General features: G+C 44.3%; 5 protein-coding genes across 8 annotated transcripts; 2 read left to right on the top strand and 3 right to left on the bottom strand.

Annotated features, from left to right (window-relative positions):
- Window positions 1-11,426: 11,426 nt before the first annotated feature.
- Window positions 11,427-28,841, top strand: LOC132780144 (protein phosphatase 1 regulatory subunit 14A; the record flags this gene model as incomplete). Its single annotated transcript, XM_060783697.2, is given in 5 exon segments — window positions 11,427-11,466; window positions 11,469-11,854; window positions 22,123-22,203; window positions 26,128-26,160; window positions 28,418-28,841. Coding segments are annotated over 5 exon segments (663 nt in total), but the record flags the coding sequence as incomplete, so codon positions are not given.
- A 14,595-nt stretch (window positions 28,842-43,436) lies between these two features.
- On the bottom strand, window positions 43,437-53,388 carry LOC137095699 (cdc42 effector protein 2-like). Its single transcript, XM_067462499.1, has 2 exons — window positions 53,262-53,388; window positions 43,437-45,046 (listed from the first exon to the last, which is right to left on the bottom strand). The coding sequence occupies exon 2, from the start codon at window positions 44,858-44,860 to the stop codon at window positions 44,153-44,155; it is 708 nt and encodes a 235-aa protein (XP_067318600.1). The 5' UTR covers window positions 44,861-45,046; window positions 53,262-53,388; the 3' UTR covers window positions 43,437-44,152.
- Window positions 53,389-62,670: 9,282 nt separating this feature from the next.
- Window positions 62,671-92,344, bottom strand: LOC137095722 (zinc finger CCCH domain-containing protein 4-like). Its single transcript, XM_067462529.1, has 14 exons — window positions 91,890-92,344; window positions 78,962-79,178; window positions 78,092-78,202; window positions 77,364-77,577; window positions 76,011-76,150; window positions 75,820-75,916; window positions 75,422-75,552; window positions 74,544-74,648; window positions 73,233-73,344; window positions 72,042-72,151; window positions 71,458-71,825; window positions 70,422-70,690; window positions 69,944-70,201; window positions 62,671-67,239 (listed from the first exon to the last, which is right to left on the bottom strand). The coding sequence occupies exons 1-14, from the start codon at window positions 92,084-92,086 to the stop codon at window positions 65,738-65,740; spliced, it is 3,831 nt and encodes a 1,276-aa protein (XP_067318630.1). The 5' UTR covers window positions 92,087-92,344; the 3' UTR covers window positions 62,671-65,737.
- A 1,757-nt stretch (window positions 92,345-94,101) lies between these two features.
- LOC132780149 (SUMO-activating enzyme subunit 1) lies at window positions 94,102-119,755 on the top strand. Of its 2 annotated transcripts, XM_060783703.2 has the most exons (9): window positions 94,103-94,345; window positions 98,255-98,366; window positions 100,692-100,865; window positions 102,828-102,970; window positions 104,940-105,039; window positions 108,495-108,600; window positions 114,257-114,401; window positions 118,910-118,979; window positions 119,484-119,755. In XM_060783703.2, the coding sequence occupies exons 1-9, from the start codon at window positions 94,236-94,238 to the stop codon at window positions 119,574-119,576; spliced, it is 1,053 nt and encodes a 350-aa protein (XP_060639686.2). In that variant the 5' UTR covers window positions 94,103-94,235; the 3' UTR covers window positions 119,577-119,755. The 2 variants fall into 2 exon arrangements, with proteins under 2 accessions (XP_060639687.2, XP_060639686.2); XM_060783704.2 differs by lacking the exons at window positions 114,257-114,401; window positions 118,910-118,979 and having other exon boundaries at window positions 94,102-94,345.
- Window positions 119,756-128,518: 8,763 nt separating this feature from the next.
- Window positions 128,519-134,657, bottom strand: LOC132780150 (uncharacterized). Of its 3 annotated transcripts, none has more exons than XM_060783707.2 (4): window positions 134,558-134,657; window positions 133,777-133,969; window positions 129,664-129,851; window positions 128,519-129,236 (listed from the first exon to the last, which is right to left on the bottom strand). In XM_060783707.2, exons 2-4 carry the CDS (start codon window positions 133,952-133,954, stop codon window positions 129,144-129,146), a joined length of 459 nt encoding a protein of 152 aa, XP_060639690.2. In that variant the 5' UTR covers window positions 133,955-133,969; window positions 134,558-134,657; the 3' UTR covers window positions 128,519-129,143. The 3 variants fall into 3 exon arrangements, with proteins under 3 accessions (XP_060639690.2, XP_060639689.2, XP_060639688.2); XM_060783706.2 differs by lacking the exon at window positions 134,558-134,657 and adding an exon at window positions 134,192-134,370; XM_060783705.2 differs by lacking the exon at window positions 134,558-134,657 and having other exon boundaries at window positions 133,777-134,372.
- Between the last annotated feature and the right edge of the window lie 6,706 nt (window positions 134,658-141,363).

The following is a 141,363-nucleotide window of genomic DNA, read 5'->3' as shown; positions in this document are numbered from 1 at the left end:
CTCTGTGGTGGCCCCTCCTTGCCTAGGGATATTAGATCAGCCCCCTCCCTCCTGACCTTTCGTAAGAGAGTGAAAACCTGGCTCTTCGAGCAGGCATTCGGAACCCCGGAATAGATAGTCAAGCTTGAGATGGAGAATGACCCAGGAACGGCCAAGACGATGAAATGGACGAGGATTGGAATGAGAGGATATAGCTCTTTTTAAATTGTCATTGCACTGTCTTTTTTGTCTAATTGCACTTAACTGTTTTTGCTTTTGTATTGTATTGATGGCATCGAATTGTGCCGATATGTAGACCGCCCTGAGTCGCCTGCGGGCCCTGAGTCGCCTGCGGGATATAAGTGATGTAAATAAATAAATAAATAAATAATAAGCATGCTTATTGTTATTGTGAAAGCCCCTTTTGTGATGCAAGCTGAGGCAGGTAATAATAATAATTAGCAATAATATGATGAACTATATATTACTATTTTAAAATAATAATAATAATAATAATAATAAACACAAATTATTATTATTACCTGCCTCTCCTTGTATCACAAAAGGGGCTTTCACAATAATAATATGCAATAGTAGTGCAAGGAGAGGCAGGTAGTAATAATAATTTGTAATTTATTATTATTATTATTATTATTATTATTATTATTATATCTCTGTGGATATGGCTTGCGCCAAAGTCATCCAACTGGTTTCTGCCCCTAGGAACTTTGGAGAAACCACAGATTGTTAAGAGGCCAAACGAATAAAAATGAAAGTGGCTAAGAAAATCCCCTTATTCTATTTATTACATTTCTCCTTTTTTCCAAGGTTTTTAAAGGGGGGGGGGGGAGTTCTTTAAAATGAAGTGAGGCTATTAAAAGGTGAACAAATAAAGCTGTGTTGTCAAAGGCTTTCATGGCTGGAATCACAGGATTGATACATGGTAAGAACACTTTTCCTCTGGGTGGATCTTTGTCTTTACTCTTGCGGCTTGTTCTTGGTCTTGCAGCACTTCGATGTCTGTGGTGGAGTCTCCATTAGCCTGATGAGCCCTGTTTAGGTGGTTCAGTTCATCTTGGAGGAGGTGGGGTTCTCAGATTCTTCTTACCATATATAGCGATGTTGAGGATTTATTTGAGAAATAACAATCCCTAAACTGAACACCACTTGTATTGAAATGAGGCTTCTGTGATTAAAAGCCCCCAATACAAAAAGCTTTAAAGAAAGCTGGAACTTTCTTCTGGCTGAAAAACCCTTTTTGAAAGCCCTCTGGCACCACCCACTTAGAAGCGCTGATAAGCCCTTGGCTTACTGGAAGTATTCTTAGGCAAGAGTGTGTTGGATTTAGACCTCAGGCTTGTGTTTCTGAGGTAACACTAAAGATTGTTCTTTAAAATCTACGCTGCCACCATTAGTCTCCTGTTGGCTGCTGGAAACTGCTTTTAAAACTTCACCCAGAGAGGCACACGTGAGGCAGATGTTGTGAACAGCAAAACAGTGGTGTTATTTAAGAGAACAGGAACAATTCAGGTATAAATCTTAGTTGTTTCAAAATACTGTCTCAAAAGCGTGTGGTTACATAAAGCAGTTCAGACTTAGTTACACAGGAACACTTCTCTCTCCCTCCACAGAAGTTACTGACAGGATTGCTCGCTGAAAGTAATTCTACACCAGCACAGATAGCCCTATCCTGGATCTATCTCTTCCCTCCTCTACCAGCTATTTCCCTAATAGCTGTAGAATTCTTTCCATTAGCTAACTCCGCTAGCCAACAGACCAATTTCAGGCCTCTTTTCACTAACCCTCTACACCACTTCAAACTCCTAACACCCTCTCCTTTTGACACCCAGGTTCAAACTCCCTGACAGGGTTTCAAAACCTTCCCTTAAAGTCATTTTTTTCTTTTGCCAAGTTAGGCTCCAACCACTCTTACTCGGGCAATTATAGTTTTCCCTCATTTCTCTCCAAAGGTGCTCTTTCTAAACACACCCCCTTCAGGAAATGAGTAACTAAAATGGATTCCCCCAGCACCTTTTGCAAAATGGCTGCTGAATTTCCTGGGCCTACTTTTCTAGGCTTTTCCTAGCCTAACAGTTAGGGAATTCACTACACCATACAGCAAAGGAACGAATGATTGCAAAGGGAAGCTGATGAAACACAACCTACAAACTATCTACAGACCCACAAAGAAAATCCAACAAATGATATGTTCCGCAAAGGGCAAGAAGGACCCTCTCACCTCTGCAGGAGTCTACCGTATACCATGCAGCTGTGGACAAGTCTACATAGGGACCACCAAATGCAGCGTTGCCCAAACACGAATTAAGGAACATGAAAGGCATTGCAGACTAATCCAACCAGAAATGTCAGCCATAGCAGAGCACCTGATGAACCAACCCGGACACAGCATATTGTTTGAGAACACAGAAATGCTGGACCACTCTTACAACCACCATGTCAGACAACACAGAGAAGCCACTGAAATCCACAAGCATGTGGACAATTTCAACAGAAAGGAGGAAATCATGAAAATGAATAAAACCTGGCTACCAGTATTTTAAAAAGTCTAAAATCAGGAGAGTAAATAAAAAGCAACACTTAAAAAACTGGAGAATTCCAGGCAGGAAACAATCATGACTAGCTAATCACCTCCCAACAAAGGATTCCCCCAGACAGGATGCAGCAGGGCTTTGAAGCTGCAAGACTATTCAGTGGTGATCAAGGTGATTAACTGCAATGTTCACACATAATAATAATAATAATAATAATAATAATCTTTATTGTACTGTCGCACGCTGGGCCTGTGCATAAAACTGTAGACAGGGCATAAATTCCGTGTGCCCAACGGGATGCTGGGGCTGCCTCAGATTAATGGCCTTTGGATTTCCTTTAAACAGAGTCTCTAGATTGCTTAAAAGTTTGACAAAGTTCTTTATTAATGAAAACAAACAGATACTTCAAGGCTTTCTTAATAGTCTATTGGCTCTCTCAATCTTGTTCACTGGGAACAGGCACTATCTTCATAAACTGTAATTTAACTAATGGGGAAATCCTTAATTTCTAATCTGGGCAGTCTGTACTTGCCACTGTTGGCGTGGAGCCCCTGCACCCAGTACCAACTGCGTCTGGCTTCCGTGAGTGACCCTTACCAAGCAGAGCTTTGTAGACTTCCAAGGGAAAGGGAGTTCAGGTTTCAGTGATGGCTGACTGAAGTCCCTCCGCAAAGGAGCTGTAAGGCTGTATGATCCTCGGCCAAGCTGTGGGCTGTATAACCCCGGCCAAGCTATGGGACCTTTCTCCCCGGCCAAGCTGTAGAAGACGAAGCTTTCTACAGGAGCTATTGGTATTATGTCCTGTGCGAAAGGCTTCTCTGTGTGGACTGACCCAAAAAGGCTCCTATTCCCTCCAAAAACCCCAAAAGGGGGTGGGACCAGGGAACTTAACTATCATTGACAGGTGGCTTGCCCTATAATTGCAGCCAAAAGAAGCCACCTATCTGCAGAGTCCCTGAAACTTAGGACTATAACAAACATTAAATGCAGAGGAAACAAAATTGGAGCTCCTGGTACAGCTGTACCTGCACATTTATTTATACCCCGCCACCATCTCCCCAATGGGAACTCGGAGCGGCTTACATTAGGCCAAGCCCAAACAACAAATTACAACAGAGTAAAACCGAAAACGCAAACAATAAACAATAACATCATAATTACACTTGCCTCAAACAGAGAAGAGTTCCTTCTCCCACCCTGGATATTCCACAGATATATAAACCCCACTTGCCTAGTTTTCATTAGACCTCACAACCTCTGAGGATGCCTGTCATAGATGTGGGTGAAACATCAGGAGAAAATGCTTCTGGAACATGGCTATACAGCCCGGAAAACTCGCAGCAACCCAAATAAAGCTGTGTCAAACTGCTTTACTTTGACATTGCAAATCCAGCCCTGAGAAGTCTTCTCTCAATTGTAATGTGTCTGTTTTGATCATTGTACTGAAATAATTAGATGGCGGGAAAAGTTTAACAAGATCAATTAAAAAATGTATATTGCTAGTAACTCTTTGGTGGAATTCCTATACAGTCTCCCAAGAAAGTAATTGGATCTAAAGGAGAGGTGGACAACTTTAGGAGATAGAGAGGGCAATTTGGGAAGTAATTACAGTCTGCCAAAGGCCACTTCTCACTCTGTAACAAAGGAAATTTCAAAAAAAAAAATTAATAGTTCAGTGGGACTAATTTAAAAGATGACACTCCATTCCACACCTGCGGGCTTGTAATAAAGGAAATCCCCTCCCTTTTGCTTTCCTTGCATTCTCACTCCAAAAGAGGTGGGAATTGGATAGACGCCCAAATCAGCAGGAAATTCAAACTGATCCTTTACATCCTTCACAATATTTTTTGCTGTGCTGGTTCAACTTGATAATTTCAGGCCTCGGGAGTCATGGTCTCTCGGATAAGCCTTCCTTCCTTTGTGAACCACACATCTAACATGTCATTGTGTGCCTTTAAATCATTTCCGACTTATGGTGATCCCAAGGCAAAACTGCGAGGGTTGAATGAAAAGTAATGCCTCCACCTTCATAACTCCTCAACAGATGGCAGTATTGGTATGCGGCAGGTACTGGCTTGTATATATTCACACAAAACACATATATACAGACTGGGCCACAGCAACGTGTGGCAGGGGACAGCTAGTCTATATAAATAAAAATGTAAGGTTCGTTTGTGGGATTAACATAACTCAAAAACCACTGGACGAATTGACACCAAATTTGGCCACAAGACACCTAATAACCCAAGGCATGACCATCACTAAAATAATGATTTTTTTCAGCTATGGATAGTGAGATCCGGACTGTGGATAGTGAGATCCAGACCATGGATAGTGAAACCCGATTACCTTACTTACTTACTTACTTAGGCAATTCCTCATTGTCCAAGTAGGATAGTCTTCCAAGATCAGGTCCAGCGGAGCTGATGGCAGAGGACCATCGCTTCAATGCTGGTGGTCTTTGCTTCTTCCAGCATGCTGACATTTGTCCGCTTGTCTTCCCAAGAGATTTGCAGGATTTTTCGGAGGCAGCGCTGATGGAATCGTTCCAGGAGTTGCATGTGATGTCTGTAGACTGTCCACACCTCGCAGGCGCATAGCAGGGTTGGGAGGACAATCTATATATATAAAAATGCTCTGTGCGTAATGAGTACCTTAAAAACAAAAGAACCAATGAACAAAATCACACTAAATTTGGCAGCAAAATGTCTCACAACACAAGGAGTGACAATCACTCAAACGTTTATGATTTTGTCATTTGTGAGTTGTAGTTGCTGTGATTTATAGTTCACCTACAATCAAAGAGCATTCTGAACTCCACCAATGATGAAATTGAACCAAACTTGGCACACAAGACTCCCATGACCAAGAGAAAAAACTGGAAGGGTTTGGTTCGCATTGACCTTGAGTTTTGAAGTTGTGGTTCACCTACATCCAGAAAACACTGTGGACTCAAACAATGATTGATCTGGACCAAACTTGGCACAAATACTCCATATGCCCAAATATGAAAAAAGATTGAATTTTGGGGAAAATAGACCTTGACATTTGGGAGTTGTAGTTACTGGGATTTATAGTTCTCCTACAATAAAACCCCACCAAGAATAGAATTGGGCCAAACGTCCTACACAGAATCCCCATGACCAACAGAAAATACTATGTTTTCTGGTGGTCTTTCGGGGACCTTCTGACACCCTTCATGACCCGCTCCCAGAGGTCTCGACCCCCAGTTTGAAAAATGCTGCCTTAAGGCCACCCAGTCCAACTCTCATCATCAGGTCAAGAAAACATAAAGTCCTCCTGACAGAGCCATCCAGCCATTGATATAGATAGATATATATGATTCACGTATATGTATATGACAGATATGGTATAATAGTTTTTCAAAGGGGCCCCTAAAGAAGGAGAATTATATGTTGCATGTTCCAGAGTAGGCAAACCAGACAATCTCTACATCAACACTGACAAAGAAACAACAAGAAATACTGTTTGCCCACAAGCATAAAGAAATTACATACATTAAAAACCAAAACTTTCTCGTTACTTTATTTTGCAGATCACCAGATTGGGCCACAGCAACGTGTGTTAGCCCTGCTTCTGCCAACCTAGGTTTTCCCCTGACATGAAATCCAGTCGTGTCTGACTCTAAGGTGTGGTGCTCATCTCCATTTCAAAGCTGATGAGCTGGTGTTGTCCGTAGACACCTCCAAGGCCATGTGGCCAGCATGATTGCATGGAGCGCCGTTACCTTCCCACCAGAGCGGTACCTATTGATCTACTCACATTTGCATGTCTTCGAACGGCTAGATTAGCAGAAGCTGGAGCTAACAGCAGGAGCCTACACCACTCCCCAGGTTCAAACCTTTTGATCAGCAAATTCAGCTCAGTGGTTTAAACCACTGTGCCATCGGGGGCTCCTTTAGTGCCCTTAGAGAACTAAAAATCTCCAGCATAGGGTGTGCCATGTTCGATAACAGATGCACCTTAAGTGACCCTCCTAATTTAGAATGGATGGAGGAGAAAGAACAGGCAGGATGCAGTTCTAGAGACATCTTTGGCTCCTGGAGGAAATCCAGCCTTACTGGGATGTCACATTAGCTGGAACAAGGGGAACCAGCAGCGGAAATGTGAATTTATTTCCTTCCTTCCCAGCTGCTTGTTTGGCTTTTTTGCAGAGATGTGGGAGGGACCTATGGGTGAAATAAGGAGGTGAGGGGTTGCAAATAGTCTGGCACTGCAGCAGGGGGCTCTGCCTTCCCTTTATCTTCTTCCAAAACAACACCCACATCTTCCTTTTCTTTCCTTCCAACTGGGCTTTTCCCTTCGGGTTGCCATGAATCAGGAATGAACTGAAGGCACACAACAACAGCAACAACAACACCACCACACTTTGGCACTTCTTTTGTGAAAAATGTGCTGATGCATAAAAACAAAATCTGGACTGGAATGCCAGAGGCACTGTTTTCCAAAATATTGGGCGATATTGTAGGTTTTCCAGGCTATATGGCCATGTTCTAGAGGCATTTTCTCCTGACGTTTCGCCTACATCTATGGCAAGCTTCCTCAGAGGTAGTGAGGTCTTTTGGAAGTAGGAAAAAGTGTTTATATATCTGTGGAAAGACCAGGGTGGGACAAAGGACTTTTGTCTGCTGGAGCTATGTATGAATGTTTCAACTGACCACCTTGATTAGCATTTTCCTACTTCCAACAGACCTCACTACCTCTGAGGATGCTTGCCATAGATGCAGGCGAAACGTCAGGAGAAAATGCCTCTAGAACATGGCCATATAGCCCGGAAAACCTACAACAACCCAGTGATTCTGGCCATGAAGGCCTTCGACAATAGATTGGGAGATAGATACATAGATAGATAGATCCACACACACATACACAAATCCCACATTTATTAGAAAATTATTTTTTAAGGGTGGAATATGAGCCCCCGGTGGCGCAGTGGGTTAAACTGCTGAGCTGCTGAACTTGCTGTCCGAAAGGTCACAAATTAGAATCCAGGGAGCGGGGTGAGCTCCCGCTGTTAGCTCCAGCTCTGCCAACCTAGCAGTGCAAAAACATGCAAATATAAGTAGATCAATAGGTACCGCTCCGGCAGGTAGGTAACGGTGCTCCATGCAGTCATGCTGGCCACATGACCTTGGAGGTGTCTATGGACAATGCCGGCTCTTCGGCTTAGAAATGAAGATGAGCACCAACCCCAAGAATCAAACACGACATGTCAGGGGAAAATCTTTTTTACCTATAGATGTGTGTGTACATACATATGAAACCCACATTTTGGAAAAAATATTTTTTAGGGGGGAATACATTCCAAACACATGTTCTCAGATATTTTTTGAAAATACAGAAATGCTGGACCCGTTTAACAACCACCATGTCAGACTACACAGAGAAACCATTGAAATCCACAAGCATGTGGACAATTTCAACAGAAAGCCACAAAAATGAACAAACTCTGGCTACCAGTATTAAAAAGCCTCTAAAATCAGGACAAACACTAAAAAAAAATGGAAATTCCAGAACGGAAACAATCTTAGCCAGTTAACACCTCCCAACAAAGGATTCCCTCAGGCAGCAACCAGCTAGGCTTTGAAACTGCAAGGCTATTCTAGGTGGCCAATTGCAACATTCACACTTGCCTCAAACAGACAAGAGTTCTTTCTCCCACCCTGGACATTCCACAGATATATAAACCTCACTTGCCTAGTTTCCAACAGACTTCACAACCTCTGAGGATGCCTGCCATAAGTGTGGGCGAAATGTCAGGAGAGAATGCTTCTGGAACATGGCCATACAGCCCAGAAAACTCACAACAACCCAATCTTGTGAACAACTGATCATATCCTTGACAAGATGTGAATGTGTTTCTTTTCTGGGGAAGAATTAATATAATTTGACGTCACTTTAACTACCATGGCTCAATGCCATGGAATCATAAGAGTTGTAGTTTTACAAGTGTTTCTTTTTTTAAGCCTTCTATGCCGCAGCCTCACCAAACGATAACTCCCAGGATCCCATAGCATTGAACCACAGCAACTAAAGTAGTGTCATGTTAAATCTTGCCGTATTGACGTATATGTATCAGAGCAGGATGTCTTGAGATCTGCAACATCCTTTCTCATAGAAGATGGGGAAAATGCTGATCCCCCCCCCCCCATTTTAAATCAATGGCAGGGCATTAGGTCAAGAAATGACCTCTCTCTGCTCCTTTCCTCCAGAAAGAATGGTGGAAGCTAATGGCAGGAGCTGGGCTTTGCCTCTCTCTCAGTAGCAACCTTTAACCCTTTTCGAGAGCAAGGACCAGGCTTATCTCTTCCAGGAAAAGGTCCAAAGAATCTTGCGGCACTCGTTTCTGTGCACAGAAAGGAAGGAGGAAGGAAGGGGGATCTGTTTCTCTTAAGCTCAAAACAACAGTAGTTTATTTCATCCCTGTTCCAATCTTCTTTCTCACTTCTTTACTGACAACAACAAAAACAACAACATCTGGACAATATGTAGGCCTTTAATTCCAACATCATCACCCCTATTCTCCTCCTGTATAATTGGAATGCCCGGGGTGGGAGAAAGAACTCTTGTGTGCTTGAGGCAAATGTGAAGGTTGCAATTGGCCACCTTGATTAGCATTGAATGGCCTTGCAGCTTCAAAGCCTGGCTGCTTTCTGCCTGGGGGGGGTCCTTTGTTGGGAGGTGTTAGCTGGCCCTGATTGTTTCCTGCCTAGAATTCTCCTGTTTTTCTGAGTGTGGTTCTTTATTTACTGGCAGGAAGCAGCCAGGCTTCAAAGCTACAAGGACCTGGCCTCTCTGGGCTAGACAAGAATGTCTATTCGAAACAACTCAGGCCAGGCTTGAGTGCCTAAAGCTATCGCCCAGCCATCTAGCAAACACTATTCACCTTAATCCTATTATTTTCTCCTTCCTTTCATTGTTTCCCATCAGACCCGCCTCTTGCCTCCCCATTGACTGAGCGGCCGAAGTGGGGCTAGTGCTCTGATTGGACAGAATGCTGCCGCCCTCAGCCGCTCCTCCCAACCAGCTGATGTCTCCACCAATCAGCATGAAGCCGGCTTAGGGGGGCAGAAATGGGAAATTTGAATTTGACAGCTCTGTGTTTCTATAAATATTGTGTTTCTTTGCCCAGCGGGTCATGTTGGCTCCTCGGCAAATGATTGTGGTCATCATCCTTTCCAGCTGGAATGAAATAAACATTCCTTCAACTTGGTGAGACTTTATTTGGGGGAAAATAGGGAAAAATCTTTTTGAGTGCTTGCTGTCTCGCCAGGTGTCCCGGATCCTCTTTCTTGAGTCTGGCCGGTCACTGCCTCTACAGGGCACCCCAAATTCATGTTCGACATCAACACTGTTATATAATCCAGTTTAATGTGGATTTTATACAGCTGCATGGAAAGGGCCATGGTGTAGTTTTCGAGAGTACTAAGTAACAGTTTGGGGACTGGGTTGTTCTGAGTTTTTTTGGGCCATATGGCCATGTTACAGAAGCATTCTCTTCTGATGTTTCACCTGCATCTATGGCAGGCATTATCAGAGGATGTGAGGTCTGTTGGAAACTAGGAAAATGGGGTTTATATATCTGTGGAATATCCAGGGTGGGAGAAAGAACTTTTGTCTGTTTGACGTAGGTGTGAATGTCGCAACTGGCCACTTTGATTAGCATTTAGGGTTTTCCCCTGACATTAAGTCCAATTGTGTCCAACTCTGGTGGTGGTGGTGCTCATCACCATTTCTAAGCTGAAGAGCTGGCATAGTCTGTAGACACCTCCAAGGTCATGTGGCCAGCATGACTGCATGCAGCACCGTTCCCTCCCCGTCGCTCCCCAGATTAGAACTTGTGATCTTTTGGTCAACAAGTTCAGCAGCTCAGCAGTTTAACCTGCTGCACCACCAGGGGCTCAGATAGATCTATCTATCTATCTCCATCCATCCATTTATCAATCCATCATCTATCATCTGTAACTACTATCTCTCTCTGATCTATCTATCTCCATCCATCTATCCATCCATCATCTATCATCTGTAACTACCATCTCTTTCTCTGATCTATCTATCTCCATCTATCTATCCATCCATCATCTATCATCTGTAACTACCATCTCTCTCTGATCTATCTATCTATCTATCTATCTCCATCCATCCATCCATCTATTTATTCATTCATTAATCCATCCATCATCTATCATTTGTAACTACCATCTCTCTCCCCAATTCATTGATCTATCTATCTATCTATCTATCTCCATCCATCAATGCATTTATCTATCCATCCATCTATCATCTATCATCTGTACCTACCATCTCTCTCTCCGATCTATCTATCTATCTATCTATCTATCTATCTTCATCCATCCATCTGTTCATCCATCCATCCATCCATCATCTATCATCTGTAACTACCATCTCTCTCTCCGATCTGTCTGTCTATCTATCTATCTATCTATCTGCATCCATCCATCTATCCATCCATCCATCATGTATTATCTGTAACTACCATCTCTCTCTCCGATTGACTGATCTATCTCCATCCATCCATCTATCTGTCTGTCTATCTATTTATCCATCCATCCATCTATCTGTCTGTCTGTCTATTTATCCATCCATCCATCTATCTGTCTGTCTGTCTATCTATTTATCCATCCATCCATCCATCTAATCTGTCCCTCTATCTGTCCTATCTCTCTCTCCCTGGGGGAATCCTTTGTTGGGAGGTGATTAGTTAGCCCTGCTTGTTTCTTGTCTGGAATTTTTTGAGTGTTGTTCTTTGTTTAATGTTATGGTTTTAGAAAGTTTTTTTTAAAAAAATATTGGTAGCCAGATTTTGTTCATTTTCATAGTTTCCTCCTTTGGGGATGATGGAAATGATGGCTGCAATGCGCGGTATCAGCCAGAAGGGGGCCGCCTGGCTTGCTTGTCTGCAGCCTCGACGGGGCGGACCAGCAGGTGGCGCTGCAGAGGCGCCTGCCCCAATTGGGCAAGCAGGAGAGGAGGAGGAGGAGGAGGAGGAGGAGGAGGCGCTGCTCCCCCTCCGACGTTATAAAGCCCGGTGGGTCCCGTCCGGCGTGGGATTTGGAGCCATGGCGGCCAACCGGGTGGGCAGGAGGCTGGGGCGGGCTTCTCCGGCGCGGCCGGGCGCGGCGCTCTCCCCGGAAGGCTCCCGCACGGACCGGACCCCGAGCCCCGGCATCCAGAGGCGCCAAGCCCGAGTCACCGTCAAATACGACCGGAGGGAGCTGCAGAGGCGCCTCGACACTGAGAAGTGGATCGACGGCTGGTTGGAGGAGCTCTACCGGGGCCAGGTGGGCAGGAGGCGCGTCTACACCAGGCATGAGCCAATTTGGGCTCTCCAGGTGTTTTGGACTCCAACTCTCACCATTCCTAACAGCCTCAGGTCCCTTAAGCGGCTGAGGGGGAATAGGAAAGGGCCTGAGGCTGTTAGGAATGGTGGGAGCTGGAGTCCAAGCCCCTGAGGGTGTTAGGAATGGTGAGAGTTGGAGTCCAAGACCCTAAGAGTGTTAGGAATGGTGGGAGCTGGAGTCTACCTTGAGGGTGTTAGGAATGGTGGGAGTTGGAGTCTAAGGGTCCTGAGGCTGTTAGGAATGGTGGGAGTTGGAGTCCAAGGGTCCTGAGGCTGTTAGGAATGGTGGGAGTTGGAGTCCAAGGGGCCTGAGGCTGTTAGGAATGGTGGGAGTTGGAGTCCAAGACCCTGAGGGTGTTAGGAATGGTGGGAGATGGAGTCAAAGGGGCCTGAGGGTGTTAGGAATGGTGGGAGTTGGAGTCCAAGACCCTGAGGCTGTTAGGAATGGTGGGAGATGGAGTCAAAGGGGCCTGAGGCTGTTAGGAATGGTGGGAGTTGGAGTCCAAGACCCTGAGGCTGTTAGGAATGGTGGGAGATGGAGTCAAAGGGGCCTGAGGGTGTTAGGAATGGTGGGAGTTAGAGTCCAAGGGTCTGAGGCTGTTAAGAATGGTGGGAGCTGGAGTCCAAGGAACATGAGGCTGTTAGGAATGGTGGGAATTGGAGTCCAAGACCCTGAGGGTGTTAGGAATGGTGGGAGTTGGAGTCCAAGACCCTGAGGCTGTTAGGAATGGTGGGAGATGGAGTCAAAGGGGCCTGAGGGTGTTAGGAATGGTGGGAGTTGGAGTCCAAGACCCTGAGGCTGTTAGGAATGGTGGGAGATGGAGTCAAAGGGGCCTGAGGGTGTTAGGAATGGTGGGAGATGGAGTCAAAGGGGCCTGAGGCTGTTAGGAATGGTGGGAATTGGAGTCCAAGACCCTGAGGGTGTTAGGAATGGTGGGAGTTGGAGTCCAAGACCCTGAGGCTGTTAGGAATGGTGGGAGATGGAGTCAAAGGGGCCTGAGGGTGTTAGGAATGGTGGGAGTTAGAGTCCAAGGGTCTGAGGCTGTTAAGAATGGTGGGAGCTGGAGTCCAAGGAACATGAGGCTGTTAGGAATGGTGGGAATTGGAGTCCAAGCCCCTGAGGGTGATAGAAATGGTGGGAGTTGGAGTCCAAGGGGCCTGAGGGTGTTAGAAATGGCAGGAGTTGGAGTCCAAAGGGCCTGAGGCTGTTAGGAATGATGGGAGTTGGAATCCAAGGGGACTGAGGCTGTTAGGAATGGCGGGAGTTGGAGTCCAAAACACCTTGAGGGCCCAAGTTGGCCCATGCCTGCTCTACTTCCAAACTATGTTCGAACTGTGTTAAATAGAGTTGATTGGGATGGGAAGATCTTGAGATGCTAACTCTGTAAGGGAAGATGAAGCGCCTGTCTCTTTTGCCTCATCTCCCTTTTGGCAAGGGAGAGGTTAATCCTTTGGAGGCCCTTCCCTTCCTCTCTCTTCCCCAGCTGCTGCCCTCTTTGCCCCCAGGGAAGGAAGGGGCTTGGGGTTGCCATCTGCCCTGATGGGGAGGCGCATCTGGTGTGTGGGGAGGAAAGCAGCTTGGGTTCCCCCTCCCCTCTCCAGGCGAAAGAAGGAGAGACATCCCCCTTGTCTAAGCCTTTTTACCTAGACGGAATATAGGCAGTCCCCGAGTTACAAACACCCAACTCTTAGTTAAGAACAGGGGTGAGACAACAGGAAAGGAAAGAAATCTACCCCCAGAAGGAAATTCACTCCTTGGAAGAGTTACCATGGGGGAAAGCGGTCTTCACTGAAGTCTGATCACCAATCCTTGTTTCCACTACAAGTCACATTTTTCAAAATCCAATTATCTCAGGGACAAAAAGTGAAGTGAAATCTTCTGAACAGGACACAGACACCCAAACAAACACCACAGGGGTGTTGACCCTTCCCTATGCTATCCAAAAGTTGCATATGTATGTATGTATGTATAAGTGTGTGTGTGTGTATGTTTGTCTGCACGTACCTGTCTATTTCTATCTGCATCTCATCTATCTATCTGTTTATCTATCTACATATCTATCTATATCTCTGTAACTTATCTATCTATCTATCTCTGTCTATATCTCATCTATCTGCATATTGATTCCCCCCCCCCCCCACCCACCCAAAAAATGAGATTAGAGGTACCTACGTGGTTGCTTATGATGCTTGCTTTTATTGTTTACGATTTTTTTTTGTATTTTGTTGTCCTCTTTTTAATTGTATGTTGCCTGGGCATTGCCCATGTAAGCTGCCCCGAGTCCCTTCAGGGAGATGGAGGCGGGGTAGAAAAATAAAATCATCATCATCATAATCTGTCTATCCATCTACGTAGCTATCTATCTGTCTATCCATCTGCTTATCTATCTATTCTATCTATCTCTATCTGTATCTCATCTATCTATCTATCTATCCATCCATCTATCTGTTTCTGTCTGTATCTCATCTATCTGTCTATCCATCTACTTATCTATCTCTATTTGTACATCATCTATCTATCTGTCTATCCATTTACATATATCTATCTCTATCTGTACATCTATCTACCTGTCTGACTATTTCTATCTGTATCTCATCTCTCTATCTCATCTATCTACCTGTCTACTGTCTGATTATCTATTTCTATCTCATCTATCTATCTGCCTATCTGACTATTTCTCTAGCTCTGTATCTCATCTGTCTCTGTATCTGTCTCTTATGTATCTATCTATCTATCTACGTATCTATCTACCTATCTATCTATCCATCCATCCATCCATCCATCCATCCATCCATCCATCCATCTATCCATATCTGTATCTCATCTATCTACTTCTCTCTCTCTCTGTTTGTATCTCATCTTTCTGTCTATCTATCTGTCTGACTATATCTATCTATTTATCTATCTATCTATCTGCCTCTCTCTCTCTCATCTATCTACCTGCCTACCTGACTATCTCTATCTGTACCTCATCTATCTACCTGTCTGACTATCTGTTTCTATCTGTATCTCATCTCTCTATCTCATCTATCTACCTGTCTACTGTCTGATTATCTATTTCTATCTCATCTATCTATCTGCCTATCTGACTATTTCTCTAGTTCTGTATCTCATCTGTCTCTTATGTATCTGTCTATCTACATATCTATCTATCTATCCATCTATCCATATCTGTATCTCATCTATCTACTCTCTCTCTCTCTCTCTCTATGTTTGTATCTCATCTTTCTGTCTATTTATCTATCTATCTGACTATCTCTATCTATCTATCTATCTGTCTCTATCTATCTATCTATCTATCTATCTATCTATCTATCTGCCTCTCTCTCTCTCATCTATCTACCTGCCTACCTGACTATCTGTCTCTCTCTCTCTATCTACCTGACTATCTATCTATTTATATCTGTATCTGTATCTCATCTATCTACCTGCCTATCTGTCTATCTCTCTATCTGTATCTCATCTATTTCAAATTGAAATAAGAGAATGCACAAAGTATAGACTTACTACAAAATAGACAAAATTTCAATTCCTGAGTGTACTAAAGAATTAGGGAAAGCAAACTCTTGTGTGTGTGTGTAGCTGGAGTTACACTTGATCATGTATCTGTTCCAACTTACATACACATTCAACAAACCTACAGAACCTCTTTCTCATAACTTGGGGACTGCCCGTACTGTGTGAGGGGTGGAAGCCCAAGGCAGTGGGGAGATGCTTTCAGCATATAGCCTGGATGTTCTGATAGGAGATGTGGTTGTATGATTGCATATCCCATCATGCCCAAACAATATCCTACCTGGCAAGAATGGGAGCTTGGAGTCATAGAATCCTATAATATTTGGTTGGATGATCATAAATCCCATCATGCTTGAACAACATCCTTCCTGGGGAGAATGGGAGGTCAGAATAATAGAATCCTAGAGTTGGAAGAGACCCCAAGGGCCATCCAGTCCAACCCCATCCTACCAGGCAAGTACACAACAGATGGCCATTCAGTCTCTGTTTGAAAACCTCCAGAGAAGGAAACTACATCACTCTACGGCAGCATATCCCACTATTGAGCATTCCTAACCTTTTGGAAGTCCATCCTGATGTTTAGGTAGACTCTTGTCATTTTGAACCATTGTGTCCTATAGTCTGTAGAGCAGCAGGACACAGGTTTTCCTTCTCAGTATGCCCTTTTCTTCTCCACTTTTTCACCCCTGCTGTCATAAGCAGGGTGTGGTACCCAAAGTGGTGGTTACGAAGTAAGAACGGGGCCATTTTGACACCAATATGACGCCTGGCCCAAAAAAGATGTTACATTCCTTTACCCCTCAGCCTGAGAGTTCCCATCCCTTTAAATGGCTGGATTGCTGGGTTGCTGTGAGCTTTCTCTCCTGTATGACCATGTTCCAGAAGCATTCTCTCCTGATGTTTCACCCACAACTATGGCAGGCATCCTCAGAGATTGTGAGGTCTGTTGGGCATCCCTTGGCCTGAGAACCCCTTCCCTTGTTGGTGGGCCTTACATCCCAGCCTTGGTTCTCTTCCTTGCCCAAAGAGTCTCCCTTCCTCTTAGGACCCTCCCTTGGTTGATTCTAGTGTCCCTCAACCAGGAAATCAGGAATAGTCTGTAAATAAGACTCACCTGGTCTATTACAGGTAATGGTGTACTGAATCCAAGGCTTGAAGGCCCAGGTCCTTGGGATTAGCAGAATCTATAACAGGTATGGGCCAACTTGGGCCCTCGAGGTGTTTTGGACTCCAACTCCCAGCATTCCTAACAGCCTCAGGCCCCTTGGACTCCAACTCCCAGCATTCCTAACAGCCTCCGGCTCCCTGGACTTCAACTCCCAGCACTCCTAACAGTCTCTGCCCCCTTGGACTCCAACTCCCACCATTCCTAACACCTTCAGGCCCCTTGGACTCCAACTCCCACCATTCCTAATTCCCCCAGGACCCTTGGACTCCAATTCCCACCATTCCTAACAGCCTCAGGCCCCTAGGACTCCAACCCCCACCATTCCTAACAGCCTCAGGCCCCTTAGACTCCAGCTCCCAGCATTCCTAACAGCCTCAGGCCCCTTGGACTCCAACTCTAACCATTCCTAACAGCCTCAGGCCCCTTGGATTCCAACTCCCACCATTCCTAACAGCCTCAGGCCCCTTAGACTCCAACTCCCACCATTCCTAATGTCCTCAGGCCCCTTGGACTTCAACTCCCACCATTCCTAACAGCCTCAGGCTCCTTCCTTTACCTCTCAGCCACTTAAGCAGCTGAGGGGGAAAAGGAAAGGACCTGAGGCTGTTAGGAATGGTGGGAGTTGGAGTCCAAAACACCTGAAGGGCCCAAATTTGCCCATGGCTGGTCTATAGCATCAAATGCCACTTTGGTTTCCTCTCTTTCATCCTATATTCTCCAAAGTTAATAGAAGGGGAGATTAATATCCTCAGCAGTAGTTGTATTGGGGTGTTGTGTGGCTTCTGAGCTGAGAGTGAAGGAAAAGAAGAAAGAGAAGAAAGTAAAAGAAAGGGAAGGAATTCATAAACCATGGCGTAGTGGTTTGAAGCTCAGACTGTGGCCCTGAAACCACAGGGTGACTTTAGTCAAGAGTGTCCTTTCAACCTCAGAGGAAAGAAAAATATATTTTCAAAGTGTGTAGGGTTGAATCCATGGGTGCGGAACCTGAGGATACAGAGGGCCAATTACACTGCTGGTTATGGAACAGTTGGGCTTTGTCCCAAGGCATGTTGTGAAATGGTGCCTTTTTGCCTATTGTTTACCATCAGCCGGTGCTACGCCTCTGTGGCACTTGTATTTGCATGATGGACTACTTCCTACTGGTGCAATTTGATAATTTTAGGCTCTGAAGGTAATAGTGGGTTGTTGTGTAAGTTTTTCAGGTTGTATGGCCATGTTCTAGGAGCATTCTCTCCTGACGTTTTGCCTGTATCTGTGGCAAGCATCCTCAGAGGTTGTGAAGTTGTGTGTAAACCTCACAACCTCTGAGGATGCTTGCCACAGATGCAGGCGAAACGTCAGGAAAGAATGCTTCTAGAACATGGCCATACAATCCGAAAAACCTACAACAACCCAATGATTCTGACCATGAAAACCTTCAACTTTACTCTGAAGGTAATAGCCCGAGAGTTCCCATCCCTTTAAATGGCTGGGTTGCTGTGAGCTTTCCCACCTGTATGGCCATGCTCCAGAAGCATTCTCTCCTGACGTTTTGCCCACAACCATGGCAGGCATCCTCAGAGGTTGTGAGGTCTGTTGGAAACTAGGCATGCGAGGTTTATATATCTGGAATGTCCACATTGGGAGAAAGAACTCTTGTCTGCTTGAGACAAGTTGGCCACCTTGATTAGCATTGAATGGCCTTGTAGCTTCATAGCCTGTTTGATTGCTGCCTAGGGGATCATTTGTTGGGAGGTGTTAGCTGGCCCTGATTGTTTCCTGTTTTCTGAGTGTTGCACTTTATCTACTTTCGTGATTTTAGAGTTCTTTTAAATACTGGTAGCCAGATTTTGTTCATTTTTATGGTTTCTTCCTTTCTGTTGAAATTGTTGAAAAGGAGGAAACCATGAAAATTAACAAAATCTGGCTACCAGTATTTTTAAAAAAACTCTAAAATCAGGACAATAAATAAAGAGTAGCACTCAAAAATCAGGGGAATTCCTGACAAGGATCGATCTGAGCCAGCTAACACCTTCCAACAAAGGATTTATCCAGGCAGGAAGCAGCTAGGCTTTGAAACTGTAAGGCTATTCTAGGTGGCCAGTTGCAACATTCACACTTGCCTCTAGCAGACCAGAGTTCTTTCTCTTACCCTGGACATTATTCCACAGATATATAAACCTCACTTGCCTAGTTTCCAAAAGACCTCACAACCTCTGAGGATGCCTGCCATAGATGTGGGTGAAACGTCAGGAGAGAATGCTACTGGAACAATGGCCATACAGCCTGACAAACTCCCAGCAACCCAGTGATTCCAGACATGAAGGCCTTCAGTAACAAGACTGGAATCCCGTTTTTTTAGTCCCATTATCATTTATAGGTAGCTTTATTCTAGTTCAGAGTAATGTTGGATGCTTCACAACCAAAGTATGTGACTTTGGACGTGAAGGATACAATGAATGTTTCTCTCCCTACTCAACTCTTTGTAACTGTGCTTAATGTGTTCTTGTTTCCAAATGCAGTAGTCAAAACAGTTTCCCAGTCTTGTTTTACATTTTAAATACACTTAAATCATAAGAGCTTCATGACTACGAGTAGAATTGGCTTCTGCTGCTCTGATGCAATGCACATATTTGGGATGAAAACATCAACTTTGCTGTAGAGGAGGGTAAAAAAATGAGCTTCGAATGATCTCTGGTCTCAACTGACCCTGGGCTGCAAAAGTGGCGTTGACATTAGTGGCTTCTAATTTCTTTTTTTCATGTCAGGAGCAGCTTGAGAAACTGCAAGTCGCTTCTGGCGTGAGATAATTGGCCGTCTGCAAGGACGTTGCCCAGGGGATGCTTGGATATTTTACCTTCTTGTGGGAGGCTTCTCTCATGTCCCTGCATGGGAAGCTGGAGCTGACAGACGGGAGCTCACCCCACTCCCCAGATTCGACCCACCGACCTTTCAGTCAGCAGTTCAGCCGGCACAAGGGTTTAACCCATTGCATCACATGGCTTCCAATAAGGCCCTGCCTTCCCAAATGCTCCTGTCATATCCCCTTCTTTCTCCTTGTTACTGCTTAGTTATACTCCTCTTTGTGGGTTCTAGAAATGTGTGTATATGTATAGTCCCTAAGCAGGTTGCAGAGAAAAGGTTAATGGGGAAGTATGGGATGTTCCTTGACTTCATGACAGCCTCCAAAGTTTCTGTTCTCTTTCTGCTCTGAGCAGAAAGCTATCTCCAAGGGGGCAGGGAAGGGACTGATGGCGGGAATGCAGCCTATCTCTGAAAGCGGCGCCTCCTCTCTCCAAATCTTCCATGAAAGGACAGAGTTTCCAGTCTGACTGCCTTTCCTCATCCCCAGGGAGTCAGGCTTGGCTGCCTGGCTGGTTCCGCAGTGGCAAAGCCAGGCTTCCTTGTGCTCAGGCCTGTGCCATAAATGATGCAAGGGGTGCCGTGCTTGCTTTCTGTCACCCACTCAGTGCCCATTAATGAGGGTGCGGTTCTGAGTTGTGGCACCTTTAGAGACCATGCACATGTCTCCTTTTGCTCCTGCACAAGGTCTTGTGTATTGATTTAGAGCAGCATTTGTCAACTTGAGGGTCAGGACCCATGGGGTGGGTCACAAGGGAGGTATCAGAGAGGTTGCCAAAGATAATCAGAAAACACAGCAGTTTCTGTTGGTCATAAGGGTTCAAATTTCGGCATATCGGGTATGCATGTCAAGTTTGGTCCAGATCCATCACTGTTTGGATTCATAGTGTGCTCTGGATGTAGGTGAACTACAACTCCTATAAATCCCTCCAAAGATCTCCAGTATGTTTTGTTGGTCGTGGGGGTTCTGTGTGGGAAATTTGGCTCAATTCTATCATTGATGGGGTTCAGAACGCTCTTTGGTTGTAGAAATCTTAGCAATTACAACTCCCAAATGTCAAGGTCTATGTTCCCCAAACTCCACCAGTTCTCACATTTGGGCATATTGAATATTTATCCCAAGTTTGGTCCAGATCCATCATTGTTTGAGTCGTTCTCTATGGATGTAGTTGAACTACAACTCCCAAACTCAAGGTCAATGCCCACCAAATCCTTCCAGTATTTTCTGTTGGTCATGGGAATTCTGTGTGCCAAGTTTGGTTCAATTCCATCACTGATGGAGTTCAGAACGCTCTTTGATTGTACGTTAACTATAAATCCCAGCAACGACAACTCCCAAATGTCAAGATCTATTTTCCCCAAACTCCACCAGTGTTCATATTTGGGCATATTGAATTTTCATGCCAAGTTTGGTCCAGATCCCTCATTGTTTGAGTCCACATTGCTCTCTGGATGTAGTTGAACTACAACTCCAAAACTCAAGGTCAATGCCCACCAAATCCTTCCAGTATTTTTTGTCAGTCATGGGAGTTCTGTGTGCCAGGTAAAAGGTAAAGGTTTTCCCCTGACATTAAGTCTAACCATGTCCAACTCTAGGGGTTGGTGCTCATCTCCATTTCTAAGCTGAAAAGCTGGCGTTGTCCATAGACACCTCCAAGGTCATGTGGCCAGCATGACTACATGAAGTGCCGTTACCTTCCCACTGGAGTGGTACTCACATTTGCATGTTTTCAAACTGCTAGGTTGGCAAAAGCTGGAGCTAACAGTGGGAGGTCACACCACTCCCCAGATTCGAACCTGTGACCTTTTGGTCAACAAGTTCAGCAGCTCAGCCGTTTAGTCCACTGCGCCACCATTGTGTGCCAAATTTGGTTCAATTCCATCATTGGTTCAATTCCATCATTGGTGGAGTTCACAATGCTCTTTGATTGTAGGTGAACTATAAATCCCAGCAACTACAACTTCGAAATTACAAAATCAATCCCCCCCACAATCCCACCAGTATTCAAATTTGAGAGTGTTGGGTATTTGTGCCAGCTTTGATCCAGTGAATGAAAATATATTCTGCATATCAGATATTTGCATTAAGATTCATAACAGTAGGAAAATTACAGTTACGAAGTAGCAACGGAAATAATGTTATGGTTCGGGGTCACCACAACATGAGGAACTGTATTAAGGGGTCGCGGCATTAGGAAGGCTGAGAAACACTAGTTTAGAGTTTGCACAGCTTCCCTCTCACTCTGTGTTCGGTGAGAGAATGGCAGCTGGTCCTGGATCACTCCCATCTGGAACTTGGAAGGAGAGAGGAAGGATGAGGGGTTGGAGGGAGAAGGAACAGCTGCCACCAATATCTCTTGAGATACTGATCAGAGAGAGAGAGGGAATGGATGTGCTGGCTGGAGCCTCCCCCTCCTCCTTTCCAACAACAGAGACAAAGCCTATGGCTGGAATGTGGTCTGGCCTTTGGCAGCTCCACACTCTGCCATTCCTCGAGTGCATTTTACGACCTCCAAATTGGGAACAGCCATTGTTGACTTGAGAGGTATTTGAACTGCATAAATGGTTTGCAAACCAGCGGTGGTTAATTGGATTATTCCAGGGGACTGGCCCTTGGGGAGAGTGGTTTGGGAGCTGCAAATTCGTGGCCCGTTTCCAAAACCCTTCTTTCTCTTTGATGCAGGAAGAAGACATGCCGGATGAGGTGAACATCGACACTCTCCTAGAGATGGGCACAGACAGCGAGAGGGCTAAGAAGCTGCAGGTTGGTAGCTGTTTTGCAACCACTTCATCACATTTCCTAAATTCCACTGAGTGCTACACTTAAAATCTGGGAAGCCACTCTTGTCATCACATTAGTAAACACACTAGAAAATATGCAAAGAATGCTCTATCCTACACTTGCTACTTCATCACACTAGAGAATGAATCCACTTTAAATCCGGTTGCTGCCTCCTGCAGAATTTTGGGGTTTGTAGTATAAGAAGCCCCCGGTTGCACAGTGGGTTAAAGCACCGAGCTGCTGAGCTTGTTGACCGAAAGGTCACAGGTTCGATTCCGGGGAGCGGCGTGAGCTTCCATTGTCAACCCCAGCTTGTGCCAACCTAGCAGTTCAAAACATGTAAATGTGAGTAAGTAAGTGTAAGTAATTTTATTGATTAGCCCTTTTATTGATTAGTCACTGGCCATGTGACTTGGGGATCATGGGGGCATTTGCCCAAGACTTTTGGAAGGTGTTAAGTTAGAGAGTGCCGTTTTCTTCAAATTTTATTACTGCTTAGGCCATATCACAATAAGAAACAGAACAACAAGGACTGTCAAGACCGTATCACACTCCACTTAGTAAGTTAAAATTACGACACTTATAACAATATAGTAAATAAATACAATAAAACGTGATAAAACTGATAAACTTATCAAGCTGAGTATATAAATCATATTTCATTATCACCCCTACAAATGTGAGTAGATCAATAGGTACTGCTGTGGCAGGAAGGTAACGGCGCTTCATGCAGTCATGCCGGCCACATGACCTTGGAGGTGTCTATGGACAACGCCAGCTCTTCAGTTTAGAAATGGAGATGAGCACCACACCCCAGAGTCAGACATGACTGGACTCAATGTCAGGGGACAACCTTTACCTTAACCTAGTATAGGGAGGAGCCTTTAACAGCCTCACTGAACTACAAACCCCAGAATTCTGCAGGAGGCAGAAACTGGACTTAAAATGGATTCATTCTCTAGTGTGATGAAGTAGCAAGTGTAGGATAGAGCATTCTTTCCGTATCTTAAGTGTGAGGGCGAGCATTTTTAAAAAAACGTTTCAGGAAGTGGTGGGGAAGTGGATTTTTTTAACTCATCTGGACTGTGTAATATGATGGCATTTGTTGCTCCCAGGTTTACAATGAAACGTTTCCCCAATTTGTGGGAGGAGCCAAAAGTACCCTTTGTGAGCATTACCTTTTGCTCACTGAGTTTTTACTTTGCCAGAACTTCCGTGATATGTCTGTGCCTTGTGTTGCATGGGAAAGCTGGGAAGGAAGGATTATTATTATGCCATGTTACCATGCTGTGTAGTCCTGGGAGTTGTAGTTTCCCAAGCTTCTCTTGGTGCATTTATGCTATGTAGCTTCTCTTGGTGCATTTATGCTATGGAATAAATGCTCTTGGACCCCACTTTAAATACCATAGCTCCATACTATGTGGTGCTGGGAGTTATAGTTTTCCAAGACCCATACCCTTCTCTGTGGGGCAGCCAAGAGACAGGAAAGGAGGGAGGGAGAGACACAGAGACCACTTCATCACATTAGGCAGGGAAGTGTGTGGCAGAGGAGAGCAGAGAAGAGCTCAGTCTTACTCAGTTTTTTAATGAAACAGATATTTTCCCTTCCTTCTATCACACTGTTAAATGTCTCTCAGCTTCCTTTCAGTATTCTTTCACCTGCAGAAATTGGGTCCCGCCCGGCACCCACCATCCCACAATTTCATTGTAAACCTGGGAGCAATGAATGCCATCACATTACAGAAATGTCCAAATGTCCAGATGATTTCAAAACATCCACTTCGTCACCACCTCCTGAAACGTTTTTTTACAAAAATGCTCGCCCTCATGCTTAAAATACCCAAAGAATGCTCCATCCTACACTTGGTTTCATTTTCATGAAAATGAAAATGTGATGAAATAGTAAGCAGGGCCCCAGATTCAACGGCGGGGGTCCAACGTGTGCCCGCTTCTTTGAGAAAGGGCTTTGAACCTGACGAACCAAAGCAAATTGGAGTCAACCAAGATTAAGGGCAAGATGTGAGCTGTTGGTGGAGCCGTGGTCCCTGAATCCACATGGAGTGATTATATCATTTGGCGACGATTAGATATCACATTAAAGTAATTGCCTGGAGCGTGCTGAGAGGGCATAAATGCACGCAGGAAATTCCGGTCCCAGCAATGGGAGTGTTCCAAGTTTCATCGTTCTCATAACATGAGCTGAGGAATTGGCTTTGAGCATAGAAGAAATGACACGAGATTATGCCAGGGATGGGGAACAATGCCCACAGGGCATTTGTGGGTTCACGTAATGAAAACAGAACCAGTCGAGTGTAGCAGGTTGAATGTTGTTCTTGGACCCGGACAGAACAGGATTGAAATTCCCACTTAGTTGGCGAAACCCACTGGGTGACCTTGGGCAAGTCACATGCTCTCAGCTGGAGGCAACGTGCAAAGGAGACCCAAGGAAAGGATAGGGAGACAAGGCGTCAGAGTCCGCCTGATAACAACAAATACTGGAAGTGGAGCAAAGAGTCAGACCAGCGTTTTCCTCCTTTGGCACTAAGACCTAGTTAGTCTAATGGAGAACCCCAGGAAATTCAGACATCCTCCAATTTTTCAAAACAGGTCACAGTTCAAATGGGAAAGGGTTTGGTCCAATTTGGTGGAGTTCATCCCAGTACCTACAACTACAAAATGCCCAGGCCAATTCCCCTCAAAACCCACCAGTATTCAAATTTGGGCACATTGGGTATGAATGCCAAGTTTGGTCCAGATCCATCATTGTTTGGGTTCATAGTGTGCTCTGGATGTAGGTGAACTACAACTCCTGTAAATCCCTCCAAAGACCTCCAGTATGTTTTGTTGGTCATGGGGGTTCTGTGTGCCAAGTTAGTTCCAGATCCATCATTGGTGGAGTTCAGAGTGGTCTGAGATTGCAGGTGAACTATACATCCCAGGATCTACAACCCTATAAATCATGGTGAATTCTCTCCAGTATGAACCCAAACAATGATGGATCTGGACCAAACTTGGCATGCATACCGGACGTGCTCAAATTTGAATACTGGTGGGTTTTGAGGGGAGTTGTAGGTACTGAGATTTATAGTTCACCTGAAATCAATGAGTACTCTGAACTCCACCAAAGAAGGAACTGGACCAAACTTGGCACACAGAGCCACTATGACTAGCAAAAAATACTGGAGGTCTTTGGGGAAAATTCACCTTGATTTGGGGGAGTTGTAGTTCACCTACAACTTTGAATCCAAACACCAATGGATCTGGACCAAACTCGGCATACATACCTGATATGGCAAAATTTGGTTACTGGAGAGTTTTGGGGAGAAATTACCTTCCTTTCTGGGAGTTGTAGTTCACCCACAACCAGAGAAACCGTGACCTCCACCGATGATGGACCTGGACCAGACTTGGCACACAGAACTTCCGTGACTATCTCAACCTATTGGAGGGGTTTGAGGGGACTGACTCACCATAGTGAGAGATGTAATTTACCCTGCAGCCTGAGAGTGCACTGAACCCCACCGAGGATGCAACTAGAGCAAACTTGCTCAACATAACAAACTTTAAGTACTGATGGAGTTTGAGGGGGTTAACCTGGCATGATGTGAGTTGTAATTCACTCACAGCCTTTTGCATTTCGTACAATTAAAAAATTAACTTTTTCAAATAACCTGAGCAATGCCAGGTACCCAAGCTAGTAAGAAGTATAAAATCAAAATTTCAAAAAGGAAGTGCAACAAATTGTTTATTTACTTCATGCATATTTTTAATGTCCTGTTGAGAAACTCATGTGAGGCTTTCCAGACTGTTCCCTTTGGGTGGGAGATGGGTGCTGATCCTGACTCTGCAATGTTTGGGGCTGGCCTTGCTCCTTCCCATCTTATTTATACTTCTTTTTCTTTCCAGAGTATCTTGGAAACATGCCACAACAACACAGAGGTGCGTATTTTTGTTCCCTGGACCCCAGTAACTTCCAGACCTTTTCCTGGGCCCTTGTGCGAGGAAAATGTTTAGACTCATGTCAACTATTGAAGAGTTGTTGTTTTGGAGAACTTCATGTGGAGGTGGAAGGGTAAACAGGAATCTCTCTGGTATGAGTGTGCAGACGCTTCAAAGGGGATTCCTGGAGACCCAGTCCAATGGTTTTTGCAGGAAGTGTCAGCTCCTGCTTTTGGTTCTGTTCCCACCAGCCGAGATTTTACATCAAGCCATTCCAGGACAATGTCCGGACTGCACAATCCCATATCTGCCCCATTATCTCTTTCTCTCTTGGTTAGGATTCAAGGGACTGTTCTCCAGGTCTTTGTTCTCCACCTCACCACCCTTGCAGTTTCCTGGTCTGCCGCTTACATTGGGAGAAAAGAGATCGGGAGGTCATGCAGATACTAATGAATCAACTTATCTCAGCAGGGAAGGAAACGAGGGTGTGTTTGCAGATGGAGTGTGCCCTCCTGTCCCTTCCACTCCAAGCGACATCAGTCAAATTCTCTCCCTGCGCGCGCGCTCTCTCTCTCTCCTCCCCACTGATAAGTGGTAGTTCCTCCTGGGATTTAACAATTGTGTAGGCAGTTTGGAGTACTATGTCCACAGCTATAGAATAGCACCTGATATTCTAAGTAAATCTACACATATCTTCTGTACATATATCTTCTACACACATAATAAATATACAATAATATAAATAATAATAATTTATATAAATAAAAATGTAATGTTCGTTTGTGGGATTAACATAACTCAAAAATCACTGGACGAATTGACACCAAATTTGCACACAATACACTTATCAGGCCAACAAGTGACCATCACTCATAAAAACACTGAAAAACACAGCAGAAGAGACTTAAAATGCCAAAAAACAAAAATTACATTACAACGCATCTGCAAAACCACATATATATACGTAAACACACATATAGACAAATATATACACACACATATACACACACAAAACACATATACACAGACTGGGCCATAGCAACACGTGGCAGGGGATGGCTAGTATATAATATAATAATATATAATATAATAAATATAATAATAATAATAATTAGTAATAATAAATAAGTAATAATAATTAATAATAAATATAAATCCTAGATGCTTAGGAAGTTTTTGACTTGTGATTTTGTGATACAAAATCCATGGTTGGCTCATGTTTAACTTGTTGCCCTCCTTTTTTATGTTTAGCTGCAACCCAGCTTTTGCGCATTCTTCTTTAACCTTGATTAGAAGGCTCCTCAGCTCCTCCTCACTTTTGGCCATCAAAGTGGTATCATCTGCATATCTAAGGTTGCTAATGTTTCTTCCAGCAATTTTAACCCCAGCCTTGCATTCATCAAGCCCCACACATCGCATGATGTGTTCTGCATACAAGTTGAATAGGTTGGGGGAGAGTATGCAGCCTTGCCGTACGTCTTTCCCAATCTTGAACCATTCTGTTGTTCCATGGTCAGTTCTTACTGTAGCTACTTGGTCCTTATACAGCTTCCTCAGGAGAGAGACAAGGTGATTTGGTATATAATAATAATAATAATAAAAACTTTATTTGTACCCCGATACTATCTCCCCAAGGGACTTGGTGCGGCTTACATGAGGCCAAGCCTGCAGTACAGCAATAAAACGAAGGCAATAACAAAATAATCAATACAAAACAGTAAAATAAATCTCACGAACAAAAATAAACAATAAACAATAACATACAAGCATACCACCAAGAACTTGCCACAATTTATTACGATGCACACAGTCAAAGGCTTTAGAATTGTCAATGAAACAGAAATAGATGTTTTTCTGAAACTCCCTGCCTTTCTCCATTATCCAGCGGATATTGGCAATCTGGTCTCTCGTTCCTCTGCCTTTTCTAAACCCATCTTGTACATCTGGCAACTCTCTCTCCATGCATTGCTGGAGTCTTCCTTGCAGGATCTTGAGCATTACCTTACTGGCATGAGAAATAAGGGCCACTGTACGGAAGTTGGAGCAGTCTTTCGCATTTCCCTTTTTGGTATGGGCATATAACTTGATTTTTTCCAGTCTGATGGCCATTCTTGTGTTTTCCATATTTGCTGGCATATGGTGTGCATCACCTTGACAGCATCATCTTTCAAGATTTTAAACAGTTCAACATGGGAATATAAATAATGTAAATAAATTAAATAAACTAACCCTCCCCTCCACTGCCTCCCTTTTGCAGGAGTTCATCCGGGAGCTGCTGGGGAAGCTGCGAGGTCTCCGGACAGAACACGTCCTCCGACGGACGAGCCCCGGCGGCCGAGGAGACGTAGAGCCAGGCACTGAAATACGGGAGCAAGTCTGAAGTCGGCGGGCAAGGCAGAGCTTGTTAACTACTTAGCCGCAGCCGTTGCCAGGATGGACTGGTTTCCTTGTCATGGTGGTTCCTGGCTGCAGAGCTGCTGCTGCGTGTGTTGTGGCATTGTCATCGTTCCAGCTGCCAAATTCCCAACTGTGTTGAGCTGGGCAGACGTTTGCCCGAGGCAGCTGCATCGCAGGGTCTGCGAAGCTGCCTTTCAAAATATTACCTCTTCCCACGTTGTATAAATCTGTATAGTGTATCCTCTGCTTTCGGGGTTAACCTGTAATAAAGTGCGGTGTCTTTATTTCTTGTGGTTCAGAGCAGGCAATTCAATCAAGGAGGGCAAGTATGCAGAAAGGCATCCACATTGGAAAGTTGGAAAAGATGCCTGCCACTTGCCCTTGAGAAAAAGCTCCTGCCTGTGCTATCTTTTGTGAAGACCTGAAGAAGAGAAGGCTGAGAGGAGATATGATAGTCATGTATAAATATGTGAGAGGAAGTCATAGGGAGGAGGGAACAAGCTTGTTTTCTGCTTCCCTGGAGACTAGGATGCGGAACAATGGCTTCAAACTACAATAAAAGAGATTCCGTCTGGACATTAGGAAGACCTTCCTGACTGTGAGAGCCATTCAGCAGTGGAACTCTCTGCCCCGGAGTGTGGTGGAGGCTCCTTCTTTGGAAGCTTTTAAACAGAGGCTGGATGGCCATCTGTCAGGGGTGGTTTGAATGCAATATTCCTGCTTCTTGGCAGGGGGTTGGACTGGATGGCCTATGAGGTCTCTTCCAACCCTATGATTCTAAGGCCTTAGAGACAGCATAGTTGTATTCCATTCAAGTCAAAATCTCTGAGGGCCCTTCCACACTGCCATATCAAGTCCAGATTATCTGCTTTGAACTGGATTATATGGCAGTGTTGAAGAGACCTGGGCGGCTGATGTACTAACTTAAGGCAGTGGTTCTCAACCTTCCCAATGCTGCAACCCCTTAATACAGTTCCCATGTTGTGGTGACCCCCAACATTATTTTCGTTGCTACTTCATAACTGTAATTTTGCTACTGTTATAAATCGTAATGTAAATATCTGATATGCAGGATGTATTTTCATTCACTGGAACAAATTTGGCACAAATACCTGATATGCCCAAATTTGAATACTGGTGAGGTTGGGCCGGGGTTGATTTTGTCATTTGGAAGTTGTAGTTGCTGGGGTTTATTGTTAAATTACAATCAAAGAGCATTCTGAACCCCACCAATAATGGAATTTAACCAAACAAGACACACAGAACTCCCATGACCAACAGAAAATACTGGAAGGGTTTGGTGGACATTGACCTTGAGTTTTGGAGTTGTGGTTCACCTGCATTTGGACTCAAACAATGATGAATCTGAAACAAATTTTTCACAAATACTCAATACACTCAAAGGTGGAGTTTGGGGAAAATAAACATTGACATTTGGGAGTTGTGGTTGCTGGGATTTATAGTTCACCACAGAGAGAACTGTGGACTCAAACAATGATGGATCTGGACCAAACTTGGCACAAATACTAAATATGCCCAAATGTTAACTCTGGTGGAGTTTGGGGAAAATAGACCTTGACATTTGGGAGCTGTGGTTGCTGGGATTTATAGTTCATCTACAACCATAGAGCATTCTGAACCCCACCAGTGATAGAATTGGGCCAAACTTCCCACACAGAACCTCCATGACCAACCAAAAATACTGGAAGGGTTTGGTGCATTGACCTTGAGTTTTGGAGTTGTAGTTCATCTACATTTGGATTCAAACAATGATGGATCTGGACCAAATTTGGCAGGAATACTCAATATGCTCAAAGGTGAACACTGGTGGAGTTTGGGGGAAAATAGACCTTGACATTTGGGAGTTGTAGTTTCTGGGATTTTATAGTTCACCTACAAGCAAATCCGCTTAAGCGGCTGAGGGGGAAAAGGAAAAGGCCTGAGGCTGTTGGGAATGGTGGGAGTTGAAGTCCAAAACACCTAGAAGGCCAAAGTTTCCCCATACCTGGGCTACAAGTCCAGCCTAGCTGTCAATGCCACCTCTATCAGGATTGAGGCAAAAGCAAGCTGGATGTATGTTCGCCAACCAAGAAGGTGTTTGTGTTTACCCCCAAGCCTGCCTATCTGAATAGTCCATCACTTCCCTTGTTTCTGCTCAAAACAAGCACATGGACCAGACCAAGTTGCAATTCCAGCTTGGGTGCAACTGGCGCAATGGCCATAAGCCCTGAGGTCCTGTTCCAAACAGTGCCTCGCCCTTCAGCTTGGCTTGCAACATAATAATGTAGGAGCCTTTGCAGCGGTGCTTGTTTACAACAGAGAATAAACAGCAGCTGCGCGCAAGTGGCTTCATCCTTGTCTTTTTGGGGCCGGGATGCACTTAGCAGTGAAGAGCAGACATCTCTTTAAAATGGCTGGGAGACAAAAAGGATGTTGACTCTGATGTGGGTCTTCTGGGGAAAAGCTCAACGGAGTCTTGGCAAAAACAAGGAGATTCCATCTGAACACTAGGAAGAAATTCCTGACTGTGAGAGCTATTCAGCAGTGGAACTCTCTGCCCCAGAGTGTGGTAGAGGCTCCTTCTTTGGAAGCTTTTAAACAGAGGCTGGATGGCCATCTGTTGGGGGTGCTTTGAATGAAAATTTCTTGCTTCTTGGCAGGGGCTTGGACTGGATGGCCCATGAGGTCTCTTCCAAATCTATGATTCTATTCTATGATTCTATAAGGATGAGCTCGATGTGTTGTCGAAGGCTTTCATAGCCGGAATCAGTGGGTTGTTGTGAGTTTTCCGGGCTGTAAGGCCATATTCTAGTAGCATTCTCTCCTGACATTTTGCCCACATCTATATCAGGCATCTTTAGAGGTGGTGAGGTCTGTTGGAAACAAGGCAAGGGAGGTTTATATATCTTTGGGATGTCCAGGGTGGGAGAAAGAACTCTTGTCTGATTGAGGCAAGTGAGAATGTTGCAATTGGCCACCTTGATTATTTATTTATTTATTTATTTATTTATTATGACATTTATATGCCGCCCTTCTCACCCTGAAGGGGACTCAAAGCAGCTTACAAAATATATATACTTGCAATATATTGTGTTTTTAGCATAGTACAATATCAGTATTACATATTACTATATTGTACTATACCATTATATTGTAATATTATTAGTAATATTGCATATAATATACATATATAATTATAATATATTATTAATAGAAGTATTATATTGCATTACATTATAATATTATAAATATATGTATATACAATATATTATATTATTAGCACAAGAGACAAGATGGGTCTTCTGCTTCCCTCTCTCTTCACTCTGGCCCAGAGCAACGGTTGGTGCTGGGAGAAGGGGTCCCCATCTGATGACATATGCAGGAGACAAAATGGAACTGTCCTCTGCCCCCCTCTCTCTGATTAGCATTGAATGGTCTTTTAGCTCCAAAGACTAGCTGATTTCTGCCTGAGGTAATCCTTTGTTGGGAGGTGTTAGCTGGCCCTGATTGTTCCATGCCAGGAATTCCCCTGTGTTTTGAGTGTTCCTCTTTATTACTGTCCTAATGTTAGAGCTTTTTAATACTGGTCGCCAGATTTGGTTCATTTTCATGGTTTCCTGAACACAATATATTATTTGAGAACACAGAAATGCTGGACCGCTCTAACAACCACCGTGTCAGACTACACAGAGAAGCCATTCAAATCCATAAGCAGGTGGACAATTTCAACAGAAAGGAGGAAACCATCAAGATGAACAAACTCTAAAATTATGTTATTTTAAATGGTGTATTTTAATATTTCGATAAATGTTTTTAATGTTTATATATTGTATCCAGGCATTGCATGTTTGCCGTGTATATGCTGTGCTCTGCTCTGAGTCCCCTTTGGGGTGAGAAGGGTGGAATATAAATGTTTTAAATAAATAATACATAAAATCAGGACAGTAAATAAAGAGGAACACTCAAACAACAGTGGAATTCCAGACGTGAAACAATAAAGACCAGCTAACACCTCCCAACAAAGGATTTCTCCAGGCAGGATGTAGCTAGGCTTTGAAACTGCAAGGCTATTCTAAGTGGTCAGTTGCAACATTCACACTTGCCTCTAGCAGACAAGAGTTCTTTCTCCCACCCTGGACATTCCATAGATATATAAACCCCACTTGCCTTGTTTCCAACAGATCTTGCAACCTCTAAAGATGCCTGATAAAGATGTGGGCAAAACATCAGGAGAGAATGCTTCTGGAATATGGCCATACAGCCTGCAGAGGCGGCCCTAGGTAATTTTCAACAGTAAGCAAACAGTATTTTGTCCCCCCCACCCAACCAATCACTGATATATATTTTCTGTTCATCGTGGGAGCTCTGTTTGCCATATTTGGTTCAATTCCATCATTGGTGGAGTTCAGAATGCTCTTTGATTGTAGATGAACTATACATCCCAGTAACTACAACTCGCATATGTCAAGGTCTATTTTCCCCCAAGAGTGCCTCAAGAGTGCCTCTGGGCAAAATCAACTATACTGCAAATGCTTACTTTGCGTAATGGGTTGAGCCGCCCCTGACAGCCTGGAAAACTCACAGTAACCCAGGGATTCCAGCCATGAAAGCTTTCGAAAACACATCGAGTTCATCCTTGTTTGTGCCGAGACTCCAGAAGACTTACACTGGGTTCAAGAGCCCTTCCGTCTGCATCCGGGCTGCCACAGTCCAGAAAACGAACAGCAACCCTAGCATGAACTCTATGGCTTGGACGTGTTTCTGGTTCTCTTCCCACTGGAGTTCATAGAGGCCCTGTCTTGGCTAGCAGGATTGAGCCAGGGCTTCTTTGGATCCCAGGCTTCGACCCCATCAGGCCAGGCTTCTTGCTATCAGCAGTTGCTCTGGCAACTCTCCTCTGCCCCTGGAGCAGCCGCAGAAAAAGGGAAGAGTGCCTTTTATGGTCTGGCTCCTTTGCTTGGGCCATGCCAGGCCATGGGAGCGGAACTGTTTGCTTTCTGTCACCTGCAGCCCCAGATCCCATCACCATTTAAATACCATAATTAATGGCCAGATTAAAAAAAAATTCAAAGAGAGCTGCATTATTAGTCTGTTTCAACATCAAAAGGAAACGGGGAGGAAGGAATCTAGTAGCATTTTTGAGACTGATTTATTTCCTTTTCCAAAGATGGAATTTAGGGCCCTTCCAGACAGTACCGTTATCTCAGGAGTTTCTGCAGCAAACAGGAGTTCCCTGTAAACGTGGAAGAAGCAATTGTTACAAAAGGCAAAAAACACAAGATTACCACATGCTGGAATATTGTGGTTTTGAGCCAAATATTTGTATCTTCAAATGTGTGTATGTCCATGCAATTGGAAATCATGGGATTTTTTATCTAGGTTTGTTCGCAGTTTTTAGATGTTTGTTCCTGATTGGCCAGTTTTTTAAAAGAAGGTGACACTTGAGTAGAAGGCAAAAACTTTGTTTGTGTGGCAGAAACTTCATGAAACGTGGTGGCCGCATTTTCTCTGGCCAGGACAAAGTTGTGGCCCACTAGTCATCGTTGTACATCTTTCCACAAGAAGTGCAATTAGAAACAGCCATGTACAATCCACCACCCTGTTGTTTGATGCCACAAGTACACAACCAAATCTGTCTGGACAGATGGCCAGGCAGCCAGGCGCTAAAAAAGTGTCAATAATTAAAAAGTTCTGTTCCTGGCTTGAAAGTGTGTGTTCCTGTTTGATTGTGCAGTGCTGACTTGGGCAGAAGTGATCCTACTCTGTAAACTTTGTTTATGTGGAAGATACTTCATGAAACATCTGGAGGGCAGTTTCTCTGGCCAGGACAAAGAAGGGAACTTTTGCAGTGATTCACTGCAGTGATTCTCCACATATCCGCATATCCGCATATCCGCATTTTGAGGTTTTAAAAAAACCTCGGAAGTCCCATAGCAGCCATTTTGGGAGCCTCGAAATCTTGCAAAAAAAATCACGTCTGGACAAGGGCTGCAGAAATCCCAGGATCAACAGGTTTGTATGTGGACCTCTTCTGAAATCCCAGGATTTTTTGCCTCTGTTTAAAACCCATGATTTAGTGCTGTCTGGAAGCACCCTAAGTCCTTCCTGGATGTTGCAGTACTCTGTATGAAGTGAGTTGGAAACAATATTCTGGGCAGGATGTGGATGCAAAGACTCGAGTCACTAGCCTTTCTGGCTACTTTCCAACCATCTTCACTGTGACGCCTTCCTTCATCGGGGGCACACATAGTGGTCCATTCATTCCTCTTCACTGCCCTCCTGATCCCTTGCATTGTCTTTCCTCGCCCTCAATGGGCCTCTGTTGTCCAAGCTAACCTGTACCAGCCACGGAGGAATTGTTTCCCCAAATTTCTAGCATCACAGAATGAGACACAGGGAGTATTCACACTAGAAGGCCTCTTTTATGCTGACGTATAAAATCCAGATTATCCGCTTTGAACTGGATTATACATATGGTAGTGTGGACTCCAATAATCCAGTTCAAAGCAGATAATGTGAATTATCTGTTTTGATAATCTGGATTGAATTGCAGTGTAGAAGGGACTGAAGTCTTCCATTTGCGGTGTTTACAATCCTCTGTATCTTTCACCTTGCCTTTTTCTTTGGGTAAAGGTAAAGGTTGTCCCCTGACATTAAGTCCAGTCGTGTCCGACTGTGGGGGTTGGTGCTCATCTCCATTTCTAAGCCGAAGAGCCGGCGTTGTCCATAGACACCTCCAAGGTCATGTGACCAGCATGACTGCATGGAGCGCCGTTACCTTCCCGCCAGAGCGGTACCTATTGATCTACTCACATTTGCATGTTTTCAAACTGCTAGGTTGGCAGAAGCTAGGGCTAACCACAGAAACTCACGCCACTCCCTGGAATCGAACCTGCGACCTTTCGGTCAACAAGCTCAGCAGCTCAGCGCTTTAACCCACTGCGCCACCGGGGGCTCCATTTTCTTTGGGTGTCTACACTATATTTCTAAATGCTCAGTTACTTCAGTGCTAGAGATCTGAGCACTGAAGAAAGATGTTATGGATGAGGCAGAATACTCTCATTTTGCCCGCTCCTTCCAGAGATATATTCCTTGATGGGCCACACAGGCAGCTGACATGCTTTACCTCTTATCTCTGTAGAGCTGGCATGGGCAAATTTGGGTCCTCCAGGTGTTTTGGACTACAACTCCCACAATTCCTGACAGCCTCAGGACCCTTCCTTTCCTCCCCTCAACTGCCCTTTTCAGGAGGTTCAGCCAAAAGCAATCTGCTGCAGTCTCTCCCAGGCTGGATCCACACTGCCATATTCTTAGGCGATCCCTCGTAACTCTAGGATGATGATCCTCCAGATATGATGTCTTGGCGGTGGGTCCATAGGTGACTGAGGACCCTATTCTTGATCTGCAGGTTCTCCCACAGTGAAGACATTGGTTTCCAGGTGGAAGGTGGTCCCGGTCAGGGTTGACTTGACGCACCTTACTCTTGGCACGTTTCTCCCTTTTACCCTCCGTTCATGCCTTTTCGAATTTTGCAGCACTGCTGGTCATAGCTGACCTCCTCTTAGAGCGCAAAAGGGCCAGGATTTCCCAGTTCTCTGTGCTTCCAAGCTTTATGCAACTGGTGACTTCCTAATCTTGCCCACAAAGGACAAGCAACTGTCTCCAATAACTTCTTCTTTACTTTAAATGGAAAATCCCTCTTTTAACTTCTCCCAGGCTGACTGTAATCTAACCCTTACTGATATGGGCTCTGCTACCGGGTCGAACTGCGTCTCGAAGCACCGAATGGACCTACCAGTAAAGGCTTAGATATTCTCCAGCTGGAGTTCTTTGGTCTTTAGGGCAGTTTCCCTGGAAATCTTTGGAGACTCTCAAGATTGTTCTCCCCCGGAAGGTCTTAAGGGTTGAAGCTTTTGTACAGGGGAAGCTTGCACACGTCCTGTACATTAGCTTTCCTTGCTGAGACTAACTAAAAAATGGCTCCCTTCCCTTCCCAATTGCCCTGAGCAAGGGGCGGAACCAAAACTTAATGATGATAGACAGGTGACTTGCCCTATGACTGCAACCAAAGGAAGCCACCCTTCTGCAGAGTCCCTGAAACATTGGACTGCAAGCAAACATTTAATACAAAGCAAATAAAGTTGGAGCTCCTGGTACAACCGTACCAGCACAGTTGTTGTGTTATTGTTAATGTTTATTGCTTATTTTTGATTATGAGTTTATTTATTGTTTTGTATTACTGTTGTTATTGTTTTTACTGTTGTGGGTTCGGCCTCATGTAAGCCTCACCAAGTCCCTTGGGGAGATGCTGGCGGGGTCCAAATAAAGTATTATTATTATTATTATTATTGTCAATATTAAGAATCTTTGCCCTCTCGAACACACTGATGTTGAGTGTCCACATGTGTTGCAGCTTGGTGATCAAAGGCTCTGATCTTTCTTCTCTGCCCCTTCCCTCCCCATTGATTGGCTTTTGTGTGGGATGTGGGGCCCAAACCAGCTGCCCTCCTCATTCCATGTGTGCCTTCTCAAGAGGCGAGCTAGCAAAGCCTCCCCCTCGGCCAGCTTCCTCCCTCCCTGGCTCCGAATGCACCCACCAGATGTCTCTCATGGGAACGTGGCTCATTCCCTTATTTGGGAACAGGCAGAAGATGGAGAGAGTGTGTGTGTCAGTGCGTGGGGGTGCTTTGCTTCCATCCAGCGCCATCCATCCATGCAAGGAAGGGCCCAACGCAGCCCCTTGGGAGCCTTGCATAGAAAGGAAAGGCGGAACGAGTGGGAGTGTGGTCAAGCTGGGCCCTTAAGGACGACCCATAGCCAGCTGCTGCAAGAAGGATGGCAGAGGCAGGGGGAGAGGGATGGGTAAGGAGTGCACTTTGCAGGGAGAGGAACCGTCCTTATGTCCTTATTTCATTGTTTACTTACATTAGGGTGCAAAATAGGCCCCAGAAACAACCCAACAAGGCAAGGAAAGGAAATATGGTAACAGGGTGAGGCTCGGAGCTGGGAAGTGGGAGCCTCATCCTTCAGTCTTGGACCACAGTAGAGAAGTTGTTGTTTACACCTTGGGGAGATGAATCATCTCTCTAAAAAGCTCTAATAAACCCAATCATAGCAACAACCGAAAAAAGCACAGCACTTAAAACGTTTATTCAGCTGTTAAGCTGTTGCCTTTCAAGTTTGGGGGTAGGGAGAAAGGAATGCAACTCCCCCGCTACCTTCTTTTGCTGTGAATGCAGGCTCAGTCTTTGGGGACCTTGCCTCTAGTCCAGGCACAGGCAAACTTGGGCCCTGCAGGTGTTTTGGACTTCAACTCCCATCTTTCCTAACAGTCTCAGGCCCTTTCCTTTTCCCCATCAGCCGTTTTCCCGTACCTTGGGAAGTCTGATTTGGCCACAGTAATCCATGCTCTGGTTACATCCCGTATAGACTACTGCAACACTCTCTACGTGGGGTTGCCGGTCCGGAAGCTTCAATTAGTCCAACGAACAGCAGCCAGGTTGCTAAGAGGAGTGGCGCTCAGGGAGCATACAGCCCCCTTGTTGCGCCAGCTCCACTGGCTGCCGGTTTGCTACCGGGCCCAATTCAAAGTGCTGGCTTTGTCCTATAAAGCCCTAAACGGTTCTGGCCCAACTTACCTGTCCGAACGTGTCTCTCCTTATGAACCATCAAGGACTCTAAGATCATCTGGGGAGGCCCTGTTCTTGGTCCCGCCTTTGTCTCAAGTACGAGTCCACACTGCTATAATCCCAGTTCAAAGTGGATAATGTGGGATATTATTCAGCTGTGTGGAAGGGGCCTCTGTATCTAGGATATTGGGCGAAAGGTGGGTATCGCTCCACAGATAATAATATTACTGAGTTGCTGTGAGTTTTCCAGGCTGTATGACCATGTTCCAGAAGCATTCTCTCCTGATGTTTCGCCTGCATGTATGGCAGACTCTGAGGATGCTTGCCATAGATGCAAGTGAAACATCTGGAGAAAATTCTTTTGGAACATGGTCATAACAGCCTGGATAACTTACAGCAACCTCACAACTTCTCAGGAAGCCTGCCATAGTTGGCATCGCTCCACAGATAATATTACTGGAATGTTGTATGTAGGTTTTTTCGGGCTATATGGCCATGTTCTAGAGGCATTTTTTCCTGATGTTTCGCCTGCATCTATGGCAAGCATCATCAGAGGTAGTGATTCCAGTCATGAAAGCCTTCGACAATACATTATTACTGGGATGCTGTAAGTTTTTCGGGCTGTATGACCATGTTCCAGAAGCATTCCCTCCTGATGTTTCGTCTGCATGTATGACAACCTGTGAAGATGCTTGCCATAGATGCAGGTGAAATGTTTGGAGAAAATGCTTTTGGAACATGGCCATAACACCCCGAAAAACTTACAGCAACCCAGCTGGTAAACAGACTGTGAGGACCTTGCAACTTCTCAGGATGCCTGCCATAGTTGCAGGCGAAACGTCAGGAGAGAATGCTTCTGGAACATGACCAGACAGCCCGAAAAACTTACAGCAACCCTGTGATCCTGGCCACGAAAGCCTTCGACAGTACAATAATATTACCTGCTTCTCAAATTAAATGCCTTGCAAAGAATGAGATGCTGAAAAAACATGAACACCTGGAACTCTTCACATTTGCAATGTTTGCATTCCCTTGGTAACGGTGTTTGGTTGTTGTTGTCGTTGTGTGTCTTCCTGACCTAAGGCGAACCTATCTGGGCAAGATTTGTTCAGAGATGGGGTTTGCTTTGGTCTTCTTCTGAGGCTGAGAGGGTGTGACTGCCCAGGATCATATCCAGTGGGTTCCCAGGGCCAAGCAGGGAATTGAACTTTGGTCTCCAGATATTCTGAACTCAGGATAGGAAGAAAGGGAGGTAACCATTAGACTTTGGTTGAAATAGTGATCCAATGCTTCCCCCTAGTGGCTGATGGGGGCACTGACACAACCTGATATATAGCTGGCTTCAGGCAGATACAACATAGGCACTATAGCCAAACATCAAAGCATTTATTTGCCTCTCTTTTCTCCTTCACCCCATATATAGTGGACAGGAGTTAATGTAGTTTCATCAGTGTTTCAACCTGGAGGTGGAAACCCTGGGGAGGTTGTGAGGGGGTATCACAGAGGTCGCCAAAGACCATCAGAAAACACAGTATTTTCTGTTGGTCATGGGAGTTCTGTGTGCCAAGTTTGGTTCAGTTCTATCACTGGTGGAGGTCAGAATGCTCTGTGATTGTAGGTGAACTATATATCCCTGCAATTACAGCCCCCAAATGTCAATGTCTATTTCCCCCCAAACTCCACCAGTGTTCACATTTGGGCATTTTGAGTATTTGTGTCAAGTTTGGTCCAGATCCATCATTGTTTGAGTCTACAGTGCTCTCTGGATGTAGGGGAACTACAATTCCCAAACTCAAGGTCAATGCCTACCAAAACTTCCCGTATTTTCTGTTGGTCATGGGAGTTCTTTGTGCCAAGTTTGGTTCAATTACATCATTGGTGGAGATCAGAATGCTCTTTTAATTGTAGGTTAACTATAAATCCCAGTAACTACAACTCCCAAATGTCAATGTCTATTTTTCCCCAAACTCCACCAGTGTTCACATTTGGGCATATAGAGTATTTATGCCAAGTTTGGTCCAGATCCATCATTGTTTGAATCCACAGTGCTCTCTGGATGTAGTTGAACTACAACTCCAAAACTCAAGGTCAATGCCCACCTAACCTTTCCAGTATTTTCTGTTGGTCATGAGAGTTCTGTGTGCCAAGTTTGGTTCAATTCCATCGTTGGTGGAGTTCAGAATGCTCATTGATTGTAGGTGAACTATAAATCCCAGTAACGACAGCTCCCAAGTGTCAATGTATCCATTAATGAGGGTGCAATTCCAAATTGTGGCACCTTTAGAGATGATGCACTTGTCTCCTTTTGCTCCTGCACAAGGTCTTGCGCATTGGTTTAGAGCAGCATTTCTCAACTTGAGGGTCAGGACCCATGGGGGTGGGTCACGAGGGAGGTATCAGAGGGGTTGCCAAAGATAATCAGAAAACACAGCATTTTCTGTTGGTTATAGGGGTTCAAATTTGGGCATATCAGGTATGCATGTCAAGTTTGGTCCAGATCCATCACTGTTTGGGTTCATAGTGTGCTCTGGATGTAGGTGAACTACAACTCCTATAAGTCCCTCCAAAGATCTCCAGTATGTTTTGTTGGTCATGAGGGTTCTGTGTGGGAAATTTGGCTCAATTCTATTGTTGGTGGGGTTCAGAATGCTCTTTGATTGTAGATGAACTACAAATCCCAGCAACTACAACTCCCAAATGTCAAGGTCTATGTCCCCCAAATTGGACCAGTGTTCACATTTGGGCATATTGAATATATGTGCCAAGTTTGGACCAGATCCCTCATTGTTTAATTCCACAGTGCTCTCTGGATGTAGTTGAACTACAACTCCAAAATGCCCAACAAACCCTTCAAGTATTTTCTGTTGGTCATGGGAGTTCTGTGTGCCAAGTTTGGTTCAATTCCATCGTTGGTGGAGTTCAGAATGCTCTTTGATTGTAGGTTAATTATAAATCCCAGCAACTACAACTCCCAAATGATGAAATCAATCCCCCACCCTGAACCCTACCAGTATTCCAATTTGGGTGTATTGGGTATTTGTGCCAAATTTGCTCCAGTGAATGAAAATGCATCCTGCATATCAGATATTTACATTACAATTCATAACAGTAGCAAAAAATGCAATTATGGACTGGCAACAAAATAATGTTATGGTTGGGGGTCACCACAACATGAGGAACTGCATTAAGGGGTCGTGGCATTAGGAAGGTTGAGAACCACTGTAGTAGTGTAACACAAGCCAACAAATATTCTTTGACAGATATAATTTTAGGTCATTCGTATAAAGGGGGTTTTTTTCCATTGAATTCGGATCTGTGTTTATTTTTTTCCTATCACATGTACTTCTTGCAATGAGGCTCATCGAATAATCAATGCATTTATGCACTGATACCAATTAGATTGTATTGTATCAGTGCTTAAATACATCAATTGTTTGATTAGCCTCATTGCAAAAACTACACTTGATAGAGAAAAAATAAACACAGATCTGAATACAATGGGGAAAAACTCTATAAGAACATGGGGTGCTGTGAGTTTTCCAGGCTGTATGGCCATGTTCCAGAAGCATTCTCTCCTGACATTTCTCCTGCATCTATGGCAGACATCCTCAGAGGGTGTGAGGTCTATAAGAATGACCTAAAATGATATCTGATGAAAAATACTGGTTGGCTTCTGCTATTTTTGTCAACGTTTCGCAATCTTTCCTCTTGGAGAATTGGGATGGCCCCTTGCTCTTTTTGGCTGGCCTTCCCTGCATATTTTCCAACTCTATAATGTCCTTTGGAAGCACATTATCCAAAAAGTGTTTACAGTATCCCAAGTGTGGCCAGGCAGGAGTCAAGTGGCGTAGTGGGAGCACAATATGGGATATGTTTGCTCCAGGATTGTTTTGCCAATGGTCATTAAACTGAAATCTTGACTTTTTCCTGGCAGCTGAGCATTGGGCCAACATTGTCATCAAGCTCGTTAAATCCCCTTTCCTCCAAATTCCTGCCAGTTCGGACATCACAAATGCATAACATAAAGCTGTAGTCCAGAAAGCAACTTGATGCTATAGAACAGTGGTTCTCAACCTTCCTAATGCCACGACCCCTTAATACAGTTGGGAGTTGTAGTCGCTGGGATTTATAGTTCACCTACAATCAAAGAGCATTCTGACCTCCACTAATGATGGAATTGATCCAAACTTGACATACAGAACTCCCATGACCAACAGCAAATACTGGAAGGGTTTCATGGGCATTGACCTTGAGTTTGGGAGTTGTAGTTCATCTATATCCAGGAAGCACTGGATATGATGGATCTGGACTAAACTTGGCACGGATACTCAATATGCCCAAATGTGTACACTGGTGGAGTTAGGGGAAAATAGACCTTGACATTTGGGAGTTTTCAGGTGGGATTTATAGTTCACTTACAATCAAAGAGTATTCTGAACCCCACCAACGATAGAATTGGGCCAAACTTCCCAGAGGACCCCCATGATTCACAGGAAATACTGGAAGGGCTTGGTGGACATTGACTTTGAGTTTTGGAATTGTAGTTCACCTACATGTAGACTCAAAAAATGATGGATCTGGACCAAACTTGTCACAGATACACATTATTCCCAAATATGAACACTGGTGGAATTTGGGGAAAATAGACCTTGACTTTTGGGAGTTGTAGTTGCTGGGATTTATACAATTCACCTACAATCAAAGCATTCCGAACCCCACCAATGATAGAATTGGACCAAACTTCCCACACTGAACCCCTGTGACCAACAGAAAATACTATGTTTTCTGATGATCTTTGGAGACCTCTCTGACACCCCCTCACAACCCCCCGAAGGATCCTGGCCTCCAGGTTAAGAACACTGCACTAATATGATGTGAAATGTGCAGACTTTACAATAGTGTTCTGTAATGTACCATTCGTCATATTTTTAAAAGTTGATGTGGAGGGGGAAAAATAAAGACAATGCTTGATAATTGGGAGACGCTAATGGTGTTGTTATTATTGTTGTTGTTTTATACTGTTTTAATGTTTTAACTTGTTTTATGATATTATGTGTACTGTTTTATTGGAAACTGCCTTGAGTTGCGATTGGCTGAGAAAGGCAGTATATAAATACAGTAAATAAATAATAAATACATATTTATGATGAGCATAAAATTGATTTAAACTGTGCTACTCTCATTTCTGCCGACTTCGAAAAGTTTGTTTTTGTTGGCTTGTGTAATAAGAAAAAGACGAGAAAGAGGAGACGCAATCAAGAAAATTTATCAAATGATACACACTGTGGAGTGAATACAGACAATTTTGCTTGCCCGCTCACAAATACTTGAACTTGAAGGGGTAACTCAATGGAATTGGAGTGATTCCAGCCAGGTAACAGCCGGAATTTTCACATAATTAGGGAAAGCGGCACAGCCTCAAAATGTGGTTATAATAACCACCCCACTGAGTTGCCTTTAGAAATAGGTCTATGGAGGATGCCACTAGCAAGTAATCACAGTCCATGATGGCTGGAGATGGAACAACCACAGAGAGAAGCTGTGTTTCTCATTACGGAGAATTGGAGCACTATTGCCCTCATGCCTTGCTTACATGGAGACATCATTCTGGGAGAAACTCTTGGGAGATAGTCTTCTTTGCCCCAGTCTGATCCTTGTCCTTTCTGCAACACTGGAGCATGTTTGGCATGGCTTTGGCTGCTAGTGAGCTTCAGAGGAGTCCTGTTCCTCATGCCATAGGACATGCCAATGACCTCCAACCTGTGGCTTTTTGTGCAGCCAATGCCTGTGGGGACATTGGGCATCTCCAGGATGAGCCAGAGCAATGAGTAGCACGACACCCACTGTGCGTGTCTCTCTAGGATCTGCTTGGAGATTGTTCCTCACCCAGACGAGCCAGTTTTCCTTGGGGCTGCCCCCAGTTCAGCCTCCTTTCTTGAGCCTGGCAAAGAGGATGCATTACTGAGCTACAGGGCTTTTGTGCCAGGCTGTTGGTACTCCTCCATGATACGCAGGACGTCATCCAAAATAGAAGGGCCCAGGTCAAGGTCAAGGTGCAGCAGGGACTCGGAGCGAGGCAGGGCCGTCCCGCAGGAGTAGGGCTGCTCCTGGTTGTCCGTGTGGTGGTTCCTACTGCTGTTGGTTCCCCCCACAAAGCAACCCTCTGGAGAGGGGGATGAAAAAGAGACAGAGGCAGGAAATGGGTCGTAAGGGGCCATGGCGGAGAAGGAGAGGCCCTGGGCCCCACTGTGAAAGCAGCCTTCGGCACAGCTGATGGACATCGAGCGCTGTTGCCCTCCGTTGGGCATCTCATCCAGATGTAGGCGTGGTGGCTTGGGTGGGGCCTGATCCTGGCCCCCATTGAACACAGGCAAAGAGATGGCACTCTTGAGTAGAGTGCGGTAACCAGCCCCAGGAGGACAGCGGCCAAATGGGTCATTCATCCCCGATGAACTGTTGTGGCGTCCCAGCCGGGGCAGGAGGTCATACTTGCCCTGCAGGAAGGAGAGCTCTCCAAACATGTCGCCCTCCCCGTCCAGGCCAATGTGTGCACTGTGTCGGAAATCGCCCAGCGGTGGGCTGATCATATCGCTCGACAGGACGTCCCGTAGGCGAAGCTTCCGGCCCCGCTTGGGGGTCGACGTCTTCAGGTAGATGGGTGTCTTGGCTGGCATCTCCTTTGCCCACAAAAACTGGCCAGAAATGTGCAAATGTTCTTCTCACGGTTGGTTGTCGTGCAAATGCTCTTCTCACGGATGTCGGTTATCGATGGTTCACTTCTGGTTCCTCCAGAAAGCGTGCTTGCTCGGTGCTGCCCTTCCCTGCTCAGCTGTCACTGTCGAGAGGCATTCCGCATTGTCCTGGGAAAAGAGATAACACTATTTAGCCGTGGCCTCTGCAGAGAGAGATGCCCTCTCAGATCGTGAACTCCTTCTCTGCTCTTTCTGGTATGTGGACATTCCCCAGGGGTCTCGAGCTGCATCCTGCTCCTTCCAAACCCCACCCCACTTCCTGCCAAGGCTGGAAAGAAACAAGCTGCCTGGAAAGAGGGAGTTCCCTCATCCCACAAGTGCCCAAAGACTACGTGCTCCTTGGGCTGTTAGCTGGACCCCGAAGCAGGGTCAGGATCAAGGCTGCTTCCTCATGGTAAAAATAAGGCTGAACCCTGAAACAAGTGAACCAACTGTGGGGCAGCTGATTGTTCAAACAGTATCATTCAGAAGGAAGTCTCCCTGGTCACCCATCTGTCCAACTTTCAGGAGAAATCTTATGAGAAGCAACTAGGGAGCTGGATATATTTAGCTTGGAGTAGAAAAGGCTAAGGAGTAACCTGGTGGCATCTTTAAATATCTGAAGGGATATAGTTTAGAATAGGCATGGGCAAACTTTGGCCCTTTAGATGTTTTCGACTCCAACACCAACAATTATGGAATTATGGGAGTTGGAGTCCAAAACACCTGGAGGGCCGAAGTTTGCCCAGACCCAATTTAGAAGATGGAGCAAGCAAGCACAAACCAATGGATTCAAATTACAAGAAAGAAGTACACTTAAACATTAGAATAACATTTCTGACAGTGGACTTGATTGCCTTGGAAGGTGGAAGATTGCATCTTTGGACATCTTTAAACAGATGTTTAGCCCCCGGTGGCACAGCAGGTTAAACCGCTGAGCTGATGAACTTGCTGACCGAAAGGCCGGCAGGTCCAAATCCAGGGAGCAGGATGAGCTCATGATATTAGCCCCAGTTTCTGCCAACCTAGCAGTTAGAAAACATGCAAATGTGAGTAGATTAATAGGTACCACTCTGGCAGGAAGGTAACAATGTTCCATGCAGTCATACCAGCCACATGGCCTTGGAGGAGTCTATGGACAACACCAGCTCTTCAGCTTAAAAATGGAGATGAACGTCACCACCCCGAGTTGAACATGACTAGGCTTAATGTCAAGGGAAAACCTTTACCTTTACCTTAAGCAGATGTTGGATGGGCATCTTTCAGGAATGCTTCAGTTATGCATTCCCTTATGAACGTGGTCCCTTTCCAGATCTAAGGGTTTGTGATCCCAAGAGTCTAACACAGTGGTTTTCAACCTTCGTAATGCCACGGCCCCTTAATACAGTTCCTCATGTTGTGTTGACCCCCCAAACATAAAATTATTTTCATTGCTACTTCAGAACTGTAATTTTGCTACTGTTGTGAATCAAAATTCACTGGACCAAATTTGGCACAAATACCCAATATGCCAAAATTTGAATACCAGCAGGGTTGTGGGGGGAATTGATTTTGTCTTTGGGAATTGTAGTTGCTGGGATTTATAGTTCACCAGCAATCTGAATTCCACCAACGATGGAACCAAACTTGACACACAGATCTCCCATGACCAACAGCAAATACTGGAAGTGTTTGGTGTGCATTGGCCTTGAGTTTTGGAGTTGTAGTTCACCTACTTCCAGAGAGCAGTGTGGACTCAAACAATGATGGATCTGGACCAAACTTGGCACAAATACTCAACATGCCCAAATGTGAACACTAGTGGAGTTTGGGGAAAATAGTCCTTGACATTTGGGAGTTGTAGTTGCTGGGATTTATAGTTCACCTACAATTAAATAGCATTCTCAACTCCACCAATGATAGAATTAGTCCAAATATCCCACGCAGAACCCCCATGACCAACAGAAAATACTGTGTTTTCTGATGGTCTTTGTGGACCCCTCTGTCACCCCCCTCATGACCCCTACAGGGGTCCCAACCCTCAGATTGAGAAATGCTGATCCAAATGCTGTATCTGTCCGAACGGATCTCCCTCTACGTCCCACCTCGGAGTCTAAGATCTTCTGGGGAGGCCCTGCTCTCAACCCCGCCTCTATCACAAGTGAGATTGGCGGGGACGAGGAGCAGGGCCTTCTCGGTGGTGGCCCCTCACCTGTGGAATTCACTCCCCGGGAAAATTAGATCACCGACTTCCCTCCTTTCCTTTAGGAAAAAATTGAAAACTTGGATTTGGGACCAGGCATTCGGACATTCTGGCAGCTAAAGAAAGGACTTTGACGATGGACAGGAATTGGGCATCTTTCAAGAGTGCTTCAGTTATGCATACCCGAATGGCAGAATATAATTGAACACGGTCCCTTTCCAGATCTAATCATCTATCATCCCGAGAGTCTAACCCCAATTTTCAGGTGTATCAACACAGTTGTGGGTGTGGGATCAAAGCATAATAGGATACAGAAAGGCAATTAGGAAAGGTCCCCACTCTACGTCCTTCCTGGTCTGCCTCAATATGAAGTGAATCGTCAAAGGAAGGCCAAAATGTCCTCAGCATGTCATTAGCACAGACAGATGCTGAAAGACAGCAGACGTGAAAGAAAGGAGATCTTGTTGTGTCTGATTTGACATTTTAAATACAGTAGAGTCTCATTTATCCAACATAAATGGAATGTTAGCAGAATGTTGGATAAGCAGAAATGTCAGATAATAAGGAACAATTAAGGAAAAGCCCATTAAATGTCAAATTAAGTTATGATTTTACAAATTAAGCACCAAAACATCATGCTTTAGAACAATTTGACAGAAAAAGCAGTTCAATACACGGTAACGTTATGTAGTAATTACTTTATTTAAGAATTTAGCACCAAAACATTGCAATGTATTGAAACAGCTGTGGATCCGGGCAGGAGGCTGGATAATAGAGAACGTTGGATGAGCGAAGGTTGGATAAGCGAGACTCTACTGTAATACTCTCCCACGACTTAAAACAAAAATTAAACCTCAGGACTTTGAAATATAAATTAGCATTCATTTGATTTTAAATTGGAAATGAACACACGTCTCTTAAGAAATAAGCCATGCTGGCATTACATAATCGGAGTGACAGCTTGTCAACCTTGCAATTAATCCCGAGACTGAATGGCTGCCTTGTAGCACAGACGTTCAAGTCACATTGGCTGCTCTATGTAAATAAAGAACCAATTTGATTATTACTCAGATAAGATGATTTCTATTCTGTCTACCCAACCAGGCATTTCATTCTCTCCTGATGGAAATAAACAGCTCTTGTCTGCACAGAAGTCGTAATTTGGACTTCTTGGTCACGGCATTTTAAGTTTAGGTTTTCTGTTTTCACTTTTGGGGTGATGGGGCACTCTGGGCTTAGGCAAAGGGGAGCAAGCCAGACCCAAAAGAAGACAAAATGATCCAGTATACAGATATATATATTCTTACATGAAGCGATGAAGATGTGTTATAAGAAAATATCTACCTGGAAATAGGCAATGATATTTCCTCTATAGCAGGTATGGGTAAACCTAGGCCTGGGAGCTGGATATGGCCCCTTGGGCTCTTTTCTCAGGCCCTCCTCTCTTTCAACATCCTATCCTTCCTTCTCTTCCCTTCCTCCTTCCCTCCCTCCTTTCCTTCCTTCCTTCCTTCTTTCCTTCCTTCCTTTCCATTTCCTCTCTCTTCCTTTCTTCCTTTCTGCCATCATTCCATTTTGTTTCCTTCTCACTTTCTTCCCTCCCTCCCTTCATTCCCTTTTACCCTTCCACTCTTCTATCCTTCTCTTCTTTCCTTCCTTCCCTTCCTTCTCCTTTTCCTTCCTCCTTTCCTTCTATCCTTCTCTTCCTCCTTCCCTTCCTTTCTTCTTTCCTTCCCTCCCTCCCTTCTTTCCTCACTCCTTCCTCCTCTCTCTTTCTCCTTCCTTCCTTCCTTCCTTCCTTCCTTCCTTCCTTCCTTCCTTCTTTCCTTCCTTCCTTCTCTTTTGTCTTTCCTGCCTTCTCTCTTTCTTCCTTCCATTCCCTTCTATCCTTCCAGCCTTCGTTCCTTCTATGCTTTTCTTCTTCCCTTCCTTGCCTCCCTCCCTTCTTTTTCTTTTACTTCCTCCTTTCCTTCTATCCTTCTCTTCCTCCCTTCCTCCCTCCCTGCCTTTCTTCTTCGTTTCCTTCCTTCATTCCTTCCCTCCCTCCCTTTTTTCCTCACTCCTTCCCCCTCTCTCTTTCTCCTTCCTTCCTTCCTTCCTTCCTTCCTTCCTTCTCTTTTGTTTTCCTTCCTTCTTTCTTTCTTCCATCCCTCCCTCCATTTCCTTGCACCCTTCCTTCCTTCTATCTTCTTCCCTCCTTCCATCCCTTCTCTTTTTCCTTCCTTTTAACCTTCAACCCTTCTCTTCCCGCCTCCCTCCCTCCCTTCCTTTCATCCCTCCCTCCCTTCCCTCTTTCCTCACTTCTTCTCCCTCCTTCCTGCCTTTCTTCCTTTCTTCTCTTTTTCCTTCTTTCCTTTCTTTCTTCCCTCCCTCCCTTCCCTCTTTCCTCACTTCTTCCCTCTTCCTCTTTCTCCTTCCTTCCTTCCTTCCTTCCTTCCTTCCTTCCTTTTTTGTCTTTCCTTCATTCTCCCTTCCCTCCCTTCTTCTCTTTTTCCTTCCTCCTTTCCTCCTGGGGGATGTTTTGTTGGGAAAAGTGAAGGTAGAGAAAGCACATGAGAACCGTCTTTCAAGATTTCAGAGGATGTCCCATTGAGGAGGAGCAGGGAGGGGAAAAAACAACTTTCTGCTGCCCTAGAGACCAGGGCACAAGGGAGCAATGGGTTCAAATGGCAGGGAAAGAGATTGGACTGAAAAGATTAGGAAGAACTTCCTGGAGAGTGGCATAGGCTGCCCGGGGGTGTGGTGGAGTCTCCTTCTCTGGAGGCTTTCCCACAGAGGCTATCAGGAGTGCTTTGGTTGTGCCTTCCTGCATGGCAGGGGGCTGGACTGGATGGCCCCTGGGTATCTCTTCGAGCTCTAGGATTCTAGGATTATATATCAGGAGTAGGCAGTACTGGGTCTAATGGATACACTTTTTCTCTCCCATCCACCAATCTCATCCAGACCAAGGCCAACCCTTTTGGGATCCAAATGTTTCCCGTCTTTCTTTCACTTTTTGCCAACCGAAAGAGAAGAGGAAAGGGAGGAAAGGGCAAGGAGGGGACTTGGGGAGAACCCCCTCCCTCCTGGCCTACCTAGCCCACTCTGGCCAGCTATGCGGCCCCCAAGTTATAAAGTTTGTCCAAGTTATAAAGTTTGCCTGTGATGATACCTACTCTATAGGTATCCTCACAGGTAAGATCAACTATATTGCCAAACTGACTATCTTGTCATCTATCTGTCAGGAGCCCCCGGTGGCGCAGTAGGTTAAAGCCCTGTGCCGGCAGGACTGAAGACCGACAGGTTGCAGGTTCGAATCCGGGGAGAGGCGGATGAGCTCCCTCTACCAACTCCAGCTCCTCACGCGGGGACATGAGAGAAGCCTCCCACAAGGATGATTAAAAACATCAAATCATCTGGGCATCACCTGGGCAATGTCCTTGCAGATGGCCAATTCTCTCACACCAGAAGCGACTTGCAGTTTCTTGTCACTCCTGACACGACAAAAAAAATATCTGTCCATCTAACAGCTGTCTGTCTGTCTGTCTGTCTGTCTGTCTGTCTGTCTGTCTATCTATCTATCTATCTATCTATCTATCTATCTATCTATCTATCCATCCATCCATCCATCCACCCACCCAGCCAGCCAGCCAGCCAGCCAGCTGCACACACACCAAACAAACCAGGCACTTCCATCAGATGACTGATCCTGGGTAGAAAGGAACTCAGTTTCACAGCGGACCAAAGCAAGCAAAGTCACATGGCAATGGACCACAACAGTCAGGTAGATGCACCCAAGCTCTGTTCTACTTACCTTCCCATGTAGACCCTTCCTGGCCAAAGGGATATGAGATGTACCATGCCCAGCAACACCTAATGCTCTTTCTCTGGAGGGCACCTTTGCTAGTTACCTGGGCACACAAGTATCCAGGTTATCCTGCTGTATTAATAACCAAAATGGGTTGACCGGAAGAACTATGAGTGGGGAGGAGATCACACGGGGAGCACCAGGTCACGCCAATTGGGATCCGACCCAAAGTCATGGCTAGTAGGGCTCCAGAGCCTTCAGTAGAGTTCCAGAGCCTTCCTCCTCAAAGTTGCAGCCTCCTGATTGGAGAAAGAGGAGGAGAGGCAGGTGCCCTGGGCCAGGGATGGGCTCCTCTTATGTAAGAGAGGCTTATCCCATTTCCTCTGCCCTTCTTCTGCTCTTGCTCCTTGAATAGATGCTCCCTGACAAATCCTCAAGTCGTCTGGATGAGGCCCTCTTCATTCTGACACGTTGCATAATACGCTCCTACAATCCCATTGGCAGGGCAAGGAAGGACAAGGTGGCTGAGAAAGAGGTGTGTGGGTGTGACTTTCTTTCGACTTTCAGGCTTCTGTGACTGTCTCCTCCTTTGTACCTACCCACCATCCTTCCCATGGGAAGTTGGCTCTATCACAAACACAACTCCTAGTCAAGGCCTGGAGGGGAAGGTCAGGTTTTGAATGAGGACAGACCTTTGGTGCAAATGCCTGCTGCAGGAAAATGTGGGTTCAACGCATATTCCCTGAGCCGCCAAGGGTACCAAACCTGCCACTTCATCACATTTACTAAATTCCACTGAGTGTTACGCTTAAAATATGCTAAGCCATTGTGCTCATCACATTAGGTAGGGTTAAAGTGTAGGATACAGCATTCTTTGTTGTTGTTGTTGTTGTTGTTATTATTATTATTATTATTATTATGAACATTTCTATCCCATCCTTTTCTCCTCCGAAGAGGGACTCAGGATAGCTACCAACAGGCACCATTCGATGCCGAACAATAAAATCAAAGCATAAAATACACTTAGCATACATTCAAAACAATTATAAATACATTCAAACAGTTTGTATTTTAAGCATGGGGCCCCTGCTTAACGTTTCAAGAGGTGGTGGGGAAGTGGGAGTTATAGTTTCCCAAGGTCCATATCCTTCTGTGGGTGCATTTACACTATGAAATGAATGCCCTTGCACCCCACTTTAAATGCCATGGTTCCATGCGAAGGTATTCTTTTGGAAGTTATAGTTTCCCAAGATCCATACCCTTCCCTGGATGCATCTACTGTGAATTGAATGCAGCTGGACTTTACTTGAATTACCATAGTTCCATAACGATACAATCGTGGGAGTTATAGTTTTCTAAGGTCCACACCTTTCTCTGTGGGGAGGCCGAGAGAGAGAAAGAGGGCGAGTGCATCACTGCTCTCCCTCCCTGCTTTCCTGAATGCCCCTGCACCCCACTTTAAATGCCATGGCTCCATGCAAAGGTGTCCTCCTGGGAGTTATTGTTTCCCAAAGTCCATACCCTTCTCTGGGTGCACCAACACTGTGAAATGAATGCAGCTGGACCTTACTTGAATTACCATAGTTCAATACTATATAGCACTGAGAGTTATAGTTTTCTAAGGTCCACACCCTTCTCTGTGAGGCATCCAAGAGAGAGGGAGAGTACATTGATACTTTCCTTCCCTCCCTGCTTCTGGAAATAGTGTGATGGCAAATCTACTGAAAGAATGCTGAGTACAACTGAGTAACACAGATACAATTATCAATGTGATGAAGGTAGGGAAATCATTTCATTTCAAAACTGAGTCAGACTGAGCTCAACTCTACCAAACACTTCCCAGCTTCAATGTGATGAAGTCCCTGGGCAGAACTTACATAGAGAAAGATAGCTGCAACTTGCCAACAACAAACCCAGCATGCACAGAATATACACACAGGTCCACATGATTAAAGCAAAGGACATAAACACATGCACAACAAAGCGAGGTGGTAAGAAGAGCATAATCCTCTTTTTTTGTCATTGCCTTTCATGTTGCTCAATGCACAATGCTCTGCTTGACTCTCCCCAAACCTATAAGCCATGTCTAAAGAGTGTACTTATAAATGAAGCCTGTCAACACAACCTCATCCCAGGGAACTATTGGGAATGGAGGTTAAAGCACCAGAAGCCACTGTGCCCGCTTGTTACCCCCATCCAGCTTGTCCCCTACACCAGTCCAGTTAAGCCAAGTTTATCTTCCCTTTCCACCTTTGAAAAATGCCCAAATTTAACCTTGATCTGGAAACATGTTTGAAAATGCCTTCCCTGAGTTCCCATATTCCCTTTCCCCTACTCTTTGCTTCATTTCCCTTCACAACAAGGACCAAACTTGCCTGCAGCTTGCCAGCGGCTTCCCTGCCGACACAACACCCAAGGAGCTTGTTGTGGGAACGCTCTGCTCAAACCTCGGTGGAGCAGAGCCAGCCTCTGACGCAAAGCCAGAGCAAAGCCAAAGCCCAGCTTAGTCCGCCTTGTCCCCTCCCTTGCAGGGGGGTCGGCGGAGAGACCGAGAGAGAGGCCTTCCCCTCCACCCAGTCCAACCCTGCAAGTTCAGCCTCCGCTCCAAAGATGACACTTCCTTGCAGCGCAAAGAAATGCTGAGGTTTGGTGCTTGCCTCCTCCAATGTCCAAGACACAATTCCTTACCTGCGCTGGGATGTGGCTGAGCTTCTTGGAGTCCCAAAGGATGGTCAGGACAGTCACCTTAAAGAAGAAACTAGCAGTTCACAGTCCATCTTCTCTCCTATCCCATGGACTTTGTTATTCTTGTGACGTGCCTCCAAGTTGTTTTCCACCTTAAGCGAAGTGAAGCTATCATTAAGTTTTCTTGGCAGGATTTGTGCACTTTCCAATGTGGAACAAGTGTAGCTAAGCAACATCAGGGCATGGTCAAGGTGGCAAATGTTATGAATTTATTTATTTATTGTGCCAGAAGCAAGTTAAGGGTACAGTTAAAATGCATTTGAAAACACAAAGTTTTTAAAAAGAAACTTGGCATTATGCTAAATGTCCTTTGACCAGAAGTTGGCCACTTGGGAGTGCCTCTGGTGTTGCTGTGAGAAGGTCCTCCATTGTACATGTGGCAGGGTTCAGGTTGCATTGTAGGAAGGTTGAATGAAAAGTAATGCCTCCACCTTCGTAACTCCTCAACAGATGGCAGTACTGGTATGCAGCAGTTACTGGCTTGTTCAGTAGACTCTCCTCTACAGTTCCATTTTGGCAGGAAGCCTTAGTATTGAACGGTTGTGTTGTTAAAGTGCAAAGTATAGAACCCTGCACAGACGGTTGGTCAATGTGACTTAAGCAACATGCAGTCATTGAATTCTTGAGAGCAGAAGGTGTCACCCTAAAGGAGGTTCTTCAGAGAATGCAAGCTGTGTTGATGTGAGTACTGTGCGTCATTGGGCAAGAAAGTTTAAAGATGTTGAGGTGGGAACATCTGACTTGCATGACAAATAAAGAATTGGATGTTCTGTGACAGCAACCACTGAGTTTCACAAGCAAAAGGTTAACAGATTGATTCAGGATTATTGTCGTATCACTCAGGGAGAAATTTCAAGCACAATCGGCATTTCACAAGAACGTATGGGTCACATTATTGCTTTGTTTGGCTATCAGAAGATCTGTGCACAATGGATACCAAGTATGCTGACACCTGAAATGAAAGCGCACAGACTTGAAACTTCAGAGACTGGATCTCACCACCGTACGACATCCTCCATACAGTCCAGATTTAGCACCGTCTTACTCCTATCTGTTCCCAATAATGAAAGATCATCTGTGGGGACACTATTATGCTTCTGATGAAGACATTGAGAACTGTGAGATGCTGGTTGCGGAAACAGAGTGTTGACTTCTGTGATGGCTTCAGAAAACTTGTTCATTGTTGGCAGAAATGTTTCTAATTGTCTGGTGATTATGTGGAAAAGAGAACAGTGGTGGTTAAAGAGCACATTCTAAGGATTATTTCTGCATTTGATTTATTAAAATATGCCCATCCAACCCAATTAACAAAGGTGGAGGCATTACTTTTCATTCAACCCTTGTAGTACATGATCTGTGATTTGTTCTTCACCACACGTGCATGTTGCGGACTCCACTTTGTTGCCCCGTTTCTTAAGTTAGCTCTGCATCTTGTGGTGCCAGAGCACAGCCTGTTCAGCACCTTCCAGGTCGTTCACTCTTCTGTGTACTCACAAGGCAGCAGAGTAGCAAAATGCAAGAGCAGATGCCTTCACTGTGTCTAGTTGTGATCCCCAGGTTGTGCCAGTCAGCTTTCGTACAATATTATTTCTAGCACCCACTTTTGCTTGATATTCAAGCAGTGCTTCTTATAAGTCAGAGCACGGTCCAGAGTGACTCCTAGGTATTTTGGTGTGTTACAATGCTCCAGTGGGATTCCTTCCCAGGTAATCCTGAGAGCTCGAGATGCTTATCTGCTCTTAAGATAAAAGGCACACATCTGCATTTTAGATGGATTAGGAATCAGCTGGTTTTCCCTGAAACAGGCAGTAAGAGCACCTAAAGCTTCAACCATTTCAAAGCTATGGGTGGTGATGGCACTATTATCAGCATAGATGAAAAATTCTCTGTTCCTTCTGGCAGTGGTCATTTGTGTAAATGTGAAACATTGATGGAGCAAGCACACTCCCTTGAGGCAGGCCATTCTTCTGTTTTCGTTATCTTTTTCTCTAGCCCTGGAACTCAACAAATAAGCTCCTGTTTTGTAGCAGGTTTGCTATGAAACAGGTGAGGGGGTAGTCCTTTGTGATATTATAATTTTTTATCAGGAGAACATTAGGAAGAACTTCCTAACTGTGAGAACTGTTCAGCAACAGAACTCTCTACCCCGAAGTGTGGTGGGGGCTCCTTCTATGGAGGCTTTTAAACAGAGGCTGGATGGCCATCTGTTGGGGGTGCTTTGTCCTGCTTCTTGGCAGGGGGTTGGACTGGATGGCCCATGAGGTCTCTTCCAACTTTATGATTCTATGAGAAGGCAATGATTTACAGTATAATATGCTGTTGACAGGTCTATGAAGACAGCTCCTGTAATATGTTGCCTTTCAAAACCATCTTCTATGTGCTGAGTCAGGTTCAGCACTGGTGATGTGCAGCTTTTTGCATTTCCTGAAACCAATTTGCTGTGGCACAGGTCTACTTTTTCCATAATTCTATGAAGAAGAAAGGTTGCAGTGATTTGCTTTTGTTTACAGCGACTGGGAACGATTCACTGCTTCTCTTCTAACTGCTAAGTTACTTTTGCACTTTGAACTCAGTTTGAAGTAAGCTGACGACAAAAGGAGAACATGGGGCATTGTAAAAGTTGCTGAAAATTGGGATGTTTAGATAATACTATCCATCCATCCCCTGTCACACGTTGCTGTGGCCCAGTCTGTGTATATGTGTTTTGTGTGTATATATATGTGTGTGTTTATGTGTGTGTGTGTGTCTGTGTGTATATATGTGTGTGCATATATTTGTGTATTTGTGTGTTTATATGTGTACATGCATATTGTGCATATGTGTTCTTGTCTATATGCATATTTGTGTGTATATATATGTTTATGTATGTGTGTATGAATATGTATGTGTGTATATGTGTATATTTGTTTGTTTGTGCATATATAGTGTGTGTATGTGTATGAATGTGTATATTTATATGAGTGTATGTGTATATGTATATGTATATATGGCATATTTTTGGGGGGGGGGGTTAAGTCTGTTCCGCTGGGGTTGTGTGTGTGTGTGTGAGTTTGTTTGTTTAGGGGTGATGGACACTCGTTGGATTGTTAGGTGTATTGTGTCCAAATTTGGTGTCAATTCATCCAGTGGTTTTTGAGTTATGTTAATCCCATAAACGAACACTACATTTTGATTTATATAGACTAGCCGTCTCCTGTCACGCGTTGCTGTGGCCCACTCTGTGTATATGTGTTTTGTGTGCATATATGTGTGTGTATATGTGGTTTTGCACATGCCTTGTAATGTATTTTTTGTCTTTTTACATCTCTTTCCGCTTTTCAGTGTTTTTATGAGTGATGGTCACTCATTGGCCTGATAGGTGTCTTGTGTCCAAATTTGGTGTCAATTCATCCAATGGTTTTTGAGTTATGTTAATCCCACAAACGAACATTGCCTTTTATTTATATAGATGGATTTGTTCAGGGGAGGTTTCTCACTGCATTTCTCTAAGGCTTGAGGGAGAGAGGGACTTGCTCAAAGTCACCTAGTAGTGAGCTGAAACCACAACACTGTGCTGGCAAAACTCCTTTGGTTTGTTTTACAATTCAAAGCCCAAACAACCTAACTTAACATAACTGATGCTTCAGCATCAGCATCATATTTAAAATTCAAGGTAAGACCAAAGCATAGACAGGCATTAAGCCAAGTCACTGAGAAAAAAACACACACTTAATTTGGGAATTTTGGAAGGAAAAATGAGGAGATAGTGCAAGTGTCCTGTTAGGACATGGCCTTGTTTGTCCCTCTTTACAATCTATTCCCTGTCACAACAGTCTTGGCCGCTCTCATCGGAAGAACGAGATCTATATGCACATTCACTCCACTTCCCTTGCGTGGCTCCAGGAAACGGAAGGTTAAAATCCAATTAAACAACACTGAGAATTTAAAATAGATTCATTAAAGCAGAACATCACAACTAAACAGCACACTATTAAAGTCCCACAATTCATTTTAAAATGTGTTAGAAAGGTTTTCACATGCCCAACCTGGTAGACTTCAGGTATGTTGATGTAGCTCCCATCATCCCCAGTTAGCACAGCCATATTGAATAGAGATGATGTGAGTAAAAGACCAAAACATTTGGAGAGAGTTAGGCTGGGGAAGGCCTTTTTTTTACAATAGGAACAAATTAGAAATTGTGTTGTTGTAGGTTTTTCAGGCTATATGGCCGTGTTCTAGAAGCATTCTCTCCTGACATTTTGCCTCCATCTATGGCAGGCATCCTCAGAGGTTGTGAGATCTCACAACGTCAGGAAATAATGCTTTGAGAACACGGCCATACAGCCCGAAAAATCTAAAACAACCCTGTGCTTCTGGCCATGAAAGCCTTCGACAGTATATTGAATTAGGAATCCATATTTACTTTATATTCTGCCTTTCTCCCAATGCAGGACTCAAGGCAGCTAACAATAAATATAAAACACTATTAATTAAGACTATGTGGACGCATATAAATATAAAAAAATAAAACAATGTTATTAAAACCATAAAATATCAAAATGCATTACATTATTAACACACTTTTAAATCAATGACACCATATTTTAAAGTCCTTCATCGGCAGTTCGAATCCACAAGACGGAGTGAGCTCCCATCTGTCAACTCCAGCTTCCCATGCAGAGACATGAGAGAAACCTGCCACAGGATGGTAACACATCCGGGTGTCCCCTGGGCAACATCTCTCATACCAGAAGCGACTTGCAGTTTCCAAAGTCGCTTCTGACACAATCAAAACAAAATCAGTTTATAAATGCCTGATGACAGAGGAAGATTTTTGCCTGTCTTCAAAGGGACAACGGGACAGGGGTCATTCTTGGGAAGTCTGACTTGGCCACAGTGGTCCACGCTCTGGTTACAACCCGAATAGACTACTGCAACACACTCTACATGGGTTACCTCTGAAGACTGCCTGGAAGCTCCAACTAGTCCAATGTTCGGCAGCCAGGTTGCTCACCGGAGCGGCGTACATGGAGCATACAACGCCCTTGGTACGCCAACTCCACTGGCTGCCAATTAGCTTCCGAGCACAATTCAAAGTGCTGGCTTTGGCCTATAAAGTCCTGAATGGTTCTGACCCAGTTTACTTGCCCGAACGTATCTCCTGCTACGATCCACCTTGGACCCTAAGATCATCTGGGGAGACCCTGCTTGTTGGCCCCCCATCATCGCAATCACGTTTGGTGGGGACAAGGGACAGGGCCTTTTCTGTGGTGGCCCCTCGGCTGTGGAACTCCTTCCCAAGCGAAATTAGATCTGCTCCATCCCTCCTGACCTTTCGGAAACAAGTGAAATCCTGTTTATGGGATCAGGCTTTTGCAGACTAGGCTGACCTGGCAAAGTGACGGCTTTAATGGACTTGACGAACTGCTTTTGGGACGATGACTTAAATCGGTGACTGGTTGACTGTTTTAATGTTTTTATACGAGTTTTATATGGTTTTATACTGTTTTATTTAAATTGTATTTCTATGATTTGGTTGTGAGCACCATGGTGTGCCGGTTGTTAGCCGACCTGAGTCCCTCTGCGGAGGTTGAGATAGGACAGGATACAAATGTTCGAAATAAATAAATAAATCTAGTATTTTAAGGGGAAAGTTCCAGTCTAGGAGCAGCCACTAAGAAGTCCTTTTAATAGAAAGAAAGAACCTGGATTCAAGCCATATAGAGCTTTATAGGCCAAAACCAGCATTTTGAATTGTGCCCAGTAATGGATAAGCAGCCAATGGAGATGTTGCAACCAGAGGAATATGTAGTGCCTATAGCCAGCCCCAGTGAATAACTTAGCTGCCACTTTTTTGACCAACTCAAGAGCTCTTTTTATTGGCAGTCTCATGTGAAGTGCATCCAAACAGGATGCAACCAATTCTGGCCCAATGTGGCTAGATCCGATTTCTCCAGGAACTGGCACACTTGGTGCATTAGCTTTAACTTCATTAGTTGTGAAGTAACACTGGGATTTAAACTCCATATACTTGGGTGAGAGACCAACAAATGCCATGGTTATTTATTATTTATTAATTTACTATATTTATATACCGCCCTTCTCAGCCCAGAGGCGACTCAGAGCGGTTCACAAATTGGCAACAGTTCGATGCCTCAACAATTATAACAAGTAAAAACAATCAAGAACTTCCATTAAAAACAATAGCATATGATATAAAAATATATATTAACTAATTTGAGTAGTTACATATGCGGATTGTATCTTTTATTAAACTATTTTTACAGAAAGGCTGCTCAGCTTCTATTGCTAGAAGCCCCAAGTTGGGGACAATTTTGCTGAAGTCCAGAATGCAAGTATCAGCAAGACCCAAAGGAAGTCCGGGGTCTTGTTTTGAGTCCTTTCAAAACCATCTTCTATATGCTGGTTCCAGCTCCTTCTCCATATCTCAAGGCTAAGGCGCACCCACATTTCCATGCAGACCCACCCAGAGATTACCTGGAAGACTCTGACCTCTGCTAATCAGCCCCAGGCACTAAAGCTTCCTTATGCTCCTGACCCATTTTTCTTGCCGTAAGCAGATTAAGGGCTATTTATAGTTCTGTCTCGCACACGCACACAGATACACACTCTGCTGCACCTCACCTGCAATTGGCTCAATTAAGCTAATGAGATCGCCCACAAACGAGAGTGTTGTTGGCCAGAATGGTAGACCCAGACACACCAGATCTCTGCCCAGAAAGTGGTTGCAGGGCTGAGAGAGGAAGTTGCACCCAGCCCTTTCCCAGCAGATACTGTCCTCAATTCTGCAGGAGTGGGTCACTCATCTCGAACCTCACTTAGTCTTGAAGAAGACCAAGACAAGATAGAAGCTGTATTGTCAAATCACTGGGTTGTTTCAGGCTGTATGGCCAAGTTCTAGAAGCATTCTCTCCTGATGTTTCTCCTGCATCTGTGGCAGGCATCCTCCGAGATTGTGAGGTCTCTTGGAAACTAGGAAAATTGGGTTTATATATCTGTGGAAGGTCCAGGGTTTCCAACAGACCTCACAACCTCAGAGGATGCCTGCCACAGATGCAGGTGAAATGTCAGGAGAGAATGCTTCTAGAACATGGCCACACAGTCCAAAAAATCTACAACCCAAAATAGAAGCTGTTCAGACTAAGGTGCAATTCAGATGTTAGAATCCTGCCTAAAGGCCCCAATCCAAGGAGAGACTTGGTAGCCAGTGTCTTCAGTCCACCCATCTTAATAGGGAAGAATGGAGAGAGCATGTCTTTTTACTAGTTTGTTGGACATCAACATCCCAGTGGGGCTTCTTGCACAACCTGACTTAAAACCTGCTGAACTTGCTGATCTAAAGGTCGGCCATTTGAATCTAGGGAGCAGAGTGAGTGCCCACTGTTATCCCCAGCTTCTGCCAACCTAGCAGTTAGAAAACATGCAAATTTGGAATCAATAGGTACTGCTCTAATAAGAACGTAATAGTGCTCCATGAAGTCATGCTGGGCACATAATCTTGGAGGCGTCTATGGACAACACCGGTTCTTTGGCTTAGAAATGGAGATGAACACCACCCACCAGTCAGATACGACTAGACTTAATGCCAAGGGGAAACTACCTATTCTATGCCTCTTTTGAGTTCAGGCACAAAAGGAGTTTTACTCTCCTCAAGGATCACAAACTTGGAAGAGGGTTTTGTGAACAAAAATCTCAACCAATGCCATTCTACACAGAACTGGACTCCCATCAGCTCCGTTGGATAGGATGCCGTGAGGATGAATAGGAAGGGAAACAAGCTGTGTAAGGAGAGTTGTCACTTTACTAAGAGAGAAGCACAAAATTGGTTCACTGTATAATTGTCAGTTTAACAGAGATGGGAAAAGTATGGCCTCCAGAACCATTTTTGGGGATCTAGGGGTGGCAAATGCCTCCAAATAGTTTCTAGAGTTTGTGTGGGGCATTTCCCTAGGCATTTGAGACTCTAAAGGTAAAGATAAAGTTTTTCCCTTGACATTAAGTCTAGTCATGTCCAGCTCTGGGAGATGGTGCTCATCTCCATTTCTAAGCCAAAGAGCTGGCATTGTCCATAGATGCCTCCAAGGTCATGTGGCTGGCATGACTGCATGGAGCACCATTACCTTCCTGCTGGAGCGGTAGCTATTGCTCTACTCACATTTGCATGTTTTTGAACTGTTGGGTTGGCAGAAGCTGGGGCTAACACTGGGAGCTCACCCCCTTCCCTGGATTCAAACTGCCAACCTTTCAGTCAGCAAGTTCGGCTGCTCAGCAGTTTAACCTGCTGTGCCACCGGAGGTCCCTACAGAAGGTCTTATTTCAAAACACAACAACAATCCTTAAAATGGCTTGGGTTGCATTACAAAAAATAGCAAAAATACAAAGAATAGCAATAACCTTTCCCATACAGATGACAAGGGGCCTTTGAGGACCAAAAATGATGTTTATGTGCGCAGAGGATACATCGCTTTCCAATGTCGCCTGGAGAGCTAATGTAAGCCCCCCACCCTTCCACAGTTGCCCACTCAAATTTAAAACCTCTCTTTCCAGTCCAGTGGAAAAATATTTTTTCATACTCATGGGTTGTGGTCTCCTCTGACCCACACAACATCCATTACCCTCCCTTCATTTCTGATGCTTACGTGATGTTCCCAGGTCTCTGACAGATCTGTCAGAGACTGAAGCACTCAAACTGTGCACAACCAAGCACGTCACGGACACCAGAAGTGTGTTAAATGGTTGCCACCATGAGCTCAGAGCAGAAAACCAGTGACCAAACATTTAGGAGGGATTTAGGTGAAGAGGGCATCAAAGTCTGCAAAGGAGAGCACTGCCACACACCCCTGCTGTGAAATCTCACCTTCCCTGTTTCAGGAACCCCTTCACCCTAACAGTAAAACAAATTCACATTCTTGGGATCCCATGGACACATTCCCTGCCAAACATCCCTGGGTTGAAAACGGTAACAACTGCTGACACCTCTCCCAGAAAGACGGAACATCGTAACATGATTTCGCACCAGAATCAGAGAGACAGCAACCCTTAAAATCACTGCATCATTTAATGTCAGCAGTACAATGATAGAGGAGACTTGAGTCTGGATGACATTGTTGGAAGACAACATGTGTGATAAAAAAGGAAGTAAACAGAGCCATGCAACCAAAAAAATCACTGTAAAAATACCAGTACAATATATACAAACCCCTTGTCAATATTTACATTTTATAGCATTTTTATAAAGCTCTGGCAGACTGGTTTCATCAGTTAGCAAAGGTGTTTCGTTTTTGCTATTCATGGGCTTCTGAGGGGATTTTATTTTATATTTTTTACAAAATACCCGATTTATTATACAAGTTTCACTGAGCATCTATACCTAAGCAAGCTCAAAAAGCATCTCTCCAGTTAGTTACAGTCAAAAACTTTACACCAGTTTATGAGTCATAGCTTCACCAAAGAGCGCTGGGAACAATAGTTTTGCGAGGCTTCAGGGAATTCTGTTCTAGATTTTCATCCTCATGACAGAACTACAATACCCAGATATCAATGTAAGTGCAAGCAGAGCTGTAACAGTGGAAACCTACAAACAGTTTGTAGACTGGCAGCTGGCCATTTTGACTTTCCATGAAGGAAAACAGATTTCAGTTTGTAGTTTGTGGTAGTTTTAGTTCTTTTCGGTCCTTAAAACAGTTTTTGCCCTATACTGTGGGTGTAACATTCCGGAGGCTAGAAAGAAACAACACTTAAATTAACATGCCTGAGGCATGGAAGTCTTTTGCCCCCTTGTTTTTAAAGCCAAAACTACAAGGAGTAAGCAGCACTAACTGTGCTCATCTTCACCAGATCCTCATTCCTATCTCCCTGACCTCATCATCAAGTCATGCATTCTTCCGAAAGCTGTTTTCAGATTCTACATACCTTTCCCTAGTGAGGCAAGGCAGATGAATTCCCCCAACTTCTAAGAGAGCTGACACAAAGCAGCTACTGGAGAAGTCCTCACCTCATACTACCCCTAAAGAATATTATAGATTGAAAGCTATTAAGAGTAGTGTCTACTCTTTGGGGCAGGCCAGCCTGTTCCAGCTCTTGAGGAAGGAGGCTGAACTCTACTGCCACATGCACTTCCTTCAAGAACCATGTGGTTTCCAAAACCTAGCACCCTGTCCTTCACCCCCTAAGTTGACACAATCGTCAGTTTCCTTGTGCTGAAGTGGGCTAAGTTTCTTGGTTCTAGGAAGCTGGGGCAGCCCATGATTTCCCACTCTTTAAAATAAAGAGTACACTTTTTCAAATGATTGTTAATACCCTTGTGAAGACCGCCCCCCCCCTTCCCAAACACCATCTCCTCAAGAGGAGCTGGGTGAATGCACCCATTTGTGTGGAGATTCCTGAAAACACAAGTAAACATTAGCCCTTTTCAAGGTGCGAGAAGGGCCACACTGACAGGCAATAGGGTTTCCTTGCTATGAAGTTAAAAGTGTGCTTTCAACACAATAGGATGCCACTTTTAAAGATAGTAGTCAAGGGCCAAAATTATATACCCTGAGAGACTTTGGGGGGGGGGGGTTGCTATTGAGGTGGCAAAGGTAGGTTGCAACCTTGTCAAACAGTCAGGTACTGCATAAGACTTGGTGAGTAGTCTGTAACACATACACAGCTCCTACAGGATTCCTTCAAGGGGAGGCAGGGAGTCTCCAATGCTTGTTTCTGGCCTCTAGGAAGTTTATGACTGCTACCAAAAGGATTGTTCACCACTAGCAACAGTTCCGCTTTGACCCTACACTAGACCCTGGATGCGCTGGGCTGACACACCTGACATGCCCCGTTCCGCTAGCATAAAAGGATCTGTGGAACTGCCTGCTTTTTATTGAGCATCTGCAAGCAGTTGCTATAAAGGTGGCAAAGGTAGGCTGCAACCTTGCCAAACAGTCCGGTTCTGCATAAGACTTGATGAGTAGTCTATAACACATACACAACCCCTAAAAGACTCTTTCAAGGGGCAGTATGGAGTCTCTAGTGCTTGTTTCTGGCCTCTAGGCAGTTTATGACAGCTACCAAAAGGATTGTTCACCACTAGCAACAGTTCTGCTTTGACCCTACACTAGACCCTGGATGCTCTGGGCTGACACACCTGACGTGCCCCGTTCCGCTACCATAAAAGGATCTGTGGAACTGCTTGCTTTTTATTGGGCATAACCATCTGCAAGCAGCACGTGGGCATTGGTAATTTCTGTCTTTTTAGAGGAAGAGTGGAAAAGACATGGAAGCACAATCTGAGGGACATTAATAATTTAATTTGAATACTACAAACTTGGTTTTGGTAGAAAGCATCAGTGTTCCTTACCTCCCACCCCACCCCACCCCACCCCAAGAGGCCACCCACCTGCCAGGTGTAGCACCCTGTTCTAGCCCAGCTGGATCTTGTCACAATCCAGAAACTTCAAGAAATGGCAGAAAAACAGGTATTTAAAACAAAATACAATTACAAAAATAATCCAACATGGTTACTTCTCCATGGTAATTTTCACTGCACTAGATTTGTTGTTGCTTTTTTCTTTTTTTAAAAAAAGGCTATGATACACATATTTTGTTACAGTTTAAGAAATGAAGATACATATATTCTACAGATCAGTATGGCTGACAGCTTCATCCCTTTGAACTACGGGTAGGAACAGTCTTTTCTTTTCCCCTCACCAGTTTCTCCTTCATCATCTTCACAGGAAAGACCTGGCAAGAAGAAGCAGGTGGGGTTCAAACATGCCCTCTGTGCAAAGAAAAGGCTAAAGGGACCAATGGGATGAGCTGGCCCAATTTTTCAAAGAAGATTCAAAGACACTGAATGATTTCCGGCGGAGTGCCAAAAAAAAAGAAAGAAAAAAGTCCACGGAGGAACTCTTGGGGCATCACACATTGCTGGCTAGCACTACTCGCGATACTCTGATTACATGTTTACAATGAAGCCGAGAGGTTATACGCTGCAGGGCTGAGCGAAACCCAGACAATCTATATATACAAGGGATATTTTTGAAGGGGAGCATTAATGGAATAAAAAACAGTTACGAACACTGTGGCTTCTCTTGGACACAAGGCTGCATGTGCAAGTCTTTTAATACTACTGGCAGAACGGGGAGGCGGTTGGGTCAAAGCCTTTAAAAACGTCCTTTAAGGAGCCTGCGTCCTGCACCTCGGCACCCTCTTGGGCAGGGCTGTTCCCCGCAAAGGGGCTGCCCGACCCAGACTTGGAGGCCTGCTTCACCATGCCATAGATGGGTGGAACAGGGAGGTTGTGGACACCAGGCTGTGAGGCAGCTTCTGAGGCAGTTGCGGTGGTCGAGGTGGCACCAGCAGTGGAGGAAGCTGTCGCAGGCTTGGGTCGTGGCCGATTGTAGCTATTGTAGCGGTCAGTGGCAGGTTCTGCACTAGGCCATTCCGCCTCCAACTGATCCAGGGCCGACCGACGGATAAACAGGGGCTCCTTCCCTTTGCTGCCTTTACTGCTGTTATCGGGTCCCTTGGCAGCTGAGCCCCCCTCTCCAGAGGACTCAGCAGCCTTGCTGGCCGAGCCAGGAGTCCGGGGGTCGTAGAGGCTGATCCCACTGAGGACACTGCTTTGGCCAGTGCTCCTGCTGAGCCCTCCGGCAGTCAGCAGGCGGGGGTCATAAGGAGCGATGCTAGGTGTTGTTTCAGAATCGGAAACAGGAGCAACTGCCGGGGCGCTGGCTTCAGAGGGCTTTGAGGACCCTGGCAACGCCTGCTCAGATGCTTTGAGGAGCCTGGGGTCAGAGGGGGCCTTCCGTGTCCGGGGATCGCTTGGCTTGTCGCTCTGGCCAGGACTGCCCCCTGCTGCGTTGACTGTCTTCAGTATCCTGGAGAGCAGCTCAAAGTCTGGGAGGCTGGAACTGGCTGAAGGCTCCACTGGAGCCGCTGCTGCTGCCGCCCCACGCTGCCTGGGATCAGAGAGGCTGGCACTCTGAGGCCGGTTTAAGCGAGGGTCAAGAGCAGGCAGAGACTGGAGAGGGGCAGGGACAGGGACAAAGTCCTGTTTGGGAACAGGCAGCGGGATGAGATCCTCAGGGCTCCATAGGACCATGCGGGCAAAATTGGGCATAATCAGGACCACATCTTTCTTGATGTGGCTGAACTGCTGTAACTGGCAGCGTGGGTCCCTGAGGGTATGATTGGGCAGTGGCTCCAAGGGGATTGTGACTGGCTTGTCCCTGAGGGCCCTTTCCCCTTCCTCTTCCTCCAGAATAGATTTCTGAACAGTAGAGCTGGGGCTGGAATGCAATGGGTCTGGTTTGGGGGCAGAGGGAGGAATGTGCCGGGCCAGTCTTGGGTCAGTTGGCCCTGCGTCTCCAGCCCCAGATGGAGCTGAGGGATCCAGGTTGCGCGAAAGCCTGGGATCACGCAGAAGGCGAGGGTCAGCCGGCCGGCCACTTCCCGCCTGCTGGCCCTTTTGGAGTCGAGGGTCACTCCTGCCTGAGGCTGGACCAGCATTCCCAGAGGCATCTTCATGGGGCTTGTTGGAACTTTGTTGCCGCAACGTCTTCAAGATGGAGCTGACACTGATGCTACCCTCGTCTTCATCACTGGAATACCAATTGCCAGTATCACCTGGAAAAACAATAGACATAACCATGAGCCCACGGTACCGATGCACCATGACCGCTACATCAAACAGTGGGCTGACAGAACAAGGAAGTCTTGAGAGAGTCTAATCACATAGGAGATATTTTCAGAAAATGAATAGTCTAATGCCCTCTCCAAAAATTTGAAGAGCAATTCACACTGAGACTGAGTTAATAAAAGAAAATATGATCAAATGGGCAGTGGACTTGGGCCACTCTATTCTGTTAAAAGAATGGGAAGTTATCTGGAAAAGAAAACTGAAATACTCAAAATTGACTAACATAACAGAGAATTGGCAAAAAATGTTCTTTCGTTGGCACTTAACTCCTCAACAACTGGCCAAATTCTACAAGGGTGTTAGTAATAGTTGCTGGAAATGCGGAGATCATATAGGTTCTTACTACCATGTTTGGTGGCAATGTAAAAGAGTAAAGACTTTCTGGAAAGAGATTCATACTCATGTACAAAAAATATTACAGATTAAATTCGATATGAAACCAGAGTATTATTTATTACACCTTTTAGATTTTGACCCAGGGAAAAATAATGACAAGCTACTATACTATATGACAGCAGCTGCAAGAACTATTCTAGCAAGTATGTGGAAAACCAAAGAACTCCCATCCTTTGAATCCTGGATTCTTAAAATAAGGGAATATATGGATATGGACAATCTGGCGAATATGGTGTATGACCAAAACAAAAAGAGGATGACTGATTGGCAACCACTGAGAAGATACTTTATGGAAAAGAAATCAATACAGATAGAGTAAAAAGGAAGGTGGCTGTAAAACATAAAGAGACTTTAAGAAGCAAGTGTTTTCTTATATAACCCTGTGGACTAAATTGGAAGTTCATTACCTCATGGACCATCACCCTCGTTTTTTCTTTCTTTCATTGTTTAACATCCCTGTCTCCTCTTCCTCCCCACACTACATCCTTACCCTCTGGCCCCGAGGTACTTAATTTCGTATTTGTTTTTTAAAAAATCTCATTTATCTTTCCATTTATTTTTATTTTTTTAATTTTTCCTCTTCTCCCTTCTTTCTGTATTACATATAAAAACAAGGAAAACTGTATAATAAAGATGATTTTTTAAAAAACTTGAAGAGCAATTCACAATGTAGAAAGAAAGCCGAACCCCAGCTCCTGCCCACCATCATCATCCAAGCAAGGAGATCTGTCATGAAGTCTGACAATACTCCAGGAACAGTGACTAGCAATGCTCATTGTTCTCTCTGTCTCACGTTAAGATGCTCTGCTATAAAAAGAGCATTACTTACAGATCAATAGGATCTTTGGGAGTATTTGGAAATTGTAAGACTTCTTCCCCACTTTTAGATGTGCAGAATCAGGAATATGGCTACACAGGAGCATCTACAAATGTGAGCTCCATCACTACAAACTGAGCTGGAACAGAAGCTGATAAGAACTGCACTAAGAATCAGGGATAGTGGATGACTCTTCCACAGAAGAGAAAGCTTGATAGAGCTGAAGAAAGTCACAACACTCCCAGGCACAAGAAGAAACGCTCAGGGTCAGCTCAAGAAAGGAAGGAACAACGGCTTAATGGCTCGAGTACATTGAAGCCTCCTAAGCATTACAAAGGTGGGAAACTGCCCAGTCCAAAGTCAGTGGCTAGAGGTACAAGCCCAGGGAGAACAAGGCCCACGTTCAAGCACTGTATATATTCGAGTATAAGCTGACCCAAATATAAGCTGGGGCACCCAATTTTACCACAAAAACTGGGAAAATGTATTCACTCATCTACCAAAAAATGTATTGACTCATTTACCACAAAATTTTACCACAAAAACTGGGAAAATGTATTGACTCATAAGCTGAGGGTGGGAAATGCAGCAGCTACTAGTACATTTCAAAATAAAAAATTATACCAATAAAATTACATTAATTGAGGCATCAAAGGTTTTCATGTTTTTGAATACTGACATGGAACTGTAATTGAAGATAAGACTGTCCAACTCTGATTAAACCATTATTCTAACGTTCTTCAATGTAAATGTGCTTTTAATAATATAATAATATAATAAAACTTTATTTATACCCCGCTACCATCTCCCCAAGGGACTCGGTGCGGCTTACATGAGGCTAAGCCCACAGTACATCAATAACAAGAACAATAACAAAAAAAATTCAATACAATACAATTAATATAAATCACATAAACAAAAAAACGATAAACAGTAACATGCATGCATTTAAAAACCAATGCCCAGGCCAAATGTAATAATTTTTTTTATTTAATTTTTTTTTAAAAAAATCTTTTTTGTATCTTTCCAATAACAATAGAGTAAAATAATAAAGGTAATAAAAATAATAATAGAGTAAAATAATGGAAATGTAATAATAACAGTAATAATAGAGTAAAATAATAAATGTGATATTAATAAGTAGTAAAATAATAAATGTAATAAAAATAATAGAGGAAAATAATGAAAATGTAATAATAACAATAAAAGCAGAGTACAATAATACATGTAATAATAATAGAGTAAAACAATAAATGTAATAATAATAATTAATAGAGTAAAATAATAGATGTAATAAAAATAATAATAACAGTAAAATAATAAATAACTTTGACTCAAGTATAAGCCAAGGGGAGCTTCTTCACCCTTAAAAAAGGGTTGAAAAACTCGGATTATATTCAAGTATATACGCTACTTGCCTTCTTCGTGGTCCCGTTCCTGTTTGCAACCATCGGTCTGCCGCCGAGCTCTTTCTTCCTCCTCCTGTTGCTTATGGTGGATGCGCATGTACAGGGCCCTCTGGGTGGATGGGAGGAAGTCGGGGATGTTGGTGGGAGGTTTCTGCTGTCTTGAGCTACTCCCGCCTTCACCAAAAGAATCCGGCTCGATGGTGGGGTCAGGGAAGATATTCTCTCCTGGCAATTCATGCATTTCCTCATAGTTGCCATAACCCTCCCCTGTGAAAAAAAGAGACAGAAAAGAGACAGTAAGAACAGAGAAACTGATGAGAGCTTCTGCGAGCAAGAAGCCCCCCAGATCCAGTTGGTGCCAGCACACACACCCATCTCGTTAAAACTGCCAGCACACCCAGCCAGATAGGTCTTCCTGGAAGAAATGGCATAAGTAATCCTAAGAAGGCACATATCTTTACCATCTGCACTCACAACAGATACTTGCCTGTACTACCCATCATGCCAGGATCCATCTCCAAACCTTCTGAATGCTGGTAGAAGTTGTCATAGAAATCTGGTGCAGGTGGACAGGAAGGCATCTCCTCAGGACCAAAAGGCGGCACTGGGGGTCCAGGGCCCATTGGAGGGCCAGAGTTCATCCCGGGACCCATTGGCATGTCAGGACAAACGTCCGGGCACATGTCGGGAAGCATGTCTGGAAGAATGTCTGCAGGCATGTCTGAAGGAAACCGAGAGGGAGACATATCTGGATGCCTACAAGGAAGAAAAAAGTGCAGAAAGTGTCAGAGAATCAACTCTGGGCCAGCATTATACAGCCTCTCTGATGAAGAAGTGGGTCACCTCTTTCTTTTTCATATAACTCCACCAGTGTTCACATTTGGGCATATTATGTATCCATGACAAGTTTGGTCCAGATCCATCATTGTTTGAATTCACAGTGCTCTCTGGATGTAGTTGAACTACAACTCCAAAACTTAAGGTCAATGCCCACCAAACACTTCCAATATTTTCTGTTGGTCATGGGAGTTCTTTATGCCAAATTTGGTTCAATTCTATCACTGGTGGAATTCAAAGTGTTCTTAGATTGTAAGTGAACTATAAATCCCAGCAACTACAACTCCCAAATGACAAAATCAATCCCCCATCACCACCTCACCTCAAATTTGGGTGTGTCGGATATTTGTGACAAATCTGGTCCAGATATTCACAGTACAATTCATAACAGTAGCAAAATTACAGTTATGAAGTCACAACAAAAATAATTTTATGGTTGGGGGTCACAACATGAAGAACTGCATTAAGGGGTCACGTCATTAGGAAGGTGGAGAAAGACTGCTTTAAACAGTTCCTTACATTCTGTTTCCTCTTTCCTATTCCATTCCTTAAATAATATTTCTTTTTCTTTAATGTTATTTATTATTTTCCCCATATTTACCTATTTTTCCTAGTGTACTGTATTTCTAACAATCTTTGGATTTGAAACGTTTCAAATCTGTCCATGAGGGGACCGTAATACATACCTCACTCCCAGTTTCTCCGCCAACTGCCCTGTGGGTCTCACAACAATCTCAAACAGTGAGGGGATCTTCTTAAACATGTCCTGCTGTTGCTGCAGCTGCTGAGGTGAAAGCGGCTCAAGGGTTGGAGGTGGTATCTGTGGTGGCCCTGGGGGCGGAATAGGTGGCGGTGGGGGTGGAGGAGCAGGTGGGCCTCCGGGCATTGCCCGGCCATTGGGAGATGTTGGCGCTGGTGGTCCCGAGGGTCGAGGAGGAGTGGGCAGAAGTCCTACTCCAGGAGGTGGTTTGGGTAAAGGGTTGATGCCTTGTTTCTTGAGCTCCTCTACTTCCTTCTCATCTTCTGCTCCTGCTTCAGCATCATCTGCCAACATCTGAACAACCAAAAGTAAAATATATGCAGTGAGAGAGGGGCAGACAGCATTTCAACAGTGACCAATGCCTCCTACTCCTCTTCCTCACACTTTGCATAGATCCTGGAGCATTTATGTGCTCCAAGGGCCATGCTGGCCAAGAGCAGCCTCTGCCAGGGGCAAAGTCAACTTTGGTGGTGAAAGCAGCAGCAGCAGCAGCACGCTCATTCCCTTTACCTTATCCAGCAGCTCTCGTGTCTCATCTGTAAGTGGGTCATGGGAAAACATGCAGTCATCACCATTGATGCAATTTCCAGTTGTATGGAACAGCTTACAAGGGAAGTCCCGTGCCAGGCATTAAGGAAAATAAATTATGCCAAGAACCAAAAGGATAAAAAAACACAAAGGCAACTTCCTTTTGGGAATACATCCTTGAGCCCTCACTGTGCATGGCCTGCTCAGGGATATCTTTCGATAAATGCTGTAAATAATAATAGTAAGTAATAAGAGATAGATCCTAAACCCTTTCTTGAAATTAGTGGCTGTTAAGCACACCAAGGTCACCCTTATTGATATCTCTGCAGTTAGTTGTACTGCTCCAAATTTTTTAGATGAAAATTGGCTATTTGGTTTCTCCAAGTGAAGAAAGACACACTGAGAGCACAGATTTGGCTCCCCATGCCCTCCCCATTACCCATCCTGTACAAATGAGGAAGTTAAGAATCATGCCCTTTTTATTATTAAAAAAATATTCCCTAAAAAAGTAAATGTCTATTTTTGCAATTTCGCCAGGTAGCTGTGGAGGGGGTCCCAATTTGTTCTTTTTAACGTATTATCCATATTTTTTTCAACAAAAAAGTCAATTCATCCATGTCCATAATTTCCCTAATTTTTCCTATCCACTCTTCTATAGGTGGATTTAATTCTTGCTTCCATTCTCTTGCAAAGACAATTCTGGTGGCAGTTGTGATAAATGTAAAAAGCTTATCTTCTTGTTCATTTAGTTGTAGGTCTAAATCTGTAAACCCAAGTAAATAATACTCCGGTTTTTTTGTGAACTTTATTTTTAAAATCTTCTGTACTTCTTCGTGTATTTCTGTCCAAAACTTGGATGCTACTTTACATGTCCACCACATATGGAAAAAGGATTCAAGTTGCTCATGGCATTTCCAACACTTATCTGAAGACATTAACCAAGAAGATGGAATGGAAGTCAATTTTCTTTTTTATCTTTTTCTTTTTGTACCTTTTTGTTTTTTTCATATTTTTTTTTCATTTTTCACTTTTTTTCCTTATATACTTCTATCTTTTTCTCTCTTTTTATATTGTTATTGTTCTCACTCTTTCGTTGTATTATGGAAAATCTAATAAAATTCTTAAAAAAAAAAAAAGAATCATGCCCTGTAAAGAAGGGACCAGAAAGGATATCATGCATGTAAGGACAATTCTCAGCTCTGGCACAGTAACCAGTGATGTAGAATTTACACAATTCCCGCTTCTTTGGTAGCTCAATATCATGGCTGAAATTGCAGTGTTCCCCCTGTGGAGAAATGCAGAAAGGATGACTTAGTTAGACTACAGAACAATGTCCAAGGAACGTTTTTTAAAGGTTTTAGTTGGTAACAGTTCCACACCTGAACACAAAGAACAGTTCTGGGGCTCATTCCTACGGGGTAGGAACACCAGTTCTCTTTCCTTCCAATTTTCTGATGAGACAACAATACCCCTTCCCACCTAAAGGAGTGGTTGCTTTGGAAAATATTGCTCCCAGTGGAGTATCTCACAGTGCCGCCCTGTTCTTAGGCTATGCCTTCCAAGAGCTGAGGATAGGTTCATTAGTAAGGTTCCTCACATTAGTACTAATGCAACTGTGACACTTATGGTACACAACTGGCACAAGGTGGACAGAGCTGAAGGTATAGCAGGAGAAAGGAAGGGCTTAGTTGGAACCATAAACTCATTCACAAGATTGGACCTGCTCCAGTGTAATGTTATGCCTGCAAGTGATGTAGTATCAATTAAAACACTCTCACTGAAGTTAATGGGTGAATGAAGTAACAGGCTCTATGTCATTCCTACATAAGATTACAAAACGAAGGCAGGAAGGACATGGTAAGGTCTTCATTGTTTGTGATATTGATGAGTTCAATATTTTAATGATAAATTCAACTCTACTGAAATATGCTCCTAGTCCTTAACTGCATTTGTACAATGTCTGTTTCCATTAACACAACTTATTAAATTGCAAAATTTATAGTTTATAGTTGCAAAAGTGTAATTTTTTACACTGTTATACTAAAATATAGTATTAAAGTATAGGTCAGTAGATCTCAACCTGTGGGTTCCCAGGTGTTTTGGCCTACAGTTTACCAGCTGTTAGGATTTCTGGGAGTTGGAAGGCCAAAACATCTGGAACCCACAGGTTGAAAACCACTGCTTATGTGGCAAAGAAAAAAAACCAACTTATAGGATAGGGGACAGACACTGTTTTATTTGTACAAATCTAAGAATTTTTATATTTTGTAATTTCATAAATAAGACAAACAATATAAGTATATATGCTAGATTAAGCACAAATTATTTTATGTTGCTGAAGCAAAAACGTTTTAATCTGATACATAAATAAGTATTGTACAGCTTTTGCTTTTTCCTAAAATATCAGTATCAAAGTTCTAGCAATTTTAAATACCTAGCCACAGGACGTAACAATATCACATGCAAATTGTACTGAACACGTACCCAGGTACATCTTCCCTCCACAAAATATTTGCAGATCACTTTTCCTTTCTTATCTGATTGGTGAGATTTATCATGGTCGTTCCGCCTGTAATTCCCACCACCATCCTAAGGGAATCACAACATTTGTGTTATTTATGTATTACTTTTCAATCAAACCTTCCCAAAGCAGTTTACAAAACTGAAAAAAACACCAATCTATTAAAAACAAAACAGCAAAAGGTGGAGGCCATGGAAATAGCAAAAGGAAGCCAAGTGAGCACTGACAACAGAAAATGCTGAGCAGTCTTTGAAGGTGAACAGCTCTGCACCCAGCTTCCTGTGACCTGCCTTCCAAAGCTGGGGAGATCAGTAAGAAACACCCCATCTGCCTTATCTAAGACAGCCAAGAGATCCATTGAAGGGCCTCCAAAGCAGTCAGGCATATTCACATGGGACAAATTGGTTATTTATTATTTCACTACTTAGCAATGTCAGTTAAAGCCAGCACATTTGAACTGAATCCAGAAATGGTCTGGGAGCCCATACGATTATTTTACGACTGGTGAGATGTGATCCCTCTGACTGGTCAGTGACAAGCTTCTGTATACTGTGTTGAGTGAAGTCTCTGAATTGTCGTTATATTGGCTCCAGTAAATGTATAATATGTCACCAAAAGTCTTAATAATTATGATCACCCTCCTTCCAGGAAAGGTTGCAGCTGACATATTGGCACAAACAACAGTGAAAGACACGAGCAACAAGCGAAAGACACTTAATCCCACTTAAATTTTCAAAGATACAGTCAGCACCTTAGAATGCAAATGTGATCCTTCAAGGATAATGTGCTGAGAAAGGCATGCAAGACAAAAGGAGACTTGTTAAGGGGATCTGGCACTCACCCCCATATCTTCATCGTAGTAGTCATCATCATCATTCATTCCTTTGCCCATGCCTCTGCCACGGTGGCCTCTTCCACGGCCCATTCCTTTGCCTCCTCGCCCTCTTGAATGACCTCGGCCACGACCCATGCCTAAAAGTACATTTTTGTCAGAAAGATTTAATAGCATCAAACCTTTTTCAATTGACACAGATTACTAAATTCCTGGGTCCAACAAAGGCTGAGCATATAGACCCAGAAGCAGACCATGTTCCTGAGGTATTTATTTATTTACAGTATTTGTATACTGCTTTTCTCACCCCTAGGGGGACACAAAGGTACTCCTCAACCCTTCCTTTGGCTTGCCTGTCAGTGGCTCTTCTGGATGATAAGACTCTTGTAGACCTCAAACCCACATACCTCTGCCTCGGCCTTCCTTGCTTCTGCGATACTGGTTCAGTTCTTTGGAATAGTCATCATATTCTTCCTCACCCATGGGCTCTTCTCCTTCACAGTACTGTTAGCCAAAAAAAGAGGAAAGGGTGCTCAGCACTGGGAAATCATAATTGGGAGCTGGCCAGCTTCAAGGGGCTCGTGTTCTTCAAACCCACCTCCATTTCCTCGTCAAACATTTCCTCATCATCGTCATCGGGGTGATCTCTCCCCCTGCCACGGCTGCCCCTCCCCATGCCTCGGCCTCGCATTCCTCCTCTTCCACGTCCGCGGTAACCTCGACCTCGGCCACGACTACCTATTAGAGCAAACAATACTGATCAGACTCCAGTGCACAACTAAATATTGTGGACAATATTCTGATAAGCTTCACTGTTATGCAAGAAAAAGCACAAAAGTCCTCTGCATCTTTTTCTGTTTACTGAAGAGTGTAAAAGCGTCATGTAAAAGCTCAATATTCCAAAAATATATTGGGATTCCATGAACTAACACCACGGAAAATAAAAAAACTGCAATGGAGAGACTACTGACACCATAAAAGGTAAAGGTTTTCCCTTGACATTAAGTCTAGTCGTGTCGGACTCTGAGGGGTGGTGCTCATATCCATTTCTAAGCCAAAGAGCCGGCATTGTCTGTAGACGCCTTCAAGGTCATGTGGCCGGCATGACTGCATGGAGTGCTGTTACCTTCCCGCTGGAGTGGTACCTATCGATCTATTCATATTTGCATGTTTTTGAACTGCTAGGTTGGCAGAAACTGGGGTTAGGAGCGGGAGCTCACCCCCTTCCAGATTTGAACCGCCAACCTTTTGGTCAGCAAGTTCAGCAGCTCAGCAGTTTAACCCGCTGCACCATCGGGCGCTCAATGGTACCATGAAATCGTTTTACTTACGATATGTTTTTGAGGATTTTAGTTCAGGCAGCTTATGGCATACTTTTGCACTATAAATAGCCACAAAATTGGTCTCTGCAATTATTTGTTACAAAAGACCTAATAAAGCTATCCTACTCCAACAAAGTTACCCAAGAGAGTAAGTATGCAACCTTATGACTAAGCTCTCAAAGTAAAAGAAAAGAAAAAAAGAACACAACGTTGGCCAATTAAAAATGCTGGATGAGCCCCAGTACTAACATCAACTGGAATATAGATGGGCCAACTCAAGAATCTACATAATGTTCCTGAAGACCTAGATGAAAACCAACAGACAGAGACCTCACAACTCCTCACTGATGATGAAAGGAAGCAGGAAAGCAAATTTGCTTCCATTTCCAGACCTTTTGCTTCTAATAAAAATCCACAGCCAATGCCATCTAATAACCCCAGTCAAATTCTTTAGAATTTCCAATATCTGCTGACTTCAGGGCACACTAGATGTTTGGGGAGACGAGCTTAACAATATCAAGAGTATAATTTCTTCCCACACAAAATACATTCAGCCTCTATGCTAAATAACCATCAAGCAACCTCCCAGATGCCCTATGAACCTGGATCAAGGGTAAAGAGAAATATACCTCGACTTCTATGTGACCCTTCCTTCGCCCTTCGGTATTGGTTCAGTTCCTTTGCAAAATCATCATACTCTTCTTTTCCCAGGTCATCATCATCACCCTCATAGTCACAATACCCTTCGTTATCATAATCGTCATACATGGGGTAATTCTTGCTCTCCATTTTAGAATACCCCTTTTTGGGGCCACCGTGAGACGATGAGTATGGCTGGTGGGGCTGTAGGCAAACAAACATATGGTTTAAAATGAATGCATGAATGATTTTGGATGCATGAAGAGAAATGAGTCTCTAGGGTGCAAATGGTCCCCCCTCCACATCCTGTTAAACAGGCCTGCACCACCGCAACCCTCCAGCTGTTTTTGACTTCAGCTCCCAGAATTCCTGAACACTGAACATGCTGGTTAGGTCTTTTGAGAGTTGAAGCCCCCAAAACAGGTTGTGCAGGCCTGCTGTAAGATAATATCCACCCCATAACCATTCTTACAATAGAATCAAAATCGGGCACAGTCCATTGACACCTAATTAGCTTTGAAGCATAAACCCAAGTAATACAGCCTCTGCTGTCACCCTTTATTCTTTTACCACTATTCATCAAACAAAACTTCAGTTCTTACTAGACAGGATTTCAGCCTAGCTATGGGAAGGGATACCCTCCAAAAGCAGAATGGTGCCTGATATCAAACTCAATTCCCTTTGAATAGCCAACATACTTGTGAAACCAAATTCTTACCGGGGGGTAGACAGGACTGTATTCTCTATATTTCCTGTGGACTTTTTCACTCGGGCTAAAGTCAGAGTCATCACTATAGTCTGAGAAGTCATCACTGGAGGAAGCATGGCGCTGCAAAAAAAGCCGAAGCTGTTATTGATTATCAAAAGCCCCCACCCTGGACATCATACGACTTTATTTAACCAATTTCTGGCCATTGACTTGAAAAGTCTCTTGGCTCCTATAAATTTGTTTATTTATTTACCACATTTATATCTCACCCTTCTCACCCCAAAGAGAACTCAGGGCCGCTTACATAATTCGCATTATTCCATGCCCGAACAGCAAGAACAATTAAAAGCAATTAAACAACCTAAAACACCATTGTTTGTTGTGTGCTACAGTCACACAAGGTGGAGGATTCCATTAAGTGAACTGGGCAGATTGTTTGTTGGTCTTCTACCATGTGGGCCTGGGAACAATCTGTGTATGTCATTTTTGCAGGGCAGGGTTTTTTTCATTTGAGAGAAGAGGGATGTATGTGTTTGTGTATAAGAGAGATGAAGAGGAAAAGGAGCAGTGAGCATGCTGGGTCTGTAATTGCTACTAAATGGAGAGGCATGGGAGTTCTGGCGGTTGCTTGTAAGTGTTTGTTGCTTTCTGGCACCCCATTGTTCCTTTCTGGGAGCCTGCCAGGATGGAGTTGACCTGAATCTCTCTTCCCTCCAAGCTCAGAACTGAAGACTGCACTTTAAGAGGCTTAAGGCAGGAAGACAACCTGTGCTGGGCACTTCCTGTGTTTTGCCAAACCTTTGCCCCAGAACTGAGCAAGCACGAAAGGGAGGCTGAAAAGGCAGCTAGCAGAACCTGATATTCTTCAGCCTCAGTCACCTTGTGCTTGGATTTCCGTTTCTTTTTTGATCTTCGCTTCTCTTTCTCCCGCTCTTTCCGTCGTTTCCTTTTTCTCCGGTGACTCTTCTCTTCATCTGAGTCACTGTGATGCTTCTCTGTTTTTTCCTTCCGATTCTTTTCATGTGACTCTGAAGCCTCGTTCGGCTCCTCACCTCCATCATCTTCCAGTTCCCCTTCTTCCAGCTCCCCATCCTCCCTGAAAAGATACCAAACCATGATCACTTGGTTGTAGAGAGCAAAAGAGACCTGTCAGCTCAGATAAATTTTAAAGTGAAAAACTATAGCAAATATTAATTAGGCTACCCAATGTCACAGACTGAGCAGTTCACCAGAAAACCCTCAGAGCAGACCTACTTCCCAAAACAGCTTTCTCACACTTGAGCCTGGTGGTCATACAATAACAGAAATATAGTTCTAGACTGGGAGTTAGTAATGTTTTATTATGGCTAGGACTGATGGGTGCTGTAGTTCAACAACATCAGATGGGTTGCTCTAGCTCCAAGAATCTGAAAGGGGACACAAACATGCACGTAATATCCCAAAAATCCAACCACTGCAATTAAAAATACTCTCTCTGCTTGGCTAGTGCAACTGACAAAATACGTCAGGACTTGTGGACTTCCAATTCTATACCCAAATCTTCTAGAGGAATTAGATCAAAAAATGGTGGCACAACGAATACAGGATATAGAAGCTCAGAAAGACATTGCCACCCGTAGTAAAGCCAGCTCACTGAAATGGTTAAGTCGCTTTAAACATACTTTTCAAACAGCCGAATACCTAAACATCTAAGGAGGGTATTCACTAGAACCCGATTCGAACAGACAGATACAATGGTTAAACACGGAAGGTTTAACCAAGTTCCATATAATGAGCGTTTCTGTATCTGTGGGACGACAGAGGTAGAGGATACTACCCATGTAATGTTTAATTGTATTTTGTACAACAAAGAGAGAAATCAATACCTCGGACCATTCATCATACAGAAGACTCACTGGGATCCCCATATCAAAACTACATTCTTCATGGCTGTCCAGAATGCTAAGATAACACACCAAACAGCCCTTTTCCTTCATAAAGCAACACAGCTGAGAACTGCATATCTAGAGGCGACTGGGGTAAACTGTAGGGGTGACGCAGATATCTGAAGTGGCTTGGGATTGTGTAATAGCTGGTCTATTTTTACCTTCATTTTAACCTTCATTTTTAATTTTTGTGGTATGAAATTTTATCTTGACATTTTAATGATAATATTTAGAGATATCTTTTAACCTAATGTGTGTTGGTTCGCTGTTGTGGGGGTCTTGGGATAGTGATTGTTGTCTGTTTGTGCATGTGTCTGTTTTTGTTTTTAATGTTGATATGGTCAATAGACTATTCAATAAACTTTGCTTGCTTGCAATACTCTCTCTGCAAGATGAAATAAAAGCAGGAAGCTACCTTGGCCATTTGTTATTCAAACAGAAACTGGAATTTCCCTTTGTCATGAACCTGCTGTTATCACTGAAAAGGCAATTTTAAAGGGGACCTTCCAAGAGCACACATAAAAGTAGCACCAAGAAGGAACCTTTCCTTTACTCTCAAGCTAAAAAAAAATCCATGTTTTTTAAACATGAAAATCCTAAAATTATCCAGCACTTTGATCTCCAGTCCAAAGCCAGAATGCCATTCAATAAAAGCACCACTCTCTCTTATTGAAAATAAATTGCTACCTAGTATACAGGAACTAGGAGAATAAAATACTGGAAAACAAATGCAGGTGGCCCTTTAGGTGAGCTATAACTTATGTCCAGTTGCGACTAAGGCATAACAACCACAGCCTCTCTCTCACGGGAGACAAACCTCAGTAGATTACTAGATGATTGTATTGTTTTTTGAACATTACATGGGATTGCATTTGCTTGACTCCTTGATTAGGAACATAGGTGTATTCTGTTTCTCACTCTGAGGTGGCAAAATGGATCAGAAAGTACACACTGCCCCTTCTTTATTGCCTGGTGTTCTTATGTAGCCAACAAAAGTGACAAGCACTTAATGGGAAAAGACCAAAAGGTGCCTGATAACATCTGAGCACTGTTTAGCACACTGCTGATCTTCGATTGTAGCAGAAGCACTGTAGACACTAGGCAAGCATGTTGATTTCATCTATCTGAAAGCAAAACTAGTAAGCTGATCTCCTTAAGGTCACTTGTAGTTCTATTAGTTGTCATAATAACAGCCTTTAAATCTATGGTGCACTGAACGTATGGTAAAGAACTAAGAAAAGAAATTCCCTTCATATTGGCTACTAATATATTGGTGGATGCCTACTCACTCCTGCCATACAATATAGCCACATTGCCTTTCTAAGATATTAGTGATAGAAGAATATTCAATAAAAGGGATACAATTGCCTCTTTCTATGTAATCCGACTCAGACATAAACCCCACTGAGCTCAATAGAACTTACTTCTAAGCAATGAACACAAGAGTATTGCTTTGGCTATTCACAGCTGGACAAAAAAAAAGCCCCTGATGGTTTCAGCCAGGGCCCCTCAAACTTTTTAAACAGAGGGCCAGGTCAGATCCCTCAAACTGTTGGAGGGCCAGATTATAATTTGAAAAAAAACATGAATGAATTCCTGTGCACACTGCACATATCTTATTTGTAGTGCAGAAAACACTTAAAAACAATATAATAATTAAAATTAAGAACAATTTTAACAAATATAAACTTATTCGTATTTCAATGGGAAGTGTGGGCCTGCTTTTGGCTGATGAGATAGGATTGTTGTTGCTGTTGCTGTGTGTTATCAAGACATTACAGACTGAGATTGACCTTGAGCGAGGGCTGAGGAAATGACCTTGGAGGGCCCCCATCTGGCCCCTGGGCCTTAGTTTGAGGACCCCTGGTTTTAGCTATGGTTTGATTTGTACAAGAACATATAAAGATGATTTGACTTGGAATATTTTTGTATCATTTTTGAATAGTGGTTATGATTCAAACTTATACACGAGCTTGGTATAGAGAAAATTCTAGACACGTTTAGAGTAGATGAAATTAAACTCATTGAAATCAGTGGGATTTCAGAGTTTATAAGAAAATTAAGTCCCAGATTTTAACAGACTGATTAATCTGAATTTTAACCAGTGTCTTCAAAGTTATATTCTGAACAGCTAATAGTAAATGCATTGTATTTTATATGAGTTTCAAGATAATCTGTGAAGTGCTTTTCAGCCAAATTATACAAACCGTGTAATTTATGAATTTTGTAAATAAATAAATTTAATCAATGTCATTCAAAGATACTTAACAAGTCCTAATTCAAGACACAAAACTAATAGCTCTGGATTGTTGTACATGTTGCTTTTAACAGAAACAATGTTTATGCCAGAAATGTAGCTCATAACAACATAAATTGATGAAATAATAAAATTTGAGTCTATTTTGCCACAATTAGTAGACTGTGTATATGTGTGTGTCTAGGGGTGGGGTTGTGGTTTCATTATCTCCATGTCAAAAGTTACCAGGCACTTTATATTATTAAAAAATATTGTCAAGTGACTATGAAATGTTCATTTAAGTAAGAACCACCACTATCTTCCTATCCTAGACTTATGCTGTGTGCTTATAAATTGAGACCAACGTATCAAGATCTTCATTTTTCAATCTGGCTTCCAGTGTTTAAAATGGGCATTTGAGAAAGGCATCTAGTTTCATACAATACAGAGTGGCTGGAGGAACACAGACACTCACACCTGCTTGCATCTATTCCAGAATGCTTGCAGAAAGCCACTACAAAGAGTTCTGTATATTTAAAGCCAAGATTTGGCTTCATGGTTATTACTGACAGAATTGGTTCTGGTATGTGGGCAGCAAGAGAATCAAATGTGGTTTGCATTGTTTCTCTCTATAGAATTTTTTTTTCTGCCTTATAATAAATACCAGATGCTGCACTGAACATTTCATGTACTAGAAATATTGTGGACATCAGATGTGTTCTTATTGCTCAGTAAATGTTTTTTCATCACAACTTTCTTCATAAAGCCTATCAAAACACTCCTAAAAACCTGCATATAATTCCATTTTTTCTACCATCTGACTATAGGCACTTGCTTTTCTATTACTCAAGGGATTATTATTAACTGTGACATGCCTCTACTTTCAAAGGCATTGTGCTATCTTGGACGGGGAATGAACAAAACCTACTAGCAATCTCCAGAACTATTTGCTACACTTCCACAAATGGGTAAGTATACAACTGCTGTTCCTAAGAACTAAACAGAATCAAATCTGGCAACACAATGCCAGAAAATAGCACAATCAGCTCTACTTGTTCAACTTCTGAAAAAACCAAAACTAAGAGAGCACTAAACACAACAATTTCCAGCAAAAGGGGGATTTGGAGAAATATAAATATGTTTTCAGCAAAGATGAAGTCATAATTTTGAGGGCTCTTATCGCTGTTAGCCAGTCCCATTCACCTAAATATTTCCCTTGGACATGAACACAAGATACTTAATTTGGGAATATGAGATGCTTTAAAGGATTGAACTTTGAAAGACCTACAGGCTTATAATACCAATTTATGCTTGCTTAGTCAGAGGTAAGTCCTACTGTGTTCATACTGGGGCTTTCTCCCTAGTAAGCGTGTTTAGAATTGCAGCCAGATTATGCTAGCATTCAATGTGGTCCAAACAAAAATATTAAAGTGATCAAAAACTTAGTGGCTCAAAGCTGTGTGAAAAGCAATCCAACAACTCTAATTATTATTACTGAAAGTTACAGGGCTCTGTTGACTTCAGTATAGAGCTTGCCATACATGTTCACTCTGGTTATAGAGCAAAGTAGCGAGGTTGCCATGTGGCTATGGGGGTTTCAAAAGTTAAAGCTGATACTGAGGACAATTGCTCGCCCTGTGGTTGGTCCACCACAGTATCCAACCCGCTTACTACAATTCAGAACCCTGCACGTCATATAATGTATTACATCATAATCGCCTGTATGACCTCACTGATTACACAACTGAAATCTGTTGGAATAGATACATGAGACAGGAGTTGTCCAAATAACTCCTGACTGTGAAGAGGACAAAAATGGGTTCTTCCAATTGTCCTGGGAAGCCACAGCAAGAAGCAATACAGGGCAACAACATACAGCTCAGCTACAATGATATAGATTTTGTGCCAGTCATGCCATTGGTAGCAAGAGGTAAAGCCTATAAAGGTCATATGTTTGGGGAAAGGTGAAGAGAATCAATGAAGCTTGGTCAGGACACCACATGGAGATCAGCAGAAAAAGACTGGGAACTGACTCAAGAGACATGGAGTCAACGTGGAAAGATCTTCCAGGCATGGAATAAGGAAGTAAAGAACAGGAGATGAGACCAAGAAGGCTCAAGAGAGTACAAGATGGATACAAAAAGGAAGACATAGTGGCTTAAATGAAATTTTGAATGGGATTGACTACAAGAGAAGTACACCAGCAATCAAAGGAGGCCAAAACTGCAGGATGGAAGCTGATTAAGGAAATGGTATGTGTGTCCTCTTTTACTCATCTGGACTCACAAATCCAGCTTTTACTTGATTACAGAGACTGGTTTACATCTAACTTATAGCTGAGACAATGATTTCTGCCTTCTCACTTGGTGCTCAAATTTGACATAAACAACACAATTGCTTCTTCCAAATCTCAATTCAGAAAGCTATGTTGGTGGGAAGGTTTTGTTTTGTTTTTTTGTCGTGTCAGGAGCGACTTGAGAAACTGCAAGTCACTTCTGGTGTGATAGAATTGGCCGTCTGCAAGGACGTTGCCCAGGGGACGCCCAGATGATTTGATGTTTTTATCATCCTTGTGGGAGGCTTCCCTCATGTCCCCACATGAGGAGCTGGAGCTAATAGAGGGAGCTCATCTGCCTCTCCCCGGATTTGAACTTGCGACCTGTCGGTCTTCAGTCCTGCCGGCACAGGGGTTTAACCCACTGTGCCACTGGGGGCTCCATGGGAAGGTGAAAGCCGGGAAAACACACACATTGCAAACTACTTAGAAGAGGACACAACTGTATTGCAATGTAAAGGGGGAGGTGTTTCTCTCTTGCACTGCCTCTGTGCAAATAGATGATTAGATCTATGACAATCAGAACTCAGGGTTAAAGCCGTACATTATAGCATTAAGTGTTTCTGGACCCTAGAAAATCAATGGTTCATGTATGCTTGAGATATGGCCCACAATATTATTGGAACACAAGAAAAGCAATGCTGGATCAGTCAAAACAATGACCTCTCCAGTCCAGGATTCCCTTCCCACGGGGACCAAGCAGCTGCCACAATGGAAAGCCCCTTAGCAGGACGTGAGAAAAACAGCACTCTCCTGCTTACGTACCCCAGCAATGACTAAACCTAGGAACATTATACACACTCTTTATACACACACACACTCATATATACACACACACATATATATTAATGAACACTGATCAAGATTCCTTTTAAATTGCTCAAAGTGGCAGCCATCACCATTACATATACACCAAATTTCAGAGTTTAACCTTAAGATGAGCGAAGCAGTAATTGGTTCTATCTGTCCTGAATCCCCTACTATTCAACTTCAGCTGCGCTCCAATATGAAAGGGTAAGAAAACCTTCCTTTCACCCTTTTCCAACCTCATGCCTTATTTTACACATCTGTCTCATGCGTTATCTCTTTTCTAAACCTCATGTGGCCTGTTCCTTGGGGAAATTTTCTCCAATCTTTTTTGCAATTTTTTAACCCTATAATACCCTTTGGATCAGAAATGGTCACAGTATTTCTGAGCCTAGAGATGTGAAGAACACCTAGATGTTTTCTAGTCCCTAACAAGAAAAGGTGTTTCAACACACCAAAACACTCGGATGGTGGGTGGACAGTCAAGAACTACAAGATACTATGAGATTTTTCACATTTTAGGACTTTCTGTGATCCCCCAACCCCAAATTTGCTTTTGAGGCAATTTTTTTCCTAAGCCAAAGTGTGGTTTTGAGGCAAAATCCAATATATATGGTGCATACATATTTCTTTTGCAAAAAAAGTTTCAAAATTTGACAGCTGTGCATAAATTCTTATATTTTTTGCCCAGCAAATAGAACTTTTGAAATGATTTTTGCGAAGTCAAAGATGAAAAAAAAAAATCCACAAAGATATCCACTTGAATCTTAATCTAATCACATTGTGGGATTTTATAAGGGAAGTACAATACTACGTTATTTATATCCTACTTTTATTCCTTTCTTCATTATGCCAATGTAGTTGTAGGCCAAAACACCTGGGGACCCACAGGTTGAGAACCACTGCTGTAGAGAAATTAGTTGAAAGGATGGGGCCCTACTGCAGTTGTTGGAACACCCAAAGAGCGTTCTCTAATCCAAAAGTAATCTATTGAGCTCTGAATCTGAAAAATAATATTTGACAGAACCAGTTTCTATGGATTGATGAACCAACAAAAGTATAGAGAAGGGTGAAAACTGCTGGGATAACTATTAAAAGATTCTGCCACGAGAATTAATGATGCATGCAGGATTCTTCTCATGAATAGTTTGATCTTTGCCAAAAGTAATCTAACTTTCATGTTACTGATTTTTAGATTCCTCAGACACAGCATCTCAAAAGAGAGCACTCAGCAACAATCCTCTCTCCTAATCACTCAGCTCTGGCTCCTCAACCTCTATATGATTCAAGAACTATTTATCTACGATCTGTCTAAAGTTAAAGAGGTATCTGAGGGATTAGGGCCTACTTTGACACAGAAATTCATATCCCACCCATCTTTGTAATGGCTGTTTAAACAGCCAGTTAATAAACCTATTGCTGTCTGTGTTAATTTGCTTTTTTTTTTTACACTATTCCTCCTAAAGCTGGCTCATGACATTTGTGGAAGATGTCAAGTATACATGTGCAAGACTCAACAGGGGACATCACTCCAGGGGTTGGAGTAGTGGAGCACAACTACAAGTTCAGTAAATACCAGCTAGGCCTTCACCAGCCCCAAGCACTGACTGCAGTGGATGAGTAAAAAAGCTTGCCAAGATAAAATTCTCCCCTTCTTTCTGCAACTCTGTTACAGGCAAAAATGCACGTGTTTTATGGAATTTGCCAGCTATACCGTCATAAGATGCTCAACTGGAATTCCTAACTTAATCACTTTCCATTTAGAAAGGTTATGTAAGAGGCAAGACTGCCGGGTACATAATCAATCCTGATGGTACAAATGACCTTGTACTTTTCAACTAAAATTCATGCTCCCTTGTGAAATACTGAAAATGTCTTTGTACACATCCTGCATTTTTCTCTGCAACCCTTACAAAGCCTTGGTTTCCAAGCCTCCCTTAATGTGTGAAGTGCTTTGAGCACGGTGGGAAAGTTCCACATAGATGCTAATAACAATGAAAGATAAATTTAAGATAATCTACATTCTAAGTTTACGCATGCCTCTGTTCAAAGTTCAAGTCCCCTGCAACTCTTCGTACCATTTTACTGTCATCCCTTTTCTGTTTTACTGAGTCATATCCACTTCTTTACATGGATTCAGCTGCCTATGACATCTTCAGCTAAAGTTGCAAATTTGTAGAGTTTGCTGAAAAACTAGTCATAAGGAAATGTAAAACTGCTATACTTTTAATCTCCGAAAGTGTGGGCTTTCGTGCTACCAACTAATGGCAGAACTCATACCTTTAGACCAGCGGTCCTCAAACTAAGGCCCGAGGGCCGGATACGGCCCTCCAAGGTCATTTACCCGGCCCTCCAAGGTCAACCTACGTCTGAAACTACTTGAAAGCACATAACAACAGCCAAAACCAGGTCCATACATCCCATTGAAAAACGAATGTTTATATTTGTTTAAATTGTTCTTCAATTTAATTATTGTATTGTTTTAAAGTGTTTCTTGCACTACAAATAAGATATGTGCAATGTGCATAGGAATTAATTTGTGCTTTTTCTCAAATTATAACCCGGCCGTCCAACAGTTTGCGGGACTGTGACCTGGCCTTCTGTTTAAAAATTTTGAGGACCCCTTCTTTAGACTATTATGAAATTATTGCTTCAAAGGAAAATGGGTTCAATTGTTTGCCAAGGCTGTATGTCTTAACATCCAAATGGCTGAATCTACTCTGGATTTCAGAGGTGGAGTAGTGATTAGGAATGGACTCTGGAAAATTCTAGTCAAACCAGTAGCTTTGATACTGATTCACATGTGAAGATATGAGACATCACAAAGTAAGAGGAAGAACACGAAGAAAAAACGGAAGGGTAATAATTTGTGAGTGTGAGTTGCACTTTTAAAATTTAAAACCACATTTCCTGCTCTTTCCTTTTTGTTTCATGAATGTTTCCGACTTTTTCAAACTGGAGGAAAGGCAAATTGAAAAATATACAAGCCAACATGTTATGTAAATGAATTTGTGGCACTCATAAAATGTTTTGCTTTCCACTCAGAATAAATGGAAAACTGCACTGTGGGTCAAAGTGTATGGTCTTGTTTAATACATGGGATTTGGAAAACAATGGATTTGGTGAACAGAGTCTAATGTACACCACAGACAATTTTAATTCGGATTCACTTAATTTGTGTGATGAACAAAACACGAACTTTTCACAGATTATGTGGGTTACAACAGGACACTGAAAAGGAATGCCAACACTGTGCTTATACTGTACATGACTACTGATTACCAAAAAACCCTCAACAGAGGGAAAGGGAAAAAGAGTGTGCAATGACTTTGGGAACACTGTGATTGGTTACACTTTAGAGCTGCTGATTGTTTTCTGAAACACCTTTGCTGTTTATCAGGCAGAATGTCCTGCACCAAGTGCAATTTGAGTCCACTTTGCACAGAATGGAATGAAGATGGGAGTTTGCAGGAAAAGCATCTAGATGAAAAATCAAGCTGGAACAACACAGCACTTTGCTTTGGGAGGGCCAGTGGAGTGGGAAAGGTTTCATTCACCTGCAAACATAACAGGACTTTGGACTTTTAAAGAAAACAACTGGGGAAAAAATATGGATGAGTGCGTGCTTTTGTGAGTACTTTCCTCAATACCACACATGGAATGTGCACCAATCAGATCAACAGAAAGGGGCAGAGTTCTGCTTCATTGTAATGCTTACTGACTTAACAGCCTTTTTTGTCTGTGGCAGGGAAAAATAAAGGAACAAGGCACACAATGAATTATTCAATAAAAGAGATTACTTACCAACCCAACCCCTGCATCACATGTAAAAGAGGACTCCTTGGAGAGGAAGGAGGGACAGAAGAGGGGGCGGGATGAAGAGACCCCCCCCCACCCAATACTGCAGCCATCTCTCTCCTGGTTAGCATCCCAAAGGTCTGTTACTCTGCCAGATATAGCTAATAAATGGTTTCTATCCAGCCTCAAACAAGCTCTTTTATTTAATTAAGTAAACGACATACACATCCTTGCCTAGACATCTAATACCTACCTTAGCCTGCTGTTTGTTATTTATTTGCAGCATTTATATGCCGCCCTTCTCACCCTGAAGGGGACTCAGAACTGCTTACAAGATATATATATATATATCTCATACAATATATTACATTATTAGCATAGCACAATATCAATATTATCAGGCTGTTGTGATATATTTTATTAGGCTTTTAATATATTGATGTTGATTTGACCATTTTTGTTACATTTATTTAGTTTATCCTTGGTTAAGTTCTGTTGCTTATAAGTTATATTTAGTTTAATTTACTTCATGTTTCATTATGATTGTTGTTTATTTGTTCCTGGCAATTAATGTTTGCCATTTCTGTTATACTTTGGAAACCACCCTGACTCCCTCCAGGAAGAAAGGGCAGGGTATAAATCAAGTTTTTATTATTAATTAATTAATACTACCAAAGTTTAGGTACAAATGACCAGAGTGAGAGAACTGAAAGAAAAGTAGCCTCTCCTGGGATTCGGGGAGGCTGGGTAAGGCAGAATTGTAATTGTGATTTGTTACTCTGCTCTTTTTAATAGAATAGCCACTACTAGTAGTAGTGATGGGGTGGGGGGAGATGAAGACAAAAATCCTGGTGATGGAGGGAGGGATAGAATAACCTATTTAATTTGTCCGTTAATGTCTTCAACTTGTAGATGGGAGGGAGAATGGCACAAGCCAGAAGTGTACATTATGATTTGTTACTGTAAGTAAAGGTAAAGGTTTCCCTGACATCAAGTCTAGTTGTGCCCGACTCTGGGGGGTGGTGCTCGTCTCAATTTCTAAGCCGAAGAGCCGGCGTTGTCCATAGACTCCTCCAAGGTCGTGTGGCCAGCATGACTGCATGGAGCACCGTTACCTTCCCGTAGAAGCGGTACCTATCAATCTACTCACATCTGCATGTTTTCAAACTGCTAGGTTGACAGAAGCTGGGCCTAACAGTGGGAGCTCACCCCGTTCCCTGGATTTGAACCGCTGGCCTTTTGGTCAGCAAGTTCAGTAGTTCAGCGGTTTAACCCACTGCGCCACCAGACCTTGGCCTACACTACACTTGTCAGCGCTGACAAAATTACAAAAAGCCATATTACTCGTATCTGCACGCATTATTCGTCGAAACATCACACAGTCCTCAACGCTTGGGAAGTGTCCGACATGTGAGTAACTACAAAACCAGTATAGTGATCTTGTTTGCTGTGTACTAATCCAGTTATGTATAAAATAATAATTCTGCCAACCTAGCAGTTCGAAAACATACAAATGTGAATAGATCAATAGGCGGGAAAGTCAGTCGTGCTGGCCACATGACCTTGGAGGTGTCTACGGACAACGCTACCTCTTCAGCTTAGAAATGGAGATGAGCACCACACCCCAGAGTCGGACACGACTGGACTTAATGTCAGGGGAAAACTTTTACCTTAACCTACAAAATAATAATAATAATAATAATAATAATGTGGTATTATTGAATCCTAGAACCACAAAATCCTAAAACTACAAAAACAGTAAAAGGACCACCCAGTCCCTATTGTACTTATGGTGCAAATTTCAATTTAAAAAATTACTTTTAAAAACGTATTAATGATGGGAGGAACAAAATCATGCCTCCCCAAAAAGAGGAGGGGGGGGGGAGGAGGGAGATGAGATGGGATAAGGCAGAATTTTAGATTGGGATTTGCTACTATATAGTGATATTGTAGCGCAGGCCCAACTTGGGCCCTCCAGGTCTTTTGGACTTAAGCGGCTGAGGGGAGAAAGGAAGGGGCCTGAGACTGTTAAGAATGGTGGGAGTTGCAGTCCAAAAGACCTGGAGGGCCCAAGTTTACCCAAATCTGGCTTAGAGGGGGGAAAGAAAGGGGCCTGAGGCTGTTAGGAAAGGTTGGAGTTGGAGTCCAAAACATCTGGAGGGCCCAAGTTTACCTGGCTTAGATGGGGGAAAGGAAGGGGCCTGAGGCTTGTAGGAATGGTGGGAATTGGAGTCCAAAACACCTGGAGGGCCCAAGTTTATCTGGCTTAGATGGGGGAAAGGAAGGGACCTGAGGCTTGTAGGAATGGTGGGAATTGGAGTCCAAAAACACCTGGAGGGCCAAAGTTTACCCAAATCTGGCTTAGAGGGGGGAAAGGAAGGGGCCTGAGGCTTTTAAGAATTATGGGAGTTGCAGTCCAAAGTACCTGGAGGGCCCAAGTTGGCCCAGGCCTGCTTTAGACTCTCCTGCCTTGACTTTGGGCTCTTCTTTGTGTATTTAAGAGTGATATCGGAACACATTACGGAGCATAACCAAGAAGAAGGGCCTGTGGAGATGCTGAGAGAGTACAGCCTGGGCTGGGCCCCCCTCCTCTGCCCCCCGTCCTGTCACCTACCTGCTGCCCCCCTCCGCCTTCCTCCCGCGCCCCCCTCGCCCGAGAAGAGAGAGAGAGAGAGAGAGAAAGAGAGAGATCGGCGGGTACTGGACCTTTCGTCCGGGCCGGGCCCGTGGAGGAGGAGGTGATGGTGTTGTTGTTGGAGCGGCCGGGCGCCGCCGTGGCCCGGGCTGCTGCCCTGGTGTTGGTGGCTGTGAAGGGCGGCGGCGGCCGGAGAAGGGGACGGGGGGCTAGAGTGCGGGCTGCTGCTGCTGGGCGGGGGGGGCACGCTCGGGCTTTCCACCGCCATGGACGGGGCCTGGGCCTGGGCCTGCGTGGGGAGGAAGGAGCACGGTGCGAAAGGGGAGAGAAGGAGGGCGACCGGGAGGGAGCGAGCGTCGCTTGGTGGTGGTGGTGCTTGCGGCGAGGAGGAGGAGGAGAGAGACGGACGGGGCACAGTCACTGTTGTACAGGGCGGGCCTCGCGGCTGCTTTGCTGCACCACACAAAATGGCGCCCGCCCGCCCGCTCGCCTCGGCCTCAACCTGAGGGCTGGCAGCGCGCGAGAACGTGCGCGTGCGCGACACTGCCTGTGCGTGCGCGCGCGCGCGTTGCCCCCTTCCCTCCTTTCCTTTTTTCCCTCCTTTCTGCGTTCAGCCAGCGAGAGGCGCACGCGGACGGACACACCCGGCCTCATTAAGCGGAATTCTCCGAGCGCTGCCGGAAATTGCCGAGCGGGGCTCGAGTTTCTTTCGCTCTCCCTCTCTTTCTGTGTGCCTCTACAATGACGTCACTGCGCACGCGCACGGCCCTCTCCCCCCTCCCTCCCTCCTTCCTTTCCTTTCCTTCCTTCGTTTAAATCTGTTTGTTTGTTTTGTTAAAAACTAGCTGTCCCCTGCCACGCGTTGCTGTGGCCCAGTCTGTTGATCTAGAACAGGGGGGTCTCAAACTTTTTAAACAGAGGGCCAGGTCACAGTCCCTCAAACTGTTGGAGGGCCGGATTATAATTTGAAAAAAAAAAGCATGAATGAATTCCTATGCACACTACACATATCTTATTTGTAGTGCAAAAGACACTTAAAAACAATTGTTGTTGTTGTTGTTGTTCATTCGTTCAGTCGTCTCTGACTCTTCGTGACCTCATCGACCAGTCCACGCCAGAGCTCCCTGTCAGCCGTCACCACCCCCAGCTCCTTCAAGGTCAGTCCACTAACTTCAAGGATGCCATCTAGGAAAGCCTAGAGAAGACAATTATGCTGGGGAAAGTGGAAGGAAAAAGGAAGAGCGGCCGACCAAGGGCAAGATGGATGGATGGCATCCTTGAAGTGACTGGATTGACCTTGAAGGAGCTTGTGGGTAAACAGCAAGAAATACTGTTTACCCACAAGCATAAAGAAATTACATATATTAGAAACCAACACCTTCTCATTACTTTATTTTCCAGATCAACAGACTCTGCCACAGCAAAGGGTGGCAGGGGACAGCTAGTGTAATGCAAATGTCTGGTTGCTCTTGACACGATAAATAAATAATTCAGCCAGTGAGTGGAGCCCCCGGTTTTATTTATTTATCGTGTCAGGGGCAGACCAAACAGTTGCATTAACAAAGAAACAAACAAACAAAATACAAAGTTTGCAAGCTTGGTAGTTGATTAAATGTCCTTTGACCAGTATCTGGCCACTTGGAGTGCCTCTGGTGTTGCTGCAAGGAGATCCTCCATGGTGCATGTGGCAGAGCTCAGGTTACATTGCAGCAGGTGGTCTGTAGTTTGCTGTTCTCCACACACACGTCATGGATTCCACTTTGTAGCCCCATTTCTTAAGGTTGGCTCTGCGTCTCGTGGTGCCAGCGCGCAGCCTGTTCAGCGCCTTCCAAGTCGCCCAGTTTTCTGTGTTGCCCAGGAGGGAGTCTCTCATTTGGTGTTAGCCATTGATTGAGGTTCTGGGTTTGAGCCTGCCACTTTTGGACTCTCGCTTGCTGAGGTGTTCCAGCGAGTGTGTGCCGTCACACACGTGCTTGTGTTTTGTTTGTTTGTTTGTTAAAAAAAATGCAATACAACTGTTTTGTTTGCCCCTGACACGATAAATAAAAAAAATGTGTGCCACTACAGTGACGTTACTGCGCACGCGCACGGCCCTCTCCCTCCTTCCTTTCCTTTGCTTCCTTCAGCCACAGCCAGTGAGCGGCGCAAGCGGACACACCCGGCCGGCCCAAACCACAACGTGATTGAGGCCTCGCTGGCGGAAATTCTCGAGCGCCGCCGGAAATTGCCGAGCCGGGGAACCGAGCTTGTTGTGGGTGTCTCTTGGGTGTGACGTCACGGCGCCAAGCCAGAGCGCGCAGGCGCATCACGTCGCAAAGCGAGGGAAACGAGTGGGCCGGCCGCTGGTGGCTGGGCGCCGCCATTCAAAGAGGCTTCGCCGGTGCTGAGGAAAAAGAGGCGCTTCTCCGGCCGCCGCCATGGTGGAGAAGGAGAAGGCAGAGGCTGGGCCCGGGGGCGCCATCAGCGAAGAGGAGGCGGCGCAGTATGACCGCCAGATCCGCCTCTGGGGCCTGGAAGCGCAGAAACGGTAACTCCCGAGGGGGGCGGGCCGAGGAGCAGGCCTCGAGGGGTGCTGGGGGTGCGGGGGCACGGAAGGGGAGGCCTGAGGGTCATGGAAACCATTCTGAAGGAAGGAACCAAGGGGAAGGCACGCCTGGTGGACACACAGACCCCCCAAAAGAGTGGAATCATAGAGAAGTATTGCTCGAGCTTCCTTATCTCACATTACAGACAGTCCCCGAGTTACAAACAGTACCCCTCAGAATCATAGAATCCTAGAGTTGGAAGAGACCTCATGGGCCATCCAGTCCAACCCCCTGCCAAGAAGCAGGAATGTTGCATTCAAATCACCCCTGACAGATGGCCATCCAGCCTCTGTTTAAAAGCTTCCAAAGAAGGAGCCTCCACCACACTCCGGGGCAGAGAGTTCCACTGCTGAACGGCTCTCACAGTCAGGAAGTTCTTCCTCGTGTTCAGATGGAATCTCCTCTCTTGTAGTTTGAAGCCATTGTTCCATTGTGTCCTAGTCTCCAAGGAAGCAGAAAACAAGCTTGCTCCCTCCTCCCTGTGGTTTCCTCTCACATATTTATACATGGCTATCATATCTCCTCTCAGCCTTCTCTTCTTCAGGCTAAACATGCCCAGCTCCTTAAGCCGCTCCTCATAGGGCTTGTTCTCCAGACCCTTGATCATTTTAGTCGCCCTCCTCTGGACACATTCCAGCTTGTCAATATCTCCCTTCAATTGTGGTGCCCAGAATTGGACACAATATTCCAGGTGTGATCTAACCAAAGCAGAATAGAGGGACATTCGCTCCTGGGGAGTCATTTTGGGGGGAAAGTGTCTCAACTGAATTCTTGTTTCCACAACAAGCTGAATTTCCAAAATCCAATGATCACAGGGCCAGAATGTGAAGTGAAATGTTCTAAACAGGACCACAGACAGCAAAACAACCCCCTTCCCTATGCTATCCAAAGCATGCATATCTATATAACTAAAAATATAATATATGTTTGTATTATTATTATGTTTGTGGGATTAATATAACTCAAAAACCACTGGGCGAATTGCTACCAAATTTGGACACAAGACACCTACTAACCCAAGGAATGACCATCACTCAAAAAAATATGATTTTGTCATTTGAGATTTATAGTTTACTTACAATCAAACAGCATTCTGAACTCCACCAATGATGAAAACCATCTATGTAAATAAAAATTCAATGTTTGTATGTGGGGTTGACATAACTAAAAAACCACTGTGTGTGTGTTTTTTTTTGGTCGTGTCAGGAGCGACTTGAGAAACACCAAGTCGCTTCTGGTGTGTGAGAATTGGCTGTCTGCAAGGACGTTGCCCAGGGGACGCCCAGATGATTTGATGTTTTTATCATCCTTGTGGGAGGCTTCTCTCGTGTCCCCGCATGAGGAGCTGGAGCTGATAGAGGGAGCTCATCCGCCTCTCCCCGAATTCGAACCTGCGACCTGTCGGTCTTCAGTCCTGCCAGCACAGGGGTTTAACCCACTGCACCACTGGGTGAATTGACACCAATTTTGGATGCAATACACCTATCAGGCCAACGAGTGACCATCACTCATAAAAAGACTACACTGAAAAACACAGCAGAAGGGACTTAAAAAGCCAAAAACCAAAAATACATTACAATGCATGCGCAAAGTCATATATACACACACACATACGCATATACACAAATATACACACAGACTGGGCCACAGCAGCACATGGCAGGGGATGTGCTTTTGATCTGTGGTGTTGGAGGAAAGTGCTGAGAGTGCCTTGGACAGCGAGAAGATCCAACCAGTCCATACTTCAGGAAATACAGCTCAACTGCTCATTGGGGGGAAGGATATTAGAGGCAAAGATGAAGTACTTTGGCCACATCATGAGAAGAAAGGAAAGCTTAGAAAAGACAATGATGGTGGGGAAAATGGGAGGAAAAAGGAAGAGGGGCCAACCAAGGGCAAGATGGATGGATGGTATCCTTGAAGTGACTGGCTTGACTCTGAAGGAGCTGGGGGAGGTGACGGCCGATGGGGAGCTCTGGCGTGGGATGGTCCATGAGGTCACAAAGAGTTGGAAGTGACTGAAGGAATGAACAACAAACAAAAATATATACACACACAAGCCGTTCCCTGCCATGCATTGCTGTGGCCGTTCTGAGAGCCGTTCAGCAGTGGAACTCTGCCCCGGAGTGTGGTGGAGGCTCCTTTGGAAGCTTTTAAACAGAGGCTGGATGGCCATCTATCGGGTGATTTGAATGCAATATTCCTGCCTCTTGGCAGGGGGTTGGATTGGATGGCCCATGAGGTCTCTTGCAACACTATGATTCTATGCAATCCTGGGATGTTCAGTTCAGGGCCAGAGAGCTTTTACCAGGCTGCATATCCCCGGATTCCCTAGGATGATTGCAGTGGCTGTTAAATGTGGAATCATAGCGGCATAATAATGTAGCATGTAAACTCGCCTTTCTCTTTCCCAGCAGTTATTGTTTTCCTTATTCCCAACCATCGGTTTCTTAATAATGAGAAGGGAGCTTATTGAGAGGAAACCATTTGGACTGGATGGAACCATCTTGCCAGAATTCTTAGATTACTTCTTCACAATCTTCGCTGCATATGGTGGTCCATCATAATTGATATTTTCTCTCCATAACTCTACCCCACAATCCCCACTGAGAATTGCTCTCACCAGCAGGGATTCACATGTTGAGGCAGTGTTGGGGACAACAGGAGAGAAACCCTATTATTCCAAGAGCATACAAGAAAAATGGCTTATAATTTGTCATAATTAAAATGGCTAATTATAAACTTTACTTATTGTGATGTATACACCAGCTGTCTCTGGTGAAAGAACATTCTAGTTCTTATTTATCATGGGGATTCGGGCAGCTGTAGTCTCAAAAAAAGTAACTTTTTCAAGCTTTGCTCAAGGCTCTCTCTAATAAAACATTTTTGGTAATAATACTAATTTAAATCTCTATAAACTAGGATAAAATAGAAAAGAAAATATGATTTTTTTTTTCATTGAAGCAATACTAAAATCTATAATCTAAATCTAGAAGTAGGCAATGAAGGGGCTAAAAATGCTATACATTCCAGGCCAGGGCTTAGATTACGATTATAGTAATGACAACAACAATAATAATTTTATTTCTTTCCCGCCTCTCCTCATGACTAGATATATTTTGCATATAAGAAATAGGAAACTATTTTCATCTTAAATCTCTTTGCCTTGTACCATGAATTGTGTTTGGAGCAAAGTTTTTAGCCTTATTGGTAGATAATGATGTGGCCTTCATAAATAAAGCCCTGGTGCCAAATTCTGGATTTATATCTATCTGTCTATCTTTGCTAAATGCAGTGTTTTTCAACCTTCCTAAAGCTGCAACCCCATCATACAGTTCCTCATGTTGTGGTGATCCCCAACCATAAAAGTATTTTCGTTGCTACTTCATAACTGTAATTTTGCTACTGTTATGAATTGTAATGTAAATATCTGTTATTTACATTACAATTCATTCACTGGACCAAATTTGGCACAGATACCGTATACAACCAAATTTGAATACTGTTGTGGTTGGTGAAGGAATGATTTTGTCATTTGGGAGTTGTAGTTGCAAAGATTTATAGTTCACCTACAATCAAAGAGCATTCTGAACTCCAGCAATGATGGAATTGTACCAAACTTGGCAGACAGAACTCCCATGACCAACAGAAAATACTGGATGATCTTTGGTGACCCCTCTGAAACCCACCTCGCGACCTACCCCCCCCCCCAGGGGTTACGACCCCCAGGTTGAGAAACACTGGCTTAGTAGATGGTACTTTTTTCATACCATATAAAAATGCCAGTCTTTGGTCAGCAGCTCAGTTCATGGTGCTAGATGCTAACATCTGCTGCTACTGCTTCTTCTTAGCCTCCGGGCATCTCGGGTGCTGCTGGTGGGCATGAAAGGCCTGGGAGCAGAAGTGGCCAAGAATCTCATCCTGGCAGGAGTCAAAGCGCTAACCATGCTTGACCATCAGCAGGTAAGCATTCTAGTCTTACTAAGCTTCCTTTACATAGGGGCTTCTTTTAGTTCTTTCCCACAGTGTGCTCTAATCCTGTAATGAGTTTTGCCAGGCTGGAGGCTTCTCTTGTCATGTGCATGGTATATCACAGCAGGCTTTCCCAAAAAGCAAAAAAACACTGGAAATATTTTTTATTCTCTTGAGCCGGGAGGGCTTCTCAAAAAAGGGAAGAAGTTAGCCAGTCTTAGTTTTTTATTATTTATTTCCTATACTTATACCCTGCCTTTCTCACCCCTTAAGTTTCGATAGTTTTCCTGTGGGTGAATTGAAAGAAAAACATAGTCAAACGTCTTATCCAAATACCGCCCCCAAATAGCAGGGCTGTCTGGTAGAAATGAGAACTCTCCAAAAGAAATAGCAGTTAGCAACTTAGTTAACTGTAGCATATAATATAATGTATAGTTTACTCAAGATTTTTCTGTATTGAAAGAGAAGTGACATGTTATTTAATACTCTGTTGTAAATTGGGTGCCCACATGTTTTTATGCAAATGTCTCATGGACTACCCTAGCAAAAAAAATGGGTCTATATTTTTTTCCAAATGAAACAGTTCAGTCAGACCTCCGGAAACCTTCAGTGGGGTCATCTGACCATTTCAAAGTGATTTCATATTTTGCAACTTGTTTTAGGCATAAAGTAATCTTTTTAGCAATTGTTGGGGTGGTAGTGCAGCCCACTGAGGTGTTTATGTGCGTACAAGAGAGAGAGAGAGAGAGAGAGAGAAAATCAAGATAGAGGCACACATCTCTCGTACTTTGGTGACTTTTCCTTTCTCTGCTTAGGCATGCTACAAAGTCTAAAAATAGATTACCAGATGGGAAATTGATGGCCAGGTACAACCAGACATTGTGAAAGTTGGGAGAGCAAAATGACTTAACATTGGCAACAGTTTAAGATGAGACAGCTGAGGAAGAAGAGTTGAGCTATATTTCACCTTGATGAGTGGGGAGAGTAGAAATCAGAATTAGTTTTTTGATCAGATGTGGCATGTGGGTTATTTTTTATCACCAGGTAATTTTTTTTCTTTTCCCTTTGTCTCTTCTGGTTACAAAGTTCAATAATTTCATGTTAGGTTTTGAAACATTAGTCTTTCCTGGTGCTGATTTTGAACCAGCTGGGATTGCTTCCTTGTCTCCATGATTTGGTCCTTTTTGAGTGGAAACTGTGGGAGAGCTATGAGTTTTCCGGGCTATATGGTTATGCTCCAGAATCATTCTCTCCTGACATTTTGCCCACATCTGTGGCAGGCATTCTCAGAGGTTGTGAGGTCTGTTGGAAACTAGGCAAGCGAGGTTTATATATCTGTGAAATGTTCATGGTGGGAGAAAGAACTCTTGTCTGCTTGAGGCAAGTGTGAATGTTGCGATTGACCACCTTGATTAGTATTTAATGTTCTTGCAGTTTCAAAGCCTGGCTGGTTGCTGCCCGGGAGAATACTTTATTGTGAGGTGTTCGCTGGCCCTGATTGATTTGTGTCTGGAATTCCTGCTTTTTGAGTGTTGCACGAAGAAAATCAGTGCTATGTTCATCAAAAGACAAAAGGGACCCTCTCACCTCTGCAAGAGTCTACCATATACCATAAAGCTATGGACAAATCTACATAGGGACCACCAAACACAGCATTGCCCAAACATGAATCAAGAAACATGAAAGGCATTGCAGACTAATTCAGCCTGAGAAGTCAGCCATAGGAGAGAACTTGATGAACCAACATGGATACAGCATATTATTTGAGAACACAGAAATGCTTGAGCACTCTAACAACTACCATGTCAGGCTACACAGAGTATCCATTGAAATTCATAAGCATGTGGACAATTTAAACAAAAAGGAAGAAACTATGAAAATGAACAAAATCCGGTTACCAGTATTAGAAAACTCTAAAATCAGGACAGGTAATAAAGAGTAACACTCAAAAACCAGAGGCATTCCAAACAAGAATCAACCAGGGCCAGCTAACACCTCCCAACAAAGGATTCCCCAGGCAGCAACCAGCCAGGCTTTGAAACTGCAAGGCCATTAAATACTAATCAAGGTGGCCAATTGCAACATTCACACCTGCCTCAAAGAGACAAGAGTTCTTTCTCCCACCCTGGACATTCCAGTTATCTAAACTTCACTTGCCTAGTTTCCACAGACGATAGATGTGGGTGAAATGTCAGGAGAGAATGCTTCTGGAACTCGGCCAAATAGCCTAGAAAACTCACAGCAACCCAGTGATTCCAGCCATGAAAACCTTTGACAACACAGATGTGGGAGATTTCTTGCCCCTTTGCTCCTCAGGTGATGCCAGAAGACACACAAGCACAGTTCCTGATCCCTACAGGCTCCTTGGGTAAAAACAGAGCAGAAGCCTCGCTGGCACGTGCCCGGGATCTGAACCCCATGGTGGATGTGCAAGCAGACTCTGAGAACATCGAACAAAAACCTGAAGAATTTTTCACCCGTTTCAATGTGGTGAGTTACAAAATAAATATAATAGAATAGATTTATTTGTCATTGCACTGTTTCACAATGAAATTACATGCCTTTCCTTGCATACATCACAAAATAACAACACCACCGCACAGCCCCCAATGCCACATCAGTGCAAAACTACAGAGTTCAGCTATCCTTCAATCGGTTTGTCCTTGTCTTTGTCACCCTGTACCATCTGGCAGATGGCAATGATTCAGAAAAGGAAATTGAGAGGGAGGGAAGACTCTACCAGCTGATGATAATGATGATGATGATGGGTGCCATGCCAAAAGATCTCAGCCCACAATAAACATTGACAAAAGCATGATCTGTCAACTGCAAAAGGCCACCTTATTTGGACCTACGTACCTCATTTGAAAATACATCACACAGTCCTAAACACTTGGGAAGTGTTTGACTTGTGATTTTGTGATACAAAATCCATCATATATATCTTGTTTGCTGTGTCATACTGTGTTTTTATGCCAGTATAATATAATAATTATTATTATTTATAAATAATTATTTATATCCCACTTTTCTCCCTCACGGGACCCAAAGCAGCTTACAGCATTAAAATCATGAAAACAACAATCCAAATGCATCGATAATAAGTATAAAACATCATAAAATAACAATTTACACTAACGATAATATACATTCACTTTCTTGTGGCATCATGTCAGATTATATGAGGGTTAAATGAAAAGTAATGCCTCCACCTTCGTAACTCCTCAACAGTTGACAGTACTGGTATGTGGCAGGTACTGGCTTGTTCAGTAGACTCTCCTCTACAGTTCCATTTTGACGGGAAGCCTTCGCATTGAACGGTTGTGTTGTTAAAGTGCAAAGTATGGAACCCTGCACAGACGGTCAGTCAATGCGACTTAAGCAATGTGTAGTCATTGAATTCTTGACAGCAGAAGGTGTCACCCCAAAGGAGATTCATCAGGGAATGCAAGCTATTTATGATGATTGTGTTGATGTGACTACTGTGCGTCGTTGTGCGAGTAACTTTAAAGATGTTGAGGTGGGAACATCTGACTTGTGTGACAAAGTTGGACGTCCTGTGACAGCAACCACCGAGTTTCACAAGCAAAGGGTTGATAGATTGATTCAGGACGATCGTTGTATCATTCAGAGAAAAATTTCAAACATAATCGGCATTTCACAAGAATGTGTGGGTCACGTTATTGCTTTGCTTGGCTATCAGAAGATCTGTGCACGATGGGTACCCAGGATGCTGACGCCTGAAATGAAAGCACACAGACTTGAAACTTCAGAAACTGGATCTCCCCACCGTACGGCATCTTCCATACAGTCCAGATTTAGCTCCGTCTTACTTCCATCTGTTCCTGATAATGAAAGAAGATCTTCGGGGACACCATTATGCTTCCGATGAAGACGTTGAGAGAACTTTGAGATGCTGGTTGCAGAAACAGTGTTGACTTCTTCCGTGATGGCTTCAGAAAACTTGTTCATCATTGGCAGAAATGTATCCAATTGTCTGGTGATTATGTGGAAAAGTGAATAGTGGTAGTTAAAGAGCACATTCCAAGGATTATTTGTGCGTTAGATTTATGAAAATATTCCCATCCAAACCCAAGTAATGAAGGTGGAGGCATTACTTTTCATTCAACCCTCGTATTGCACACACTCTGCACTGGTTTTCCTAGCCTTGCTAGGTTTTTCAGACATAAGAAGAATCCAGTGTGTCTCTGCTGAGTCTATGTTTCCATATTCCCTCTCCCATGCCTGTGGGCTGGCCTCTGCCTTTGCAACGTTATCCAATATATCCTAAGGGGCAATTAACTGTCTCTCCTGCTCTCTAACAGAAGATCTCCATTCTACTTACAGTGATTGTTGGGACAGATGTGTGTGTTTGTGTCAGAGTGATGTTTGCCTTACCCATGTGCCAAAACTTGACTCCTGCCTGTGGTTTTTGCTTTTTGCTTTTTCCAGGTCTGCTTGACGTGTTGCTCTAAGGAGGCCCTTGTGAAGGTTGAGCAGATCTGCCATAAGAACAATATCAAGTTCTTCACGGGCGATGTCTTTGGCTACCACGGCTACATGTTTGCCAACCTGGGAGAACACGAATTTGTGGAGTGAGTCTCTTTTTTATTTATTTATCGTGTCAGGAGCAGACCAAACAGTTGTGTTGCATTTTTTAACAAACAAACAAACAAACAAAACACAAAGTTTGCAAGCTTGGTAGTTGGTTAAATGTCCTTTGACCAGTAGCTGCCCACTTGGAGTGCCTCTGGTGTTGCTGCAAGAAGGTCCTCCATTGTGCATGTGGCAGGGCTCAGGTTGCATTGCAGCAGGTGGTCTGTAGTTTGCTCTTCTCCACACTCGCATGCCGTGGATTCCACTTTGTAGCCCCATTTCTTAAGTTTGGCTCTGCATCTTGTGCCAGAGCGCATCCTGTTCAGCGCCTTCCAAGTCGCCCAGTTTTCTGTGTGCCCAGGGGGGAGTCTCTCATTTGGTATCGGCCATTGATTGAGGTTCTGTGTTTGAGCCTGCCACTTTTGGACTCTTGCTTGCTGGGGTGTTTCAGCTAGTGTCTCTGTAGATCTTAGAAAACTATTTCTTGATTTAAGTTGCTGACGTGCTGACTGATACCCAAACAGGGGATGAGCTGGAGATGTCACTGCCTTGGTCCTTTCACTATTGGCTGCTACTTCCCGGCGGATGTCAGGTGGTGCAATATCGGCTAAACAGTGTAATTTCTCCAGTGCTGTAGGGCGCAGACACCCTGTGATAATGCAGCATGTCTCATTAAGTGCCACATCTACTGTTTTAGGTTGGTGAGATGTGTTCCACACTGGGCATGCATACTCAGCAGCAGAGTAGCATAGCAAAAGGGCAGATGTCTTCACTGTATCTGGTTGTGACCCCCAGGTTGTGCCAGTCCGCTTTCGTATGATATTATTTCTAGCGCCCACTTTTTGCTTGATATTCAGGCAGTGCTTCTTGTAGGTCAGAGCACGGTCCAGAGTGACTCCCAGGTATTTGGATGTGCTGCAATGCTCCAGTGGGATTCCTTCCCAGATAATCCTCAGAGCTTGGGATGCCTGTCTGTTCTTAAGGTGAAAAGCACATGTCTGTGTTTTAGATGGATTAGGGGTCACCTGGTTTTCCCTGTAATAGGCAGTAAGAGCACCTAGAACTTCGGATAGCTTCTGTTCAACCATCTCAAAGCTCCCTGCTTGAGCAGTAATGGCACGATCATCAGTATAGATGAAACTCTCTGTCCCTTCTGGCAGTGGTTGGTCATTTGTGTAAATGTTGAACATGGATGGAGCAAGCACACTCCCCTGGGGCAGGCCGTTCTTCTGTTTCCGCCATCTACTTCTCTGGCCCTTGAACTCAACAAAAAAGCTCCTGTTTTGTAGCAGGTTTCCTGTGAGGCGGGTGAGATGGTAGTTCTTTGTGATATTATACATGTTACTCAGGAGGAGGCGGTGGTTTACAGTATCATAAGCTGCTGACAGGTCTATGAAGACAACTCCTGTGATCTGCTGCCTTTCAAAGTCAACTTCTATGTGCTGAGTCAGATTCAGCACTTGCAATGTACAGCTTTTGCCTTTCCTGAAGCTAGCTTGCTGTGGGATCAGACATGGGTCTATTTTTTCCATAATTCTGTGCAAAATAAGTCTCTCCAGGACTTTGTAAAAAGGTGGTACAACAGGGAGATTGGTTTATAGCTTTTTGGATCATTACAGTCTTTGCCTGGCTTCAAGGTGGCTATGACTCTTGCTTTCCTCCAGATTTTGGGGATCTGACAGGATGCAGTGCAGTTGTTCATCAGTTCATCAGTGAGTCTCTGAGATTGGGGAACAAAGACATTCTTGGGTTGGGGTCAAGGCTGAGAGAGAAACGAGAATCTTTCAGATTTTCTCTCTGTGGAGCTTGACCACTGGAGGGAGCCAAAGAGCCATAGTTTCCATTTGCGTTGGCTAGGCTCGCCCACCCATGAGTGAAAGAAAAGCAGTCATTCCAAAAAGAGTCCATCATTCTTGGGGTAAGGAATGAATGAGAGGTGTCCCATCAATCTCTCTGCATACCATACAGGGAGAAGACTAAAGCAGTGAAAGCCAGCCAGGGAGCAGAAGATGGACCTGACTCAAAGAAGGCCAAGCTGGACTTGACAGAGACCACCCTGGTGAAAAAGGTACATGGGAGGGAAGGGGATGGAGGATGGAGTGGTCCTTTGGCAGTGAGCAAGGTGTTGCATTTTCCTCTAGACACCACCAGGCTGTGCCCCTGCTGCTTATCCTCTGTTATGCGTTTGCCACACAGCTGTGTGTGGTATACTGGTCTTCATCCAAGGAATGCCATGGAGCCGAGCCTTCCTTCTGCCTTCGGGCAAGTCTGCCCTTGTCTGTTGTAAACCATCCAGTGGAGAGCCATCTCTCGGATGTTTCTCATTCTTCATGTGCCCTGTAGACCCATCCATTTTCCCAGCGCTTCCCTTTCAGGGGAGGTTAGCTATAGCTGAAAAGTACTGTGCAGTACCTTTGCAAAGATGAGACGGAGCAACCCATTGTGTTCAGAGTTATAATTGGAACTCAGTGGGAGAACCATCCTAGGGCTGCTTGAAGATCTCACGGTGTCAGATCTCAGCCTCTTTTAAAACAACATCGAAAACTAGATTTGTTCTTCACAGAGATAACGGTGTCTTGAATGGTAACAAACATGCAATGATTTGTTGTCGAAAATTTTCATGGCCTTGCTGCGGGTTTTCTGGGCTGTATGGCCATGTTCCAGAAGCATTCTGGAGAAAACATCAGGAGATAATGCTTCTGGAACATGGCCATACAGCCTGGAAAACTCACAGCAAACCATGAAATGATTTGTTTGTCTGAAAAACATTGCTTTCAATTAGTGCTACACAGATCATATGCCAAAAACTGACCCTCTGTACCAGCATTTCTCAACCTGGGGGTCAGGACCCCTGGGGAGGGGGTCACCAGGGGGTGTTAGAGGGGTCACCAAGGACCTTCAGAAAACACAGTATTTTCTGTTGGTCACAGGGGTTCTGTTTGGGAAGTTTGGCTCAATTCTATCATTGGTGGGGTTCAGAATGCTCTTTGGTTGTAGGTGAACTATAAATCCCAGCAACCACAGCTCCCAAATGTCAATGTCTATTTTCCCCAAACTCCAGCAGTGTTCACCTTCGGGAGTATTGAGTATTTGTGTCAGATTTGGTCCAGATCCATCATTGTTTTAGTCCACATGTAGGTGAACTACAACCCCAAAACTCAAGGTCAATGCCCACCAAACTCTTCCAGTATTTTTGGTTGGTCACGGGAGTTCTGTGTGCCAAGTTTGGTTCAATTCCATCGTTGGTGGAGTTTGGAATGCTCTTTGATTGTACTTGAACTATAAATCCTAGCAACCACAACTTCCAAATGACAAAATCAATCCCCCCCAACCTCACCAGTATTCAAATTTGTTCCAATGAAATTTGTTCCTGCATATTAGATATTTACATTATGACTCACAACAGTAGCAAAATTATAGTTATGAAGTAGCAATGAAAATAATTTTATGCTTGGGGGTCGCCACAGCATGAGGAATTGTATCAAGGGGTCACGGCATTAGGAAGGTTGAGAAACACTGCTCTATACTTTGAATAGACAGAGTTACGGAGAAGAGTCTGGCCTGAAGTTCAAAAGAGTTAGAGGAAAACTGAGATCAGGAATTTAATCTCTGTTCTCATATCAACACTGAAAATAGTGTGGTATGTTATTAGAGGAAATGGAATATATCTGCATTGACCAACTGAATATGTGAACCAGTTATGTCCTATCTTTTTAAAACGGCTTTGTCTTATATAATTCTTTTTGCTGAAAGTTTTAGAGAAATGGTCCCTTAGCAACTGAGATTCAAAAGTCTATTCTCCCTAGTTGGATTTAGCTGTGAAGTAATTTAAATAATGTTTATGTCCTGTTTTGCTTTTTGGCCATGGATGTTGGTATGGAAGTTTTAACTTGGAGAAATTTCCAGTTCCCTTTGGAGACGGATGCCTCCATGGGAATGGGAGTACTGCTTGCTTTGTGTGTACTCATTGGTTCCTTTCCCAAAACTTTGGCCTTATCACAGGCTAATTGAGTGAATGACAATGGTCTTAGAATAAAACCAGGCCAAGTTTTCCTTCTATCTGACAAAAAAGCTCTGCTTGCTAAATTGTATCCCCAATTCCATGTGTTTAGTTATGAAAAGTGACCATGTTATAGGCTTCTACGAGGAAATAATTCATGGAGAATAATAATAATATAATAAAGCTTTATTTATATTCCGCTCTATCTCCCCGAAGAGACTTAAGGTAGATTCCAAACATAAAAGGCAAACATTCAATGCCCGAACACAACAACAATACATCCATACTAACAAAATTTAAACAACCCAACATATAAACACAAATTATGACTTAACAATTAAAATTAAATTAAAAAATGCAGCCTTTTATAACAGATATAAGACAAAACATCAAAAATCGAATGGAAACAATAATTTCTCAGATCCTTGGGGCAAATAGATCAATTATTGCTCAAGATATCTGTTGAGCTGGTGGGGTGAGCAGGGCACGGATACGGATGGCAAATATTAATCAGAGGTATAATGGTAGTAGTAACAACTACCGTATTTTCTGGCGTATAAAACTACGTTTTAGCCCAAGAAAATCATCTCAAAAGTCAGGGATTGTCTTATATGCAGGAGTAGTCTTATACGTCGGGAGTCTGCTTATAGAGCGATTGCTGTAACTACAAATTCCGGATTGGAGAATCTGTGGTTGCCGCATATGGTGGGGGGAGCTCAAAAATAGCAGTGACCGCGTCCCTGCCATATGCAGGGACTGTTTGAAAACATTAAGGGCAACGCTGTACAAGTACGGTAGAAGAAAATCCATTCATCAGGATTCGTGGGCTTAATGCAGTCCCAATGGTGAGGTGAAGGGGTGCCTCACCGGGAAGATGTAAGTGAAGGGCGGAGCAAGCTGCAGGCGTCCAGGGCACCTGTGATATGGAAAAAAGAGATAGAGTGGTTCTGGGCCAGAAAAACACACCTCTTTTACCTGTCTGGCCCGCCCTTGTATCCTTTTACCGTACCTCCTCCTCTGCCTCTCAGATCTCGCTCCTGAAGACTGCAATGAAGCGGTGCAGATGCGCATGTGTGAGATCTTAGAGGCAGAGAAGGAGGGACAGTAATAGGAGAATTACCATATTGAAATCAAATCTAATGCTTTTAAAGTTTTTATTTGGTGTGCGTTGGAAGAGGGGTAGTCTTATACGGCGAGTATATTCCAAACTATGCTTTAACTGGAAAAGTTAGGGGGGGGGGGGTCATCTTATACGCCCAGTTGTCTTATATGCCGGAAAATACAGTACTATTCCTCCTCCTCGTAAGCCAGTGAGCCAAGGTGTGTTTCTAATGTTACACAAAATGCCAGGGGTGGATTATTTTGTGTATGCGTGTTCAAAAGATTCCGTACTTCCTACCAGTTCTGGAGTGCACCCCTCCCTCCCCATATTGGTTTGGAGAAATTCCAGTTTGCTGCTATCTCCTTGGCCACTCACCCATCTTATCTATCCTTTTTCTGCCTTTTTTATGTTTCTCTTCCAGCGTGTGACTTTCTGCCTTCTGAAAGAGGCCCTATCTCTTAGCTGGAGCAGTGAGAAGGCCAAGGCCGCTGTGAAGCGCATCACAACAGATTACTTCCTCCTCCGAGGTAAGATACTCCGCTGAGGCTGCGTGAGCACATGCTTGGAAGTAGCCTCTCTGTTGAAATGTTGGGAACATCAGGGCTGTGTTGATAGCTAATCACGTGGCGGCCCTTTAAGATCACATGACTCCTGACCACCACAAACAATGGGGCTGTGTCCAGCTGGCAGACATGTGAGCGCCTTGTGCTCTGAGGAGCAGCAGGGTGGTCCAGGATGCGTACAGCTGAGACAAACCAAGGGGCTTTAGGGCACTGTTCCTGGAACAGTCCAGGCATTCATCTCTTAGGATGACAAGGACCCAGCTCTCTTCTATGAATATGGGGCGGGTGGGTGTGCCTATTCTTGGAGTGAAAAGGGTGGTGGGTTGTGCCTTGTTCTGTCTTGGGTTACATAGGGTTATGTTGGTTGGCTCTAAAGCAGCCGGTATGTTGTCCTTTACCCCTCACCAGAATCTGACTGTCTGAAGCAAAGTATCCTCATTTTTTCCATAGAGGTGAACCAGTAGAAATGATACAGATTGTCCAAATGGGTTCCAGAGATAGTGACACCCTTGCTTTTTTAAAAATGTAATTTTTATGCAACAAGAGCAAACAGACAAACCATCAAATATGTAAAACACTAGACAAACCATCCCCTCCATTAACAAAAACAAAACCATGCAAATACGTGTTCTTGGTGTAAAAGGTAATTACAACTAATACAACGTAATCTACAGCAATCATCTTCACTACGGCTGCCAAATTGTAAACATTTGCTGGATAATGGAGGAAGGCAGGAAGTTTCAGGAAAGCATCTATTTCTGTTTTATTGACTATTCTAAAGCCTTTGACGGTGTGGATCATAATAAATTGTGGCAAGTTCTTGGTGGTGTGGGCATACCAAATCAGCTCGTCCGTCTCCTGAGGGATCTGTATAATGACCAAGTAGCAACAGACCAGGGAACAACAGACTGGTTCAAGATTGGGAAAGGAGTATGGCAGGGGTGTATACGCTCACCCTACCTATTCAACTTGTATGCAAAACACATCGTGTGACGTGTGGGGCTTGACAAATTCAAGGCTGGAGTTAAAATTGCTGGACAAAATATTACCAACCTTAGATATGAAGATGATACCACTTTGATGTCTGAAAGCAAGGAGGAGCTTTAACCATGGTGAAAGAAGAAAGTGTACAAAGTGGCTTGTTGTTCATTCGTTCAGTCGTTTCTGACTCTTTGTGACCTCATGGACCAGCCCACGCCAGAACTCCCTGTCGGCCATCACCACCTCCAGCTCCTTCAAGGTCAATCCAGTCACTTCAAGGATGCCATCCATCCATCTTGCCCTTGGTCGGCTCCTCTTCCTTTTTCCTTCCATTTTCCCCAGCATCATTGTCTTCTCTAAGCTTTCCTTTCTTCTCATGATGTAGCCAAAGTACTTCATCTTGGCCTCTACTATCCTTCCCTCGTGGTCCAAGGCTTGTTCTTCTACAAGCTTTAAACTTCCAACCAGCCAAATAAATGCTGGTTTCATATCGATACAAAAAAGCTCCCAATTCAAACAGAAATTTCAGGCAAAGCTTTCAAGCAAAATTACATAACAGTCAACAAAATTGGCAGGATCCTATATTGTGCTGGCAGAGGATACATCTCTATCAGCACATTTACAAGAAGAGATGGTTGCTTCTTACTGTGTCCAGCTGATCACCTCGAGTGTTCAATAGCAAGGGTCTGCCAGGTAGCAGAATGGCAGCAAAAGTACACCTAGGATCATTCCTGGGCATATGGTTTGTCCATCCTTCTTATGGATCAAGAGCAGTTCGGATGGGTCTGGATGCACCACTGCAACCAATCAATAGCTGGGGACACAGAGCTACAGTTGGGATGCATTCCCAAGCCGTTATTATGCACAAGGGCAGTAGCCTGGCAGAAAAGAGTTACTTTGCAGAGTTACTGCTGCAAAGTTCAAAAACATACTGTATTGTGCTGTATATTGTGTTTTATATCAACTGGATATGTTACTGTTTATTCCATTTTATGTATTATACTGTATTGCACTTTATTGTATTATTAATGTTGTAAGCCACCTCAAGTCCCAGAGGAGTCAGGAAATAAATAAACATTATTATTATTACTAGCTGTACCCACCATGGGTTGTTGTGGCCAACCTTCCCTCCTTCTTTCTCTCCTTTCTTTCTGTCCTGCCTTCCTTCCCTTCCCTTTTCTATTTTCCTTCTCTCGTTCCCTCCTTCCTTCCCCTCCCTTTTTCTTTCTCTCCTTTCTTCCTTCTCTACTTATTCTTGGACTGTAACTCCCAGCAGTCCTCCTTATTGATCTATCTACCATCTATCTATCTATCTAACTATCTGGAGGATTGCTGGGAGTTGCAGTCCAGGAATAGGAAATTGGAAATACGCAATAATTGGGATGCTCTCAAAGAAATCCAAGGAGAAGCTAGCTTGCAGCTTGGAAGCAGTGCATTTGGAGCATCCTCCTCCCCTAAAGGGCCTGGTCTAGGGGATGCTGGGAGCTGTCATTTTTGCACATGCGCTGTATCATCATTTAGCATTTTTGAGGTTTTAAGTCCTTTCTGCTGTATTTTGGGAGGGTTTTTTGAGTGATGGTCACTTGTTGGTCTGTTAGGGGTACAGTGTCCAAATTTCGTCCAGTGGCTTTTGAGTTATGTTAATCCCACAAATGAACATTACATTTTTATTTATATAGCTTATTATTATTATTATTATTATTATTATTATTACATGCAGTTGTATCCCCCTCTGATTGTGCTTTTCCTGCATGGTCGGGGCTTGGACTGGATGGCACATGTGGTCTCTTTCAGTTCTATGATCCTGCATATCTACATAATTTATTTGTTTTTTTATGTATTTATTTATTTACTTACTATATTTATATACCACCTTTCTCAACCCTGGGGGGATTCAAGGTGGTTTACAACATACTAATGCCAAAAATTCAATGCCAACATCCATGTAAAAAAAATCATAACTAAACAATAACATATAACTAAGACTATGAATTAAAATTATTAAAACCATTAAACATATAACATAAATAACATTTATACATTAAGACAAGGCATTAAAATATCCTAGTATAAATATTAAAATTACATGATCCTTGTTATGAAGAAGTAAAAACATCTAGGCGGAGAGTGAGGCTCATAGAGTAGGCATTGTTGTTGTAAGCATAGTATATGTTTAGTGGTAGTCATTTGTTGTTTAATTGTTCAGTCGCTTCTGACTCTTCGTGACCTCCTGGACAAGTCCACGCCAGCTCCTTCAAGATCAAGCCAGTTACTTCAAGAATAACATCCATCTATCTTGCCCTTGGCCGGCCCCTCTTCCTTTTTCCTTCCTTTTACCCAGCATCACTATCTTCTCCAAGCTTTCCTATCTTATCATTATGTGGCTGAAGTACTCCATCTTCGCCTCTAATATCCTTCCCTCCAGTGAACAGTCAGCCATTATTTCCTGGAGGATGGACTGGTTTGATCTTCTTGTGGTCCAAGGCACTCTCAGAATTTTTCTCCAACACTACAGTTCAAAAGTGTCTTTCTTCCTTTGCTCAGCCTTCCTTATAGTTCAGCTCTTGCATCCACAGGTTACTATGGGGAATACCACTGCTTTAACTACGTGGATCTTCGTTGCCTGTGTGATCTCTACTCTTCACTATTTTATCAAGAATGGTCATTGTTCTCCTCCCAAGAAGTAAACGTCTTCTGATTTCCTGGCTGCAGTCTGTGTCTGCAGTGATCTTTGCACCTAGAAATAAAAGTCTGTCACTGCCTCCATGTTTTCTCCCTCTATTTGCCAGTTATCAATCAGTCTGGTTGCCACAATCTTGGGTTTTTTTATGTTTAACTGCAAGCCACCTTGCACTTTGATGGCCGAAAGCGAGGAGGAGCTGAGGAGCCTTCTAATCAAGGTAAAAGAAGAAAGTGCAAAAGCTGGGTTGCAGCTAAACATCACAAAAAACCCCAAGATTATGGCAACAAGAATGATTGACAACTGGGAAATAGAGGGAGAAAACGTGGAGGCAGTGACAGACTTTGTATTTCTAGGTGCAAAGATAACTGCAGACGCAGACTGCAGCCAGGAAATCAGGAGACGCTTACTTCTTGGGAGGAGAGCAATGACCAATCTCGATAAAATAGTGAAGAGTAGAGACATCACACTGGCAACAAAGATCCGCATAGTTGAAGCAATGGTATTTTCCGTAGTTACCTACGGATGTGAGAGCTGGAACTTAGGGAAGGCTGAGCAAAAGAAGATAGATGCTTTTGAACTGTGGTGTTGGAGGAAAGTTTTGAGAGTGCTCTGGAGAGCGAGAAGATCCAACCACTCCATACTCCTGGAAAGAAAGCCCGACTGCTCATTCGAGGGAAGGATAGTAGAGGCCAAGATGAAGTACTTGCCGACCAAGGGCAAGATGGATGGAGCTATCCTTGAAGTGACTGGCTTGTCCTTGAAGGAGCTGGAGGTGGCGACGGCCAACAGGGAGCTCTGACGTGGGCTGGTCCATGAGGTCATGATGAGTCGGAAGCGACTGAACGAATAAACAACAACAAAGAACAAGCCTTGCTGAAAAATAATCAACATCACTGTTGAAAATGAAACTTCAGTTTCACTCACCTTTTTAGATTGCTTCTAGTGTTAACTATCTTTGTCTGGATGTGGGGCCATAGCCAAACCATTCTCTGTTCCCTTGTAGTCCCCACCAGTGTTGTGGCTCAGTTTTATTCTGAGTCTGAACCTGAACCCTGTGGGTCTTGTGAGCCACCAGAGTTCCCTGATGAAGAGGATGATGGGATTCAGATTTCTGGGCCTGTTTCTGTGCCTGTCTCAGACAGTGCAACAGCAGAGACAACAAGTCAGTTCTCAAGGGAAAAGAATGCCAGTGAGCTAGATAACAGCCAGGTGGAGTTGTCTTCGCCTGCTCAGCCTTCCCACTGTGATTTGGTCCAGCTGGACCAAATAGATAAAGAGAACATTGAAGATAGTGAATTAATGAGCAGGCAAGAACGCTTAGATTGGAGGGTCAGGAGGAGTTCACGCTTAGCTAGTAAGAAAGAAGCCAAGTCGGCCAAACGTCATCGCAACGGCTTCATGTTCGCAAAGGGTATTTAGGTTTCTGGCTGACAAAGAGAAAGTGACAGTTCAACGTGGCTCTTTCCATGCAAGCTTCTATGGATTAACCTTGGCTTTAAGCAGCACGCTTTTGGGATTTTGGATCTTGTGTTTCACTGTTTTACCATGGACTCCTGTTTGGTCATTGCCTCAAGGATTATGCTTCATGTTTTTGCCTTTGGATCTTGAGAACTGTGTTTTTGCATTTAACCTTTGTCTTTGGAACTTTGCATTGCTTACTCTATGTTTTGACTTTGTTTTTCCTCAATAAACTACAAAATCTACAGCTCTGGTGTGGTGTTGTTTTGGGAGCAAGGTGAAGCCTACTCTGAGTTGCAACAACCAGCAACACAGTGGCCTTGAGATGGCAAGGATAGTGGTCCTTGCAGTAGAATTATGCTTGTGTCTGTCACTAGTAGGATTCTGGCCATAATGCAAATGGAAACTATCAACAACATTACAGGTTTGTGGGGCATTGGTGTGCATTGCTGCTACCTTTTTAAAAGTGCTTTCTTATCCTACACAATTATCTTCCAGTGCTCCTGAAATTCCGGTCAGAAAAGGGCCGAGATCCGTCCACTCAAAGCTGCACAGAGGACTCTGAGACTCTCCTACAGATGCGTAACGCAGTGCTGGCCTCACTCGATATTGAGAGCGATCTGCTCCCTGATGACTTTGTCAGGTGAGTAGCTGCCTCCATTTGGTTCTTCTTCCCTTAAGGCAGTGGTTCTCAACCTTCCAAATGCCGCAACCCCTTAATACAGTTTCTCATGTTGTTGTGACCCCCAACCATAACATTATTTTCATTGCTACTTCATTACTGTACGTTTGCTACTGTTACGAATTGTAGTGTAAATACCTGATATGCAGGATGTATTTTCCTTTACTGGACCAAATTTGGCACATATACCCAATGCATCCAGATTTGAATACTGGTAGGGTGGGGGGTGGTTTTGTCATTTGGGAGTTGTAGTTGCTGAGATTTATAGTCCACCTATAATCAAAGAGCATTCTGAACTCCTCCAGTGATGAAATTGAATCAAACTGGTACACAGAACTCCCAACAGAAAATACTGAAAGGATTTGGTGGGCATTGACCTTGAATTTTGGAGTTGTAGTTCACCGACATCCAGAGAGCACTGTGAACCCAAACAATGATGGATCTGGTCCAAACTTGGCACACAGACCCAAAATGGCCAACTGTGAATACTGGTGGAATTTGGGGAGGATTGACCATGATTTGGGAGTTGTAGTTCACCCACATCCTTATGCATTTTCTAGTGGGAGCATTAATAAAAACCATTAAAAAAACTGACTTATTTCTAATAAATAGTGTTACAAATTACACAAGCTGCTGCTTCTCCTCCTCCTGATGCTGCTGGGCTACTCACAGTCCCATGTCGCACAGCACTTTCCCCTCTGCCTGGAAGAGAGTCACCTGCATGAGCCTCCCTCCAGCCTCGTGAGCTCTCCCTCTCCCTTACCCACACCTACTCACCACGCTACCATGTCCTGGGCATGCCTGCTCTTCCCTCCTTGCTTGGAGTCTCAGAAACAGCCCCCCCCCCCCCTTTGGCTGAGAGGCCAGCTGAATGACTGGCCAATCACAGCTTTTGGTGGGAGGATTTGCCGTCTGTTTCCAAAAAGGAAAAGAAGGGCAAGCTGAGGGATCTTCAGCCTTCTCTGCTAAAGGGGTTCCTAAGACCATCAGAAATATGTGTTTTCTGATGGACTTTGGTGACCCCTACGAAACCCCCTTGTGACCCAATCCCCAGGATAAGAAATGCTGCCTTAAGCCGTATTTTCTGGAGCTGGAGGGCTTAGGTCCTGCAGTCCATGGAAACTGTTCATGTATCCAGCATACTTTGGTCGCAGTACCATTATAGCCAATTTGACTGGTGGCCTAACAGTAGCCTGCCTGAATTTTGGAGACTGTATCTAGACTGGGGTTTCTTCAACTTTTCCAGTCTGATAAGTTTTTACATGACCCTGGTTATATTGGCATATAAAATAGGTATAAAATCCAATATTTCTTTTTTAAAAATAAATTTTTATTTGGTATAAAGAAAAATATATAATTTCCAAGTAAAGTGGGAGAACACAGTATTTTGAAGAAAAGTAGGAAAACAAGATGACAGAAGTGTAAAAAAGAAAAAAACACACACATATATATATATTATTTTAAAGATAAAGATGAAAATAAAAATAATAATTTTGTGACTTCCTTCTAATCCTACACGGGTTCAACTTTATTGTCTATATGATCTTCCTAATCTTTTCTTGCTTGTCTACTCTTGTGTCCCATATTGATATATTATTATTATTATTATTATTATTATTATTAACCTTTATTTATACCCCGCTAACATCTTCCGAAGGACTCGGTGCGGCTTACAAGAAGCCAAGGCCCAACACATCAATAAAACAACAGCATAGCAATACAACAATAAATACTCATAAAGCAAAACAATAAACATTAAAAACAATAACAATAAACATTAGATAATAACACCACGACGCATATAAAACTGAGGCCGGGCCAAATGTAATGAATAAAGATTTAAAAATGCTGGAAATGACAGGTGAAATGGGTAGGTTTTTGGAGATAAGTGCGGTGTTCAGACAATCTTAAATCTCTAATAAAGTACATTTGGGACATGATGCTAGGAGATTCCTATTCTGGGAAGGCACACTGTAACAGCCACGTCTTCAAGCTCTTCTTAAAGACTGCCAATGTTGGGGCTTGTCTGATGTCCTTGGGGAGAGAGTTCCAGAGTCGGGGGGCCACCACAGAGAAGGCTCTGTCCCTCGTCCCCACCAATTGCGCTTGCGACGCCGGTGGGATCGTGAGCAGGGCCTCTCCAGATGATCGGAGAGATCGTGTGGGTTTGTATACGGAGATGCGGTCACGCAGGTAGGCAGGTCCCAAACCGTTTAGGGCTTTGTAGGTAAGCACCTGCACCTTGAATTGGGACCGGAAAATGAACGGCAGCCAATGGAGCTCCTAAAACAGGAGGATTGACCTCTCTCTGTAAGGAGCACCAGTTAACAACCTGGCCGTTGGACCAGTTGAAATTTCTGGGCCATTTTCAAGGGCAACCCCAAGTAGAGCACATATCCACAGTTAAATCTCACTGTGGAATTTAACAGAAAGAAAAAAAATCCAATATTTCTTGATAACAAATCAGCATTTGAAAAACAGTTTTAATTTTCCTTTTCATGAAGTACAGCTGAAGCCTCTTCTGCAGAGTAAACACTACACAACAGATTGGAGTAAATGTCTAAAACAGCCGCTAGTTGACATTCAGAAAACATTTCCTGTTGCCATATTTTTCGGGACCTCAAAATTGAGCCCATGTGGAGTCGGAACCCACAGTTTAGGAAGTTCTGGTCTACACTGCATTGTTCCTCTTCCACCCAGAGTTGCTTCAGGGGCAGCATTTGCGGACAAAAACTGGGTCTTTTTTGGAAGCGTGACTAAAGTGGCCCTGGCAGAAAAGCTGCCCCTTCTTCCTCCCTTTGGGGTCTGAGCTGGAGACAAACCAGTGTGTGTCTGCGCTGAGGTTTTTGCATGGCTAGCGAACGCCTTGCCCTGCTGAACTGCTCTCCTGCGTGTGCATGGTGTTCCGCTCCAAGAACCTGCTGCGGAGGCAGGGTCTGCTGGCAGGACCTCAGCATCACTCTAGGCTGCAATGCTTCAAAGCCTCGTGGTTGCCAGGTGACCTTGGTTTTACACAAGGTCTCAGGCAAAAGCTTGGCCTCTTTGCCCTTAGAGGTCTTTAGAGAGAGGCAATTTATTCCCCCTTCCTTCCAGAGGAAGGAGAAGGATAAGAAAGGTGGGCAGCAACAAGTTTGCTTGTGCCCATTTGGGGACTGGCCAGACTATGCAGACCCTTCCATCGGCATGTTGCTGCATGCCACTCAGAAGGGGCCTGGACAAGAATGGGGGGAGAGGAATGTGGGCCTGCCCTGAGGGGATGAGCGGCCAGGGGCTATGTTTAGCAAGGCTGTCTGGGGCATGCGGGGGCACCCTGCCCTGGCCGCAGCGGAGTGTCTGGAATGCCCGCTGCTTGGGTGCATCGAGCATAACATCGGACGGGATTATGTTGCCTGGGCTACAGTGGACCAAGGATGCGCTTGGCTCCGCTTCCCTGCTCAAGGTGCCTGGCCTGATGTGCTCTCCTTGTCTGAGGGTTTCACAAAGAGTGCCTTCAGGAAGTAATCTTCAAAAATCTAAAGCAGACATGGGCAAACTTTGGCCCTCCATGTGTTTTGAACTTCGACTCCCACAATTCTTAACAGCCAGTAAGCTGGCTGGGATTTCTGGGAGCTGAAGTTCAAAACACCTGGAGGGCTGAAGTTTGCCCATGCTTGATGTTAAGAATACGCAAACACCTTTTTCTCATCCTTGATCAAATTCAGCTGTGAAAAAAGGTCTGAAATGTTCTCACGTGGAAAAATGAAGTGAACAAACATTCCAGTGTGCCGCATCATCCCACTAATAAAATCTTCAATCTCTGCAAAGAGCAAAACAAATCCCAACTATTTTGGATTTTTCCCTCTCACCTTTCTGCAATATTTTGATCAAAAATAAATTTTACTGAAAAAATTCCTAAAATGGAAAAATAATCAAAACGCACTCCAATTCTCATAATCTCACTCAAATGAATTTTTTTAAAAAAAATATTTATTTTTATTTATTTTGTATCGAAAACATTGCATAAATTAGTATAAACCTGATAAAAATAGAAGGAGCACAGATTGCTAAATATATTTTGACCAAAAACGGGCAACAGCAATGGCATTGTCTGTAGCCTCCAACAATTCTTCCTCTGTGTATGACGCAGGGCATAGTGGATAAGCATACAGATGCAGAGTTGTCTGTTCGGCTCCACAGTCACATAAGGTGTGGAATTATTTTTTGAAATGTGAAATGTTTTTAAATGCTTAATGTGTATTCATTTTAATTTAAAGTAATTTTATCTTAATGTTATTGGAATTGTATGTGTTTTAAGGCACTGAATAATTGCCTATATGTAAGTCCCCTTCGAGGTAGATAATGGTGGGGTATAAATAAGGTAAATGAATAAATAAATGTGTAGTTCTCTACATGAAAGAACAAAGTAAACAAAGATTTATATCCCTAAATTGTCTGATGTCTGGTTATTGCTTTGTTGTTGTTTCTCTTAGTTTCTGCTTCTCAGAAATGGCTCCCGTCTGTGCTGTCGTTGGAGGCGTCCTTAGCCAGGAGGTGGTCAAGGTAAGAAGGAGGAGAGTTTTCCTTCCCTCGCCGTGTGTCCCTGGGTCGGTGCCCTGAATTGGAGGAGGGAGTTGATAGGAGAGTTATCTTTTGCAGATGGCGAGTTCCTCCAGAGTTTGATTCTTCCTCCTTGCCTCACCCATGCGCACCAGCACAGCTGCAAGCTGTATCTCATATCCCCTGCTAAGCTGAGCATTCCTAGCGAAGGGGGCGGGGGCCTCCCTCTGGAGAATTTAAATGCCTCTGCTGTGTCCTGGCTGGCAGTGGAGATGCGACGTGGCCCTTTTGCCTCTTGCACTCTTCACTCTGGGCTGAAGGACCTATAGGAAGTGGCCATATACTGAACCAGGTTCTTTGTCCATTGGCCCTGGATTTCCCCCATAGTGGTGTCTGTCCAAGCACTAACTAGGCCCACCTCTGCTTAGCTTCTGAAATCAAGGAATGGGACTTGTTTATGGAGTGATATCGTGCATCTTTATGTTGCCTCCTCTTTATCTCCTCTAGGCCCTCTCTCAGCGGGATCCTCCCCTCAACAATTTCTTCTTCTTCAATGGCATGAAGGGCAATGGGATCGTGGAGTGCCTAGCTCCTACTTGAATCTGGGCTGTGAGTGATAATCTCCATCCCAGAACCTTTGATCAGATTCTCCTCCCTCCATCTGCAGTGGGCACCTTTAGGCTAAGGGGAGCTGTGTGTGTATGTCTCTCTCTCTGTCTGTCTCTCACCACCTTGGGTGCCCTTTGTCTCAGTATTCAATAAAACCTTCTTTTACATGATATGGTTCCCTTGTCATTGGTGGTGGAGCAGATTTTACCATGAAATCCTGTTTGAAAATGTGGGCACAGGGAGTGTGATGACAGCGTTACTTCCTGCTGCTGCTGCTCAAAGTGCCATGGAAACAATATGGCTGGAAGACAGAACCGGGATAGCAAGATAGTGGGGATGAATGGCCATTATGATATCCTTGTGGGGCAGCTCTCCAGAATGGGTCTTGGGGACATTGCACTGTAGTGGCTCTGCTCCTAGAATCATAGAGTTGGAAGAGACTTCATGGGCCATCCAGTCCAACCTCTTTTTTGCATTTTTTGCATTCAAAGCACCCCAGCAGATAATAATATAATAATAAACCTTTATTTATACCCCACTACCATCTCCCGGAGCCCCCGGTGGCGCAGTGGGTTAAAGCACTGAGCTACTGAGCTTGTTGATCGAAAGGTCGCAGGTTCGATTCCGGGGAGCGGCGTGAGCTTCTGCTGTCAGCCCTAGCTTCTGCCAATCTAGCAGTTCGAAAACATGCAAATGTGAGAAGATCAATAGGTACTGCTCCGGCGGGAAGGTAACGGCGCTCCATGCAGTCATGCCGGCCACATGACCTTGGAGGTGTCTACGGACAACGCTGGCTCTTCGGCTTAGAAATGGAGATGAGCACCACACCCCAGAGTCAGACATGACTGGATTTAATGTCAGGGGACTACCTTTACCTTTACCTACCATCTCCCGGAGGACTCGGTGCGGCTTACAAGAGGCCGAGCCCACATGCATCAGTAAAAACAACAACAGTAACAATACAACAACAAATGAGCTCAAAACAAAGCAATAAACATTAACAACATACCACGACGCATTAAAATCTATGGCCATCCAGCCTCTTTTTAAAAGCTTCCAAAGAAGGAGCCTCCACCACACTCTGGGGCAGAGAGTTCCACTACTGAACGGCTCTCACAATCAGGAAGTTCTTCCTAATGTTCAAGTGGAATCTCCTTTCCTGTAGTTTGAAGCCATTGTTCCGCTTCCTAGTCTCCAAGGCAGCTGGAAACAAGTTCGCTCCCTCCTCCCTATGACTTCCTCTCACATATTTATCCATGGCTATCATGTCTCCTCTCAGCCTTCTCTTCTTCAGGCTAAACATGCCCAGCTCTTTAAGCCGCTCCTCATAGGGCTTGTTCTCCAGACCCTTGATCATTTGAGTTGCCCTCCTCTGGAAACTTTCCAGTTTGTCAATATCTCTCTTCGATTGTGGTGCCCAGAATTGGACACAATATCCCAGGTGTGGTCTAACCAAGGCAGAATATAGGGGTAGCATGACTTCCCTGAATCTAGTAGACAGTATACTCCTATTGATGCAGGCCAAAACCCCATTGGATTTTTTTTGCTGCCGCATCACATTGTTGGCTTTCTGGAGGATTGCACCCAGTTGGTGAAGCTGGAGGACACCTGCTCGGGCCCCTGTCCTTCGACCTGTGAGGTCCTGCAAGGTTCTATTCTATCCCCCATGCTTTTTAATATCTACATGAAACCACTGGGAGAGGTCATCAGGAGTTTTGGAGTTCAGTGCCATCTGTACACAGATGACACCAAACTCTATTACTCCTTTCCATCAAATTCCAAGGAAGCTCCCCAGATCCTGGACCCGTACCTGGCTTCTGTGATAGACTGGGTGTGGGCTAACAAGCTGAAGCTTAATTCAGACAAGACAGACGTCGTCCTGGTCAGTCGTGAGGCCAATCGCAGTATACAGTGGCAGAATTGATTTGTTTATTTATTTACCACATTTAAATACCGCCTTTCTTAGCCCGGAGGCGACTCAGGACGGTTCACAATTGGCAACAATTTGATGCCTCAACAATTATAACAATAAAACAATAATAAAATAGTGTTAAAAACATTTAGCATAAAATATAAGAATATTAATAAAACCGTACAAAACCTTAAAAACATTGTCGTGAGAGTCTCCATGTCAAGTCATTATTCAATTGCATCGTCAAGTTGTTCCATGATTCCATATAACTATGCTGTATTTGGGAAGGCCTGCTCAAAAAGCCAGGTTTTCGGTAGGGGACCGATCTTATATCCCTAGGCAGGGCATTCCACAGTCAAGGGGCCACCACTGAGAAAGCCCTGTCTCCTCCCCGCCAAACGCATCTGTGAGGAAGGCGGGACCAAGAGCAGGGCCTCTCCAGAAGATTTTAATGTCCTCAATGGTTCATAAGAAGAGATACGTTCAGATAGGTAAGATGGACCGAAAAGCTTGTGCACCAGCTGAGACGGTAGCTCAAGAAGCCAGGCTTGGCCACGGTAACCTTCGTTACTTCAAGATTGGATTACTGTAATGCACTGTATGTGGGGCTGCCTTTGAAGACTGCTCAGAGACTGTAATTGGTTCAAAAATCTGCAGCCAGGCTGCTAACTGGAGCCAGCTATAAGGAGCACATGATGCCCCTACTAAAGCAGCTCCATTGGCTGCCGATAAGTTTCCAGTCCCAATTCAAAATGCTAGTTATCACCTATCTTTGTCACCGCATCCTCCTCTATGAATCGGAATGGGTTCTAAGATCTCCCGGACACTGTCACAAGCACAGTTGGTGAGGACAAGGGAGAGGGCTTTCTTGGTGGTGGCCCCCCAGCTTTGGAACTCCCTCCCAGGGAGATTAGACAGGCCCCCACCCTGTCTTTCTTTCATACGGACTTGAAGACGTGGCTCTTCAAGCCTTTGAGAATATTTAGCCTCTAGTTGCCCTACATAGTAGTCTCACATCCTGCACCTTATCCCATGCCCTCTCCATTACTGCAGCTGGCACTTATTTCATTCCAATGTTTACAACCGGGCCATGGTTACAGTAATTTACCACCATGGTTCAAGGTGGATCGCAGCTTGATTGAGTCTGAATTGATGTTTTTTCTATGTGCATATGTCTTATTTTATTGTGTTTTATATTGTACTAGCTGTACCCGCCACACGTTGCTGTGGCCAACCTTCCCTCCCTCTTTCTCTCCTTTCTTTCTCTCCTTCCTTCCCCCCCTCCCTCTTTCCTTTCTTCCCTTTTTTCTTTCCTTCTATCCTTTCTTCCTTCCTCTTCCCTTCCTTCCCCCCTTTTTCTTTCCCTTTTCTTTCTTTCCTTTCTTCCCTCTCAACCTATTTTTGGACTGCACCTCCCAGCAGTCCTCCTGATCGATCTACCTGCCTATCTATCTATCTCTCTATCTCTATCTATCTTATCTGTCTGGAAGATTGCTGGGAGTTACAGTCAAGGAATAGGAAATTGGAAATATGCAGGGAATCCACAAAGAAGAACGCTTACAACTTGGAAGCAGTGCATTTGGATCATCTTCCTCTCCTAAAGGGCCTGGTCTAGGGGATCCTGGGAGCTGTAGTCCAGAAGAGAGTGTGTATATGCTATTTTGTTTGCCAGGGGTAATTGTTTTTGTGCATGCGCTGTAGTGTCTTTTTGCTTTTTTGGCCTTTTAAGTCCCTTCTGCTGTGTTTTTCAGTCCTTTTTATGAGTGATGGTCGCTCGTTGGGCGAATAGGTGTATTGTGTCCAAATTTGGTGTCAATTTGTCCAGTGGTTTTTGAGTTATGTTAATACCACAAATGAACAGAGTACACACACACATATATATATACACACACACACACACACACACTAGCTGTCCCCTGCCACGCGTTGCGGTGGCCCAATCTGTTGAACTGGAAAATAAAGTAATGAGAAAGTGTTGATTTCTAATATATGTAATTTCTTTATGCTTGTGGGTAAACAGAATTTCTTGCTGTTCCTTTGCCAGTGTCGATGTGGAGATTGTCTGGTTTGCCCACCCTGGAATATGCAACATATCATTGTCCTTCTTTAAGGGTCCCTTTCAAATCTATGATACTATATCTGTGTGTGTGTGAATCATATCTATCTATCTATATATCTCTATGGCTGGATGGCTCTTTGTCAGGATTATGTTTTCTTGCCCTGATGAAGGGAGTTGGATTGGATGGCCTTAAGTATTTTCTGTTGGACATGGGGGTTCTGTGTGGGAAGTTTGCCCTGATTCTGTCGTTCGTGGGGTTCAGAATGCTCTTTGATTGTAGGTGAACTGTGAATTCCAGTGACTACAACTCCCAAATATCAAGGTCTATTTCCCCCAAACTCCATCCGTATTCATATTTGGGCGTATTGAGTGCTTGCGCCAAGTTTGGTCCAGATCCATCATTGTTTGAGTCCACAGTGCTCTCTGGATGTTGGTGAACTACAACTCCCAAACTCAATGTCAATGCCCACCAAACCCTTCCAATATTTTCTGTTGGTCATGGGAGTTCTGTGTGCCAAGTTTGGTTCAATTCCATTGTTGGTGGAGTTCAGAATGCTCATTGATTGTAAGTGAACTATAAATCCCAGCAACTACAACTCCCAAATGACAAAATCATATTTTTTGTGTGATAGTCACTCTTTGTGTTGTGAGACGTTTTGTTGCCAAATTTGGTGTGATTTCGTTCATTGGTTTTTAAGGTAATCATTATACACAGAGCATTTCCCTCTCTCTCTCCCTCTCTCTCTTCATTTGTATGTTTGTTTTTAGGCACTTTGTGCCATCTGTAAGCCTCCCCGAGTCCCTTTGGGGAGATGGTGGCGGAATATAAGACTAAAGTTATTATTGTTAACATTATCATCATCATCAGGGATGCTTTGATTCCATCTTCCTGCATGGCAGGGGGTTGGACTGGATGGCCCTTGTGGTCTCGTCCAACTTTGGAATTCTTTTTTTATTTTTATTTTTTATCGTGTCAGGGGCAACCAGACAATTGTATTACATTTCTAACAGAACAAAACAAACAAACAGGTACTAATAGGTACTGTTGGTCTATCAACAGAGCCACCACATCTTTGGTCAGAAAACTGACCAAAGATGTGGTGAGGAGCAGGGCTGCTGTGGTCAATCTGGGGTGATGACACTCAATAGAGCAGGCTTTCCAATAAAACTTGTCTATCCTTGCTTCCTTTTGCTCCCAAAGTCAACCAAGTATTGAAATCACTGCAAGATTACGCTCTCTCTGTGTGTAAATTTTCCTCTTTTTTGTGGTAGAGGCATTTAAAGACTTGCGTGCCCCAACATTAGAGAACATGGGTTGTGGTGAGTCTTTCAGGCTGTATGGCCATGTTCCATAAGCATTCTCTTCCGACGTTTCGCCCACATCTATGGCAAGCATCCCCAAAGGTTGTGAGGTATATTGGCAACAAAGTAAGTGGGGTTTATAGATCTCTGGAATGTCCAAGGTGGGAGAAAGAACTCTTGTCTGTTGGAAGTAGGTGTGAATGTTGCAATTAATCACCTTGATTAGCATTTAATGGCCTCACAGCTTCAAAAACTGGTTGTTTCCTGCCTGGGGGAATCCTTTGTTAGGGGTGTTAGCTGGCCCTGATTGTTTCCCATCTGGAATTCCCATTTTTTTAGTGTTGTTCTTTCTTTACTGTCCTGATTATAGTGTTTTTAAATACTGGTAGCCAGATTTTGTTCATTTTCATGGTTTCCTCCATTCTGTTCAAATTGTCCACATGCTTGTGGATTTCAATTGCTTTTCTGCGTAGTCTGAGACGGTAGTTGTTATAGTTCTTTCTCCCACCCTGGACCTTCCACAGATATGTAAACCTCCCTTGTCTAATTTGCAATATACTTCACTACCTATGAGGATCCCTGCCTGCCATAGATGTGTTTCTATATACCAACAATGGGCAGCAACAATAAAGTGTCGAAGCCACCTAAATCTCAGATTTGCTAATGTTTACAGAATAGGGTTGCAGTGAGTTTTTCAGGCTGTATGGCCATGTTCCAGAAGCATTCCCTCCTAAAGTTTTGCCCACATCTATGGCAGGCATCCTCAGAAGTTGTGAGGGGTTACTGTGAGTTTTTCAGGCTGTGTGGCCATGTTCCAGAAGCATTTTCTCCGGATGTTTCGCCCACATCTATGAAAGGCATCCTCAGAGGTTGAAGGGTTGCTGTGGGTTTTTCGGGCTGTATGGCCATGTTCCAGAAGCATTTTCTCCTGATGTTTCACCCACATCTGACAGGCATCCTGAGGTTGTGAGGTTGTGATTTTTTTCGGGTTCTATGGCCATGTTCCAGAAGCATTTTCTCCTGATGTTTCGCCCACATCTGACAGGCATCCTGAGGTTGTGAGGGATTGCTGTGATTTTTTCGGGCTGTATAGCCATGTTCCAGAAGCATTTTCTCCTGATGTTTTGCCCACATCTATGACAGGCATCCTCAGAGGTTGTGAGGATGCCTCACAACCTCTGCGGGTGCCTGCCATAGATGTGGGCAAAACATCAGGAGTGCATGCTTCTGAAACATGCCTATACAGCCTAGGAAACACACCGTAGCCCAATGATTGTGTCCATGAAAGCCTTCGACAACACATTAGAGCAGGCATCCTCAAATTGTGTCCCTCCAACTGTTTAGGCCTTCAACTCCCAGAATTCCTGACAATTGAACAAGCTTGTTAGGGCTTTTGGGAGTTGGAGGTCCAAAGAGCTGGAGGGACGCAGTTTGAGGATGCCTGCATTAGAGAAAATGTATCCTTTACCCTCCCACCTTGATGTTGCATGAAGGAAATGGTAGCTCAATTATTTACTGCAGGTATTCCCCCTCCCACTGTGATCACTGGGCCATGAGTGGCTTTCTTGGGAAGGTTTTTTAAATTGACCACAGCCGAAGGAACTGTCTGCTTTGGGTCACTCTGACCTGTTCTTTTGATCTCGCCACTTGATTTACCTTTCCTGAAAAACTGCAGAGGAATCTAGGATGGGTGAAAGGGCCTGCACAGCAATCCTATGGGCATCAGATCTGCTTTTGGTTCAATGAAGAGGGGGGGGGGGGCAGGGGTCAGTTCCACCTTTTCTCCTGTGCTATACTAATAATATAATATAATATAACATAATATAATATATTGTATGTAGATCTATATTTATAATGTAATACAATATACTAATAATAATATGATATTATTATTATATGGAGCCCTCGGTGATGCAGTGGATTAAAGCGCTGAGCTGCTGAGCTTGTTGACTGAAAGGTCGCAGGTTCAAATCCGGGGAGTGGCGTGAGCTTCCACTGTCACCCCCAGCTTCTGCCAACTTAGCAGTTTGAAAACGTACAAATGTGAGTAGATCAGTAGGTACTGCTCCGGCAGGAAGGTAACGGCGCTCCATGCAGTCACATGAAAACGTGGTTGCTCCAGTGTGCCTTCTCAGAATAAGGAAAACTCTTAGTAATATGTCCTCAAATGCACTTTAATACTGACTTAGGATTGTCTGCGCGCCCTTATCTCTGAAAACCCTATCCTAATTTGCCTTACCTTGTTCATGCCCAGCACTTTTTTGGTTTTAAATTTGAATTATTACATTTGGCCCGGCCATAGGTTTTTTTAATGCTGTATGTTTGATATTGTTATTGTCTATTGCTTATTGTGTATTTTTCTGTTTTTGAGTTATTTTAACGGTTTTGTATTGATTATTGTTATTGCTTTTGTTTATTGATGTATTGTGGGCTTAGCCTCATGTAAGACGCACCGAGTCCCTTGGGGAGAAGGTAGCGGGGTACAAATAAAGTTATATTATTATATTATTATTATTATGACCTTGGAGGTGTCTACAGACGCCGGCTCTTCGGCTTAGAAATGGAGATAAGCACCACACCCGAGAGACGGACATGACTGGACTTAATGTCAGGGGAAAACCTTTACCTTATTATTATATATTTTATATTACATGTAATATTACTAATAATATTACAATATAATGGTATAGTACAATATAGTAATATATAATACTGATATTGTACTATGCTAATAATATAATATGTTGTATGTATATATATTGGAAACCCCGGTAGCGCAGTGGGTTAAAGCGCTGAGCTGCTGAGCTTGTTGACCGAAAGGTCACAGGTTCGAATCTGAGGAGCGGCATGAGCTTCCGCTGTCAGCCCCAGCTTCTGCCAACCTAGCAGTTTGAAAACGTACAAATGTGAGTAGATCAATAGGTAATGGCGCTCCATGCAGTCATGCTGGCCACATGACCTTGGAGATGTCTACGAAAACGCCAGCTCTTTGGCTTAGAAATGGAGATAGGCACCACACCCGAGTCGAACACGACTGGACTTAATGTCAGGGAAAACCTTTACCTTATTATTATATATTTTATATTAATATAATATATTTTATATTACATGTAATATTACTAATAATATTACAATATAGTGGTATAGTTGTTGTTCATTCGTTCAGTTGTTTCCGACTCTTTTTGACCTCATGGACCAGCCCACGCCAGAGCTCCCTGTCGGTCGTCACCACCCCCAGCTCCTTCAAGGTCAAGCCAGTCATTTGAAGGATGCCATCCATCCATCTTGCCCTTGGTCGGCCCCTCTTCCTTTTTCCTTCCATTTTCCCCAGCATCATTGTCTTCTCATGATGTGGCCAAAGTACTTCAATTTTGTCTCTACTATCCTTCCCTCCAATAAGCAGTCGGGCTTTAGTTCCTGACGTATGGACTGGTTGGATCTTCTCGCTGTCCAAGGCACTCTCAGAACTTTCCTCCAACACCACAGTTGGTATAACACAATATAGTACTATGCTAATAGTATAATATATTGTATGTATATATATCTTGCAAGCCCCTCTGAGTCCCTTTCAGGGTGAGAAGGGCGGCATATAAATGTTGTAAATAAATAAACAATTTTTTATTTTCAAGTGTGGAAAGAACTGATCAGTGAAGCAACCACCTTAGTCCAGTTTTTATTGAAAAGGAAACATACAAAATTCTTTTCTCCCCGGCTTCCCCCCTCCCCCTGGTACAGACAACCGATCCCCTCAAGTATGTACAGGTAGCACCAATTTTGTCCTATGTACAAGCACCAAGATACCCGTATATACATACATACAGCCCTTGCTGTGCAGTTCGGTCCCACCCCGCCCGCTGTACAAAGCCCAGAAAGTCCCCTATTTACAGGGGACGCCACAGGTCCCATGTGCAATTCTCTCTCCCCACCCTTTCCCCCCCTGTACAGGCTCAATGAACAGTATTCACATAGTGCTAACTTGCCCTTGCTCCCACCTCAGTGAGCAGCTCTCCTGATAAGGCACTGCTGGGTTGGGAGCTCTCGCCTCCACCCAGAGCAGGCAGTCCCATGGTCCCCCTGTGAAGGAAGGGCCCGGCGGAGGAGCAGCATCGTCATCGTCGGCCTTTTTGTCACCCAAGGAAGGCAGGCCGTACGTTTCTCAAGTCCCAAGGAAAGTCTGGCTTTTCCCTCCTGGCCAGCAGGAAGAGGAGACGGGAGGCACTCCTCTGGCACGCGGCAGCGGCGCCTCAAGCAGCAAGTCGGGAGGCTCCACTCTTCGAAGCCCGCGCTAGCCCCTCACGGGCAGGTTGTACAAGACGCCGAGCAAGTGGAACACAAAGTGGTAGAAGTGGCCCCAGGCGGCACCACGCGGCCTGTGCTCCTGCAGAGGGAAGGAGAAAAATCGACATTGAGGATCGTCGTTGATACAAAGCCCATTTCTGACTCAGTAGCCATGGACTGGACCACTCCACCCTTTCACTGCCATCCTTGTGCCGCTGCCACAGCCTGCTCTCGCTGCCTGTGCCCTGCCTTTATATCCTGGGGCTATTTATAGGCCATGAGTCAGCGGTGGTTGCCGGTGGGGCCCTGCCCAGTTCCCTGAACAAACAAGGCAGAGTGGGAGGTGGCCCGGTTTGTGTCTTTGTGAGCGGCGGCGGATCTGAAATTCTTGGAGAGCTTTGAACTAGCTCTTTCCCGCCCACCTTACAACCCTGCACTATATTAGAAGGACGTAGCCTTTTGTCCGTAAATCCCAAACAGCCCCCAACCACACCTCTTTGGTTCTCTGTCCATGATTCTCCACTCACCCTTTGCTCGTATTCTAGCTGGAAGCGGTCTCCCATTTCGCGGAGGCGGGCCCCGATCTCCCGCTCCAGAGTGGGGAGATGCCTAGGGACGTGCCCGTTGGGTTCGGCGGCCCTTTGCTCAGGCTCGGCGGCCACCCCTTCCTCCTCTTGCAGGCCTTGGGGGGTTGTCGTAACTGGCAGCAGCGTTCCTGCAACAACAACAACAAAAAGAAGGGAGGTCAGACCAAGGAAATGGGGGAAATGTGTGTCAGAGAAACAGTCCCTTCCCCAAAGCATACCCAAGGCTGGGGGGGTTGCAAAGCAGCGCGGAGCAGCAAGGAGGGGGACTGGGGAGAAGGGAAGAGAGACGTTTCCTGTATCCTTGGTAACTGCAGCCTGTTGCGGCTGAGCAACGAGATCATTTCAGGACACACGGAGCAAATCTGTCTGTGTCTCCTGATCTGAGGCCCCTTTTCCTGCTGGGATCTCCACTTCCCTTTTAGGATGGGTTCTCACTTGGGTTGCCAGGTGCAAGGAACAAGACGCCGAAAGTCCTGCAAAAGTGATGGAAAAATTGCTATTCTGTAAACTGTGTTGTCTAAGGCTTTCATGGCCAAATCACTGGGTTGCTGTGAGTTTTCCGGGCTGTATGGCCATATTCAGAAGCATTCTCTCCTGACATTTTGCCCACATATATGGCAGGCACCCTCAGAGGTTGTGAGGCATCCTCACAACCTCTGAGGATGCCTGCCATAGATGTGGGTAAAATATCAGAAGAAAATGCTTCTGGAACATGGCCATACAACCTGAAAAACTCAAACAACCCCTCACAACTTCTGAGGATGTCTGCCATAGATGTGGGCGAAACGTCAGGAAAGAATGCTTCTGGAACATAGCCATGCAGCCTGAAAAACTCACAGCAACCCTTCACAACCTCTGAGGATGCCTGCCATAGATGTGGGCGAAACATCAGGAGAAAATGCTTCTGGAACATGGCCACACAGCCTGAAAAGCTCACAGCAACCCCTCACAACTTCTAAGGGTGCCTGCCATAGATGTGGGCGAAACATCAGGAGATAATGTTTCTGGAACATAGCCATACAGCCTGAAAATCTCACTGCAACCCTATTCTGTAAACCATAGCAAATCTGAGATTCAGGTGACTTTGACACTTCATTGTTGCTGTCCATTGTTGGTATATACATTGTTGGTGTACATGAGGTGTCACTGTAAGTGTGAAGGATTTTATTGTAATTTTGTATTGCTTACTGTATTTTTATGTTTTATGTATTTTATTTGCTGGGCTTGGCCTCATGGGGAGATGGCGGGGTATTAATAATAATAATAATAATAATAATAATAGAAACCAAATATGAATCAACAAGTACTTTCGGAGGAGGTGGCCATGTGTTGATTTTTTGGAAACTATGTGAATTAAAATTAAAATCAATACAGATTGAAACCGATTTTCTTAATGGTCACTTCAGGGTGGCTGGCTCCACAGGATATGCATTTCTGATTGTCCCTTAACGCTCTGTTTGGAAACCTGGCGGCCCGAGTTGTCACCCACCCACATGTGCCTCACACGCTGCATGCTTTCCATAAGGCATGGCATAACCTTGTTCAAAAGGGTTTGTTTCCCTCGCACAGGCTTTGATTTGGTGGAACCGGAGGGTGTAGTGACCTCCTGCCCACCCCATGGGGTGGGCAGGAGGTCACTTCACCCCCTCTGTTTCTACCAGGATGGCATTTCCAACCAAAGCCTAAAGAGCTCCCTTGCTGCCTCTCAAACCCATCCATCCTTGGCAGACAAAGCCAGGGATCATCAGCACTCCGCAGTTACGCCTTCCCAAGGAGGATGCCATCAGACAAGCCCACCCGCCAAGGTGGGCGGTGGCACTAGCGTGGCACTACGTCCCCCAATCTTTTTCTTCCTCTCTCTCTCTCTCTGGGCAGCTTAACCCTTTCCTGGAAGGGGAGCAGCTTGATAAACCACGTTGGCCACCGCACAAAAGGAGGTGTGCCTGACAACAGCTTCAAAACACACTACGCCTACGTTTCGACACTATCACTTCCAGCTGGGAGGAAAAACGATGCTGCGTACACGTACAGAGACTCTTGACATCTCCGAACGCATGGAAAAGCAGCTGATAAAGCACCCAACCTTGAGGGATGGGTTGGAATGAAGGGCATTCTATACACAAGTAGATAACCCTCATTGGGAAGACATAGTCTAAGACTCTTTGGCACTCTAATTGAAAAAAAAAAGTACTGACATCCAAAATGGAAAAAGGGTGTCTCTGCACACAGTGGAGACTTTCTGACACCCCAAATGGGAAAAGGGGCATTCTGTACATGGGCAGAGACTCTTTGACATCCCAAATACCATTCTGGAAAGGGAAGGAGCAGGAGAGGGAGCGTTTGCAAAAGCCATGAACAGCTAGTCCTTCGTCACCCAGCCAAGGCACTCTACACATGGGCTTTGACATCTAGATTGAGAAGAGGGGGCGTTCTGTACACGGGCAGAGATTTTGCATCCTGCATGGTATTTGAAAAAGGAAGCCACGTGCTGGGTCACTCAGTTTGGTATAAAAAGGCACTCTACACATGGTCGGAGACTTGTTGGCATCCTGATTGACAAGAGGTACACTCTGCACGTGGTCAGAGACTCTTGGAATTTCCAAAATACCTTCCAGCATGGGAAAGGGAGGAGGAGAGGGAGACGCTTGCAAAGGGGATGCAACACACGGGAATCAAGGGCACTCTGTCTCAATTTCACATGCTAATTGTGACGAGGGGTGCTCTGCACACGGTCAGAGGCTCTTGTGGCATCCCAAAGACTACTGGGGCAGGGAAGAGGGAGCGGCTTGCAAAGGGGATGCCACACACGAGAATCAAGTGCCTTCTGCACATGGTCAGTGACTCTTTGACATCCTAATCAAAACAAGGGGTGCTCTGGATATGGTCAGAAACTCTTGGAATTTCCAAACTACCAGTCCGGTAGGAGAGAGGGAGCAAGAGAGGGTGGGGCTTGCAAAGGGCATGCCATGTCCAAGAATCAAGTGCACTCGGCACATGGTCAGAGACTCCTGGAACATCCCAAAGACCATTAGAGCAGGGGAGAGGGCGAGGCTTGCAAAGGAGAAGCCTCGCGCGCTTTGCACATGATCTTGGAGCATCCCAAAGACTACTCGGGCAGGGAAGAGGGTGAGGCTTGCAAAGAAGAAGCCTCACGCGGGAACCAGGGGGCACTCTACACATAGGTAGAGGCTCTTGGGGCATCCCAAAGACTACTATTGGGGGACGGGGAGAGGGTGAGGCTTGTAAAGGGGAAGCAGCGCACGGGAACCAAGGGCACTCTTCACATTGGCAGAGGCTCTTTGACATGCTAATTGAGTTGAGGGGTACTCTGTACGTGGGCAGAGACTCTCGAGACATCCCAAAGACTATTGGGGCAGGGGAGAGGGTGAGGTTTGCAAAGGAAAAACCTTACGCAGGAATCAAGGGCACTCTTCACATGGGCAGAAGTTCTTTGCCATCCTAACTGAGTCGAGGGTTGCTGTGCACATGGTCAGAATCTCTTGGGGCATCTGAAAAACTACTATTAGGGGGAGAAGGCGAGGCTTGTAAAAAGGAACCTGCGTGCGGGAGCCAACACTCTGCACATGGGCAGAGATTCTTTGCCATCCTAATCGAGTCGTGGGTCGCTCTGCACATGGTCAGAGGGTTTTGGAGCATCCGAAAGGCTATTAGGGGAAGGGGAGAGGGCGAGGCTTACAAAGGGGAAGCCTCGCGCGGGAACCAAGGGCACTCTGCACATGGGCAGAGGCTCTTTGCCATCCTAATTGAGTCGAGGGGCGCTCTGCAGGTGGGCAAAGACTCTTGGGGCGTCCCAAAGATTAGGGGAAAGGTTTGCAAAGGGGAAACCTCACGCGGGAACCAAGGGCACTCTGCACACGGGCAGAGATTCTTTGCCATCCTAATTGAGTCAAGGGGCGCTCTGCACGTGGGCAGAGGCTCTTGGGAGAGGGAGAAGTTTGCAAAGGAGAAGCCTCGCGCGGAAACCAAGGGCACTCTGCACATGGGCAGAGGTCCGTGGCCATTCCAAAGACCATTCTCCGGAGGCCGGCTTACCGCTGCTGCCGCTTCCGAGCGGGGTCCTTCGCGGGGCGGTGCTCAGGCGGGCGGCGGGGGTGCCGGGGCGGAGGGCGGTCGGCAGGGCCAGCGTCCCCCCCAAAGGGCCGGCGGGGCTCCCGGAGACGGCGGCTGTCGGCTCGGCGCGGAGGCTCCCGTCCTGCAGCGGTCTGGCCATGGCGCTCGCGGGGATCTGCCGGAGGGAAGAGGCGGTCAGGAGGGCGACGCCGGGGCCAAAGCCAGCAGCTCGCCAACTGGGCATCCTTCACGCAGCAACACAACAGGGTGGGTTGGCTGCCTGGCTGGCTGTTTGTAAACAAACCCGAAAAGGAGGGAGGAGGAGGAGAGGAGGAGGAAAGACAGAACCCGAAACTAAAACTCCCCAAAAGTCAATCAGCAGTCTCTACGGACTTACTGCAGCTGCATGAACCCTCCGGGGGGCGGCTCAAGGAGTGGGTCGCTCGCTGCGGCTCGAGCAAAACAAGCAGAATGCTTTTGCAAAAAATGAGGAGAGGAGAGGAGCCGGAGCTGCTGCAGCCGCGGCGCGCGCCAAGCGGACGAGTGGCGCGAGCTGGGGCAGGCGCTGCCGAGCCCGGGCAAGCCCCGCCCACCTTGACGTCACCCCCCCCCCCCCCACACACACACACAACTCTCCTTCCTTTCCCCCCTCCCTCCCTCCTTCCCTTTCTCTTGGAGGCAAGTTCGGGCTTGTGCTGCCGGGCTGGGAAAGCCCCCGCCCCGAATGGAGGAAGGGGAAAAGAGGGGCAGAGAGGAGTCCCACCTCGGTGGCTTCGGTCCCGTCCCTTTACGATGGCCCAAACCGTCGAGGAGGAAAGCAGCCCAGCCTCGCCCGCCTCTCTCTCTCTCTCTCTTTGGGAGGAAAACAGGGCCCGCCCACGCCTGCTTTCTTCCAGCTCGGCGGGGCTGGCAAACACAAACACAAACCGCGTGTTGTTGTTGTAGTGGGAAAAGGAAAGGAAAGGGAGGGAGGCAGCCTTTGCAACCAAGCAGTCGCCATTTGGGAGGGGAGAAAAAGGGATGGGGAACACAATGGGAAGGTCTAGCTTTTAAAAAACAGAGACAGGTGGGGTGCAGGTTGAGTGTCTCTTGTCCAAAATGTTTGGGAAATGCAGTCCCAATGATCCCAAGCCATTGCAAAAGGGAATCCAACCAAAAAGGGATGCAAAGAGAGGGATAAGGGTTGATTCATTGCTCCTTATCCCAAAGGCTAATAATAATAATCCCAAAGGTTGAGTATTCCTTGTCCAAAATGTTTGGGAAATGCAGTCCTAAGGATCCAAAGCCATTGGAAAAGGGAATCCAACCAAAAAGGGTTGCAAAGAGAGGGAGATGGGATAAGGGTTGATTCATTACTCTTTATCTCAATGGTCAATAATAATAGTAATCCCAAAAATTGAGTATCCCTTGTCCAAAATGTTTGGGAAATGCAGTCCCAATGATCCAAAGCCATTGGAAAAGGGTATCCAACCAAAAAAGGGATGCAAAGAGAGGAAGATGGGATAAGGGTTGATTCATTGCTCCTTATCCCAAAGAAATGCAGTCCTAATGATCCAAAGTCATCAGAAAAGGGAATCCATCCAAAAAGGGATGCAAATAGAGGGAGATGGGATAAGGGTTGATTCATTGCTCCTTATCCCAAAGCATAATAATAATAATCCCAAAGGTTGAGAATCCCCTGTCCAAAATGTTTGGGAAATGCAGTCCTAATGATCCAAAGACATTGGAAAAGGGAATCCAACCAAAAAGGGATGCAAAGAGAGGGAGATGGGATAAGGGTTGATTCATTGCTCCTTATCCCAAAGCATAATAATAATAATAATAATCCCAAAGGTTGAGTATTCCTTGTCCAAAATGTTTGGAAAATGCAGTCCTAATGATCCAAAGCCATTGCAAAGGGGAATCCAACCAAAAAGGGATGCAAAAAGAGGGAGATGGGATAATAATAATAATAATAATCTTTACTTATACCCAGCCCCCATCTCCCCTAGCCCAACAACACATTACAATAAAATAAAATAACACCAAGGCATAAAACAACAACACAATAAAAAACATAAAACATAAGAATACAGTAAAGAATGTGAAATACAATAAAAGTAATTCACAATCCCAGTGACAGTAAGCGGGCCACATGTACAAGATAAAATACTAAAAACTCTGGGTGAGATAGGAATGGAGCAGATTATTTGTGATAACGATAAGGATAAAGATAATGGTTGATTCATTGCTCCTTATCCCAAAGATTAATAATAATAATTCCAAAAGTTGAGTATTCCTTGTCCAAAATGTTTGGGAAATGCAGTCCTAATGATCCAAAGTCATTGGAAAAGAAAATCCAACCAAAAAGGGATGCAAAGAGAGGGAGATGAGATAAGGGTTGATTCGTTGCTCCTTATCTCAAAGGTCAAAAATAATAATCCCAAACGTTGAGTATTCCTTGTGCAAAATGTTTGGGAAATTCAGTCCTAAAGGTAAAGGTTTCCCTTGACATCAAGTCCAGTCGTGTCCGACTCGGGGTTGGTGCTCATCTCCATTTCTAAGCATGACTACATGGAGTGCTGTTACCTTTCCGCAGAAGCGGTATCTATTGATCGACTCACATTTGCATGCTTTCGAACTGCTAGGTTGCCAGAAGCTGGGGCGAACAGCGTGAGCTCACCTCATTCCCTGGATTCAAACCGCCGACCTCTTGGTCAGCAAGTTCAGCAGTTCAGTGGTTTGATTCACTGCACCACCAGGGGGCTCCAAGGTGAGGATTAGATTCGAGTAAATAGGGTAATTTGCATATTAGTGGTACCTGTTTATCTACTCACGTTTCTGTTTTCGATCTGATAGATGAGCAGTATCTGGGGCTGACGGTGGGTACGCACCCGACCCAGGCTTGCACTGCCAAGGTTTTGATCGGTGGGATTTTCTACAGCTTAGCAGTTTAACCCACTGTGTTAAGCCCAGTCCCTTACAGGATAAGGGACCTGTAAGAACCTGTCCCAAATATCCAAGGATGCAGCCAGAAATCCGTAGGTGAGGGGATGCTACAAGAAAAACACAATTTTCCCGCGTCTTTTCCTAACCAGGAAGTTCATGTCTGAGTCATCTCTGCTTGTGGGGTGGCAATGAAAAGGAAAGCACGTTGCTGTTATGAAAGGAATACCAACATTTGTTCCTCATTTCCTGCAGTGACTGTACAATCACTTTGAGGAAAAGGAAGAATTGTTTATGTGTCTTGATGTCTATCTGGGGGAGAAAACTCCAAAAACTGCAATAATTTTTAGAAGAGTGATGCTTTCTTGGGTGAAATTCTTTATTATTGAGTACTTTCAAGTCATTTCTGACTTACGGTGACCTAAAGGCAAGCCCGTCATGATGTTTTCCCAGCAGAATTTGTCCAGAAGGGATTTGCCTTTGCCATCCTCTGAAGCTGAGAGTATATGACTTGCCAAGGTCACTTAGTGGGTTTCCATGGCTGAGGATACCAACCCTATTTTCTGAGTCATATGTCAACACTCAAACCACTATTTATTTATTATTATTTATTATTTATTTAAAACATTTATATTCCGCCCTTCTCACCCCGAAGGGGACTCAGAGCGGAGCACAGCATATACACAGCAAACATTCAATGCCTGGAAACAATACATAAACATTAAAAAAACATTTATCAAAATATTAAAATACACCACTTAAAATAACACCATTTAAAACCGTCCTAGCCATCCACTTCAAATCCATTTGGCTCCTGTCATCTTTCCCATTGCCGCTTCATTGCCCTGACCCGAAAGCTTGGTCCCACAGCCAAGTTTTTACCTTCTAAAGGACAGAAGCGAGGGGGCCGACCTGATCTCACCAGGAAGGGAGTTCCATAGCCGGGGAGCAATCATCGAGAAGGCCCTGTCTCTCGTCCCCACCAATCGTGCCTGTGACAATGGCGGGATGGAAAGCAGGGCCTCCCCAGAGGATCTTCATCTCTGCGATGGTTCATAGGGGGAGATGCGTTCGGACAGGTAATTTGGGCCGGGGTCAGCACTTTGAATTGTTCCCGGTAGCAAACCAGTGGAGCCAGTGGAGCTGGCGTAACATGTGAGTTTTATGCTCCCTGTATGCCGCTCCAGTTATTAACCTGGCTGCCTCTCGTTGGACTATTTGAAGCTTCCAAGCAGTCTTCAAAGGCAACCCCACATAGAGTGCGTTGCAGTAGTCTATTCTAGATGTAACGAGAGCGTGGACCGCCGTGGCCAAGTCTGACTTCCCAAGGTACAGGCGCAGCTGGCGCACAAGTTTTAATTGTGCGAACGCTCCCCTGGCCACCGCTGCAACCTGGGATTCCAGGCTCAGTGATGAATCCAGGAGGACCCCCAAGCTGCGAACCTGTGCCTTGAAGGGGAGTGTGACCCCGTTCAGCCTTGCAACTGACCAGGAGGACCTCTGTCTTGTCTGGATTCAACTTCACCCTCATCCAGACCGTCACAGCAGCCAGGCACCGGTTCAGGACTTGGACAGCCTTCTTAGCATCTGATGGAAATGAATGACAGAGTTGGACGTCATCTGCGTACAGATGGCATCGAACTCCAAAACTCTGGATGATCTCACCCAGCGACTTCATGTAGATGTTAAAAAACATGGGGGACAATACTGAGCCCTGCAGGACCCAACAGGACAATGGCTTCTGGGTACGACCCTCCAGGAAGGACTGGAGCCACTGCAGAACAGTCCCTCCAAGACCCATCCCCGCAAGGATACCATGGTCTACGGTATCGAAGGCCACTGAGAGGTCCAGGAGAACCAACAGAGACACACTCCCCCTGTCGAGCTCTCTGCGGAGATCATCCACTAAGGCGACCATGGCTGTCTCAGTTCCATGTCGCCTGAAACCCGACTGCGACAGATCCAGATAATCAGTTTTGTCCAAGAATCCCTGGAGCTGCGAGGCAACCACACGTTCCAAGACTTTGCTCAAAAAGGGGAGATTGGAAACTGGCCGAAAGTTGTTCAAATCAGTGGGAGCCAGTGATAGTTCTTTCAACAGCGGTTTTATCACAGCTTGTTTTAAGCTGGCTGGAATCTTGCCTTTCCGAAGGGAGGCATTCACCACCACCTTGACCCACTCTGCAAACTCCCCTCTGGCTTCCTTTATCAGCCAGGATGGGCAGGGGTCCAGGATGCATGTGATCACCCTCGCCTCTCCAAGACTGAAACTTCACAACGGAAAATATTTTGGAAGTATTGTTTATGTCACTATCCACTGGCCTGTGGTGGCCACCGAATGATGCCACATCAAGTGCTGACTCAGTCACGTGTGCCACCAGGCCTTGATATTCCCTGGTTTCTCATGGAAATTCCAAACAAAGAAATTGCTTGTTCCAGATGACATCCACCCAAGGATTCTTAAACAATTCAAAAGTGAAACTTCTCTACTAACTATGTCATGTGACCCTGCAATCATTTTCCCTACCAAAGGATTGGAAAGTGGCCAATGTATCACCAATTTGTACAAAAGGGTCCAGAGAAGCTCTAGGAAAGTGTTGGGCTGTTAACCTCTATTCCAGGCAGGCTGAAGTGTAACTAGGAATAAAATAGTCATCCATATGAAGGACAAGCCCTGCTGATATTGTCAGTATGGTTTTTGCAAAGTTAGCCCTAACTTAGATGTAAGGAAAAATGCCAGTAAATATGTGGACAAAAGTGATCTGCTAGCTAGTACCTACTTTGGCCTTTCCCGTAAAGTCTGATACCAAAAACATCCCAGAAAACTTGGCAGCCATGGGATAAAAGAAGTTCTCTCATAGTTTGAAAACTTGGCTTAAGACTACAGCCAGTAAGAATAAGCTATCAGTTGTCACACTACGGATGTGACCAGTGCTTTTGAACATATTTGTATACAATGTATTGTTGAAGGCTTTCATGGTTGGAAGTTTCACCTGCATCTATGGCAAGCATCCTCAGAGGTTGTGAGATCCTCACAACCTCTGAGGATGTTTGCCATAGATGCAGGCGAAACGTCAGGAGAGACTGCTTCTAGAACATGGCCATATAGCCCGAAAAATCTACAACAATCCATATTTGTATACAATCCAAAATTAGGGCAGCGATTGATAGTAGTAGTAGTAATAACAATAATAATAATAATAATAATAATAATAATAATAATACTTAGAAAAAGGAGACAAAGGGTCTGATTCTGGCAGCCCAAGAACAAGCCATTAGAACAAATGCCATCAAAGCCAAAATTGAAAAGTCGATGACAGATTCCAAGTGTAGACTCTGCAAGGAAGCAGATGAAACAATAGATTGTCAACTGCTGCAAGACGATCATGCAGACAGACTACAAGCAGAGGCATAATACTGTTGCTCAGATGATTCTTTAGAACCTGTACCACAAATACCATCTGCCTGTGACAAAGAATTGGTGAGATCACAAGCCTGAAATGTTACAGAAAATGAACACGTCAAACTATTCTGGTACTTCCGAATTCCGACTGACAGAGTTTTGGAGCACAATACTCCTGACCTCATAATCATGTTAAAAAAAACAAGTATGGATTGTTTATGTTGCAATCCCAAGCGACAGCAGGATTAAAGAGAAACAACTGGAAAAGCTGACACAATACAAAGATTTAAAGATCGAACTGCAAAGACTCTGGCACAAGCCAGCCAAGGTAGTCCCAGTGGTGTTTGGCACACTGGGCACAGTGCCTAAAGACCTTGGCCTGCACTTAAATACAATCAGTGCTGACAAAATTACCATCTGTCAACTGCAAAAGGCCACCCTACTGAGATCTGCACGCATTATTCACGATACATCACACAGTCCTAGACACCTGGGAAGTGTCTGACGTGTGATCCGATACAACAACCAGCATAGTGGTCTTGTTTGCTGTGGACTAATCTTGTTGTGTTTCAAATAACAATAATAATTCTTTATTTATATCTCACTTTTCTCCCTCACGGGACCCAAAGCAGCTTACAACATATTAAAATCATGCAAACAACAAACCAAATATATTGATAAGTATAATATTATATAATATTCAATTATATAGACTGATAAGAACAGGAGGTGAAATGGCAAAACAAGACATTTCACATATACAACCATTGGAATTTGATGCTGAATGGTGGGAGACCCAGAAGTAGTTTTCTACCCAATGTGTATTTAAACTGTGGGACTCAACGTCACAAGATTAGTAATGGCGGTCAATTTGAATAGCTTTTAAAAGGAATAGATTAATGGAAGATGGGGCATTCAGTGATCAGGCATAGACAAACTTCCGCCCTCCAGGTATTTTGGACTTCAACTGCTACAATTCCTAACAGCCTACTGGCTGTTGGGAATTGTGGGAGTTGAAGTCTAACACACCTGGAGGGCTGGAGTTTGCCCACGTCTGCTAAATCACCAGTACTAAGGGAAGTGTGCTTTTGAAGTCCAAAATGCAATGCAAAGTTGCACTCATGTCATGCTAACAGAATACCCATGGATTGAGTATTGCAGACACAGGATAAATACTAAATAGGCTTTTCATCTGATCTAATGGAACTTCTCATGTATGCCCAACTTTTTGGGATGGCTTT

The sequence above is a fragment of the Anolis sagrei genome, chromosome Y (genome assembly GCF_037176765.1).
Source record: "Anolis sagrei isolate rAnoSag1 chromosome Y, rAnoSag1.mat, whole genome shotgun sequence".
Taxonomy (NCBI): domain Eukaryota; kingdom Metazoa; phylum Chordata; class Lepidosauria; order Squamata; family Dactyloidae; genus Anolis; species Anolis sagrei.
This window is presented reverse-complemented; position numbering and strand designations above follow the sequence as displayed.

Excerpts from the sequence above, each read along its gene's own strand:
- LOC132780150 (XM_060783705.2), bottom strand. The coding sequence starts at position 134,038 with ATGCCCAGTTGGCGAGCTGCTGGCTTTGGCCCCGGCGTCGCCCTCCTG. Across the intron at positions 129,852-133,776 it reads GCTCGGAAGCGGCAGCAGCG|GAACGCTGCTGCCAGTTACG; the intron begins GTAAGCCGGCCT and ends TTGTTGTTGCAG. Across the intron at positions 129,237-129,663 it reads AGCTAGAATACGAGCAAAGG|GAGCACAGGCCGCGTGGTGC; the intron begins GTGAGTGGAGAA and ends TTCCCTCTGCAG.
- LOC137095699 (XM_067462499.1), bottom strand. The coding sequence starts at position 44,860 with ATGCCAGCCAAGACACCCATCTACCTGAAGACGTCGACCCCCAAGCGG.
- LOC132780149 (XM_060783703.2), top strand. The coding sequence starts at position 94,236 with ATGGTGGAGAAGGAGAAGGCAGAGGCTGGGCCCGGGGGCGCCATCAGC. Across the intron at positions 98,367-100,691 it reads CCATGCTTGACCATCAGCAG|GTGATGCCAGAAGACACACA; the intron begins GTAAGCATTCTA and ends TTTGCTCCTCAG. Across the intron at positions 102,971-104,939 it reads GGAGAACACGAATTTGTGGA|GGAGAAGACTAAAGCAGTGA; the intron begins GTGAGTCTCTTT and ends CATACCATACAG.
- LOC137095722 (XM_067462529.1), bottom strand. The coding sequence starts at position 92,086 with ATGGCGGTGGAAAGCCCGAGCGTGCCCCCCCCGCCCAGCAGCAGCAGC. Across the intron at positions 75,917-76,010 it reads TGTTTGACGAGGAAATGGAG|TACTGTGAAGGAGAAGAGCC; the intron begins GTGGGTTTGAAG and ends TTTGGCTAACAG. Across the intron at positions 74,649-75,421 it reads ACTACGATGAAGATATGGGG|GATGGTGGTGGGAATTACAG; the intron begins GTGAGTGCCAGA and ends TGATTCCCTTAG.